Source organism: Ptychodera flava, unplaced genomic scaffold, assembly GCF_041260155.1.
Source record: "Ptychodera flava strain L36383 unplaced genomic scaffold, AS_Pfla_20210202 Scaffold_85__1_contigs__length_474606_pilon, whole genome shotgun sequence".
Classification (NCBI taxonomy): Eukaryota; Metazoa; Hemichordata; class Enteropneusta; family Ptychoderidae; genus Ptychodera; species Ptychodera flava.
In genome coordinates, this window is record NW_027248407.1 from 649 (window position 1) to 130,000 (window position 129,352).

Sequence of the window (129,352 nt, forward strand, 5' to 3'; positions counted from 1 at the left end):
CGTTAAAGAATGACCTATGTTTACCTCAAACATTGTAAGTCTAGTCGGAAGCATCAAGCTTGTGTACAGCATACACAAAAATGGATATACAGTACACCTTGTTGTTATTCTCGCTTCTATACTATGTTTTTCATGCAATCTTTTAAAACACGATGTCCAACTTAGTCTCACTCTGATTGAATAATTTTTATCCGTTTTAATCACTTTATACTATCGTTCAGCAAAAAATATTGATGTGCGCATGTGTGTATGGCTCATTGAGGAAGAAGAGTGTGTGCTGTTAGGCAAATAAACACTTGAAAGATACATCGGAAAGTAAATGTACATTGTGCATGCCAATACCTTTGTGATTGTTTTGTAACAAATGGACCCAATATGATTTTCAGTAGTGTAACAGACAAAATATACTCCTGAAAGCGGGATCAAGTTGCACAATGGAAGTCAGGGTTAATATTGTGCCAAAGAGATAGTAAGATTTTTGAGTTTTGTTTACCCAGTTTCATTATATGAATAATTCTAGGTACTGCTGCCAGCAGTGATTGGGTAACAATTGCTAGGAATGTACTACTATGCAATAATGATTTGATACAAAATTTAGAGGTTAATTTTTCATCATCTTTAGTTCACATATAAGAGCATGGTAAATGTCTTAACTATATGATTTTTGTATGTGTTTTTTGGTAAAGCACACTTGTCTTAGATTTTGACTAGAGAGTTGAAAGGACACTGTTTTCAGATGCCACTGGTCAGAGCTGTGACAATTTTGCTACTTAATTTTCCTAGGATGGCCTTATTAACGTGTAGTGAAAATTGTACAATAATTGGTATTATTAGTGGTAAAACAATAATTTACCACATCCAAGAAACATATAGAAAATGACATTAACAATATAGTCACCTTGATGTACCATGAAGTGGTGGTATCAAGTTCTTTGAAAATTTGAGAAAAAATTGCATATTCACATGTTTGAGAATACAAAGATCAATTTGACCTACCTTTTTCAAAAACCAACTTCTATTAAGTAATCTCATTTGCGTTGTAAGTTTCTTGTATCTACAAAATTGAAATAGAGGTGAAATTTGCCTATGTAGATATTTTTCGCTTTTTTCATTTTTGATAACTGAAAGTGTAAAAAATATGATAAATTATCTACAACTGAGATACACGTACCACTAGCAGATCGCAAATACAATTCATTTGTTGTTTAGTTGATAGTTGATGTGTATTGTTTGGATGATTTTGTATAACAATCTTCAATTTTGATTTTTAGAAAATGGATTCTTCATTTTGGTGAAAATTTTTGTCACGACCCAGTTAAACTTTTCTTTTCAGGTCTGTATTGGTATTCCCATTCAGCTTTTTTTCAAATCTTAATAATATCAGCAAATACTGTAATTTTTAGCTCATGTTTGGTTTTATATATAAATACCAAAAAGAGCTTATATGATGAGTCTGAGTGGCGTCTGTATGTCTGTATATTTGTGGGTATGTGCGGATGTATGTCCGTCACACACAAAGGCTCCCATACCGCCAAAGCTACCGTCTCAGTATTTGGTGTACAGGTAGATGTAGGGGTTGAGATGTGAATTTGTTCAAATGAACACATCAGTGTCAAAAATGTGCAAATGAGGTAAGAAAAAGGGAAATTCTGCAAATGTTCATGAGTGGTCGCATGCCAATGGCTGAAACAGGATACTCCACTGACCTGTAGTCATTTCCTGTCATTGTTTATGAACTTACATATTAACAGACCTGCTCAAACTAAGAGACGGACCATTAGATCTTGGGAGGGGGTGTCACAATGAAATTGTGAACATTTTTTTTTACAACTGTTACTGTAAATTTCTAAAAAAAATTTCCAAATGAGGAAAGCTGTGCTAATTTTTTTTACCAAGTAAATTTTCAGATTAATAATTGTTTTTAGTTCGACGCTGTCTGAGGATACAATGTACATCCATATCACTAGTGCAAATAAGATTGCGTGCTGTAACTACTTATGGCCCAGTGATTTATATTGCTGATAGATTTCGCGAAATGTTGCAGATCATCTTTTGACAAGCTGAGAAGCTATTTGCAAAAAGTGTGGTGAAATTTCAATATTTGTGTTTTTAGGACAATTTTTGCCCTTTTTTGATCATCAATTTCTCTGTAGCAGTATGTCAAACCTCTGTCATTCTTGTTGTTTTTCTGGTTGTACTGTGCAGAAACCATTGTCCATAACATCAACGTAGAATTTTCCTGCACTGAACAGATAGAAACAACATTTATTGTTGATCTTTGGTACCCATACTGGTATGTACCAATTCTGATCAAATGTGAGCGACACCGTATAATTGCGGTATTTTTTGTTATATCCAGTATTAAAAAGGATGTTATATTCAAAATCACTCGTTATAATTCTTCAAAAGTTGTCATGAAGGTTCTTTCAAAGAGATTCAATGAATTTTTGTATATTTACATATCACATGAGCATTTTTTAATATTTTGTTTTTTTCACAAATGATGCTTTCACCTACATTAACTTTGAGTACGTGACTTTTGAGACGGCAGACCAATACGACTTTGCAATATACAGTCCGGGTCATTTTCACAATCGGCAACTCATTATGATAATGTATTCCGACTTTTAACCGATCAGTGACCAGATGACGTCATTTGTAAAGTACAGGTCACGCCATGTCACAAACCATGCGCCAAGTGAGATCGGCTCTCCCTGTCATTAATCAACCGTTTCTTCCACGCAGGTTGCAGGGCGTCTGAAGAAAATGTGGATAGACTAATAGGATACTCTAAAATGAGGGAAAGGAGTGAAGGAGTGCGACCCTTTTCAATTATTCCCCATTCCAAAATCTTACCCCTAAAATAATTGCCCCTTTTAGAACGTAACCTTTGACCTCATTTCCATAAGTACGCACATCTTTGACGTCATCAGATTTTGGCTATACCACTTGTAAAATGGTGCCAAATATTTCAATGGATTTACGAAATTTACTGCCGTTGGCAAATGTTGACGTCAGGGCTTCTAATTGCTTGTCTCGCAACTTCCCAATATGACATTTTAATTTTTGTCAATGCACCGGCGTTTTCAACGCTTCACTGTAGACTTTTTGAGCCATGGACATTCCGCCCCAGTGACTATAATAGCACAACGGCTAAATTTAGTATCTATTAGGGCAATTACGTAATAGTACAAGCCTAAGATATTTGATATGCGAGTAGCGAGCTACCAACACCGATATCACTTGTTATCTCATACTAGGCATGTCTGTTACGAAAGCTGGTTCAATGGCAGGCAAACTGGAGAAAGGTTGAGTGGAGTTTTCAAAACCAATCAAAAAAATCGAAAATAACGAAAAAACAAGAAGCCCCTCGCTGGCTCATTTTCCTGCTCACTGAGCCGAGCTTCGCTCGGCTCACTTTCTGAGGGCGGTATTATGGTCTGAGGTCAGTGTTAGGTGAAGCATGGAGGTGAAGCCGCCGAGGGGCTGGGAGAGAGTTAGCTCTGCATGGCAGGGCTGTGTGTTACCGGCGTTATACGGCCTGGTAACACACAGCCCTGCCATGCAAAGCTAGGAGAGAGTCTACTCAACTCGTAATTCCCCCAACTATACAAGCGCAACAAATGGGTGGGAGTATCCTGTGTAGCTGAAGCAGCACGACTATGTGATTCTTAAATCTGGCGGTAGAGTCAATAATCGACGAGTAAGAGAGATGGCAGAACCCACAGACCGGCTGAAGGACCACTGAACCAGCAGCACGATCAAATCTTTGGTTATATGTAGCGGCGCATCGAAGATGTACTTCAGCGGATGGAGGTGGACCACACGAGAGAGAGAGAGAGAGAGAGAGAGAGAGAGAGAGAGAGAGAGAGAGAGAGAGAGATGAAATGAAATGAAATAACCGCCATTCGTTCATACTGGACAATGCGGAAAACATTATGTATGATGTATGGTATTGTACTGTTTTTTTGTGTGCCAATTTTATATAAAATAAAATAAGTCATTTCACTTTACATTATTCACTATGGGGAAAATTATGCACATCTCCCTCAAGACGAAATGAATTATATCTCTAAGTTAGAGTCTAATATTAGAAGGGTGTTGAAGTGGACGATGCCCGCCATGCTGTTTTATCGGATAATATCGGATAAAATTGACAACATTGTTTAACTTCTAAGTTAGAGTCTAATATTAGAAGAGTTTGGAAGTGGACGATGCCTGATACGCTGTTTTAACGCCCTTCTAAGCTAATTTACGTCACGTCCTGTACAGTACTACAATTTTCAAGATGGTAGGATGAATTATTCCGACAATCCAGGCTGTAAAAATGACGGGCTGACCTATTTAGAGCTATGTAGCTCTTGCTCGCTACCAAAAGAAGCCCCAAAGTTCCCCTGAGCGAAAGAATGTCATATGCAATTTAATGGTATAGATGTTGAGTGGCATTTTCTGCGATTCAAGACGTTTGATGAAAACAAAATATTGTTCAAATTGTTGTAAAACCTGATACGATATTAAAGCTTAATCTGCGAAACAAGGCTTTTATCAACATAATGGAAGCATTATGCATTGCCATCGGCAATTCACTTTGAAACCTCGCCCGTTTCCTTAAGTCAGGTTCCCTCACCACATAACGGCATGTCCTCATCACATAATGGCATGTCATCATCACACAAAGCTATAACCTCACAACATAATTGTATAACCTCATCTTATAATGCTATAACCACATCACATAATGTCATATCTGCATCGTGTAATGTTTAATTGGGGTGACATATAGTTCTCATACATCATAAGACAGCTATGGCTTTCCATACGATAGGTCTACAATTATTTTACCGGTTCCGTGATGCAGTGCCCGGGGATTTGGCCGTAGGGTATACGCAGGGTATGATACTCATAGCACTGAATGGCAGATTACACCCTACCATATTTTCGTCGCTGATGGTCAGAATAGACACGGAGCATTACACTTTCAGTATTGGACAGCGTAGCGAAGCTACTGCAGTGAACTGCAATAAAACTGCTTAATACGCTGATTATTTTCAGCTGTAGCTAGCTGGCAAAGTCGACAACATTAACAGAGTCAGATGACACAAGAGCGGCTTTAACTCTGCATGTGGGTCGAAGCCCAGTTATAACACACTCCCCTGTCTGGTTTGAAGCATTTTATTGCAGGAAAACAAAAATACTTGTTACAAAAAAAATCAAATTGTTACAATACAGTATAACAACATCAGCGAGCAAATGGGCACCTACTTGCGAATGAGAACAGACAACTAACACTGCTTTAAAAAACTCGATAATCTTGACTTTGAAAAATAAAAAATCGATGTTTGTCGAAAAATTAAGTACTGTCGCACACAATACCACACAAAGATAAACTCATTTATCTTTTGTATTTTATCTTAAACTCAAAGATTATTTTTCAAAGTTAAGTTTATTGATTTTTTTAAAGCATGTGTTAGCTATCTGTTCTCATTGGCAAGTAGGTGCCCATTTGCTTGCCCACGTTGTTATATTGATATAATTTTAAACGTGTGTATAACGATAAGCGCTCGACTATAATGTCAAAATTACTTGTCTGTAATTTTAATGTCGAAACATGCATTTCATTAAATAAATGTGCAAACAGAAATCATGCGGACGGCTTTTGAGACATAAAGTGAGCAGCGCCCATAGTAAGGCTGTGGCCGCTCGGCTGTCATGTACACCTTACACCCCTTAGGGTGTAAGTGCGTATGGTTAACAGTAGAGCTGAGCGGCCACAGCTGTCCACATGATTTCCGTTTGCACATTTATTTAATGAAATGCATGTTTCAACATTAAAATTACAGACAAGTGATTTTAAAATTAGTCAAGCGCCTGTGGTATAACCAGTAATTTGTTTTTCGGCAATGAAATGTTTCAAACCAGATTGGCGTGTCAGTGTAGTGTGTTATAACTTGGAAGTTTCTGTTTATTTATTTATATGGTGTTTGATATAGCCACTGAAATGCACTGCGGCATAACCGGGAAAAAGTTTATTGGTGACCTTCGTCCTGAACGTCGGCGTAAATAAAGACAGGAAACGTTTGCAGGGTGTGATACTCATTCTCTATTTGTTGTGGTTCAAGCGACCTCAAACCAGACTAAACAATCAACGGTTTCTCACTTCCATCAACAGCACTGGATCCCCAAGATACGATATGCAAATATGTTAACTGTTTGAAGTTATTGGTAAGCCATATGAGCATCTCCCGCGTAAATGAAGCATCATCGTTCACTGTTACTGGTGTGGACTTAACCAGCACACTATAGCACTATACGTCTCATCGCCTTATGCCGGTAAGGTAACTAAGACTCAAGTTAATGTGCTTGTTTGTTCACTAGTGTTGTAACGTGAGCATTTTACCTCGAACTTGTTGTATCAGACTTACCGACTGTCTCATTCTTATAAACCTTCCACTAATCCACTGCGCAACGCTCGCTTCCGACAACACTTCTTCTATATATACACCTCTGCGTCTAGTTAGCTTCGGAAACTATCGACTCAACCTATGTGCAACAGGCATGGAATGATCCCTCATTCCAAAACACGCTCCATGGTTTGGTTGGAATGCAGTCCAGTCATGTCATCGGATATGTCTACTGACCTCTTAAGTGCATGTTTTGGTTTTACGCCCCACTAGCTGTATCTTTAAGCATTATTTTTTTTACTTTAATTTCAAGTTAAAATATGTTTGTTATAATGCACTAATTTAGGTGTGTGTAGACTTATTACTAACTACCACAGTCATTTGTAGTCTATTCGGCTCATCGTCTGTGCGCCCCATAGACGTGTGTACAGTGCCTGAGAAGGCATACTACGTTTCTGGATGTGTAAACGTCTTTGTAATGGTTTCTTAATTAGTTGAGTGTCTTTTAATTGTTGTGTTTACGTTTAATTATAGTAGCGAGTAGCGTACTGTCCTTGTACATGCACTTAAGAGGTCAGTAGACATATCCGATGACATGACTGGACTGCATTCCAATGCGTCTCTTTGTCTTAGAGTGTGTAGTCATTTATCACTTCTTCTGACAGTTGTTTTTGCCAACGTGGCAGTATTAGTATTAAGATGATATTAAGTAGGGATATTAATATACAGACTAGGCAATCATAATGAGCAAACTATCGTATGTCATTGGCTTAAGGCTCTATGTGCAAAAGTGGCTTCTGATTGGCAGAGAAGTCATACTTAAGCCAGTGTTTTGTGTGATTTTGTTGAGTTAGCATCGGGCGCTACTCCACGCACAGGGGAAGGATGCTGTTATGCCCAGCAGTAGTAGCAGAGATCTCTAAGCTATGGACTTAGAGTTTTGTAAGCAGATAGAACGGAGTTGCTGATAGAACAGAGTTGCTGTATGATTACGAGACATCTCAGACGTCTCGGCGGCAAGGCTTGCAGATATCCTGAGCAGCTGCTGACTCAATCTGATTAAAAACAGATGTAGAGTACGGCGACGTCTCTGTACTTGCGCGGTTTCTCTTTGTTGTAGCCTCTCACTACGAGGCGACAACAAGAGAAAACCGCGCAAGTACAAAGACGTCGCCGTACTCTACATCTGATTTTAATCAGATTGCTGCTGACTTAGCCTCGAGGGGCTTCAGCATTGATCCAGCGGCCAGTGTGCCGACAGCTAACCCCACAGCGACCAGGTTCCTGTTAAGCGAGCAGAGGGGTAAGTCCAGTTAAGGACTTGGTTAATGGCTGTATGCTGCTCGTTCCTGTTCCCAGAGTATCACCTTAAACTCTGGTCTTGCTGCCTTAGCCTTGCCAGACTGTCTTAACAGAAAGACAGTTCATTCCAGTACTCCGTAGCTGTCAAATAGTTCCAGTGGGCATACTTGGCATTCCAGACATTCATTCCCTGCTGAGTGGAGCTACGTACGATCCTGAGTAAAGTAAGCAGAGAGTTTAGAGAGCAGAGAGTTTAGCAGTGAAGCTGTTGCTTTAGTTCCAGTAAGCTGTTGCTGTCGTTCCTGTTGAATGATGTATTTAACCATTAAAGAATATAAGCCGAATGGCAGAGAGCTGTAATACACGACTCCCAGTGTTTTATTGGCCTGGGTTGGGCCGTTAACCTCAGCAGAACTTCGCCGGCAGGTACCATTAAGTCAGAAACCCTTACGGGGCCTCTAAGCAGTGTAGTATTACTCAGGCCGGCTACCACTTTCCTATTTATAAAATCACAGTTACGAGTGTAGTGATACATAGCGGCCGCCGCGTAGTATGCATAGAATAATAGGCATACTGCTCGGCGGCCGCTATGTATCACTACACTCCTAACTGTGTAAAGCCCTGTACGAACCCGACTCACGACACAAAGCCAGAAAGAGAAAAGTGTCGCACTAGTATACACACGTCTATGGGGCGTATCGCCGCAGAGCGGAATAGACCACAGGTGACTGTACTACCTACCCTATGGTACTGTATATGCAATTTTGAACAAGATAAGGTGTGAGGGCGGAACCCCCTATTAATATTATGCACAGAAAATTCATTCAAGTGCGACAGACACAGGAGCTCGTTGCAGTGGCGGGTATATCGGCTACGGGATCAATAGATCGAGCAGACTTCTCAGTTAACGAGCGCCTGTGGCGACAGAGTAACTTTTGGGGAAGAGCAAAACATTTTCCCGACAAGTGAAAACAATTACAGTACATTTACCAATGATTTTGACGATGAGATACAGCTGGATATTGATACACTACCTAATTAGGTTTGTCAGTTTGCTCGCGAATTTACCCTTTTAGTGGTCAACTTTTACAACTTTGCGCCAACATCAGACAGACTAAAACAGCAGGTGACGCAGCAAGATGTTTGTAAACTAATTTACTATGTAGTATGTTTATATCTTTACAGCAGCTATCAGTTTCAATGGTGACACACACAGAGACTGGTTGCCTAGTTTTACAAGCAGTTCAAATTCACGGAGAGGTGGTAAAAGAACGACGTTACTGCAAATTTAGACTCAGAGGACAGTGTTCTTTGTAGTTGAATATCAATAAAGTTCATGACTTAAAAAATAATAGAGTGATGTGTAAAATGAAAAACTTTACTTTGGACTGCTTGTAAAACTTGGCAACCAGTCTCTGTGTGTGTCACCATTGAAACTGATAGCTGCTGTAAAGATATAAACATACTACATAGTAAATTAGTTTACAGACATCTTGCTGCGTCACCTGCTGTTTTAGTCTGTCTGATGTTGGCGCAAAGTTGTAAAGTTGACCACTAAAAGGGTAAATTCGCGAGCAAACTGACAAACCTAATTAGGTAGTGTATCAATATCCAGTTGTATCTCATCGTCAAAATCATTGGTAAATGTACTGTAACGGCGGCGGAAGTTAAGTATCCCACTATGCAGCATCCAAGTTTACCTACAAAACTGGCTAACGTTGATGAGCCAGTGTCTCTGAGACAACGATACCTGACTTCATTGGTGTTACGGGCACGCAAACGAGTCAAAACGTTGAGCAACTGCAATAATCGTAGTCCTTGCGCCGGCTTTTTTCTATGGTGTTGGCTGTGTAGCCGCCATCGCCCGTTGCAGAATTCAAGATTTAAAACAATATGTGAACTCTTGTAGCTGAACTTCAGTGAACCTGAATATATCAAACTGTATGCACTCTTTTCCGAGCGAGGCGACTCTGCAACCCTTGACATTCCAGCCGGTATCTTTAGAGACGCCCGCTAACTCAATTTGAGCAACGCATCTAACTATCTGTACACCACCACTTTTTAGCTCACGTATTCACACACATGAACTAATGTCGCACCGATATCTGTCTGTCTCTGTGTGTGTCTGTATCCGTGTGTTTATGTGTCTTTCTCTCTGTCTGTCTGTCTGTTTACACTATATCTCAAGAATTTCTGAACAGATTCAAGTCAAATTTGGTAGACAGGTAATATATGATTATGGCAAGAGCTGATTAGATTTTGGTTAGAGTGGCTTGTATATATAATGCTAATGCGCATACTTAATAACTTTTGAAAAACAGACATACAAATGAGAACGGCTGCACAGAATTGGTTGACATTTGCTACAAATGTTGACTACACAAGGATTTATCCCATGAAAGACATAACGATGTGACATGAAGGTTAAAGGATAATTTGCGTATTTGACGAACTTTCCGAATTAGGGATATTTATCTGAATTAACCACCTCATAATTGACGAAACGTTGTACATATATTGAAGATACTATGATTTATGATCACTGCAAGTGATCACGCATTTTTACTTCAGCCAATTCCTAATTTTCATATTTAATGAACTATCCTAATTAGGGGTTATATATCTTGATTGACTCGATCAAAGTTGACGAAACTCTCAATGTACTTGGAAGATACCATGATACAACATTATTGAAAGTCGTTAAGTATTTTTACTAAAATCGATTCCCAATTTGCATAATTAATTTTAATTTTATAATGAATTTGCCTAATTAGGGATATACATTTGGATTGACTTGACTAACATTGACAACACTTTCACTGTACATTGTAGAAACTAAAGACCAAAAGTCGATTTAGATTTTTTAGAACATCTAATTACTAATTACTACTATATAGTAAAAGAATTCAGGTTGACCTATTTACGCCCGGATCATTTTTTCACCCCGTTCTCCAAGCACAGATCGTAAAGAGACCCTGTTTTGTGGCCACACGTTCTCTTCTCATTCAGGAACACGGTGGTACAGTAATATGTTGATAAAAATTCATAATTTTGATAAAAAATGCGATTTTTCAAAATCTCTCGCAAAATCCCGTGTACTCTCGCTTACCCTAACAATTGACGGTGCCCCCGCGCGAGAAATTATAATAAAGGCAAATATAAACAAACACAATCGCATTTAATGAGGTACATTTCGGTAAGTTTCTTGCGGATTATTCTGACATTCACCTGATTTAATTTGTTTGCTTAAATTATCTCCGTGTTTGCGATTAATAATTATAATATTCCGTCTCCAGTGGGGGGCTCGCGACCGACTTTTTGTTTGTAAGTGCGCCCGACCGCTATACGTGACCCCCGTCGCTTACCCTATGTTCTAACGGAACAAATTCAGCACAAACGAAAACCGCTAATTTCAAGTATCTCTACGCGTATAATGTCCCGAAACATGTTAATTTACTCCAGCCATACCTTTATTTACTCGTATCCTCTTTAAAATTGTGAATGGGTTTGCTTTACTGTTAATTAGCGACATCAACGAACACTCCGGACAAGCCGCGGAGTAGCACCCCCCGACCATGTTTTGCCTGTGCAAACAAACATTAACGACCAGCTACACGGGGCACAGTAGCTCAAAATCCGTGTGTCCCTCGGATTATCCTTCGGGATGTTACTAAGACATCATACGTGCAATCAGAGGGCAATTTTTATCACAGAAATGGAGAAAGCTACCAGACAATTAAACCATGCAAATTGCTACTGACGGACTGTTTAAAGTCATCTCCAGCTTGTGATTATACAGGTTCTATCACAAAGTGCGGTATTAAAAACTGCAAAACCTGTAGTATGTTCATCACTACAGAACAGTTCAGTAGTAGTTTGACAGGTAAGACCTATTCTACCAAATGTCTGGAACCTCTGAATTGCACAACAAAAAACGTAATCTATGGAATTGAGTGTTCATTGTGCGGGCTCATTTATGTTGGTGAAACAGGAAACAGCTTACGATCTAGAATGAACGGACATCGCAGTGGAGTGAATCGATCTTTGGATGTGCAACTTTATAAGCATTTTAACCAGGACGATCACTCCACTTTGTCTATGCGTGTCCGTATTCTTGAAAAAATATACCATCCAACCAACAGCCCCACACTTAGTTTCACCATTCCGTAGACAGAGAGAATACCACTGGATTAGACAGTTAGGTACCGCCAATGCCTTATGGTTGTAATGACAACATCAAAGATATAGGCAATCTCTCAAGTCCTGGTTGTTCAGAAGTGAATGTGATGGGCCTATTTGAGTCTTCTGTCCGTAGAAGACGTAGTCATGGACATAGGCGTTACCATCGGCCTAAATTGGATACATCAGCTACATCCAATTGCCATGACAAATTTCATGAACTGCTTCTTTTATTGCAGAAGCCTTTAGGTCTCCATCACATTCGTACTTCATTATTTGCTCTTTCCATCAAGGACTTGAGAAGGTTGCATGTCTATGCATTGGGATTGTCTTTGACAGATCCGAACAAACAACCGTACAGACTGGTTAGTATTATTGCTGACATTGCACTATACAGACTATACAAGCCTGTTCGTGCTGAACCTATGACTGATGATCATCGTCATTTCATACATCTTCCATTTACTAACAAAGGAATTGATGCCATTAATATCAGCAATATACTACACAACAAAAAGGTTACATCAACTATACCTGTATACTTTAAGAACCAGTCTGTACCTATTCTGTCATATCAATACACCAAGACAATCTCCAATAAAATATTCAATTACAATAAGGCATTGCGGCACTTAAAAATTGATGAATTCCTTCAAACACCAGCATCCTGTGACTGCTCTACATCTCCCTTCAAATATACTCCAGTTGGCCATGTCATCACTGGTGATCTGAACTTGGTTGAACATCACCACCTTCGTAAGATATTATCTTGTGGACCCAAGTTCAGAGAACCTCGCAGGATCAACTGGAACCATAATTTTAAGATCATTATGGACTCAGTTGAAGATTATGCCAGGAAATGGGCTAAAAGGGAGGATGTAGAGTTGGACACACTGTCAGAATGGGTCAAATCTGTGAGGAAAATAGTGCGTGGCCGTATTGGTCGACTAAGATCACATGTTTGCAGAAGACCCTATTCTGTATTTAAAGATCCTGATGCTGTTAAGTGTTTGAATGATATCCATGACAAATATGTTGTCGTCCCTGCTGATAAAGCTGCCAATAACATTGTATTTGTCTGTAAGAAGTATTATTTTGAATGTCTTATAGACGAACTTGGTGTAACTAAGACCTCAACCAACTCCACTTACAGACAATCAATGTTCAACAAATCTGAAATTTTGGCAAACCATAAGTCATTCATGGATAATTTTAATATTACAACAAAGGATGACCATAATAAGTTGCCTAGCTTATACTGGATACCAAAGCTCCACAAAACACCTTACAAAGCTAGGTTTATCGCAGGATCTTCAAAATGTTCAACAACAGAGTTATCAAAGATACTGACTTCTGTTCTTTGTACTGTTAAACAGGGACTTCAATCATACTGTGATGTTGTCTTTTCTCGGAGTGGTATAAATCAAATGTGGATATTAAAAAATTCGAAGGAACTCTTGGAAAATTTGAAATCAAGATCTGTTTCAAAAATAACATCTATTAAAACTTTCGATTTTTCCACATTGTATACCACATACCACATGATAAATTGAAAGAACGCTTGAAAAACATCATCAACCAAGCATTTTTCTACAAAAACGGTTCACGCCGTTACAAATATGTGGTATTAGGGTATAATTCTACATATTTTGTTAAAATACAACTAATGCTAAAGTGTTTTATACCGAGAATGACATTATCAGTATGCTTGATTTCCTCATTGACAACATATTTGTTGAATTTGGAGGACACATTTTCCAACAGTGTATAGGAATTCCCATGGGCACTAACTGTGCTCCCTTACTTGCCGACTTATTTCTGTTCTCATACGAGGCAGAATTTATCCAGAACCTTATCAAGCAGAAAAAGGTCTCTGTAGCTCGTACTTTCAACCTAACATTTAGATACATAGACGATGTTATTTCATTGAATAACTCTGAATTCAGTAAATATCTCGCTATGATTTATCCTCCAGAATTGGAGATAAAAGATACTACAGAAACGGCCTCTTCTGCTTCATATCTGGACATTTTACTTGAATTTGACTCCAATGGTCACCTTTCTACTAGGCTATATGACAAGAGAGATGATTTCAACTTTAGTATAATTAATTTTCCACACCTCATCAGTAATATTCCACTCTCACCTGCTTATGGGGTATACATTTCCCAGCTTATACGATATGCAAGAGCATGCAGTTCATATGGTGATTTTGTAGAGAGACATGGCCATCTCTCTTTCAAACTGTTAAATCAAGGTTACACCAGAGCAAGACTTGTCTCTACATTCAAACGCTTTTTTGGCAGGTATCGCAAGCTGGTAGATAAATACAATATCTCTCTTCGACAAATGATCACTGATGGCATCGGTGACATTGGGCCTTAGTTAGTGACCACTACCTATCTGACTTACAGATTGATATATGGCGGGTGCCACATGTGGGGCAGGATGCGCTTACTATTTTCGAAACACCTGACATCACTTCTTGGTCTTTTGGCCAGAGGTCCATATATCTTTCTTTCATGAATTTGACTTTGTTTGTACCGTCTATTTACTGTCTGTTCTGTGCTGTTTTGTGTCTATGTTTACAACTATTGTCTTACAAATTTTGACCTAGTGTTATTGGATTATGGATTGGTATGATTGCGATTATTAACCTGTGACCGAAACGGTATACCCTCGTAAAAGAGGCGTAGATTTAGACCAATAGATAGGAATATGATAGGAGCCATGAGCTTTTAAAAATTATAACATTCAAACAACATGAACTATTCAAAACTTCCAATTTTTAAAAGATATTTCGATTTCGCGCGCGTCGCCCAGTCGGTCGCCCAGACGTACGATGAGGTCAACGAACTCCTGTGTATGTTACAAGCCGATGAAAGGCGCGCCGTATCTCCTGGCCTGGGAAAACGTACATATATGTGCATATCGCGCAAAGTGAGGAGTTTGTGAAAGGATGTTTGGATAATAATGTCAGAAAGATAAAGTTTTACAATGAGTAGGGATGTAGTGTATTTCTTTTCAAGTATTGCTGTCAAATTGCCGTGATTAAACACATCCAGTCCGGCCGGGGCTGACACCGGGATGGAGTGGCGGAGGTCGATCATCACACGAAAGGACGTGGAAATGTTCTGATGCGACGTAGTCCGTCCCTTGGTTTATTCTCAGTGCATGGAGCCTAAGCTTATTATTTACGCGATTGGAAATGTGTGATTTACAAAATATCCGCAAAAAAGTAATGCGAGATAGTAGTAAGAAAACTTTACATGGTATGATCTATCAACGCCAACGCCGGTCTCTGGGTAAATATTGTCGAGGCCGGGTGATCGTACTCAAACATCCCCGGGCTCTCGCTTTGTTCAAAGTTGCGACTTGGCGTCAATGAATGACTTTCCTTCAGGATGTATCATTGGATGATATTTTAAAAATAAAGCCCTCCCATATCCCTCGGGTTGATTGTCTTCTCTAAAACTTGCGCAATGATTGGTCCTTTCCGAATATTGTCTCAATTTTATACCACATGGGGGGAAGTTCATCAACAATAAGGTCTGTGAGTGGTTCACAAATTGCAACTTTCATCTCATAAAATTGTCAATCAAACAGTGTGGCGTCCCACAACGTTTTGTCTCCGCACTCCAGGGTGAAAAAGAATCACTTTGCGAGCAGACAACGAACATTTTAATGAATTGATCATTTTTCAACATTAAAAGTTATATAAATGACAACTTTAACTCACAAAAAACTCACAAAGATTGAATGAGGGAAAGTCCTGACACATTTCCATGAAATCCAGGATAACTATTTGCACTTTTGTTTGTTGATAGTTATAATTTTCAACACGTCTGTATCTTTTCAGGTCATAAACAACACTTTACTCGTTCCTTTAGCAATGACTCATACCTTAACATCTGCATAATTTATTCTTCAACACACAAGTCACTTTTCTTTGGCTATGGTATCTCCACTCTCTCTCTCGAAAGAAATTATGACATCTTCAATATCATGAAAACAGTGTAGCACATTAGGTTGTTTATTTCAAATACTACATGAATATGCAGGCAAACATCAGTAGATGAAATTTTGTTCAATGCTATACATGTATATCATTGATATAGGAAATATACCAGTGTATCCAGAAATACCAAGTGTACAAATATAGCGTGAAATAAATTTGGCATCTACTTGAATTTTTAGGGTTGCCCAGAAATAAATATTAAATAAACATTATTTATTGCTTGGTATGCTTTTAACAAAACTGATGAAGAATGAATGAATGAAAGTCAAGGTGACATTTTACGTGTAGCTGTGAATACCATGTTATAGCTACAGTTTGAAATAAGATAACTCAAGGTGAAAATCAGCAAGCCGTAGATCTATTATTGACCCTATTTGAAACTGTCCCTCAGCTACAACATCATGATTCACCTGGAGATTCAAGAATCTCACCCACCTAAATCTAACTGTACCCTTCTAAACACAAGTTGCCTGAGCTCCAATGACCGAAGAGACACAATGAACACAAGATGCTGGAGAATCATAATTTGTTGGGAATCACATGTATGGTGTAGCTCCGCCCACCTTTCCTTTACTAATTATTTAGATTATGCATTGGGCGTGTCATTAGGTAGTCGTGTCATTCATTGATTCTAATGATTATTCATACTACACTGTATATATGGACCTGTGATAGTAATAAAGGTCAAGATTTGAACTTGGTCATACTAAGACACAATACAAAGCTGTCTCCGGCCTATTCTGTCTCTCTCTAACCGAACCTATCCCCAAGTGTGTACCCCACATTTGTTGGTGCCGAGACCAGGATACCAAGATGTCCGACATAGAGAAAGACAAACGTTGCAGAAGGGGCCACCGCTCGCAGATGACCAAACTCATCAACAAGGCTGAAGAAATCGTCAACTCCGATACTCCACTACAACCCAGCAAGATCGATTCGCTGAAAGCTACCATTGCGAGTATGGCGACGAAAATCCAGAAGATCAAAGCCTTAGATGAACAAATCCTCAACAATATCGAAAATGACGACGATTACAACAGAGAATTCGAAGAAGCAGACGATTACGTGATTAAAGTCAACGAGGACTTGGTGAGATTCGAGGGATTTCTACAACGCCTAGCAAATCCTTCAACCCCAGCCGACACCAGCAGTCCCACACCAGAGAGCACTCACGTAAGTCAACCCCCAGATTCCAGTCAACAAACGACAAGAAAAGTCATCTTACCGAAGCTGACGCTGACTCCTTTCAGTGGTGACATTCTCACCTGGCAAAGTTTCAAAGATGGATTTGATGCTGCCGTCCACAACGATACAAGTTTAAGTGGTGTCCAAAAATTCCGATATTTGCGGGCACATCTCCGTGACGAAGCAGAACGAGCCATCCAAATGTTACCACTGACCAATGACCACTACCTGCAAGCAGTCGACGTACTCACGAAAAGGTATGGTAAACCTCAGACGATAATCAACGCTTACATGAAGGCGTTATGGCAACTCGAGAGGCCAACCGGAACTCTGAACAGTTTAGTAACATTTCACGACAATATGGAAGGTTACATTCGCGGACTGAACGCACTCGGCAAATCAGATGACACTTTCGGGGATCTGCTGATTCCGATAATCCTAGAGAAACTGCCTGCGAACGTCCGAAAACAGATCTCCAGAGACAAGGGAGATGAAGCTTGGACATTAACGAGTCTAAGAGAATCAATTCAACGAGAAATAGAAGCCGACAGAGCAGGTGAGACTACTATTGACTTTGAACTCGATCTTACCGATCAACCACCTGCTACCGCCGCCTTTCTGACAACAACTCGTCAGAAGGCATCGAAACCACAGCACTGTGCGTTTTGTAAGAAGACAGGGCATAAACCTACAGATTGCACGGTTGTCACCGACAAGACAAAACGACTAGAAATCGTCAAACGAGACAAACTGTGCTTCAACTGCCTTAGTGGTACTCATCGTGTTTCAGACTGCAAATCGAAATACAAGTGCCAGGTCTGTAAGCGCAAACACCACACAGCAATATGCACCGGAGAGACACCAAAACGCCCAGCCGCAACGAGGGATGACGTTCGTACCTTGGTATCGTCCGATGTCAGCCGAAATTCATCGGTGCTACTGAAGACCGCCATCGCAGACATCAAGGCTAGAGGATCAACGATGTCTGAATCGGCAACGCTACTCTTTGACGACGGGTCGCAGAGAAGTTTCATCACTGAACGTACCGCCAGAGCAATCGGTATAGACTTTAATAACTGTGACTCTGAGCTCATAAACGTCTCCACACTTGGAGCGAAATCCACTGGTTTACGATCAATGAAGATTGCAGAAATTACGGTAATTATACCTAATGGTTGTAATGTTAATATACGTGCTTTAATTGTACCTCAGATAACTACACCACTTAGAAACCATTTGAAGTCTAGTGCTAGGATTGTCAGATTATCGTATTTGCGAGAGTTGGAATTAGCACACCCTGTATCTGATGCGTACGATTTCGAAGTTTCAATTTTGGTAGGAGCAGATTTCTATTATTCATTTGTTGGCGATCACGTTATCCGTGGACAGGGACCCACTGCTGTGTCTTCTAAATTGGGTTATTTGTTGTCTGGGCCCTTGTCACATCCAAATTCCAGTTCCCTCCCCACCTCTACTGTAATGCATGTTGCCACACATACTTCTGGGGAAAATAGCTTGCTTCAAAACTTCTGGAATGTTGAGAGTATTGGCATTACTGACGACCATGTTAGTCAACAGGAAGTTACTTATGACAGTTATACCAAAAACAAACTTCGCTCTGAAAACAACCGATACGTTGCTAAACTTCCCTGGCGCCAAGACCACCCCGCATTGCCGACAAATCGAAATGTTTGCGAAAAACGAACCCGCACGATGGTACAAAGATTAACACCGGAGATTAGACAAGTGTACGACAAACTAATCACAAATCAGTTGGAACGCGGTTTCATAGAGATAGTTACTAATGATGATGTAAGTTCAGGCCATTATTTACCTCATCATCCCGTAAAGAAAAATTCCGATACAACGCCTATCAGAATAGTCTACGACTGTAGCTGCAAGGTCGGAAACAACCCCAGTCTAAACGACTGCTTAGACGCAGGGCCATCGCTACTAAATGATCTTGCTTCGATTATGCTCCGTTTCCGCATGCACAAATTTGGCGTTTCCGCAGATATTGAGAAGGCATTCTTACAAGTAGGCCTAGAGGAGTCCGATCGTGATTTCACAAAATTCATGTGGTTATCGGACCCTGACGATCCAAACAGTCCATTTTGTATTTACCGCTTTAAAGTCGTGTTGTTTGGTGCCGCATGTTCGCCGTTCATTTTGAACGCAACCGTCAAGTTTCACTTAGAAAATGACGGATCTGAAACTGCCGTAGATCTAAGCAAAAATATCTATGTTGATAATGTTTTGAGTGGACGCGACTCTGAACAGAAACTCATAGATTATCATACCGAGGCAATTAATCTCATGAAATCAAGCGGCTTTAATCTTCGCGAGTGGGCTACTAACTGCGCTGAGTTGAAAGAAATTGTTGCAAAGGCAAATATTCCGTGTTCAGATAGCATCGCAAATGTACTTGGTTTACGCTGGGATACAGAATCAGATGCACTTCGCTACCCAGATAAAGATTTAGACAAAACAACAGAAAGCGAACCACTTGTTACGAAACGAGAAATTGTTAGAGCAACTGCAAGTTTGTACGATCCTCTCGGTTTCATTACTCCCGTACATATCAACGCTAAGATTTTCGTCCAGAAATTGTGGAAAGCACAAGTTCAGTGGGACGAACCGCTACAAAGCGATCTTCGAAACGAATGGGTTAAGATATGCCACGAATTACAAACAGTTTCCGAAATACAAATCCCACGTTACCCATTCAACTCAGATACCAAAGAAAGCAAATCAGCAATTCGAATTACACGCTTTTTCTGACGCTAGCAAGAAGGCCTACGGCGCAGCAGTTTATTTACGCAATCCGCAGACGCGCGAAACTGCCCTTGTACTTTCCAAAAGTAGAGTGACTCCAGTCAAACCTTTGACAATACCACGCGCAGAACTCATAGGAGTTTTGTTAGGATCTCGTCTTCTGAAATTTGTTCACTCCAGTCTCAACGAACAAATTAGTATTGACAAGTGTTATTTGTGGTCTGATAGTCAGGCCGTCCTATACTGGTTGCAAAACAATAAGAAGTTGCCATGTTTCGTTAGCAATCGAATTACTGAAATCAAGGCCAATGAACTCATTGGTGAGTACAAATACTGTCCTACAACTGATAATCCAGCCGATCTATTGTCTCGCGGCATTCTGACGTCACAACTAGCTGAAAGCACGCTATGGTGGCGTGGACCACAATGGCTAAAATTGGGAGATTGGCCAGTTTGCGAAGTCTTTGATAAGTGTGTACCCCACATAATTTTATTTATTTGATCATTTCTTCCCGACCTTCCTTATTTTCATTTTCGGACAAATGATACTATAATATGGAAGGGATTGAAAGATATCAATCATCAACTCTTTCTGTATATTACAAAATAACTAATAACTGAAAAAAACAAGGAGAGGCTTAATCACGTCATGGTCTCCAAACCGATTCTGTAAAATAGTTTACCCTAATTGCCTTTTTGGGAATGTGCAACTTTGTAATCAACTTGCTGTGTGTATTTCAGGTGAGATAAACACTTGCGAGTGTAAAATTGGCGTCATCCTCATACTCACTTCAGCTTCACAGGGCAGTATGGATTTTTTTTTTGTGAGATGCTGCGGTGTCATTTTTTTCACTAGACTGACGACGGTCAGATCTGACTACTCCCGACAGTACAAGCATCATATCATGCATTTCCAGTTATCTCTTTCACAAACATTCATTCAGTAGGGTTTTGCGAAGCATCTTGTTTACATATACAACAAACTTTCCTAATTGGAGATATATATGTGGATTGGTTTAATCAAAGTTGACAAAACGTGCTGTGTACATTGAAGATTTTACGATATTATATATTATATTATAGCTTTGTCAATACCAGTGAATTTTGTGACGTCATACCCATACATTATTACTGATAATGTATTCCATTATTCAGCATTGCGGCCCCACAGCGAGCAAGTTTTGTTTTGGAAAACGAAAAAAGGACTGCGCATTTAAAAGGAGGGAAAGTATCGGATAAACCATGTAATACACAAAACCACAAATCTTGATAATGGTGCACAATATTGATAATAATGTTTTACTGAACGATTTATCACATTTTTTGAGTCTTCACGCACGCATTTGTCGTCTGTCTGGCTGGCGCTCCCGCTGGTTGTACTACCACGTTTGTTGACAACATGGTTCGCTTCGTTGCCGTATAGGTGAAACAGAACTCAGTACGTTTGAATACTCCTAGACGATACTGGGTTTGACACATGGCATATTATGTATGTCAGTGGCCATGTAAACTATGCAAGCATGAAAGGCTACTCGAACCAGCCGTAAACAGGCCAACAACGGCAGCTTGCTGTCATCAACCTTGACCGGAAGTGTCTACGGATATACTACGGAGCCATTCAAGGTCTCGGTCCAAGGTCAGCTACTACCAACAATCATGACGACCGTTGACTCTCCGTTGATCTAACATCTCGGCCACCTAATTCTGATGCACTGACTGTAATCGGAGACAACTTTCATTCATCGTTTTTTCATTCATCGTGTTCTCGATATCGCGACGGTACCGAAACCTCCAGTATGTTTGTCAACTGTACCTTTCAAGCACCCGTTTACGTCAAGTTCTGTTGTTCGCCGAAATAAAATAGCTCTTCTCAAGAAGCCATCGAAAATTAAATTTATAGACACAATTATTATTGAAATACAAACATTTGAATAACAATGTTGAACTCTGTTGATATCGTTTGCAATGAATGCTGTACTACTAGCGACATAATAATGATCGTATTGATCAGCTGATACCATGGCATGCAGCTCGCTGATCATGCTGATGTCGATACATTAACATTCCGTTTTCTTCATCTCTGGCATTTCACCGTGTCGGCTTTTTGAATGGCATGATATTTAAATGTGATGTTTCAAGTTCAATATAGACGGTAGGGATGCAGTTACGTTTCATTTCCTTCGAAAATACATCGTTTTTCAATTCAAAATGAACCGTGAAAGTGCTGGTCATTTTTTGTGCTGAACGCGTGTTCAGTGCAATGCACTGTGCAAGTGTGGAGTGCATGTAATATGTACAGAGTCAGGGCCGATCATGCTGGACGACGCTCACTGGCTTCAAACTCAGTTTAAATTTCCTTTTTTATTCGTTTTCTACAACTACAAATTCACTGGCATTGCCAAAACTATAAAATAATAGCAATAATGCACCCCATCCCGGCTCATAATGGACTCAAGCAAACTTTGCACTCCACTTTTGCTCACGTGTTCACACACGTCAACATATGTCACAGCGATGTCTGTGTGTCTGTCTATGTGTCTGTGTAACTATGTGTGTGTATCTGTCTGTCTTTGCGCTCGATATCTCAAAAACTGCTTATCAGATCAGAATCAAATTTGGTACATAGATTCAGTTTGCAAATGGCGAGAACTGATTAGTTTTGGGTGGTTGTGGTTTGCTTACGTTTTGCTCACTAGCATAATTAATGATTTTAGAAAAAACGGCTAAACATTGAGAAGGACTGCTCACAATTTCATGAGACTTGCTACAAATGTTGATCACACTAAGATATATTAGCCGTGGGAACCATTAAGGGGTGACATGAAAGATAGTTGCTAATTCGCGAACTTTGCTAATTAGGGATATATATCTGAATTGACTTAATGGAAATTGATGAAACTTGCTATTTACATTAAAGACACAATAATACGATATCATTAAAAGTTATTTAGCATTTTCTCTTCAGCCAATTCTTAATTTTCATATTTAATGAACTTTCCTAATTAGTTTTATATACATGAATTAACTTGACCACAGTTAATGAAACTTGTAATGTACATTGAAGATACGATGATACAAAATTTTTGAAAATTATTAAGCACTTTTACTTCAGCGAATTTCTTATTTGCATATTTAATGAACTTTCTTAATTAGAGATATATATCTGGATTGACTGGACTAAAGTTGACGCAACTTGCTATACACATTAACGACACTATCACACAAGATTATTGAAAGTCATTAAGCATTTTTCTTCAGCGAATTCCTAATTTGCATTGTCAATGATATTCGTTAATTGAATGAATGCTTTATTTCACCAAATGCTTCACAGTATGTACAATAATGAAAATTATCAGAAACTGTGTATTACTGAAGTTGTACAAAGTCAAAGAAAAGAAAAGAACACTGCAATATTGTAAAATCTGGTGGGGACAATGAAAATAGTATAAAAGAACTAGTCTATTTCATGGCCCGTGAGTATACTAATAACTTTCAGTACAAGCTTAAGTGTGATGGAGGATAGAAACAAACACAGTTTTAATGTAAATTCAGTAAGTGATGTTTCAATGCAGACTTGAAAACTTGTCTACTTGATAATTGTTTGAGATAGTCAGGCAGCGAATTCCAGTGTTTCACAGCTGCATACCTAATGTTATGTTGTGAAATTGTCAAATTTGAGCCTGGAATACGAAAATTTTCAACTTGTGTTAAACGTGTTGGATACGAGTGCTTTGGAATCTCAAAATAGTGTTCAACTGTATGAGGAAGATTGTTATGCTTCAAATCATAAACAAACATACAAGTACAATATTTACTCAGTTTGTAGATATCTAAAATATTGAGATTCACTTGATCAAAGTTGGCAAAACATGCTATGTACATTGATGATTATACCAGGTTAAAACAATATTGAAAGTCATTTCACATTTTCAGGTCATCTAATTTGTAAGTTGCATATCTAATGAGCTTTCACAGTTTGGTATATATGGCTTGAAGGACTGGGCCAAAGGTAATTACACTTGCTATATAAAGTGGTGATACAATGACAGCAGTCACAGAAATTGAATATTTTTATTTCAGCTAATTACATATTTATATACTTCATGGACTTTTAGAATTAATGGGGTGAATATTGTTCATTATGTTGGTCATGATAATTTCAATGAAGTTGCAAACATGTGGCAAAGGTTCAAATTCACACATAACTGCAATATATAATGAAACACGTGAGCATTTTCAGTTCATATCTGGTCAGTATTAGACAGCGCAGCAAAGCTTTGCAGTGAACTGCAATAAAACTGCTTTATACACTAATTGGTTTTAGTTGTAGCTAGCTAGCTAGTTTGTAGTCGACAACATTAAAGGAGTCAGATGGCACAAGATCGGCTTCAACGCTGCTTGTGGGCAGTCAAAATAAATCAGCAAAAACTGCCTAGTAACAAACTACACTGATACGCCAATCTGGTTTGAAACATTTTATTGCAGGAAAACAAAAATACTTGTTACACACCAAGTTTCAAATTGTTACAATACAGTATGAGAACATCAGCGAGCAAATGGGCACCTACTTGCGCATGAGAACAGACAGCTAACACTGCTTTGAAAACTCGATAATCTTGACTTTGAAAAATAAAAAAATCGATGTTTGTCGACAAATTAAATACTGTGGCACACAATAGCACACATAAATAAATAAATTTATCTTTTGTATTTTATTTTAAATGCAAAGATTATTTTTCAAAGTTACGATTATCGAGTTTTTTAAAGCATGTGTTAGCTATCTGTTCTCATTGGCAAGTAGGTGCCCATTTGCTTGCTGATGTTGTTATATTGATATAATTTTAAACGTTTGTATAACCAGTAATTTGTTTTTCTATAATAAAACGTTTCAAACCAGATTGGCGTGTCAGTGTAGTGTGCTATAACTGGGCAGTTTTTGTTTATTTATTTATACGGTGTTTGATATAGCCACTGCATGCATTGCGGCATAACCGGGAAAAAAGTCTATTTGTGACCTTCGTCCTGAGCGTCGGCAAGGGGCGTAAATGAAGACAGGAAACGTTTGTAGGTTGTGATAATCATGCACCATTTGTTGGGGTTAAAGTGACCTCAAACCACACTATGCAATCAACGGTTTCTCATCTACGTCAACAGCACTGGATCCCAAAGATACGATATGCAAATATGCTAACTATTTGAAGATATTGGTAAGCCATATTAGGATCCAGTCCAAGCCACTCCCCAGAAATCCGGGTAAATGAAGCATCATCGTTCACTTTTACTGGTGTGGACTTTACCAGCACAATATACATCTCATCGCCTCATGCCGGTAAGGTAACTAAGACTCAAGCTAATGTGCTTGTTTGACCACAAGTGTTGTAACGTGAGCCTTTATATCGAACTTGTTGTATCAGACTTACCGACTGCCTCATTCTTATGAGCCTTCCACTAATTTACTGCGCAACGCTCGCCTCCTCCGAAGCTTATCCTGCTTATCTCCGACAACACTTCTACTCACAGTTACGTGTGGTTCGATACATAGGGGCCGCCGCGTGGTTTTTCTAGGCATACCACGCGGCGACCGATATGTATCGAACCACACGTAACCGTGGAGTCAACCTATGTGCAACAGGCATAGAATGATCCCTCATTCCCAAACACGCTCCATGGTTTGGTTGGTTTTACGCCCCACTAGCTGTATCTTTAAGCATTATTTTTATGAGCTTCACTTTCAAGCTAAATAAGTTTGTTATTATGCACTAATTAAGGTGTGAGTAGACTTATTACTAACAACAACAGTCGCCTGTGGTCTATTCCGCTCATCGTCTATGCGCCCCATAGACGTGTGTACATATGCCTGAGAAGAACCTCAGGCATATGTACACACATCTATGGGGCGTATAGACGCAGAGCGGAATATACCACAGGTGACTGTGCTACCTACCCCCTGGGACTGTCTATTGAATTTTGAACAACACAAGGTGTGAGGGCGGAACCACCTATTATGCACAGAAAACTATTTCAAGTGCGACAGACACAGGCGCTCGTTGCAGTGGCGGGCATATCGACTATGGGATCGATATATCCAGCAGAAAATCGATCGGTCTAGCAGAGTACCCAGCTAACGAGTGCCTGTGACAACAGAGTAACCTTTTGAGGAAGAGCAAAACCTGTTTTCCAACAAGCGAAAAAGCAGTATTTAACGGCGGCGGAAGTTAAAGTATCCCACTATTCAATATCCAAGTTTGACTACGAAACTGGCGGGCGTTGATGAGTCAGTGTCTCTGAGACAACGATACCTGACTTCATCGGTGTTACAGGCACGCAAACAGGTCAAAACGTTGAGCAACTGCAATAATCGTAGCTTTTCGCCGGCTTTTGCTATGGTGTTGGCTGTGTAGCCGCCATCGCTCGTTACAGAAGTCAAGATTTAAAAACATATGTGAACTCTTGTTGGTGAACTTCAGGGAACTTGAATATGTCGAACTGTATGCACTTTTTTCCGAACGAGGCTACTCTGCAACCCTTGACATTCCAGCCGGTATCTTTAGAGACGCCCGCTAACTCAATTTGAGCAACGCATCTAACTATCTGTACACCACCACTTTTTAGCTCACGTATTCACACACATGAACTAATGTCGCACCGATATCTGTCTGTCTCTGTGTGTGTCTGTATCCGTGTGTTTATGTGTCTTTCTCTCTGTCTGTCTGTCTGTTTACACTATATCTCAAGAATTTCTGAACAGATTCAAGTCAAATTTGGTAGACAGGTACTATATGATTATGGCAAGAGCTGATTAGATTTTGGTTAGAGTGGCTTGTATATTTAATGCTAATGCGCATACTTAATAACTTTTGAAAAACAGACTTACAATGAAAACGGCTGCACAGAATTGGTTGACATTTGCTACAAATGTTGACTACACAAGGATTTATCCCCATGAAAGACATAACGATGTGACATGAAGGTTAAAGGATAATTTGCATATTTGACGAATTCCCTAATTAGGCATATTTATCTGCATTAACTCCATCATAATTGACGAAACTTTATTCATTCATTGAAGATACTATGATTTATGATCACTGAAAGTGATCACGCATTTTAACTTTAGCTAGTTCCTAATTTTCATATTTAATGAACTATCCTAATTAGGGGTTATATATCTTGATTGACTCGATCAAAGTTGACGAAACTCTCAATGTACTTGGAAGATACTATGATACAACATTATTGAAAGTCATTAAGTATTTTTACTAAAATCGATTCCCAATTTGCATATTTAATGAGTTTTCCTAATTAGGGATATACATCTGGATTGACTTGATCAACATTGACAACACTTTCACTGTACATTGTAGAAACTATAAAGACCAAAAGTCGATTTAGATTTTGTAGAACATCTAATTACTAATTAACATATACAACAAACTTTTCTAATTTGAGATATATATCTGGATTGGTCTAATTAAAGTTGACAAAACGTGAAGAAGATTTTACGATATTATATATTATAGCCCAAACAAAGGACCATTTGCCCGACGTAAAGGAGGGTAAATGGTCTACTGCCTCGAGAGTACGTAGTCCCTTGTTCGGGTTATACTGTTTATTACATGCCTTTCCTCTCTTACACATTCTCGCGAGCCAGAACATAATTTCCGCGCCGCTGACCTACGCTAATCTGTTGCCGTAAAGAGGCGCGTGGTTTCGATGATGCTCGTACATAGTTTTCACTCAAAATGTTTAGGTTTATTTGCAAATGACAATCACATACTTCTTTTCCATGTCAGACGAAAATCCGTTAAATAGAACAATTTGTTTAATTTACTAGTTTACTTTCAGTCGAAGGATGTCTATGCAACCCGTGATGTCATCATCGAGTTACCATTGAATCCCGGAACGAGCGACGTTCCATATACGAGGCATGTAATAAAAATTGAAGCTATTTAGCATTTTCATTTAAGCTTATTATGATTTGCCTATTTAACTAACTTTCCCATTTAGGGATATATATCTGGATTGATTTGACTATAGTTGAAGAATATTGCTATGTATATTGTAGATACCATGATATAATATTATCAACAGTCAGTTTTGATTTTGTAGAACATCTTATTACTAATTTGCATATTCAACGACCTTTTCTAATAAGAGATATACATTGATTGATAAAGTCGATGAAACCTTACATGTACATTGATGGAATATGATAAAATGTCAATGTAAGTTTTTTAGCATATTTTAAAAAAGCAAGTTACTAATATGCATTTTTAAGTACCTTTCCCATTCAGGGATATAGCTTGAAGGGCTCTAAAAAGTATTGCTATGTATATTGATGAGACAATTATGTTGTATAATTGAAAGATATTTTGCATTTTCATGTCAGATAATTTATTGAGACGACAAACTTCAAACTTGACCGCGCATGTGATATATATATATATATATATATATATATATATATATATATATATATATATATATATATATATATATATATATATATATATATATATATATATGATATCTGTCTCTTAAGTTTCATGTATCCTGCAATCATCAGACAGAATAAGTGGAAGGATTCTTACATACTTACGTATGATATGTACATACATATACATATATAAGAGTGTTGAGCTATTAAGAAATTTTTTACTTCTTATATAAAAGTGATATGTACAGTCTATTTTTTAGTAAAAAATTATAAATTTGTACATAATTTCTTATCAATGGCTGCGAGACAGTGTCCTTGGCGCTATTTTTTATTTTGCTTTCAAAAATTTTGTTAAAGACAATTTGTAAAATACGTGTTACTATTTAATAGTTTGACGCGTTATTTGCATAGTTTTAAGATAGTGGCTAGCTGTACAGCCGTCTATATGACTCAAAATTAAAAACCATTTCATCGCTTATACGATTAGGTTTAGATATTTTAGTGCAGCATATTTTTTAATTGTCATTTATATTACAGTTGTGAGTACTGCGGTACTTAACTCATTTCCCTCCGTGTACAAATCTGTTTATACTAAACATCAAACTATGATAACCGATTCATGCAATTATATCCCTAGAAGCTTGGATATAGGTCATGCTAACGTACTCTATCAATTTATGGGTCATACATTCACAGAAAATGAAAATTGTCAAAAAATGTAGATAGGGAAATAGCAATAACTAAATTTTACATTTTCATATTTCAAAATCACGAAATTTCACCCATTATCAGTATGTGCATCATGTTGTGTTTACGTGAGAATTATTCAGTTGTCTATTCAAACTTTATATTGTACCTCCTGTCTGACAAATAAGATTTTAATCTTTTGAACTTTTGTTCATGATGAAGGGTTTGATCAAACAAACAAATGTTTTTGAGAACCTTATATGAAGGGCCAAGATTGATCTTGAAGATATGACTGCATTCAACTTTTATGAAATATTTGCCAGGCCATACGATTCATGGTCAAAGATACTTTGTGATGTGTCAACTGTAAACCCGGAAATTTCGCAATGCTGCGATATAATATAAAATTCACGAAATCTTCTCATTACATTTATGTTAGAACTCTTAGACAATTATTAAAATTATTCTTATATTTCAGAATATTCATAGAAGCCTGTTGTAAATAAGTCTTTTTACAACGCAAGTTCAACCAGCAAGGGAAGAAATGTTCGGAAAACATAAACGAGACGGAAAGTTTTTTCTGAATTAAGAACCTCTCTCGTAAAAGATCGTGACAAGACTTTTACAAATATAGAACGTGAACAAAGTCATAAGTTGACTAAAGGAAAGAAAATGCCATTGATTTGTGAAGAGTGTGGAAAAAGTTTTAAACATGATGAAAATAGGTTACACCACACACTGATTCATATTGATGAACAGAAGTTTGTCTGCAAAGTATGCCGTAAGGGCTTCAACAGCAGTAACAACCTCAAAATCCACGCTGGGACACATACACGTGAAGAGCCATTTGGCTGCAAAGTGAGTTGTAAGGGTTTCGCAATAAGTGGACATCAAAAAGTTCAGATCAGGACACATACAAATGAAAAGCCATTTCTCTGCAAAGTATGTGGTAAGGGTTTTACACAGAGTGGAGATCTAAAACGTCACATAAGGACACATACAAATGAAAAGCCATTTGTCTGCAAAGTATTCGTAAGGGTTTCACACATAGTGGTAATCTCAATTATCACATCACGACACATACAAATGAAAACCATTTCTCTGCAGAGTATGTGGTAAGGGTTTTATACAGAGTGGAGATCTAAAACGTCATATCAGGACACATACAAATCAAAAACCATTTCTCTGCAAAGTATGTGGTAAGGGTTTTACACAGAGTGGGCATCTAAAACGTCACACCAGGACACATACAAACGAAAAGCCATTTGTTTGCAAAGTATGTGGTAAGGGTTTTACACAGAGTGGAGATCTAAAACGTCACATCAGGACGCATACAAATGAAAAGCCATTCATCTGCAAAGTATGTGGTAAGGGTTTTACACAGAGAGGACATCTAAAATGTCACATCAGGATACATACAAAGGAAAAGCCATTTGTCTGCAAAGTATGTGGTAAGGGTTTTACACAGAGTGGACATCTAAAACGTCACATCAGGACACATACAAACGAAAAGCCATTTGTCTGCAAAGTATGTGGTAAGGGTTTTACACAGAGTTATACTCTCAAAAGTCACATCAGGACACATACAAATGAAAAGCCATTTGTCTGCAAAGTATGTGGTAAGGGTTTCACACATAGTGGTGTTCTCAATTATCACATCACAACACATACAAATGAAAAGCCATTTGTCTGCAGAGTATGTGGTAAGGGTTTTGCACATAGTTCGCTTCTCAAAGTTCACACCAGGACACATACAAATGAAAAGCCATTTGTCTGCAAAGTATGTGGTAACGGCTTTACACATAGTAGTACTCTAAAATGTCACATCAGGACACACACAAATGAAAAACCATTTCTTTGCAAAGTGTGTGGTAAGGGTTTTACACAGAGTTATACTCTCAAAGTTCACATCAGGACGCATACGAATGAGAAACCATTTCTCTGCAAAGTATGTGGTAAGGGTTTTACACATAATAGTACTCTTAATAATCATATCCGGATACATACAAAGGAAAAGCCATTTGTCTGCAAAGTATGTGGAAATGGTTTTGCACTGAGTGGGCATCTAAAACGTCACATCAGGATACATACAAACGAAAAGCCATTTGTCTGCAAAGTATGTGGTAAGGGTTTTACACGTAGTAGTTCTCTCAAAGATCACATCAGGAGACATACAAATGAAAAACCATTTGTCTGCAAAGTGTGTGAAAAGGGATATGCACGGAGTGGAAATCTAGCACGTCACATCAGGACACATACAAATGAAGGGCTAAAAGTCTTCGAAGTTTGTCGTTAACGTTTTTAATGTTGTTCACGTCTCTCGTAATACATGATTATTCACCAAAAATGAACAGTTTCTTAGTCTCCACATACCATGTCAGGGGGACTATAATATAGGTTTGGTCATGTCTGTGCATGCATGCGTGTGTCGTGCATGCGATGTGTCCGTTCACGCAAATATCTCAGAGATACGTGGAGCGATTTTATTCAAACTTGATACAAGGATTACTCCCTTTATCATACATATATTGAAGGCTTGTTTGTTTTTGATACAATCTAATATGACGGCATGATTGCCATTTTGTTTCCTGTATTTGATATTTACAGCCAGTACGGACAGGTTTTGAACAATGTTTTTCAAATTTGGCACAAAGACAAAGCATTATAACTTACATTTGGACATAAATCATTATAACAATAGCTCCAATATTGCTGCAAAATGGACATGCTTCATTTTGTTGATGGTGTCTTTAATGAATGAAAATGCGCTTTAATATGACCTGTACTGTTGTTATGTTACTGTTGTATTGAATAAAAAGTGGCCGCAAGAACGAATGTCAGCTCTGGAAGTTTGTAAGGCAATTACTTTGAATCTGACTCTGAAATTTCCTGACTTTCACAATCATAGTTCAAAACTGTGACAGTCCAAATTTGACAGTTCAAAAAAAACCACGGCAGTTCAATAAATGCATCGCATACAGTTTTGTTAAATGCATTTTTGTTGTAATTAGCTTTCATAATTCTGTTGTTGAATAAAGGTGAACTACGGGAAGAGCAGCCACCGTTTATGCAGAAAAAATATTTTTATTAATCAGTCATGCAGACAAACTTCCAATTACAAGTGGAGACTATGTCATTGTGAATGTCGTAATTGAAAAGTGTGTGGTAAGAAATAAATACTCATTAGGAATTCCTCTGACTAGATTGGTTTCATATGAAAAGCCATTTTCGTAAAGTTCTAGATTATTTATCAATAACATGATTGGAACTAATTTGGGATAATTGGATGGTGAAGTAATGTCGATTTAATCTACAAATGTAGTTTCATCTGCTTTTCTTTTCACACTATACACTTGTTTTTATGAGTAATTTGCAATATTGCAACATTCAGTTATAGGGCACCAAACACTTTTGAGAAATTTGAAAAATATGAAAATCCAATTATCCCAAATTAGTTCCAATCGTGTTCAATACAGAGTATGTTGTCCAAGAGAAACGCTAAGATACTATAGCCAACAAAAGAAGGGGACATATTATAATAAGCTCCACTATCAGGATTATGTAGCTAATATGATGGTAGGTATTATGTGGCCTCTTGTTGTCTGTTGTATTTCATCTGTCATTGTCTGTCAACTTTGATCTTCTTCTCCGAAACACATTTCAGATATATATTTTTATTTTTATGAGCAAGTCGTCCAAAATATGTGTGCTTTTGGTTTGTAAACATGATGAGGATATTTGCATTTGCTAATTAATGTTATGGCTATATGGCGTACGCTGTACGCTGTAGAAATAGATATCACAAAATTGTTTGGTAACTGAGCTTATCTATATCTATAGGAAATTCATAATTCGCATAAGGTGAATCATTCCATTTGCATCTCATTTACATGTCGTCTGTATGTATGTATGTATGTATGTATGTATGTATGTATGTATGTATGTATGTATGTATGTATGTATGTATGTATGTATGTATGTATGTAGTACGTATGTATGTATGTATGTATGTATGTATGTATGTATGTATGTGCGTATGTATGTACGTATGTGCGTACGTATGTGCGTACGTATGTACGTATGTATGTATGTATGTATGTATGTATGTATGTATGTATGTATGTATGTATGTATGTATGTATGTATGTATGTATGTTATGTATGTATGTATGTATGTATGTATGTATGTATGTATGTATGTGTGTGTGTGTGTGTGTGAGTGTGTGTGTTCGTACAAATGGTGCATTGCGGGGTAAGTTTTCCGTTCAGGATGACCCTTGTGGGGTATTACCTGAATACGGGGTCCAAAAATGGTACCCCATTGGTAGAAACGACTTTTAACGATTCAAAAATGCTATACGGTATCAACGATCATGGTCCTAAAATTTACCCCACAAGGTCAAAAACTCAAGTGTGTGAAAGTGTGTGTCGGAGTGTGAATAGTTTTGTGTGCGAATATCATCTTCTACTGCCCTCTAAGTGCCAGCCAGGGAAAAGTGTAAACAGCATACATATCATTATCGACATATCGTGTTTCAGTAACACACTTAGGCAGAGCATTACTGCCCTCTGGCTACCACAGACCGTTAAAGGTGTCTAATTACGTTCATTCTCTCAAGGCATGTACTATTTCACGGGCAAGGCTGACAAATTTCAGACCCCCTTTCTGTCTCTATCATTGTTATCCTCTACATATAATATCTCCATGTATTCAATTGCGTTAGAGAAAATTCTATACAGCCAATACAAATATTTAAACGTGAAATTACATCGATTTACGGTTGCATGTAAGCAAATTTTCTTCATACTCAAAAAAAACACTTGTAATTCCTAATACGTGAGGAGAGAAATTCTTACATTGTAGATTACTTAGACTGCGTTCACAAATAATGGTGATGGGGCCGGAGGAATCGCGACTGAAATCTTTTTTTTACCCCCCCCCATCGACACCCTAAAAAAATTCAAATCCCCCTATATCATCTAAAATTTATATAAAGTCCCCGCCCCACCGCACTATTATACGATCGATAACAAAGTTAACATCCCTTTTTCAGTAGCCATTTTTTCTCTGTCTATCAACTCCAATATTTATTTTTTACACCCTGTCATGTTGAAATTCTCATTCAGCTTATCAACACAGCTTGCAAATGTGTTATGTACATGTACTGCTGGGCATTGCATTTCAGTCAGCAAGGAATTGAAATATCTAAGTTGTGAAAGGGACCTTAGCTGCAATTGTTGGTAATATAGTTGGCTATAAATTCGTGCGTCAACAGTTCTTGTATACTTCCTTAAACAAGTGTTGATATGATCAATAATGATCACCTTGTGGCGATTTGTTTTAATTTTCATTAGTCTTGAGCTAGTGCCAAGGCATGCCCACACACTCAGTCATTCTTCATGCTTGTACGTTACGTCGGAGAATATGTTATACATGTTTGGTTGACGAGTTTATATTGTGTGTTTCAGCATGCTATTGGGCGATACCAAGAAACTACGGTTGATATATTGAATAGAAATACTCCAAAATAATCATCATTTGCAGCTGCTGTCCCCTATTACACGGTCTACTTTGGTTTTCTCATGAAAATCCATTGGCATTCATGCATTTTATATTTTTTGAACTAAAACTTCAAGTGCACAGTGACATATATTCGTCCGATAATGTTTACATCAAATTGATCATTTACTGCTGAACTGTATTCAGACTTAGGTTATATTGTGAACGTTATCGTACTTGATCTGACTTTACCATGGCATCATTTACTAGTAAAGGTAACAGCAAATTATCTTAAGTTTGCAGTAAATGTATCAGTAGTGGTTCTACATCCTCCTTATTATCTTTCCGTACTGGCCCTGTATGACTTTCTGGTCTTTTTCATGTTCTCTCGAGAAGTACTCCCCTGCATACCGTAAAAATGGTATCAGGACAATCCCCCCCCCCCCCGACAACTGCCTCTGGACCACTGCCGCCTAAGGACAATTGTCCCCCAGAAAACTGCCCCCTCGACAGTGGCTATCTATTGTTCTGAAAGTGCCCCCCTCCAGCAATGGCTATATTTGTTCTGAAATGTATTTGTATCAACCAATGCCGAAAAATTGCAGTATTATTTTCTAAAACTGTCGCCAACTTTATTGAGTCCCTGGTTCTGTTAATGTGGGTGAACTCTAAATACTCAAGTAGGGTCTTAATCGGCACCAAAATGGTGTAGTTAAATAGTTACCGGCATCATTATGTTCACAGTATAACCTATTACAAAAGAAGCCTAACTTACAGCATTGAGTCGGTGATTACATATTTGTAAAGGTGATAGTGATATAAGGTGACATATTCGAGAAGGTGTGACGTTGCAGCCTAATTGCACATTGTCAGTGACAAATAAGCTATATTGTTTACAGATATTTATTGATGTCATGGTTGCTTTACAAAAAGAAAAACACCGCAATTTTAACTCTATGGTCAACAGCTTCTTTATGTAGGAGAAAATTATACCGACACGTGTCAGTTTTGCTTTCTGTTTTACTTTATGGCGTTCATTGAATACAAGTTACAGGCGACAGTATCAAGATGAGATCATGCTGATAAACTATAAGGTTGTACTTGGATTTTTACCGTTTCGTTTCTTCTATTTGTATGATAAATCACCCAAATGGAAACTAAAGCTTTAATTTGTTCTGTACACCCTTTTCATATGTCTAACATTTGACCTGGGTCAATCTGAAGCAAGACTGCTGGGGGGAAATCCCCTGCTGTCAGCTTGCAACGACGCATACATATCATCTGTTCAGGGCGCCCAACAAAGTACTTTAAATGCTTTGTTTGGCGCCGCCTCCGAACTTCCGTGACCAGCTGATAGCTATGCATTGTTGCTAGGGTTTTACTTTTCCCCAGTGGCCTTGCTTTGAAATTATTAAAAGTTTATATGTTGAAAAGGCTTTTCTCTCCAATCGTACTGATTTTCAGTACAGTTTACGATGGAAGAAATACAGTTTACACTAAATTAGCTTACTATACACTAACGTAAAGACAATGTCATTTCTCACTGTGACATGACAAGTTGTATGATGTGCGTGATGAAATATTCGCAAACGTGGTACCTTTTTTCACACCTTCAGTAAAGATGTCGGCAATTTCTTTTATCTTCATTGAGTTGCCAAAGAAGGATGTTCATGAGACAGATAATTTTACTTTTCTTCAGATTTACAGTTTTAAGCTGATATTTTCTACAGTGCAGAATATGTGACTTCTACAAAATTCCAGTGATTGGTTTTCAGACGCGACTTTTAAGATTGTGCCCGAGTTGTTTTATCAACTTTACACGAGTCATGCTCTTGTTGCAGACCGAATCATCCCATTTGTATATGCACTCCTCCCCAACAAGCAACAAGATACTTATCTCGGGGTCCTTCGCCAACTACTTTACGTCAATGCTAACCTAGATCCACAAACTGTTCTAATCGACTATGAACAAGCCGCTAAAAGTGCCATCGAAGAAGTCTTTCCCAACGCAACTTTGAAGGGGTGCTTTTATTATCTATCACAGAATATCTACCGCAAGGTGCAGTCAGCAGGACTGCAAGCAATGTATCAGAGGGACTCAGATTTTGAAATTTCGATTCGTATGTTGGCAGCTACTGCATATATTCCTGAAGATGAAGTGATAGATGCCTTTGAATACCTTGCCCAGAATATGCCGTATGAAGCAGAACCTATCGTCGATTACTTTGAAAACAACTACATTGGAAGACAGCGACGTCACAGCAGGCGTGCTCCCTGATTCCCAATCAGCATGTGGAATATGCACGATCGTGTCATCAGCGAACTGCCGAGAACCAACAACAACATAGAAGTGTGGCATAACCGAATGCAGGCAAACATCACGTCACATCACCCGAATATCTGGCGGTTTTTAGAAGTTATAAAACGAGAACAAGCACTAAATAATGTCATCGTCAACCAGATGATCGCCGGAGAGTTTCCACCACTACCGCGAAAACGATACCGGGATTCTGCAGCCACGATAGTGAGCCTCGTGCGTGACTTTGAAAATCAAAACGTGTTAGATTTTCTCAGGGAAATAGCCCACAACTTGCAGTTTTAGAACACTACATTACAATAACACTTACAAAAATAGATAGTATTTTGACATTAAATGTTCTTGTTTCCTTGAAATGAAACTTAAATCATTTTAACACGAAATGAAATGAAATGATTTTTTTTTAAATTAAAGAATCTGATTCCATCATAAAATGAAATGAAATGAAATGTCCTTTTTTATGGAAGCCAAACTGTAAACTCAGATTTCTTGTATGTAACATGCTTCTTTATTGTTATTATTGTTCTTTGGGGTGTCTACAGAAATAAAGTACTCAACTTCTTACATATGTTTGACAATGGAAAATGACTCTTTTATTTGAAAAAAACTAAAGATGCGGGGAGATTGTCTTTTTTTGGCATTTATGGGAAGGGCAGTTGTCCGGGGGCGATTGTCCGGGGGCAATTGTCTTGGGGGAGGGGAAATTGTCCGGGGGCAATTGTCCGGGGGGCAATTGTTCGGGGGTAATTGTCCGGGGGGCAATTGTCCGGGGGGCAGTTGTCCGGGGGGCAGTTGTCCGGGGGGCAGTTGTCCGGGGGCAATTGTTTATATATTTTAGAAGTCGCAGTAGTGTACATTTCCCAATTCCATCTTTCTTACCATGTTATTTAGTAGATATTTCTAAACACACCTAAAATGTTTAAAAAATGTAGTAGACATTGTCAATTATTAAGATGTCAACTTTTTAATTATGAAATTGCTTTTGGCTGGATACCACATTGTTTGAATATGAAAGAGAGTAGTCTATTATGTTGTTAAGCGTTTCGGAATTAATTCTCAGACTTTTCTTCTCCTCGCTGTCGGTTGCTTATGTATCCCAGCACGTCCTTCCGCTCATTTTCTCTCTTTAATTTTTTATAAATTTCAATATGAGTAAATTGAAAAAGAAACGTCTCGTCTCCATTCTAATTCATTTTATTCCTACCTCCTATGTCATCTTGAAGTAATGTTTCTATCGATCGTTCGTAAGTAATAAAAAACAACAAATTCTAAAAATTATGGAGGTCACTCATATTATTTTCAACAGTCTTCCCTATGTCGTATATATATATATATATATATATATATATATATATATATATATATATATATATATATATATATATATATATATATATATATATATATATATATATTCTCAGGGGAGTAGGGGAACTGGCAGTTTTAGAACCCTACATTGCAATTAACTTAAAAAAATAGACACAACTTTTTTCGTGAAATAAAACTTAAATCATTGTAACATGAAATTATTTTTTTAATTAAATTTCCAATTCTATCATAAAATGAAATGAAATATTTTTTTCATGGAAGCCGAACTGTACACTCAGATTTCATGTATTTGAAATTTTTCTTTTTTGTTATTACAAAAAAATAAGTACTCAACTTCTTACATATGTTTGACAATGGAAAATGTCTCCTTTACTTGACAAAAGACTGTAGATGCGGGGGTTGTCCTATTTGGCATCTATGGGGGCAGTTGTCCGGAGGGGAGGGGCGATTGTCCGGGTGCAGTTGTCCTAGAAACGAATCGACTGTATATCATTATACAATTCTATCTTTTCTACATTGTACAATCTTATCTTTTCTAAGCGTTACGTGTTCACTATGTTGTCAGTCATTATTATTCTTTTGTGGTGTCTACAAACGTAAAGTACTCAACTTCTTACATATGTTTGACAATGAAAAATGTCTCCTTTATTTGACAAAAATACTATAGATGCAGGGAGATTGTCCTATTGGGCTTTTATGGGGAAAAGTATTTCCAGCCCCGTACTCAAAGTTCATTTACTATACTAAAGTTCTTGTGTTTATATAACGGCTGTTATCTGGGCTTCGTTCACTTTACTGAGATTTCATTACAAGCTTATAATGCCGCTGTGAGGGGTGAACTATATATATATATATATATATATATATATATATATATATATATATATATATATATATATATATATATATATATATATATATATATATATATATATATATATGACAATTCCCACTTCTACTTGAGATCAAACTTAATATTGTTAAATACTGGCTTCATATTGTACACCTTCCACTTTGGAATCTTGCTAAAGAAATTTTTTGGTGCAAATGGTAAACAACACTAACAATAGATCCTGGTTTAACTGTTTAAGTGCTTTAATTAAAGAAAATGGAATGGACTTTCTCCTTGATAAAGTATCATCACTTAAACACCATAAAGTTATAGCTGAATTAATGAAAACAAATTTAACAAACAATTATGAAGTCTTTTGGAAAAAAATTTGGTCACTGATAAAAATAGTAAACTAAGAATGTACGCCAAAATAAAACATAATTTTAGATTAGAACCCTACTTAATACAGTTACAAGGTGAGAAAAGAATATTACTCACCAAACTTCGCATTAGCATTAATGATCTAGCAATTGAACCATGAACTCGACTAGTTCTTTTAGACTATTTTCACGGTCCCCACTAGATTGTACAATATTGCAATGTTCTTTTCTTTTCTTTGACTTTGTACAACTTCAGTAATACACAGTTTCTTATAATTTTTATTATTGAACATACTGTGAAGCATCTGGTGAAATAAATCATCATTCAAAAAGGGAGACACACTGTTCCAAAAATCCCAATTACTGAAAGATACTGCAATCAGTGTAACACCAACAGTATTGAAGATGAAACATACTTTATATTAGACTGTCAGAAATGCAAAGTCCATGGAAAGAACTTTTTCAGTAAAATCAATTTCCCAAACGACACAACTGATAATCAGCTAATTTCTCTACTAACAAAACAAGAGTTATCTTTAATGAACAATTTGCAGAATATATTTTTACTTTATGTAAGCAAAGAAATACCTACTTATTTGTTATTAGCTGCTATTATTATACTGTATTACTTTATCTTTATTAGAGAAAAATTTGAACTTATTTTTGTATCACACTTTCACCACAAATGTGATGGAAATCCTAAATTTACGAGCAAACAATAAAATATTATTATTATTGTCGTACAAAGACTGTTTTCTAAAGTTTCAGGCTGAAGTTCGATAGACTCTTCTGGACAGTACTCTTTGAGATTTGAGCATTGAAATCCTGGCAACTGCTATGGATCTTATGGCAACTGATACTGTCACGGTCGAACACTCCCTGGCTCTACGTATACAATCAGGCAACACAACAGGAACACACACAGTTAATACCAGTCGACGTTTATACGATGGCTGTAATCTAGAGTTCTTTCAAACAGTCGCACCAGAAATCCAGAAGACTAATCAATGTTTAAGATCAATAACATTTTTACCGTATATTTCAACTGCCTTTCTCTCAAGCTCATCCACTTTTGCGTCATTAAAATAAACAAAATCAAACATTAAACCCAATGCAATGGAATACTGATATCAACGGGGTTGGTCTTTTGTAACCGTTAAGACATTACTACAACATTAAATGTACGATAAATAACTCATTCAATCCAAAACAACCACAATAATAGCAATAAACACACCCTCCCGGACGAGAACCCATTTTCGCAAGCCGGAGTTCCACTGTCAATTTATCAGCCAGCCGACACTACCCGGACCCTTGTTCTTTTTATCCAAGCAAAGAAAGAATGATTGTCGTACTGCCTTATTGTTCAATTTCAGGCAACTGAGCTCATTTCACTAGTCACTCGTTCACCGTTGCGTGTCTATCAAGTTGTAATTCACAATTTTGAGGGTGGAGGGATAACCGGCGCGAGTAGTCCGTTTTACCTGTGCAAGGTAAAAACGTTGGTTCAATTGAGATGCTGTATACGTGCCCGCTCACATTACTCTCCGTGCCTTCGGTGAACACCTCCCCTCTCTCGATGTAGTCGGCGATCTCTTCGTAGTGGACTGGTGTCGCTGTACATTCGAAGCCACACTGCCCCTGCTCTGTACAGGCTGGTTCTGTGCATTAACGTCCACTTGGTCATTCTTTCCTCCCCTTCCACTCTCAAGAGATGACAAATTAGAGATCTGACTGGTGGAGCCGGCCTTGGACAGTTTTATAGTAACAGACTGATCGGTGTCTGTTTGGAAATATTTCTCATCGATTTCATCTTCGAGACATTCGTTGACTTTTTGTTTGCATTCTTCCTCTTGATGTGCGGAGCTCAAATTAACATCACAGTAACCGGTCACTCTCTGCTCCTCGGCTTCTCTCCTATTTTTCCTCCTCTTTTTGTTCCATCGGATAAGTTCACATAAAAGGACAACTAGTACTATGGCGAATATAGCGCTGCCTGTCACTACAGCCGCCAGTACAGGCACAGAGAGGACCAAGCCATTTTCCTCCTCTTGTGGTTTATCAGAACCAGCGAACCCCAGCTCACTGTCGGGGTTGCCAGTTTGTGCAGTACTGGTCATGGGCGCAGTCGTCGGTAGTCTCGGCTTAGGTCCTGGCCGTGCCGGCGGGGGCCGATGTGGTCGACGGTTCACTGTCTTCTCGCTCGGGCGTTTCGGTAACAGTGACATTTCGTTGAGTCGAAGGTCCTGCCGGCGCCTCCAGTATGTAGAGAACGGCGCTTGCTGAAGTCTGACCGATGACATTTTCTACGATACACGTTATGATAAAGCCGTCGTCGAAAATGGTCAATTGCGAAATAGTCAGGTTTTCCCCGTTAGCTGACAGAGAATATCTTCCCGTGGATAGATCGATGGGATTTCTATTTGTTTGCCAAAAGTAAGCGTCTGGTTTCGGGTTGGCCACCACCGAACATGTAAATATGGCGGAGTCGTGGACCGACACGTCGACGATTTCGGGCATGACAGTCACTGTCGGTGCATAATAAACGACCAGAGGTCCAATTACACAGGCCTGGGAATCGGAGATTGCCGGCCCCGTGGCTTGGCACGTAATGACGGCGCCGTCATCCTCTGCCGTCAGCACCCAGTCCCGCTTTTTGTCCGGCAACAACGGGTAAATCAACTCACCTGCTGAAACGCGTCGGTTGTTCCGCGACCAGCTCAGCTCCGGCAGCGGCTCGGCATTCCGGAACAAACACTCCGTATGCAGAACGTCTCCCGCGACGTACGCGTCGCGTACGGTGGTAGGTAAACACACAGGGTAACTTGCTGCCGATTGAGTGCGTACAGTAAGTTCCACCTCGGAGGAAAACAATACCGGTCCGAAGTCATCAAACACAATACATCTGTAAGAATCTTCGTCTTCACTCGCTATCGTGTGTACAATTTCTAGATTGAACTCACCGTGAGCAAAGTCACCCACCACCGAATAGCGAGTGGGTTCCCTCACGTCACATATATTGCGAAGTCTGTTAATGTTTCTAGTCCTGTTAGGGTGGTTGATAGCAACGCCGTCTTTTACCCATTGCAGATAGTGAACTGAACTAAGGTTCGAGACTTTGCATCGCAGTACGGCCGTCTCGCCTTCGTTGACCGTTGTATCGACGGGCTGTGTGCGGAAGAATAGGTCCTCGGCTGCTGCTAAGCAGAACCCGATTAGTATTAGCAGCGCTGACTCTACTCCATATCGCCTCATGTTTGTTTAATCGGTGCGACAGTTTTTAACGGTGTCCGTATCTCTAGTGAAGTCCTAGAGCCCCTGAAGTGTATCTAGTAAAGGACCCTATTTGTCGCCTCCAAATAAGTAGACAGCTTTTCATGGGAACACGTTTGAGCATGCAAGTAGTGTTCTTTGGTCAATACGTCTTGCTTGGGCTATCTTCGGCGAATTATTACTAATGCTAAGCGCGCCTCTTCGACTGGTCCGCACGTCTTGGCAACAACGACTTGGGACGCTACTGGACTGCGCTAAAGAGAACAATGGCTCCTCCCACTTTAATATCTCGATGATTACTTAATTTATTTATTTACTTCATTGCTCAACAACACACTCAGGAAGTGTGATAAGGCAAAAATTACAAAATTCAAAGTTGCAGACTTCTACAAATACTTGATAAACATGCTGCTGGGGATGAACTAAAGTGCAAGAAATAAATTTCGCAATTAACACTTTGCTTTGCGAGTAAATATATACATGAACTTTTCTATGTCATTCAAATCAAGAAAGCCAGGATTATACAAACTTGTGGATGGAAATAGAATATCTCGATAGATACTGTATTTTGGACATTCTAAAAGACTTACAATGTTTACAGAATCTTTCATTTGCAGGAACTTTGGGAATTGACCTTCTACCCAATTCTATCTTAAGGCTGTGATCCTATAAGACCAATCTGATAAGGTAGTCGTCATTATTTACCGCCTCGGTCGGAAGAATTTCGTCGAAAACTCCCAAATTTCGAGTAGCCCTCTACCAACCGTGATGAATTTGAGGAACCACCTTTCTTACTCAGAAATTTTGACTGACCCCCACTTAGAAAAATTTAATACCAATAAATGTATTTGTAGAATTTAAAAAATACAACATTAGTAAAGACCTTTCAAATCCTAATGCACCCTGCTAGATTATCATTGGTTGAAGAAAGTGAAACCTACAACACAAAGTGACAGAAGATGCGTATACAGATATGAAAACTCGAGCTATAACTAGTATCCAACCATATATTATAATTGTTCAATTTCGATTTGTATCATGACAGGCTTTTCATTAGGGTATCTGACTGGGCAGAATTTGAAAGTACAGGGGGGGGGGGACATGTGAGAGGCTCAAAGGGAAAAATGTCAGAGGGGTGTTCCCTATCTTGCATGGACAATTTTTAGAAATTGATGTGAGCAATGGTGGTGTCCGTTGCAATCTAAGAGGTTTTTTCCAATTTGTTTTTACTAGTAAAACTGTTAGAATACCCAAAGGGGTGAGCACGAGAGGGTGTCTCGCATCGTTAGTATAGTCGGGCGACATCCCCTCCCTCGAACTTGTATTCCCCGAAATTGTGCGCGAAAAAATACGCCGACCTCTCCTGGGACCGATCGGAAAAAGTTGCCGGGTAACACACGTCGACTTTTCTACATTACGTTCGAATGACCTTGCTTTGGTTTGGAATCTCCACCGACTGACCGGAGCTAGGGGCAAGTCAAAAACCAAACCACGGATCCTTTTTGAGCAGACACTCACAATATGCATGTACTAATGATCCGATGATGGGTCAAAGGCCATCTCGATTGTACAGTATGCAATAATTTATAGTCCAAATTCGTGTCCATATGATCTTTTTTAAAATATTTCAAATTTTTGTTTGACGCAATTTTAAACTTTGGCAGGACTTTTACAGGAACAGAAACCAAACAAAAATACTAAAATAATTACGTTAACTCGAAAAATTACATCATCGCCGAACTTTCCATTTCGAATCGACAACTGGTTCCTATACTTTTTACAGCTCCTGGGTTTTTGTCGCCTGACAAGTAAAGTAAAATCGGACCAGTTTCCATCGAAATATACAATATTTTCCATCGAAATAGACAACAAGAATTTCCCGGGATATATGTATGTATATATATATATATATATATATATATATATATATATATATATATATATATATATATATATATATATATATATATATATCGTAATGTAGATTGAATTATTTTGTTGTATATTTCATCTTTTTCTATCCTCCCCTCAAGGCCCGGCTTTTGATTTCTGTCTCTTTTTGAAAATATTTTTCCGCCTTCGAATGTTTGACTTTGAGAAACCATTACACAATTCTTTTACGATGTACAATATTCTCAAATTGCTATTATTTCCACCGTTCATATTTAAAATTCTATTAACAAGCTGAATATGGAAACGACAATGTATTTAACAGAACACGATAGGATAATTTAGGATAATCACGTCGCACATATTTACCTAGAGCCATGTCTAATATTTGGGACAATTCGTTCGTGCTCGGCTAAGGAGCTGATAAAATTCTAATGTGCGTTTGTCAGTGTATATGTGCGATTGATTTCTGTCAAACATATTTGAAGCATACGAGGGAATGGATAATATCTTGATAACTTGCTGTTAAATTATTTTTGATTTTACGCTCTCTCTCTCTCTCTCTCTCTCTCTCTCTCTCTCTCTCTCGCATATTACATCGATATTCATCTTTAATATATGTCGTATAAAATGATCTTCTTTTTCCATCACAATTTTATTCAGCGTAAACGTATAACAGAAACATGATAATTTTCTCGTATTTAAAAAAAATATATGGATAATATATTTCTTATTGTTTTCGGTTGACATTTTCCCGTTCTTCTTCCGTAAAGCGTCATTATTTGATGTTCAATGTTTTAACCTAGAATTGTACATAGGACAAAGTGAAATGCACAGTGACAAACATTCGTCTAAATAATTTTTTCGTTAAAATCTATATGCCAGTAAATTGACTGTACATCATTTGATGCTACACTGTATTCAGACTAAGGTTCATGGTGTTCGTCTTTACAATTTCATCATTTGCTATGAGGGTAGGTACATACTATCTATGAAGTAATATCATCTATAGCTGTTTTACACCCTCTTTGTAAATCTGTACTGGCCCTGCGTTATGGGGGGGCATGGTCTCTTTTTTCCTCCATTTTCTATCAAAAGAGCCTCCCCTTTTGCATACCGTTTATATTGAATCAGTAACGAATCGCTTATCTGTTGTATATTAATCTAAAATGCCATATTGTCAAGCTTAATATTTTTACTGTTTGGTAAATAGAAGAACGGTAAAAGATTTTAACATTTTCGAGCCCATCTTTGAGTATATAACCAATTCCACACTTCCTATCATTTTATCAATCAGAAATATCAAAATTTGCCTCTGTATGTTTAAAAATGTAATATACACCGCCAAACACGCTTTCTGATGTTCATTTGTTAAGCATAGAATTATTTATATTGCTAACGTAAGAGATTAATCTGTTTACAAGTAGAAGTTTCGGAATTAAGATATTCAGATGTTTCCTTTCCTCCACTGCTTGTGTATCTCAGCCTTTTCCTGCTCATTTTATTTCTATGGACATGTATAAATCTCAAAATGAGTTAAATCTAGAGCCACATTTATAAGTGTAATTTTGGCCATTGTTGATAGAGGGTTAAGACTGCCCCCTAAAGTTATTTATATTGTGTGTATTGTCTTTACTTGTTAAATACCCACAATGCGATGAAAATGTTACAGAAGTGTTAAGTCACATGTTAGTAAAATAAATTCACATGAAGGCATTTATGTAATGGTCAGCTTATTGGCTCAAAAGCTCGCGAAACAGATATTCTCATAATTAAAGATAGTGGATAGAACATACAATGACAGTTTTGCCAAATTAAAAATTTCGCTTGCCTAATCCAAACATTTGATACCACGTTAAGTAATGGTTTTACACAACGGTGTAGTTATTGTCATTTATATTAAATTTTTAGGCCTTGTAAATGAGAGATTTACCTTAAATTATACTAATTATTAACACGTTTTGATGGCATCTTGAATGAGATGAAAACTTGGCTATAAGTGTAATACATTGTGAAGTGTTGTGTTTTATGTTTCCGTCTTTCCACGGCTATTCTCTCTCTGTCTCTCCTGAGTTTGAATCCTATCTTAACCGCCTTTTATAATTCAAAAACACCATTCTGCTTTCGAATGTATCACATTGAAAGAAACAATCGCGACACATCATTCTAATGTATTTTAATATTGTATCCTACGACTGTAAAATTTTGAACTGCATTTTCAGGCAGAATATAAAAAACTCCAACATGTTTAACATAACTACTAGCCTCTCTGCAATAACAATCTTGACTCTGAGTCAGTCTCTGTAATTTGTCACAAAAATAAATATGTTTTGCATGTTTCACAAATGTGAGGAAAAATATGTGAGAGAAAAAAATAACATTCATACTGACAAATGCTAATCTGAAATACAGTAGGGTTGTTCAGTCATAAATTAATCGACTGCACTGCATTTCCATATGTGATATGCAATATTGTATAACTTTGTCTTTGTTTTTGTAGTAGTGTGTCTTTCTCCTTACCTTTCTTTCTTATTTGATATTAGAGAGCTCTTCAGGGATGTATCGAGTTTGAGTGCTTAATTTTATGACAAAAATATGACACTTTAACCCTACCGATATCAGTTGTGATATCAGATATTTTGTTACTATTAATCCATTAAAACACACACACACACACTCTCTCTCTCTCTCTCTCTCTCTCTCTCTCTCTCTCTCTCTCTCTCTCTCTCTCTCTCTCTCTCTCTCTGACACACACACACAGACACACACACAGTGACATATACTCGTCCAAACAATGCTGACAGTAGATTGTATAATGCGACAATGTGTTCAAACTTAGTTTAACTTGTGATTGCTGTTATTGTTCTTTTTCCATTTCATCATGTACAGGCAAACTGTAATACGAAATAAAAATTGATATCCATGTATCTTTCTTTCTTCGTCTAAAATGAGAGATCTAAATGCCTGTATCGATAATGAGAATTATTTTTTCATTTCGATGTCTTCGCTAGATGACTTGATGCCATACATTCTAGTTCGAATTCCATCGAGATTTTAGAGAATTTCAGACAAGGGAATAAGACCCTCCTATCCCTCTCCTGGTTTAAGTTGGGATTAAAGCTTGTTTATTATCTTCTGGTTGTCAATCAAGCAGATTGTGGTTCTGCCCTTATCTGTCAAAAAATCTCCACATGATTTAATATATATATATATATATATATATATATATATAGAAGACAGTATTTTCAACATCCTGTTAATCCGGTGGTACAGCAATACGGGGACGCAACACAAGGTTTTCATTGGTTTAGAAATCACCCCATTTGCCACAATATGTTGATACACCTCAAAGCCATAGGCAAATGATACCAATCAATAGATATGAGTAACTTTACATTTCAGAAAAAACAGCAATATACAAAGTTCACTATCAATATCCTACTGGAACATACCAGGGTTACAAGAGAGAAAGTTTCAAGACAGTGACTTTATAAATAATATTACTCAACATGACATTATTGGTATTGGAGAAACTTGGCTACAGAACAATTGAACATACTTTTCACATTCCTGGATACTATGGACTATTCTGTTGTCAGAAAAAGAAAAAAACAGAGGGGTGGTCTTTCACTTTTGGTAAAAAAATACTATAAAGAAGGGTTGTAAAAATGGTTCATTCAGATGCGGAAGATATGGTGTGGTGCAAACTTTCAAAAGTTTTTTTCAGATTAGTCATTTATATATATATATATATATATATATATATATATATATATATATATATATATATATATATATATATATAGATATATATTTGTGTGTGTATTTTTGTTTAAGTCAGTCAATTTACTTATTATATGCAACTCAAAAGCTATATCATTAGAGATACAAAAATATCGGTGTGCATTACATTTGTCTCCCTTATATAGATAAAATATTTCAATAATCACGACACAGAGTTGAAGCTTCACGGCAAAAATGAATCTTTGATAACCACAATTTTTAGAATTTGATGTCATGTCATGGCCCACTGACTGATAGAAAGATTATGGTAAGCGGATACAGCAGGTACTAGGATTAGTATGCATTCTAATGCTGATAATGTATTGCTGTATCCATTTAATCATACTGACATGGATAAATATCCCATGGAGAAATGAGTAGAGAAAAATGAAATAGATATTAACAAGTGGTGAAGTGAGAGGAAGATAAAAGTGTGAGAAGAATTTTCTAAAAGTCGACAACATAACAGAGTACTCTCGTATATAAACAACGTAAGTAATATTATGCCATGTGCAATATAACGATTATAAATTATCATCTTTGACAATGAGCATTACTTTTTTCACCTAAAGAAGCATAATTCGACATTTCTGATTGAGAAACAAGGCAGGAAAGATAGTGAAACTATCTAAATCTATCGTCAATATTATATTCCACTGAACAGGAAAAATACTTCATAACACACTATTTCATAAAATGTGTACGCGATTTGTGATTTTCAATGATGCTTTCTTTGTTTTTACCACAAATAAAAGGTATAGCTGTTTTGGGACAACATGAAAAAATATGAGACAGTAATACAGGGCCAGTACAGAGTGATAATCAAGAACGTTTGATCCATTACAAATACTTTTACTACTACAATTAAATGATGACACCGTTACTAGTAAATCTTGCAGTGGCGTAAGCATTACTTGGATGAATATGTGTCAATGTGCATTTAATTTATTACATCTATTTACTATTTATGTGAAGAGGGTAGTGTAATTTACAAACAGACTGTAATGTGCATGAGAGCCCTCAGGAATTTACATCATCAGTAGAAAATCATCTGCTCTGAGTTAAATACACATGAAACGAGTAGGGACAGATGGAAAAATAATCTAAGGAAGGACCTTGATACTTAAATCTTAACAAAAACCCAAGCAGTCGTTTTTTGAATAATGACACATTTTCAATATTTCTTATATAAGAGCGAATATCGTTCAAAAATACAGTAGCATGTTAAATGAAAGTTGTCTAGCAGATGACTGTGAAATTCTGTCAAATTATACAGTGATAGCAAATGTATGTTTTAATGTGTACTTCACTTTTCAACAAACATTCGCCATAGTCTTCAAATGGAGTCAGACTTTGACGGAATTGAAGTATAGATTGCCACAGAAATGGGTCCATCACCAGTCTCGGTTCAAATTCTACCTGTTACCTCTAGTTCTTTTCGAAACAGCTTTCTTTATCAGATAATTGTAAATCAGCGGGCTTTGACACAGGTTTCCAGACGCTCCATAAAATAGGTGCAACCATTTTTGCTGATTCTGTTGCAAGTATTTTCAACTTGTCAATTGTAAATGGCTCCTTTAGTGATTGTTTTAAGTGTACTACGGTTTTAAATTTGCACACAAATGATTAAAAGGAACATATGAATAACTACAGACCAATATACATTTTACCTGCTCTATCCAAGTTTTTGGAAAGCATGTATACCATAGGATTTTTTTATAATTATTTTCAAATGAATAATCTTCTGATTGGTTCTCAGTCAGGTTTTAGGCAATTCCATTCATACCATACAGATTGATTATGCCTTCGGCTCAACTTTTACAAGTTTGATCAAGGTCTTTATAGCGGTTTGATATTTGTAGATTTGTATAAAACCTTTGATCTCGTTGTTCACAATGTTCTCATTAGAAAACTGTCTAATTATGGTGTACATGGTTCATCGCTGACTTGGTTACGTTCTTATCTAGCATTTCACTTTGCATACGTGTAAAATGTAAAGGTGTCACATAGAAATTTGAAAAAAAACCCGACATTTTCAGGAAGGAAGACAGGAGAATGACAGGTGGAAAAAATTCGAAAACTACTCTAGTTCTCAAACGTTGCTTTCACTCTTATTCTACTACTTTTTTATAAAACTTAATCAAGTTTATTTATGCTGTATTGAATCAAACCAGCGACATTATGCCTTATATAATGCAATTCCTTTGTATATGACAAATAATAAAGATCAATTGGATATTTTAAAACAATTGGATATTTTAAAACAAACAGACAGTCAGGCAGACTGACAGAGACAAGCCCACAATCGTTTGGTTTATCAATTTAACAGCTTGAAAATATTTAACAAGCTTAAATCACAACTTAAATCACAACTTAAGTAATATCAACAACAACAATTATTATTATTGATTCATTTATATTGAGCTTTTTACAATAATCTGATCAAAAGTACATACAAAAGAAAAGTGAAAAAAAAATAATGTAAATGATAACATCATAAAGGATACAACACTATTTACACGGAATTGGGTTGCAAAGTGGGAGGGTTCTACTCCCTTGTCTAGAAATTAAGCATTCATCATCCATACACGTTCTATTCAGCTCTGTTATATTCAATAAGAGACAGGTAAGTAGACGGACAGACAAACGACAAATAAAGAATGAGTCTGAGATATAAAGAATCGTTTCACATTTCGGCTGGAATGAGGTTGCATCATTTCTAATTTGTCTACAATGCAGCGCAGTAGATTAATGTACGATCAAATAGCTGCAAGTTTACAATTGTAATTGGCATTTGTCAGGTTGCAGTGCTTTCCCTCTCATATGAGATAGCAAACAAAAAACATATTCATAATTTTGGCAAACTGGAGAGAAATTAGACCGATTTTGCAAACTAGGAGGCTGACTGGTGTTGGTGTTCTTATATTTTGCCTGTAATCAAAGTACAAAAATGTTAACGTTCGGCCGTAGGATAGATGATTTCAGAATAACACAATGTAGAATGCAGTTGTGTGATTATTGCTTCTTTCAATGACATACCATGAACATCAAAAATGATTTATAAATATATCCAAGGTAATAGAGATACTTTTCAAAGTCTAGACGGAAATAATAGGGAATTATGAAAGTACACAACAAACCACTTTACTCTACATAACAACTCTCCCCAGGTTAAACCACTTTACTCTACATAACAACTCTCCCCAGGTTTTACTCTCATTCAAGTGATATGCCATCAAATTACGTCAATAATAAACATATTTTACAGCAAATAACTGATTAACAAGTTCTAAATTACAAATAGAAAAACTGACAAAAACAATCGATCCTTGTTAAACCATTACTCTATTGGATCATATAAGAAGTTCAATGGACGATACCGAGATGTGGTAATATAGAACATATGTTTCACAAATTATGAATGCACCTTTCCTGGCTTTAACTTTCTCTATTCAGCTATTTTACTCTAAATTTGTCTCTTCGGGTCAAAATTGTCGAATATAGCATGCTAGCATGGCACGCTTAACTAATCCAAACTTTTGATACCACCACCTGGCAATGGTTTGGCATGACCTATTGTTACTGTCATTTTTCTATAAGTAATGTAGAGCTTGTAAATTAGTTATTTACGATACTTTTATTGACACGTTTGATGGCATATCACTTGAATCAGAGTGAAACCTAAGGAGACTGGAAATGCAGAGTGAAGTGTTTTATTTGTTTCCATATTTCCCTAGTCTCCTGCTCTTGTTTTTCTGACTTTTTGAATAGAATATTTCCAAAATGTTTTTCGTATTTTATTCTCAAATCTATTCACAGGTAAAATATAAGAACGAAAACATTTTAAATATTAATGTCAGTCTCTTAACTTTGCATTATTAATCCACACTCTAGCTTAATTTCTCTTCGATTTGTCAAAAATGCCGATACGCTTTTTTTTACATTTAACATATATCAGAAAATGCTGCAAACTGACAAATGCTGCGAAAATACACAGCTGTAAAGTTAAATCGACTATACTGCATTTTAGACAACACTAGACGATTTGACTTTAGTCCGTGTGTAATTTGGAATTATATTTTATTATTGTTTTTTGTATGTTAGTCTTCTTAAATTTGTCTGTATGTATGCCTGTGTGTCTTTATTATTTAATATTAGAAAGCTTGTAGTGGGTACATTAATTAGTGAATACTATTTTAAGATACAGGATTAAAAAGACGCCCTATTTCATTTGTGATTCAAGCTTGTTTGTGGCTGTTAAATGAAACGACTGTGGTTTTGACTGCCTTTGTATGTCAGTCAATCAGTCCGTCTGTCTGTCTGTCTGTCTCTGTCTGTCTGTCTCTGTCTCTGTCTGTCTCTCTCTCTCTCAATATTTCCGTCCATATATCTCACAAACCAGCTTCTTACATTTGTCTACAGAAATTATTCTCATCGCTTTCGGCTGGTTTACCTTCATATTATCTTGCCTTCTTAAAGTGTCAATTTTCAATGTTTCACTCTGTAAAGTTTACATGTAGGACAAGTTGATTGGACAGTGACACGTTTTCGTCCAAATAGCTTTTAATACGTCATAAGGAATTGACAGGACATCATTTGTAGCTACACTGTATTTAAAGTTAGGTGATACTGTGAAAGTTATGTTATTCATTCTGAAGACTTTACCATAACATAATTTAGTGGTAACGGTATCAGTATATTATCTTTGTAGTAAATGTACCAGTAGTGGTTCTAAACCCTCTTCATTGTCTCTATGTGCTGGCCCTGTATAACTGTCATTTTTTCTTCATGTTCTCTCAAAAGAGCCTCCACTCTTGATCACCATAAAAACTGAAAGTAAATACAACAAATTGCCAATCCATTCCATGCTAGTCTGAAATTCTTTTTTATCGATTACTGTCTACTTGATTATAAGAAAGACAATAGATTTGGATATTTACGAAGTGACCTTGCAGGCCACTTTGAAAAGAATAATACGTATTGTCAAACAATCCTTCCAGATGTTAAAAAAAATTGTAAAACATCAAATTGCTTTACGTCATAACCTTGTTTGCTGCTGTTAGACAATAATCTGATATTTTCTAGACGTTCCCGAATAAGTCCTCAAACTTTTCTTTTTCTCTCAGTCTATCTGATTGAGAATTTCAGCCAGTTCCTTCCCAAATTTTCTCTCCATCGGCTGAGAAATTTTAATATGAAAAAGGAATGGCTCATTTTCATTCCAACTGACACTTTTCCTACGCCCCATACCAACTTACAGTAATTTTCTTTTTTATCAATCGATCGGTTGTAAAAACAAAACATATTCTAATAAATGTGACCGTCACCTGTTTCATCTATTAACCCTTAACGTTTTCTCTGTCACCAACTTTGCAAAATGTCTTTTCTGCATATTTCAAGAGATTCAGTAATTGACAAAGTAATCAACGCTAACAATTATTTACCTAAAAATTATAAAGCTATCATGTCAAGACCCTAACATTCTCAATTTACTGGTAAAAACTGTTGTAAGACATGCCTTATAGACTTACCAAGACAAAATGTTAGTACGGCAGAAAACGCATCTGTACTCTTCATATAAAAAACATGTACCCCTGTCGTTACAGTTTCCAAATCTCAGGTGCCCAAAGATTTTGCTAGCCATAATAACTAAACTCTCCCTTGTGTTAATATAGCTTAGGACGAACTGAGAAAGGACGATAACTGATCATGAGCGCGTTGTTGAAATACAGCTAGGATCCAATATCAGTACTTATTCTACCAGTTCAAAGTCAAATGCTACGAACATAGCAACGAGACACTCCGATGTGGGTGAATGATCTCGGAATCTACCCCACCTAATTGTCAATCTAGATGAACTTCGGACAAGTTCCATTGTGAGTATTCAAATATTACTCTTGTCTAGACTAGGTTTACAAAGATTGACTTAACCTTATGTTCTTATTAATTTCAGAAGTCTAAAGCTGGTGAATCGTATTTGTTTTTCGTCTGAATTTATCGTCGGTTTCCAGTGCCTTTCTCTGTCTTTTTCAATTAACATGAATAAGTCAACTTTTCTGACCATGTAATGTGTTTCCCTGAAATATTTGTATGTGTGTGTGATATTATAAAATATCTGCAAAAACCATAACAATGCACCCTTGAATAATCTACCATGGAGAGCGAAACTTTTTTGGATTGAAACTGAGTTTTTTTAACGTTTTCTGGTTTTAATCCATGGTACTTACTATACTACCAATTCTAAACATAATCACTGATAAAAAGTTAATTCAGTAAAAATCAATAAGTCGACTTTCCCCAAAACTTAACTCTACAGTGATATTTCCCTCTTCTCTCGATATCACAAAATGATAAATTCAATTATTCTATTGAATAATTATTGAAAGCGCCCTGCAATTTTGTGTTTACCAAATGTGTAGAAAATTTGCATTTGTACTTCTTTGCATGCTTCGCCAACAAGAAAACAAATGGTGTGCAATCAAAATGAGCCAACATTTTACTTACATAATATAAATTATTTTAAATTTACACATTTAGCAAGGCAAAATAATGAGTTGAAAATCTGTAAACTTGTACATTCTTCAGAAATTAACAGTAATGAAATATATGTCACAGACAGGCATATTATTTTTTGGCGTTATTTCTTTTCAATTTCTGTCGGTAACTTTCGCTAAATACTACTTGAAGTCATAGTAATGTTCTGTTCATTTTGTTTCAAAATATTTGAGTCTTTTTGCCATGTTACCTGATGTAGTTTCATAGCACATATCTATGTCTTTAAATCAGTGATTTGAGCCGCTTTGTCTATATCACAGTTGCTAGAGTTCAATCTTAAAATGGAAGTGAGAGGGATGACATGTTCCTACATCCAACTGCCAATATCTATTCTAATCACTCTTCACACAACTTGTGGGATAACACAATACCTCGAATTGCTTGGCCATAAAATACTAGCATGTAAAGGCGGGCGCGGGTGAAGCTCAACATTTAATTTAATTTTTCGATAACAATCTCTGACTCAGACTAAGTGTCGCAGAGCCAGGAAGCGACGTTGCAAAAATCAACTCTGCGTAACGTTGCTAACACTGAATAACTTGCATGATTTCAACGACAGTGAATGAAATCTCAGTATCGAGACGTTAGTGATTCCCCGCAACTAAAATGGATCTAGACTTTCCTATTGGTATTATTGATATTTCGAGTGAAGTCCTCCCCGATTTGCTATTTTTTTTACAAAGTATCGATGCGGATGTTTCTGAAGTGGGAAACTCTGAAGTACTCGATTTAACGAGACTTTTGTTCCATGACTCTTTTGTTGAGGCAATTTGTTGGTTGCAAGCAAACGATAAATTTTACCAGGCGTATTTGCTTATACCGGAGCCTGATGCATGAAGATATAAAGACTAGCGCTGGCGATGTCATTAAGCTGTAGTAGAGGTAGGTCATAACTTTTCATTGCCATTTCCCAAACAGTTTCTTTCCAAACGTGTTTTTAAACTGGAGAGCGCTTTGCTAATTGTTTGAATTTGCCTCCCCAGTCTTATTTGATTTGAAGTTTACCATAAACTCATTCAAACGATAATCTAAATTAGATGGTCCAACAAATTTTACTATAGCCAACTGTATTTTAGGTGAACGACACAGAAACATTTCGTCCTTCGGATTTGCAATGTATTACACTATGACTGAACGATTGCACTCTGTCCACGCTGACTCTATTTTATTTATTTACACTATAGAAATTATTTCAGAGCATACAGACTAACATAATATATGTAAAACAGTGGATACAAGTATTAAGCCAAAGTGGCAAGATGTTGCATCTGCATTGCTAGGGCAATTTTGCATAATTTACAGTAAACTGCACAAAAAGGTTGTGAAAACTCGTACAACAACTCCGGACTTTACCATTTGTATTACCTGTGTTCAATATTTTATCATCGACGAAAGAACATGGTGAAAAGATTTTATTCCCTCGCTGAAATGTAAGCCCCATCAAATATTTACTACGTGATTTGTAGTACTTGAGATATTTAATTTCAAATATCTTCAAAAGTTTGTCCATGACTATGTGACATTGATGACTATTCTGTCATGCTATCGAGCATTAAACTCTCTTACATGAGATAGTTTTATCAGCTGTAGGTCAGTCATGTTGTCTTATACTGAGTAAAACGTAGAACACTCTATTTATTCTGTTCGTTGCACTTCGGAAAGAATCATGCTTATTTGTGTAAATCGTATCATTTTTCGTCAATTATAAAGATCGATGTCATTTTCTTAATAACATAGTTAAGGGCAGACTTGTTTGCACATAGGACAATAAAGACGAATCTGTACGTACTGAGGTACATAATGGGGATACTCGAAGTCTAAATCTTATGCTCTTGGATTCAGTGAAAATCCCTCGTAACTTTTCTCTACATACACCTCTTGGACACTTAAATAACATTTTTCTCCTATTTTTGAAAATTTCAATTCAATGATATGTCAATGACCACCTTTTCTTTCTGGGAATTAATATGCTATGATATTTCACTTAAAGTTTTGTGTGAAGCGGGGTGTGTGTGTAACTTTATTTGAGCAGCAATACCTTTCGTAGGCCCCATGACATACTAGAAATGACTACAACGTACCCCTGATTTTGAGTATGAGGTCATCGACTCGTGACGAATTACACATATTACATATTGTGGAACTTCTATGCAGGATACAGCTATATTTGCCACCAAACATTGATTTTCATTACGTTTCAGAGTGCTAAGAAGATTTTGTCAGGCCGAAGACGCAGCCAAACTGCTCACTTTGGTTGTGAAGAGATTGCATTGTGTGGAAAGATGCCGCGGAATCCAAGGCTAAGAGGTACAGTGGCACACCCCAGATCTAGCGCATGTTTCTGTCCTTTCCTTCAAGATTTTGCAGAACAATTTATATCTGCGGAAGAAAATTGTTCGGTTTCCACTCGAGAATTACACCAGCGATACATGTGGTGGCTTGACACACAAACTACTGACAAACAGCTTTTGACCTTGTCGAAACGATTTCGACTTTTCTCAACAAATTTGTCCGTACTTGCAAGCCAGAAAAGATGGATAAAAAATACTCATGGGAAGCAAGGGTACAAGATTATCTGCACCGCTCCTACAAGACCAGTCCGCCGTAAAGCCTGTTCCTTTGACGCAAGGAATATTGCACGAGAGAAAATTGATGCTTATTTGTCTTCGGATCCCGAAACTCGTAACTTGCCATTCGAAGTCTTGTTTATCAACCAAGAAGTCGGATTTGGGGCATTTGCAATAAAAACTATAAATGCTGGAGAAATTGTCGCTGAATATTTTGGGGAAGAGATCAAGCAAGATGAATATGAAGCCCGGGAAATTCTTTACGAGGCGCAGGGCAGGGAACCAACAGTATACACATTCAGGAAGTCAGGGCGTGTTGTATATTTCGATGGCAACCGAAGGTCAGATGGTTCTTTAATTGCAAGGCTTGGAAATCCAGGCGCTGTACTTAACCATAGTAACCAGCCGAATTGTCAAGTTGAAAATTTTGTATACAACGGTCGACAAAGATTACTTGTGATAAGTCTTTGTAAGATGTCACCTGGAACAGAATTGGTTCAAAATTATGCAGCCGGAATTCATGTGAATCGACCAGCATTTATGAAAAACAGTGACAAACATCGTGAGATAATTTAGGTATTCTTCGGACAGTATTTAGTGACAAATTATTATGTATTCAGCGGACAACTTTATTGACGATGCGTCTTCTGTTTAAATGAAAAGTTTAAAACTCACAAACGTTTTCAAGACACCACTCAACACCACCTTATGCGACCCCGTCAGATCAGTCCGATCGTGACTTGTCTTCCATCAGTCCGATTTTGACTTGTCTTCCATGATAACGTGTTCTACATCCATTAAGGTAAGCAAGTTTGTGTATTTCTATTCAAAGTAAATTTGTCACAAGACATTAAAGATCACCTAAAAGTCAATTTAGATCAGTTGTATAAGCTACATTTTCTGACAGAATGATATTGAAAAAATCTCTAGCCAGCCCCTTGTAAAATCAGCTGTAAAATGTTGTGTCATGCCTCCCAGTGATCCACAATGCCGGATACCGGGACACATAGATAGGCTGAAAACGAGCCCATTTCTAAATTCTATTTTAATACTGCGCCGACGCATTGCAGGAGTGATACACGCATCTTTTTTTTTCCGATATTCTCGTCCATGTTTTGTTTCTTCTTAAAGAGGTTTACGTTTATAGGGAATTGGAGTTATTTCAAACTAGCGAATCTGCATCATTCTGTAGATTCATGAAGGATATTCATATTCACACTTCAACTTCGATTACTCTTTTTAACAAAGCTGCGAGAGGTCGAGGAAAACGAATGTAACGAAAAGGAGATGAGTTCGGGGCTTGGACGATGTCGGGAATACAAATTGTCGGCTGTTGAAAAGAAAAACTAATTCAATATCGTGTTGGCTAAATATTAGAAACGATGGAAGTAAAAATAATTGTCGCGATATACTTGAATTCAGGGGAAAAAACTTGTTCTGTCATAGTCTCTGGTTGCACTCCTTTATTAATACATTTTCACAGTATTTATGATATATGCACATGACAAAAGTCAGATGAAAACATACACATAATGTTGTTATTTGTAGTGACAGATCCTGGACCACGTACTTCCAGGTTTATAATGCAACACACTAACACTGGTACGGTATTATTTAGATAAAGGAGTTAACTATGTACTTGCTCTGTGAAGAGTAAAAATGTAAGGGCATGTGTCAGAGTCATAATGATTTTAAAGGTAATATATCATTCTCTAAGTGACTAAATTAATGCGCCTCGGAGACAGATATTTTGACTCTCCATGCAAACTTTTATAATTCTATTCAGATCTACCACTTGTTGTGGTTCATGTTACAGCTAGGAAAGTTTTTATATTATTAGTTTTTCGAAAATCCAAAAATTATTTTTTTCTATCATGTTTATAGAATTAACATATGGATGGCGGCCATTTTCAATGCAAATATCTGTAAATTTTGTGTAATTTGTGTCTCAGTAAAAAGATTTGTAAGTTGATCCCCGATTTTTATTTTTGATCTTGAAAGAGTACATCGCTCCCCACAGCAGTCACAATTTGCTTATAGTAATATTTTTTACCAATTTTCTGTCGTATTTATAATCTAAATAAAAAGAATACTGTTAACTGGTATAATTTAGAGGTGCTGTTTCAAACCGCGATAGAGTTACGGAATTTACGTTGCGAATTTTGCAGCCATGACATGTTTATTTTCTTTGTCTATAGGTTGCTCAGTAGTTTCGATAATCTGTAAGAAAAATATGCAAATTTACAGAGTTACAAATATAAAAGCTACAATTTCTGAACACATATTTACAAAGACGATCATTTTTGGGGAAGTCGAGGATTAAGTTGTGTTTAAGATATTTTTGATGGAGTCCGAGTAGTATCAACAGACTCCCGTTGAGTTTCTTCAGCGTCATGCATCACAGGCTAGCAATTCTCGGGTAACCGCCATTGTGTTTTCACTAGATATCAAATCAAATTTTTTCTGGAATATTGCATAGTTTCCAAACTCATTATTGCTTGCCGATTTTAATTAATTATTTTCTATATAGATCGAAGTCGTTAAAGTTACATGAAGCTGTGTCGATTTCCAGGTCCTGGAGCAAGTTTACCCAAGGTCAATTGGTCAACATACACTGGTTTTGTGTTTCCATGTTTGAGGTAATCAATCTTGTGAGCACGTCAGCGAACTCAATACATTCTTGATACCGAACTACTTAGAAATGTAACGTGTCTCTCATCAGCTTCCTAAGTGGACGGGTCAATAGCTTAGAGGACGTAAACAGTAAATCTTTGCAAGAGCAAAGATTTAAGCCCAGTAATAGTTCGTCTGTAGTCTGTTGTTAGTCGCGAGGCGGCGGACGGTTACGCCCGTCCCTCCGTCCCTATATTGATTCAGCCAGGATAATTTGCCCATGTAACGTGTAATAAAATCCAAACATCGGAGACGTTAACCGGAAAACTGTCTGAGACAACGACACTTTTATAGTGAATAATTGTAAGGAACGACGTGCAAGTGTCGCATACACATAGCATGTATTAAGGCAAACCTACGTTGTTTATTTGTCTCCATAGAGTTAAAACAGGAATGGCGGCCATATTGGATTTCAAATATTGGTACATCCTGGGTAATTTGTTTCTCTAGTACCAAAATTTGCATTGTGACCCCTGTTTTTCTTATTCATTTTGAAAGTCAATTGTTGAAAGATTCCTTGAGGAAATTTTATGTGAAAGCTTCAGGCTTTCACTTTCGAGGCGCCTACTACCTTAATACAAAAATAGACATGACCACCGATACAAAGGATTTAGACTCCCAGGTCTATCCGACCACATGTTGTGAAAATAAGTTTTAAAACGGGTCTTTAAAAATTGCCAAGACAAGCTTAAAGTTAATATTGTTTGTAGCAAAAAGCCAAAATTTAAATATCAAAACTACAAGGTTATTGGGTTATTTATTAGTCACAACAATGGCGTCACAACAATGGCGTATTTCAGTCTCATCAGTAATGACATATGACATTAATGCTGAGTTGAAAACTTTAACTTATAACATACAGGTTATACTATGTAGTTAATACGCAATTATAGTATCACCACGGAATCTTCAAACGTCGAACGAGTTGAATAAGGGAGATCAACTAGATTAGTAGCTTGTGGATGAAGAATAAAAATCTATACTTCTTTGACAACGATGCTTAGAGAAGAACCCGCCGATGATAACAGGCTGCTTTACCGATTCTACTGACTATCTTTATACTTTATTAACTTAATTGTATTTGCATATTCAACCTAAGGTTATTCCACAACTGTGAAGCTGAAATAGCAAATGATCTATAGCCATAAAAAGTGGTTTTACCGATTGGCTGATACAAACTTAGTGCAATCTCAGCAGTCTACCGAAGGGTGCGACCGGGAATACGGATATGTAGAAGTTCTGTCAAAAGTAGAGGAACAATGTCATGTAAAACTTTGTAAGTGAATCATAAAAGTTTAAACTCAACACACTTAAATGAAGAGGAAACCAGTGCAAACTATACAGTATTGGTTGAATATGATCTGCTTTCTTTGTCAATGTGACCAAACGGGCAGCGGAATTTTGAACAAGTTTTAATTTCTTGAGTTGTTAATTTGGCAAGCCAAAAAGTAAACTGTTACAATAATCGAGCCTGGATGTAATGAATGCATGAACTAATTTTTCAGTTGAATTAATATCGAGAAGTTTGCGTATTTTACTAATTTTCCACAAAGCAAATGAAGCGGATTTACAAATATTGTTAACATGGGCTGACATAGTTGTTGATGTATCTACAGGATTGTATAATACGTGTATTATAATTCCTATATTCGTACATTTCTTGACAACACACAAATACAGTAATGACAATGTGATAGTCAACATTTTCGATTTTTAGGCCTTTAGATACCGTTCATTTAAAACTGTTGACCCCGAAATCCTTGTTTTACTCCAGATTCCCAGTTGAGCCACTTTGTTTGTCATATGTTTTATTTTGCCCCGTTTTCAGACTGATGAAAGAAGGACGCCATTTCTGGGGCTTCTGTTTTCTTCGGTGTACAATTGACAAAAACTCCAAATTTTCGCTTCAAATGCAGTTCAAAAATCTGAGGCAAGGCAGGCTACCGATGAATGGTGATGCAACTTAGTTTTATGAGACAAAACTTAACTTCCGTTCTTTACTGTATGCGGACTTGGAGTTAATGATGTCCGAAGGAAAATGACAAATTGGTATAAACTTTTCGCATTTTGATAGAGTTATTTGATCGCCATATTTTAGTTAATTTAAATCCTCATTTTGCAGTTTAAATTCACCATTGGAATCTACCAGTCGGACATCTTAAACTCACCCGGCTGTGTTTGAGCAACTGTAGCGGTACGGAGGTCTCGTGTGCTCCGTGCGGTTCGTGCGTGAAACTTGCAAATTTGTCGCTAACGTTTACGGAAAAGCGCAAAGTCTCTGTAGTTTTGGCGCTAAGCATGGATTAAATATGGAAGTGTGGCAAAATCACGGAGGAGCATATATAACTATCACTAAATAAAATGTATCAAAGTGCTATTGTGACTTTTAAGTTCACTGACCCTACGGCTGCTCAGTCGAGGCCATAAATCTTATAGGTGTAATCTCTTAAGCGGTGTAAGGGCTTCGTCGTAAACCACGCGCCTCTTTACGGCAACAGCTCAGCGCTACCCGTCAAGAGATTTTTGCGTAGGTCAGCGGAGCGGAAATTATTGCTCTGGCTCGCGAGAATGTGTAAGGGATATTTTACAGGCTATATCACATAAAGTATCGAAAGGAAACACTTGAATTACTGAATACGTATTCAGGAAGCCTCCGATGACCACACAATTTCACACATTGACCCTCAGTAACAACTCATTCTTTATTCGCTGTTTAATATCGTCCCCAGATGTTCGTAGCAATACTGGGAGAAACTGTTTGAGGCAGTAAGCCGCGATATATGAGACCAAAGCCAACCTTAGACAACTAAGTACGACAGGATAATTAAGATTACGACGTATCCTGGCAACGGTCAAATTTGACCCTGTTGCCTTAACTGTACGTTGCGCGTAAACTCCCATGGTCAGGACGACAGAAGAGAATAGCCAGCGTGAAAATCGTATACCAGGGACATAATATGCTAATTTCTGCCCGGACAGAGAGTAACCGATTGGAGTGACTTCAGGCGGTTTAAAACACCTTCCCTCTTAAAAATTAATATATCCGATTCATAAAAATACACTTCCTAATTAAACTTCACAACCGGGAGTTGTTGTCGGCTGAATTTTGTTCGTTTACTGAAAAACAAAATTGTAAGCGAGAGACACTTCATTCCTTCAAAGTTGAAGCATCAAGACCACTGCAGTGTACTTTTACTAAATACAGAAATGGAAAACCTGTATGTCCTTAAACCTTGCCAGGAAAATGTTATTACTATTTTTATATTAAAGGGTCTGCTATAGAAATATATCATTTAACGGGGCAAACCTTGCACCTCCTTGCAAGCTGTAGGCTTGGCCTGACACCGAAGTAATATTGTTCAATATAATTGTACCTCCTACTTCTATTGAGGAATATCTAATACACTTAAATCACTTGTAGTGACCACTTATATTTAAATGATTCTTTTGCTAAGATTTTCCGATATAATAAATCTGAGCAGAATCGAAAAAATGGAATTATTTTGATATACATTTTCTTCGACACAATCTGGCTTCTTTGGTTGAAATGCTTTCAGTAACGTTTGACCTCGATGTCACTACTACAGCATAAATGTTTTGAAGCTGTTGTCTAAAATACAGAAAGTACGAAAGAAAAACATATTGCAATCGTTCATGTTTATCATGGACGTGCGTCCTTACATTGATTTCCGCAGGTCTAGGCCTCGACTCAAAATAAGACAAAGGCAGAAAAAAGTATAGTCAGCCCTGTGCCTAAACAAGATAGCTGACGGAATTTTACAGTGGAACTCTTTCTCAAGCTAGATAAGGTTTGATCTTGATGTATCAGATATCAACCTGCAGTTGCCGCACAGTTAGGGGAGGTTGAATGTTAATTCTCAAAGCTACCCTTTTGTAAACAAAGGCACCAGACTGAAATATGGACACTGAACTTCGGGTCAAATAGATTAGGCGAACTTATCACCAACCTGTCGTTGGTAACGTTATTATTAGATTCTACAACGCAACGCCGTCTACATAACCCAACCCTAGAGAAATTGACTCCCATTTTACTGAGATATGTAGAATTGAGTTTATGGTTATAAAAACAGATTTTTATTAGCTATCAGGCAATGTTTTCTCAAATACATAGTAGTGTCACGTAGAGTGGTTGTGATGCGGTTAGTTATGGTCGGGTTTTATTAGCTGAGTAAAGTTCAAGTTACACGGCAAACGTTTATGACTTACGCTAGTCTAACGATAATCTAGTGTCGGTCACGGTCGAACGTCGTCTCGGGCTTCTCAACAGGTTCTACTTCTAACACACTAAAATGCACAGTTTAGATTGAGTGAGGATCTGACTTTTGTATGTGTTATGGTCTATAATGAGGAACGCAGGGAACGTCACTTAAATCTAAGTACAAGGTTAACAGGATGGAAGTATTTCTCAACGCCGAGCATAGCTGAAACTATCTGTCAACATAGCGTCCGGTCAATGTTCATGATTTAAGCAGTTGTCAAAACAATTCATTCACTAAAAGAGGTCGGTTCTTCAGAAGTCACGAAAATAAACAAGGGGGGGTATTCTCACGATATACCACAGGCAGGGGGCCACTAATTTCAAGGGTAAAATTCTAACGCATTTCTGAGTCTGAAACGAGATAAGCAAAATATAAACGAAAAATCAGTAAATAAAGCTATAAGTAAATCCCCTGACAGTACATTTGGCATATCACATCATAAAACTTTGTTGTTTCAAGAGATTTCCTTATGTCAGTTTCTATAGAAAAAGTGCATTAAAGAATGGTTTGCTGAGATGTAATAAAGTTTACCAAGCAAGCTTAACCGTGAAAGAATGATCTAACAGCAATCTTTAAGCATTTGCATATAAAAATCTTAGATAATTGAATAGCTATTTTGCAGCCCCAAAACAAGCCTGAAGTTCAAGTGATTTGTCAATTTTGACATGTTATTATGTTTTTCGACTTCCTCAATTTCATTTAACAAGGCCATTTACAGACATTAAGGGGTAGACCCACCTGTCTCGAGTGATTTTGGTCATTTTTTGTTTTATGGTAAATTCTGAGTACGTGTAATATGGCCTTTGAGTGGACGATAAGTTTAAGACCATAACATACTCGGAAATGTGTCAGATTTTAACAAAAATGAACATTGTAGGCCAGTACGCGTGCCGTCGTTTTTCTTACGTCTTAACGATTTCCAGATTAATCAAGACTTTCTAAAGATCGTAAGAAGATTACGTTAATTCCATCTGGAGGAGTGCGCATGCGTCAGTCTTCTTCCCTGCTGCAAGCAGGAAGTATGTCGTGGCTACCTAAGGTAGCCGTCAATTGCAAAAGCATGGTCCACAAAAGCGAAATATCAAGCATGTGGCCGGGAATGAGAAAATAGTTGAATATGTAAGAGCTACATTCCAGCTTAAAACTCCTTTTACCGATGCGTTGAAAAGGTATAAACTTGAACTGGTCGCAAGCGCGCACTGTAACTCAGAACGCTAAGCTTACTCATTCAACACAAAACGGAGCTTCGAACAAAGGCTGGTGATACATATTGTGCACAACTGAGAGGCTGCTTAATGTAGTTTACGTTATTGTACCTCGTTTTCCTATAACACGTATTTAATAAAACTGTTCCCGTACAAAACAAATAACGACCGAAAATGCAAATAGTACGTCTTTTATAGTCTTATGCTTTACATGTTTGCCAAACACAGTCCAGCATTCAAAATTAATCACCGCCGAAAACCAAAACGTACATTTGTGTCCGCTAACAAATGACGTGGACTCAATGAAAAGTATAGTCTGACATTCAAAACTGACTCCGCCCCAATCAAACTAGGCCTACTCCGAGAATAAAAAAAATTACGTCTTTTTTCTGATAACAGTTTACATGTTTGTCTGCACCTAATGAAGTTCGACACTCAAAATTGATCCCGCTCCGAACTAATTGAGACGGACGATAAAAATATCAGATGTTATTTTTTTATATCTGCAAATGCCAAGTGAAGTCCGGCAACCAAAACTCTTCTCGCTTACATTACGATTTTAAAGCATGCCATGAAGATTACGTTCCTGTATGTCACCACCAGTTTTCTATCTTTTTTTGTGAAAATGGTTGCGACGCCTTTTTGTTTCAACACACATTTTTGAGCAAAACAAAGACACGCAAACAGGTTTTGAAATACTCTCACAATTTTTGTAATCTTCAATAGTCGAGCTACCCAAACATTACTACATACATTCGGGTTAAAGATTCATTTTAATGGTGAAAAATCAGATTAAAGATAAGTGTCTGCGAATGTGGGCCTCCCCATAATACAATGTCTAAAGGCTATTTCAAACACTGTAAAATTCTTCCGAAGGATTCCACAACTCGTCTACGATATCTTTGTGAACAGCTGCACTTTCTCACAATAACTTGGCATACATGTGATATCATATGTTGGCATTTCAACGAAATAAGGGGTACCAAATTTCATGTTATGTATCCTGTTCTCCTTGCGGGGTATCGAGTGTGTAAACATCTGTCTTGTGGGGTTATACACTTGATTTGATTCAATAAACTAGTCTAATTGATTAGTGAGTCTGGTTTTCGTCTGTAACTAATAAAAACGTCAATGATATCAGGAACATGTTACAATTTAAAGCTCCTAGCATCCATCACCAAAGTGATGAAAAATTAGCTGTCTATGGAAAAAATTATGCACCGCTTCTGAATAATAAGCCAATCGGTTTGACCTCAAATACTCAGCAAAGTTTAAGTTCTTTGATAGATGTTATTAAAGTATAATATATTTTCAAAGAAATGTTGTTATTTTGCAGAGTTAATGAAACAGGCAAAATTTTACTGTTCATCGACATTTATTTTATTTGTTCTTCTCGACCTCTCAACCAATGGTTGAGCTGTACCTGAATCACGTGATTTCGAGTAGGGCTACACTTTCCCTCTATAAATGGATCCGAAAATCAAACTAAAGCTCAGCTCTTTTGGTTCGATGAAGAACTATACATGTATGCATCACTAAATGTTACCTTTGCTAACTTCACTGATTATCCAGCTTATGCAAGTTTATATTTGTGCACGTCTTATCCTCATTGGAATCGGAACAGTCTATATATTCTTGAACACTAGAATATAGAATATTTTCACTTTTCCTTCCAGAATTGAAGTTCTTGCGGGTTCATCGTATTCCAAAAAGTCCAAGCAAAATGGAAGAAGCGAAAGCTGAAATCGGTGAGTGTAACATAATGATGTATTAATGAATATTACGCGAGATTGGTAGAGTTCGTGTTGTGTGTGCGTGTGTGAGAGAGAGAGAGAGAGAGAGAGAGAGAGAGAGAGAGAGAGGGAGAGAGAGAGAGAGAGAGAGAGAGGAGAGAGAGAGAGAGAGAGAGAGAGAGGAGAGAGAGAGAGTTGCACTCCTTTGTGTTTCTTGAAAAGTCAACTGTCAAAAGTCAAGAGATTTTATGATACAATAGGATCAGGAAGAGGAGAATAGAAAACCTGTCGAGAACCGATTGTTAATTATCCTGCTAACATTGACTAAATACAGTCTAATTTATATGTAACTCCTGACAGCAGTGGTATAAATAATTGCCGTTTGTTGCTGAAACACCCTTCCATAAAAATGTAATGGTAATTTTTGGAGGCCAGTAAAATGTACTATTTTGCTTTCTTTTTTATTGTGTTGTACAGTGTACACCAACGAAAGTTATTATATTACTTCACAGATATAAGTGACATCAAGAGAGGTCAATCCTCGCCATAAACGGGGGAGAAGAAGTTTGGATTGGAAAGGCACTTGAAATCGTTTGCCAGGAAATAAGAGTGCAGTGGTACGAAGAGTACAAATTGGGTACATACCGTCCACTCTTCCTAAAAGGAAAGGGTAAAAGACCGTACACGGACACGATCAGCCCCTCTTCAATAGTGAAAAAAGTAAACCTCTTCCGCGGCAAGGTAGGGGCTGTTATCACGAGTTTTTAATACACAGACATACCTTAGTAGGTAATAGTATTGTGTTTGTCAAATTCAAGGACATTGCCATCACACCTATAATTCTATTTTTCCCAGAGTGTGTGTGTGTCTCAGATGACATTGTTTAACTTTTTTGACATTGAATTGACACTATGATCGGATATTATTATGCATCTACCATCGAGAACAATAGAATTCTGCGTACGCTAATCGTAGTCATAGCTACTCCGGGCATCTCAATACATTTCCCTTCTTTTGAGTACCCTTTGAACGATATTTGTCATTCGAAAGTTTGGTCATTAGAACTTTGTTCTGTACCTGTTAGGTATATGCACATTAGCGGGAGAAATAAGTCATCTTGCTGTAGTGTCTTCGCATTATCTTCCTTCTATTGAATAGTATGTAATGTCGAGGGGTCCAATCCAAACTTATTTTGGAAAGCTGCTGATGCAAACACTGGCACATTATCGAAGATTATCTTCGGAGATTCCTCATCTTGCAAATAGATTTTGCAACTTTTAAATTAAATGTTTGTACGGTCATATATACAATTTCGGGATATTTGCTGTAGTAAATTGACCATTGCTCCAACCCTACCATCTTCCTTGTACGGCGATATAATTATAGTATTGTAGTAGTCCATGACGACAATATATTTCTTATTATTGAGTTCGCATCGATAGCTGTGTTCTGCCACGGCCTTTATATCAATGGTGTGGCCATCGGCAGCTCTCTTCGTTGTATTGGTTTGTTTTCAAGGCATAACTTAAAGATAGTTTTTTATTGACATCCCAGGTGATACCTGACCTCCAAACTGCTTGTATTGCTCGTTCACGGTATTTTGTCACGCCTTGACTTTCTCATTGACCTATTCTCTCACTGTATTTTGTATGACAGAGCTGCTTGATAGATGAATGAAAGCTGGTTTCACTTTTCCTGCTCGTTTAGGCTATCTGAGACAGGTCAATTTTAGTATCAATCTCAGTTTTTCACTATTTCTTGCCGTCTGTCCAAATTCCTCGAAACTTTCTGTATTCCTAATTCCGTAGCTTAGGTTATCGACATGTGTATGTATTTCTTCAGTACTTTCTTATGGTCGTTTGCGTCTGCAGCTGTATCGATTTAAATTGTCTGTAGGTTTTCCCTGCCTCTGTCCTAACTGATAGATAAGAGACGATTAAGTACCCCGTCTCCTTTAAAAAGCTTTTATGCTTTCAGTTATGCTACTCTGACGGCTTGCAGTTTTCAGAGGGCTTTTTGTATTTTGATTTTTTTGTTGTTGTTGGTATGTATGAATGTTTGCAGGCGAGTGCTGACATCTTAGTCTTCCTATGGTCTAGGTGTTCAATAGTGAACCACCGCTATTTTGTCATGAAATACAATGAAGCCGTACTATGTTGTGTTCAGTACATTATTCTCTTTGAATTATACACAACTCTTCTATCGACGAATTGATGTGCTGCTGTAAAGAAATATCTTATATTGACGTTCATTAATATTGTTACAGTTTCACTTTCGGTGTCAGGGGTTCGAGTGCTTATTCATTTTTTCGTATCTATTAAGGATGTTGGAAATTGTATGTTGGTAAATTTTAACAGATGTTTGATTCGTCTGAGTGTTCACTATCTTCTACATATCTGATAGCTTTTGACATTGCTATTTGAAGAATCAATGAGATGATTTCATATTGATTTTGGTAGTTCATATAAAATTTGCTTATGTAGATTGTATTCTACAAACCGATTTCGATAATTGCTTTCAAATTAGCGTGATAAGAGGGACAGATTATATCCGTTTCAGTCAAAACATTTTTTCTGTTTGTTAAATTGCTTTTAAATTTTGGCTTAGTGTGGATTTTGCTGTAAGCTACAGAAAACCAACTAGAACACACCGACTTTAACTGATGTCATTGAAAAGATCAAGCAAAGGACTTTTTGTTCCCAACAATAACTATGGCATCACAAGGTGATATGAAATAGGAAATATAAAAAGATAAACAGTGATGAATATCATGACTAAAATTATTATTCATTTCAGTTATATATTTGTATTCATTCCTGTCAGAGAAGTTACAATATTTACAAAGATGGCAGGTTTGCATAGTATTATATGACTTCATGGTTTAGGCGTGGCTGATGTGCATGACTATGTTTAAAAGTCTGTAAAATATTCATAATTAGATCGACTATTAATATTTTACTAGTTTTGGTAAGAGCAATATCTAGTGTATCATAAGCAATGTGCGTTGTATAATATATGTAAGAATACACAGTTATTTCCAATATTTCTAACCCCAAAGTAGTGGTACTTAACGAGTGCATTATATTAAAAAATAAATGTATGTGTATTCCACTATTAAAATATCTGTTATATACGATTAATCGATTGATTTTCATATACTGACCTGTTTCGAAAAGAACAACAATTTTAGTATTTAAACTATTTAGGTTGTCTGAAAATAGGTACCAGGAGCAGAATCCCTGTTTTTGTTAAACCCGACCCGACGATCCTACTCCCAAATCACCATATTGTAAATTATAGAGAGTTAGTGGCTATGCACAGGTTGAAAGTTTAATGAAATATTTATAACTAGGTAAATTCGCAAAATTTAATAGTTTTCATAAGAGTGATGACACTTATTATTTTGAAACCAACTTGCTCTGAATGAAAATATGCTCGACGAGCACAATTATTAATAAGTATCTAGCCCTCCTACTGATACTTAACACGTGTCATATTTCAAAAGCAATGGTTGCGTATGCAAAGTTTTTAAAAATCTGCAAAAAATTCATAAAATAATTGATTTGTAAATACTAACCTTTTTTATGGCCTATACTGATAACAATAAAGGTTGTATGGAAATATGCACCGGAAGCATGATACTCCCTGGTATTTAACTCGACGCCGTGACTTCTACCAAAATTCGACCATATTGAAACAGTATAGGCTTGTGTGTGTTTTTAATTTAAAATCTGTAAGATTTTTAAACACTTGATTGTTTGCAAATTGTTAACTATTTTGGATAGGAAATACATGGCGTTTTGAAAATCATTTAAGTTGTATGAAAATATGAACCGGGAGCAGAATGTTCCTTTTAACCAGAGTCTGTGACCTCTGCCCCTAACGACAATATTGAAACGGTAGAGAGTTGGGTATGCCTATGTTTAAAAATGTGTAAGGTGTCCATAAGTTAATTGTTTTTGACAGAATAATAAAAGTGCGTATGGAAATAATTCAGGTTGTACGAAAATATGCTCCAGGAGCAGAACGCTCCTCTTTTAACCATTTCGTGACTCTATAAAAAACGACCATATTGAAACGTTAGTACGTTATGTATGCCTTTGTTTAAAACTATGTAAGATGTTCATAAGTTGGTCGAATTGAAAATTCTAAACTATTTTCGATAGAACAATAAATGGTGTATTGAAAATAATTGGATTTGTATGAAAATATGCACCAGGAGTAGAATGTTTCTTTTTAATCCGACTACGTGACCTCTCTACAAAGGACCATACTGAAACGCTGGTAGGTTGTGTATGCCTATTTTTTAAAAACCTGTAAGATTTTCATAAGTTAGTCGATTTCCAAATTCTTAACTGTTTTTGATAGAACAAAACAATAAAAGTGCGCATTGAAATTTATTTAGGTTGTATGAAAATATGCACCGGGAGCAGGATACTCCTGGTATTTAACTCGACGCCGTGACTTCTACCAAAATTCGACCATATGAAATGGTATAGGCTTGTGTGTGTTTTTAATTTAAAATCTGTAAGATTTTTAAACATTTGGTTGTTTGCAAATTGTTTACTATTTTGAATAGGACAATACATGGCGCTTTGAAAATCGTTTAAGTTGTATGAAAATATGAACCGGGAGCAGAATGTTCCTTTTTAACCAGAGTCTGTGACCTCTGCCCCTAACGACCATATTGGAACGGTAGAGAGTTGGGTATGCCTATGTTTGAAAATATGTAAGGTGTCCATAAGTCAGCCAAATTGCAAATTCTTAATTGTTTTTTGACAGAATAATAAAAGTGCGTATTGAAATAATTCAGGTTGTATGAAAATATGCTCCAGGAGCAGAACGCTCCTTTTTAACCGATTTCGTGACCTCTATAAAAAACGACCATATTGAAACGTTAGTACGTTGTGTATGCCTTTGTTTAAAACTATGTAAGATGTTCATAAGTTGGTCGAATTGAAAATTCTAAACCATTTTCGATAGAACAATAAATGGTGTATTGAAAATAATTGGATTTGTATGAAAATATGCACCAGGAGTAGAATGTTTCTTTTTCAATCCGACTACGTGACCTCTCTACAAAGGACCATACTGAAACGCTGGTAGGTTGTGTATGCCTATTTTTTAAAAACCTGTAAGATTTTCATAAGTTAGTCGATTTCCGAATTCTTAACTGTTTTTGATATAACAATAAAAGTGCGCATTGAAATTTATTTAGGTTGTACGAAAATATGCATTGGGAGTAAAACGTTTCTCTTTCAACCAGAGTCTGTGACCTCTGCCCCCTAACCACCATATTGAAACGGTAGTAGGTTGTGTATGCCTATGTTTAAAAATATGTAAGATGGTCATAAGTCGGTCGAATTGAAAATTCTTAATTGTTTTGGAAAGAATAATGAAAGGAGTATTGAAAATAAATAAGTTTGTATAACAATATGCACCGGGAGTAGAACGCTCCTTTTTAATCCGATTTCGTGACCTTTATCTAAAACGCATATTGGAATGGTAGTAGGTTGTGTATGCCTGTTTTTAAAAATCAATAAGATTTCCATAAGCTTGCCGATCTGCAAATTCTTAACCATTTTCGATAGAACAATAAATGGTGTATTGAAAATAATCGAATTTGTATGAAAATATGCTGTAAAGGGTGTCCTCATCAAAGATCTAGCTATAATCCTGACGTCCGATTTAAATTTCAAAACTCATATTATTTCTTATGTCAGAAAATCATGCAAAATGCTAGGTTTCCTAAGGCGCTGTAAACCTTCCATCCTTATACTAGCTATGCAGATTTTGTGCATTTCCTTAGTTTGTTCAGCTGTAAATCTTTCACCAACATAGGGCTTTGCAGACTTTGTACATTTCCTTAATCGCTCCAAGACCCAATAGGTCAGTCTTCCATCAAACCGTCTAAGATATTTTGCACCGATAACATAAGTGTATCATATTATAATAATATGACAGTATTATATTTTTGTATGAGAATTTTATCTCAGCTTTTATTGTCAGACATGGACTTTCGGCCCGTTGGCTGTAAATAAACGAAATAAAATAAAGATAAAAATATAAACATTACAATAAGCAGGCACTTAACTAATTAACAAACAGTTATAAAGATGAGATTACACATCCAATATCAGCACAATTGCTGATACTTTAATTTGTACTTGTACTTGGTATTTTGATAAAACCTCTTAACCTGTAATTTTCTTCAAAACCAATGTGTCATTATATTGAGATCCATCTGTTGATTTCACATCCAAAATCGTTCCACCTTAGGACTGTGATGACGTACTTGTCTTCAAAACCACTGGTTGTGTTGTTTGCCAAGGAGAATTCATTGCCATCTTTGCACACATCCCTGTCTAACACTTTGTACTTTATTTCATGATGATACATGTATAACCATGCAAATTTCTCTGGTATTGCCCAGGTTAAAAAAGGACTCGTTGAGTTTCATGCATTAGAGTTGATTAACTACTTACTTCCGATAGGATTGACCATGATAAATTGAGTGTTTTAACCTTAGATTTCAAATACTTTGATAATTCTGTACTTTTGGCATACGCCCCTACTTCAGAAAGGTTGGGTATGACTTGCATCAAAGCGTGTTTTAAATGTGTTCTCAGTAAGGCCAAGTTCATGTTGCATCATTGGCTTCACTTGTAACAGTAACTTCATGGATTACACATTTAGACTGGCAAGTTCCCTTGAGTGGGAAATCTGGCTTTTCATGGCAGCTACATTTGTGAGTTAGTTGTTTTCATTGCACTTGGTAATCTGTTTGTGTGATTTAATAACACTGCCTATGTTCTGCATGTCGCATCCTAATTTAAGCTGTAATTTCCACCTTGATCAAAACATGTTTCTGGAATAGTTTGTCCCTACATAATACAGCGAAGCTCTTTTGGCTGAAAGGTGGACTGTTGCAATTTTTTATCAAAAAATTGTTTCCTAGCATTCTGTTGTTAAGTTGATAACACTTGACTGGTATGTTACTGTCAAAAAGAAATTCGTTTCTCAATAGCAAGTTTTTTTTATGTAATTTCTGTACTTCTTACATTATCATATCTAAATCAGTATAGTGATAGTACAGATACAGTAATATGTTTGATTCTTAAAAGTTGTGATACAACACAGTTTTATGTGTACGACATACATGAATTCTCAGTAAGAGAAAAAACAATTAGAATTTAAATCCAGGATTTCAATATACTAATATACACTTGCTTTATGAGATCGTCATAATCCTGTTGTGTACTTACTGCTGTATTTGATTTATTGCAATAATTTGCATTGCCTGTCAGTCACAAAATAATCTACATCATTCATCAACGAAAAAGAAAATGAAAGCTGGTTTTTCATTTATTAGTGTTGTTGAATTTGAGCTCGAACTATTTTTGGCAAATATCATAGTCTAGTATATTCTAGCACTAACCTGTTGTTCATCACCAATTGTCGCTTATCTGATCTTGCCTGGTGTTTCTGGTTCAATTGGCCTCGTGGTGGCCATTTTGTTGTGATTTTGTCATGTCCAGAGAAATAACTCAGGCAAGTCTCAACCGATTTTTACGTAGTTGGTACAAGGATATTGACCTATGTCATAAATATGCATGTATATGGTTCACAATCCACTTAAAATATGGCTGCCTTGTGGCCATTTTGTTATTCTTCTGTCATGTACAAAGCCATAACTCAGATATTTTTCCACCAGTATCATTCATAATTGGTACAAGGACATTAACCCATGCCATACATATGCACATAAATTTGTTTCGCGACATGTAGCATTATCATGTCAATTATTGAATTTTTCTAATAAGGCTGATATGTCAAGAAAAACTGCATCACGTTTCATGGAACTTGGTACAGATGTTAAGCTTACAAAGCTTTAATAGAGAATAAAGACATTTATCAGTGTTAAGCTAATTAATTTGTTATTGCATATGTAATGAACATTCCTAATTAGAGTGATATGTCCACAAATACTGCCTTACATTTGATAAAACTTTGTACAGATATTGATCTCATATTGTTGTAAATACAACTTAATGACATTAGCAGTATCATTTAAATTTATTGCTAATTTGCATTCAATAATGATTTTTTGTTTTTCGGGTGAATGCCAAGAAACACTGCATCAAACTTTATGAAATATGGTACCGGTGATTATCTGTCAGTGTTACGATAGGATGCAAAAATGTTTGGAAAAACCCTGTCAATTTATTACTAATTGACTCATTTAATGACCTTTTCTAAATTGGATGGCGGCCTACATTGGTTTTATGTTTTCACCACCATGGAACTCATTCTCGGCCATTAAGCCCCATCTGTGTCGCAGTATGTTTTATCACAGACCTAATTAATGAAGAGGACTCTATCTTCTCCGAGGACTTGTAAAGTACCCATTAACAAGTTTGATTTACGTTTCCTAGGGATCTATTGTGTAAAATCTACTGTAGGAAGATCCAATTTTTTGCTTCATTTTCTGCTTTTAATCAGCCCTCTAGATTATTCAACTTTCTCTCAAGGGAAGTCGCCATTTTTTCAACCACTGGCTCTTGGATGGGGTCTTTTCTTCAGATGACTAACAGTCCATCTTCTTGGCCAAAAGCTGAAATACCATCAGATTGGCTTACAGACAGATGATAACAGCATCAACAGCATAATCTTTTCATATTCTTTATCATAATCATAATCAATACTGAAACGCTGGTAGGTTGTGTATGCTTATTTTTTAAAAACCTGTAAGATTTTCATAAGTTAGTCGATTTCCAAATTCTCAACTGTTTTTGATATAACAATAAAAGTGCGTATTGAAATTTATTTAGGTTGTATGGAAATATGCACCGGGAGCAGGATACTCCCTGGTATTCAACTCGACGCCGTGACTTCTACCAAAATTCGACCATATTGAAATGGTATAGGCTTGTGTGTGTTTTTAATTTAAAATCTGTAAGATTTTTAAACATTTTGTTGTTTTCAAATTGTTAACTATTTTGGATAGGACAATACATGGCGTTTTGAAAATCGTTTAAGTTGTATGAAAATATGAACCGGGAGCAGAATGTTCCTTTTTAACCAGAGTCTGTGACCTCTGCCCATAACGACCATATTGAAACGGTAGAGAGTTGGGTATGCCTATGTTTAAAAATATGTAAGGTGTCCATAAGTCAGCAAAATTGCAAATTCTTAATTGTTTTTGACAGAATAATAAAAGTGCGTATTGAAATAATTCAGGTTGTATGAAAATATGCTCCAAGAGCAGAACACTCCTTTTTAACCGATTTCGTGACCTCTATAGAAAACGACCATGTTGAAACATTAGTACGTTGTGTATGCCTTTGTTTAAAACTATGTAAGATGTTCATAAGTTGGTCGAATTGAAAATTCTTCACCATTTTCGATAGAACAATAAATGGTGTATTGAAAATAATTGAATTTGTATGAAAATATGCACCAGGAGTAGGATGTTTCTTTTTCAATCCGACTACGTGACCTCTCTAAAAAGGACCATACTGAAACGCTGGTAGGTTGTGTATGCCTATTTTTAAAAACCTGTAAGATTTTCATAAGTTAGTCGATTTTCAAATTCTTAGCTGTTTCTGATAGAACAATAAAAGTGCGCATCGAAATGTATTTAGGTTGTATGAAAATATGCAATGGGAGTAAAACGTTTCTCTTTCAACCAGAGTCTGTGACCTCTGCCCCCTAACCACCATATTGAAACGGTAGTAGGTTGTGTATGCCTATGTTTAAAAATATGTAAGATGGTCATAAGTCGGTCGAATTGAAAATTCTCAATTGTTTTGGAAAGAATAATGAAAGGAGTATTGAAAATAAATAAGTTTGTATAACAATATGCACCGGGAGTAGAACGCTCCTTTTTAATCCGATTTCGTGACCTTTATCTAAAACGCATATTGGAATGGTAGTAGGTTGTGTATGCCTGTTTTTAAAAATCAATAAGATTTCCATAAGCTGGTCGATCTGCAAATTCTTAACCATTTTCGATAGAACAATAAATGGTGTATTGAAAATAATTGAATTTGTATGAAAATATGCACCAGGAGTAGGATGTTTCTTTTTCAATCCGACTACGTGACCTCTCTACAAAGGACCATACTGAAGCGCTGGTAGGTTGTGTGTGCCTATTTTTTTAAAAACCTGTAAGATTTTCATAAGTTAGTCGATTTCAAAATTCTTAACTGTTTTTTGTATCGAATGTATTTCATGCATGAGCACATGGACCCATTAATGAATCCTCTTCTTTTGATCTTGTACATGAATGATGTGTCCGCTGTTATCTCTCGTTCCACCATATACGCAGACGACACAAAACACCTTTAAATATCTTGGCTAAGCTGATGACTGTAAATTCCTTCGACCTGAATTAAACAATATCTCAAATTTGTGTACCAAATGGAAACTGAATCTAAATGTGTCTTAATGTTGTATCATATCACACGCTAACGAAATAAACAAATTTATCTCTGATTATTCACTCAACGGCTCTATGCTATAAAGGGTGTCCTCATCAAAGATCTAGCTATAATCCTGACGTCCGATTTAAATTTCAAAACTCATATCATTTCTTATGTCAGAAAATCATGCAAAATGCTAGGTTTCCTAAGGCGCTGTAAACCTTCCATCCTTATACTAGCTATGCAGATTTTGTGCATTTCCTTAGTTTGTTCAGCTGTAAATCTTTCACCAACATAGGGCTTTGCAGACTTTGTACATTTCCTTAATCGCTCCAAGACCCAATAGATCAGTCTTCCATCAAACCGTCTAAGATATTTTGCACCTATAATATGAGTGTATCATATTATAATAATATGACAGTATTATATTTTTGTATGAGAATTTTATCTCAGCTTTTATTGTCAGACATGGACTTTCGGCCCGTTGGCTGTAAATAAACGAAATAAAATAAAGATAAAAATATAAACATTACAATAAGCAGGCACTTAACTAATTAACAAACAGTTATAAAGATGAGATTACACATCCAATATCAGCACAATTGCTGATACTTTAATTTGTACTTGTACTTGGTATTTTGATAAAACCTCTTAACCTGTAATTTTCTTCAAAACCAATGTGTCATTATATTGAGATCCATCTGTTGATTTCACATCCAAAATCGTTCCACCATAGGACTGTGATGACGTACTTGTCTTCAAAACCACTGGTTGTGTTGTTTGCCAAGGAGAATTCATTGCCATCTTTGCACACATCCCTGTCTAACACTTTGTACTTTATTTCATGATGATACATGTATAACCATGCAAATTTCTCTGGTATTGCCCAGGTTAAAAAAGGACTCGTTGAGTTTCATGCATTAGAGTTGATTAACTACTTACTTCCGATAGGATTGACCATAATAAATTGAGTGTTTTAACCATAGATTTCAAATACTTTGATAATTCTGTACTTTTAACATATGCCCCTACTTCAGAAAGGTTGGGTATGACTTGCATCAAAGCGTGTTTTAAATGTGTTCTCAGTTAGGCCAAGTTCATGTTGCAACATTGGCTGCACTTGTAACAGTAGCTTCATGGATTTCACATTTAGACTGGCAAGTTCCCTTGAGTGGGAAATCTGGCTTTTCATGGCAGCTACATTTGTGAGTTAGTTGTTTTCATTGCACTTAGTAATCTGTTTGTGTGATATAATAACACAGCCTATGTTCTGCATGTCGCATCCTAATTAAGCTGTAATTTCCACCTTGATCAAAACATGTTTCTGGAATAGTTTGTCCCTACATAATACAGCGAAGCTCTTTTGGCTGAAAGGTGGACTGTTGCAATTTTTTATCAAAAAATTGTTTCCTAGCATTCTGTAGTTAAGTTGATAACACTTGACTGGTATGTTACTGTCAAAAAGAAATTCGTTTCTCAGTAGCAAGTTTTGTTTTTATGTAATTTCTGTACTTCTTACATTATCATATCTAAATCAGTATAGTGATAGTACAGATACAGTAATATGTTTGATTCTTGAAAGTTGTGATACAACACAGTTTTATGTGTACGACATACAAAAATTCTCAGTAAGAGAAAAAACAATTAGAATTTTAAATCCAGGATTTCAATATACTAATATATACTTGCTTCATGAGATCGTTGTGTACTTACTGCTGTATTTGATTTATTGCAATAATTTGCATTGCCTGTCAGTCACAAAATAATCTACATCATTGATCTAAAGAGATTTTATTTTTATGGATGACTTCATTGATAATTTTATGTACAAGAACTTTACATCTTCCCTTATATCAAGTCAAAGCAATATACGATTACTACAGTAACATAAGAGTCAACAATAAGTTGTCTGATCCCGTGTCAGGGAGGGTGTCTACTAATAATTTGGCAACAAGTTATCTCTATTTGTGTATCAATAAAAATATCTTTGTCTGCCAACACTTTTCAGTCTCACTTAGATAAGCTGACGAGAAGAGAAAACAATTACCACAAAAGAAACATATTCCCGAGAGGGAGAAGTGTCCCCCATATTTTCATTTCTTCAAACTCCTCATCTAGGTCACCGCCCACGTTGTGTTTGGTTGGTAAGGTTTCCTTTCTTGATATAACACCACCGCTTGACAAGCTACTACTCATGGTATGGCCGCTTGACTCACAGTACAACTTGTGTACAAATACACAACATCTACAAACTTGTTTTTCTGACACACTCCCTTCAAAGCGTTGCCTTTCCCGTGATTCCTTGATCTATTTGGCTGCCCGAAGCCTGTAAATGAAACCATTTGCACTTTCTCAAACTTTGAATGCCCCTAAAATTATCGGACCTTTGAAAAATGAGGTTAGTTGCTGGCACTACTAAATGTGTATCATTCTCTGTGTACATGCCAGGTTCTTTATTGAGATTTTACTTGAAAAACCTACAGATGACGCTGATATTAACCAAATTTAAATGCTAAAACACAGCCTTCATTGAACATTTAGGGCTTACATTAGGCTTCCAAAAGAAACTCTACAATCAAGGTACATTGCGTCTGCATCAATATTACATTGATTTTCATTTGCTAAAAAGTGCTATATTTCATTTATCATGAAAGGCATCAAAAGACATGCACCAATGGATATCATAAAGGACATTGCCCAAGGATTTTTTAGGTATTCCGGGATGGAAATGATCCACATCAACTAACAACTGTACTGGGTATTGATATTCTGCTTCTTTCACATTAAAATTACGTATTTGATTAATAATACTTGTCCGAAATCGTTGAAAACAAAGTTTCTGTCGTTTGTTAGCTTTCTGGCCACTCATGGACCGCTTGAACATGTATCTTAGATGACTTTGAAAACTGCCCCTTTCTCAAATGGCTAACATTTTACGTAAGAGCACTTGCTTGTGGGGTGATTGTTTTATTTTATGAATAAATACAGCCAATTTTCTGATCTGTTCCCTTTGCTATTATATATTATAATCAATACCTTATTACATGCCAAAGCCATCGACAAAATTCTTAAAAAGTCCTTGTGAAATATTGTCCTGAACTGATTGATATTCATAGCACCAATAGTGTAGCTATGCAGAATTGCGATAAGCTTTCTTACTTTTTGATATTACTGGTGATGCCTGGACATTTCACTGCAAGGACTCATTCATAGCATTTTGTCACACCTTGATGTCCCTCGCGGATTTTTTCCAGGACCTCCTCTCTCGTTGTGGTTGGTATGACAATTCTGTCTTTTGTGATGAGTTTGCCATCATAAATGAAAGCTGGTTTTTCACTTATTAGTATTGTTGAATTTCAACTGGAACTATTTTTGGCAAATATCATAGTCTAGTATTTTCTAGCACTAACCTGTTGTTCATCACCAATTGTCGCTTATCTGATCTTGCCTGGTGTTCCTGGTTCAATTGGCCTCGTGGTGGCCATTTTGTTATGATTTTGTCATGTCCAGAGAAATAACTCAGGCAAGTCTCAACCGATTTTCTTCGTAGTTGGTACAAGGATATTGACCTATGTCATAAATATGCATGTATATTGGTTTCAAAATCCACTTAAAATATGGCTGCCTTGTGGCCATTTTGTTATTCTTCTGTCATGTACAAAGCCATAACTCAGATATTTTTCCACCAGTATCATTCATAATTGGTACAGGGACATTAACCCATGCCATTCATATGCACATCAATTTGTTTCACGACATGTAGCATTATCATGTCAATCATTGACTTTTTCTAATAAGGCTGATATGCCAAGAAAAACTGCATCACGTTTCATGGAACTTGGTACAGATGTTAAGCTTACAAAGCTTTAATAGAGAATAAAGACATTTATCAGTGTTAAGCTAATTAATTTGTTATTGCATATGTAATGAACATTCTAATTAGAGTGATATGTCCACAAATACTGCCTTATATTTGATAAAACTTTGTACAGATATTGATCTCATATTGTTGTAAATACAACTTAATGACACTTAGCAGTATCATTTAAATTTATTGCTAATTTGCATTCAATAATGATTTTTTGTTTTCGGGTGAATGCCAAGAAACACTGCATCAAACTTTATGAAATATGGTACCGGTGATTATCTGTCAGTGTTACGAAAATGATGCAAAACTGTTTGAAAAACCCTGTCAATTTATTACTAATTGACTCATTTAATGACCTTTTCTAAATAGGATGGCGGCCTACATTGGTTTTATGTTTCCACCACCATGGAACTCATTCTCGGCCATTAAGCCCCATCTGTGTCGCAGTATGTTTTATCACAGACCTAATTAATGAAGAGGACTCTATCTTCTCCGAGGACTTGTAAAGTACCCATTAACAAGTTTGATTTACGTTTCCTAGGGATCTATTGTGTAAAATCTACTGTAGGAAGATCCAATTTTTTGCTTTATTTTCAGCTTTTAATCAGCCCTCCAGATTATTCAACTTTCTCTCAAGGGAAGTCGCCATTTTTTCAACCACTGGCTCTTGGATGGGGTCTTTTCTTCAGATGACAACAGTCCATCTTCTTGGCCAAAAGCTGAAAACCATCAGATTGGCTTACAGACAGTTGATAACAGCATCAACAGCATAATCTTTTCATATTCTTTATCATAATCATTAATTTGAGAATCGAATAATTCATTTTTTTCATCATCTCCATCTTCCGCTTCCTTGAAAGGTTTGCCTTTTTCCTGACTCTCTGTTATTTCATTCTTAGCAACGTTATGAAACACTGCCAGAGCTTGAAATTAACGGTAGTCTCGCGACAACTGATCACAAATTTATCTGCAGAGACTAACAACTTTGCAAAATGGTTAAGTCACAATTGACTACCAGTATGGAGCATACCGTTCTCCGCTCTGACAAGTAGAAAACCGCACTGACCTAGTTGATACGGTTATTCGAACTGGCTCATGGCGTCACTGACACTAATTTTGTAGCAAACTTCAGGAACTGTTCAACAATGAGTTTGCAACATTTATGATATGTTCCATATACAGAGATATACGTAACGTATATGCAACTAATTTTGTGTTCCATATACGTCAATATACGTAAATATGCTGAACGTATATCAAGCATTTTGCCCAATGTAACTTAGTGATACACAAACGAAGTTTTCACATCATCAAATAGTAGCATGCACATTTGAAGGCCGCTTCAACAAGGTGAAAATGGCAAATCACACGAACGTTAGGAAAACAGAATGTTTCCAAAGAAATGACCAATATATTTTGTGTCTTGTGCCAGAACTATGTTGCATAGAACATTTTTCAAATGTTTTTCCTGAACTTTTGCTTTAACGAAACAGTAATTGATTTCAAGATTGATATCGGAGCTGATATCACTGTTATTTCTTAGAAAGCACACAAACACATTCCTCACTGCGCTATTTTGAAATCACCAGATACTAATCTTACCAGCCCACGAGGTAAGCTGAACTGGAAAGGACGGTTCATTGTCAACATTAAGCACAAGGGGAAAATATATCATACAAAGGTCTATGTAATTGAAATCACGATAATATTCTATTTGAATGAGAAGTTACTTGTGAGTGGGTCTAGTAATAAGAGCTGAGGAAGTCGTCAAGCCTGACTGTCCACAAGAAAGCCAAAATAAGTTCAGAGTAGAATTGTTAGAAAGTTCAACTTTTCGTCAGTTTCTCGTAATTGATTACCATCTTGGATGATTAAAACATATAAAGGCAACTTTCCTGAATCCCAACTTTGACATTTTCTGTACCATCATGTATTGGTCTTCGTATGTTATCAAAACGAAAATGTCATCAAAACGAAATTGCTCAAAATAAGTTTTCATGATAGATTTGTCGAATAAAAGAGACAGAAAAAGTTCCAATTTCGATTTGTGGTCAACTTGATAAGGGTAAAATAAAATCACGTTTTCGAAGAAAAAAAGGGTGGCCAGATGTCGAGGTGATAGGGTTTTTATGGTAAAACTTAGCTATAAGTTTCCGTATATACTATTTATAGCAATTATGCAATCTGTGTAAAAAGTGCGATCAAAGTCAGGTGCAGCCAACGAACAATGCAGTTTTAAAGGGGTCCTTGCTATGATAAGATATACTGTGCATGAAAAGTAGTGTGAACTGACTAATTTAAAGTCATGAGGGTAATTTATAAGCTGTTCATAATTTGCCCTGAAAAGTTTTCTACTTACCCTCCTGCACTCAAACTTCATTTTTAGCTACTATAGACTATAGTCTATATAGAAGCTATTGGGATGGGTATCCGTCCGGCGTCTGTCCTCAGTATGTATGTATGTATGTATGTATGTATGTATGTATGTATGTATGTATGTATGTATGTATGTATGTATGTATGTATGTATGTATGTATGTATGTATGTATGTATGTATGTATGTATGTATGTATGTATGTATGTATGTATGTATGTATGTCCGTTTGTGAGGCGTCCGTACTCAAATATCTTGAGACCCGCTGTACTTACTGATTTAATATTAGTTGTGTAGATGAAAAATTTGGTATTTAGTAACCATTTTTAAATTGTTTATGATATTGTTTGAAAATATGCAAATAAGCGCCAAAAAGGCGTTTTTGGTAAAAAAATCTTCTTCTTCATAACCGCTGGTCAGACAGCTTTGTTAATTGGTATACAGGTCCCTAGGGATAACCCAACTGAGGTTTGTTCACATTGTGATGAAATATGCAAATCTGTATTTTAAGTGAATTTTTTGTTTGTTATTTTTGGTCAAAACTTTATTTCATCAAAACAGCTTGTCCGACAGCTTTGATATTTAGTATACATGTTCCTACAGATGAACTTAATATGATATATTGAATATATGACGAAATCTGAAACTTTGTATTTTTGGTGCAATTATTCCCATTTTTGGTCAAAAATGTGTTTCTCAAAAACTACTTGTCTGATGCCTTTGATATTTGGTATACAGGTTCCTAGGGGTTGTCTTAGTGTGATATATTGAATTTTGATGAAATCTGTAATTTTGTATTTTTGGGCAATTTTTGCCATTTTTAGCTCCGCTGTCAGCGACGCGGAGCTTATCAAATAGGTTGATTTTCCGTCGTCGTCCGTCGTCGTCCGTCGTCCGTCGTCCGTCGTCGTCGTCGTCGTCCGTCAACAATTGCCTTCTCCTCTGAAACTGCAAGTCCAATTGCTTTGAAATTTTATATGCAGTTCACTTGGGGTGACCACACTTAAGTTTGTTCAAGTCGTGGTGAAATTTGCATATTTGTATTTTTGGGGCAATTTTTGGTGTTTTTGCTAAAAAATCTTCTTCTCTGAAACCGCTTGTCCGATTGCTTTGAAATTTAATATGCAGTTTACTTAGGTTGACTTCAGTCAGATTTGTTCAAATTGTGGTGAAATTTGCATATTTGTATTTTTAAGGCAATTTTTGTCATTTTTGGTAAAAAAATCTTTAAAAATCTTCTTCTTCAAAACTACCAGTCAGATAGCTTTGATATTTGGTACATATATCCCTAGGGATAATCTATTTCAGATTTGTTCAAATTGTGCAGAAATATGCAAATTTGCATTTTTAAGGCAATTTTTGCCATTTTTGGTCAAAAAATGTATTTCTCAAAAAGTACTGGTCTAATAGTTTTGAAATTTGGTATACAGTTTCTATAGATGAACTGAGTAATATATATTGAATTTCTGATGAAATCTGAAATTTTGTATTTTTGGGGCAATTTTCGCCATTTTTGGTCAAAAAATGTGTATTTCCAAAACTATTTATCTGATAGCTTTGAAATTTGGTATACAGGTTCCTACAGATAAACTACATGATATTTATTGAAATTGTGATGAAATCTGCAATTTTGTATTTTTGGGGCAATTTTTGCCATTTTTGGTCAAAAAATGTGTATTTCCAAAATTACTCATCTGATAGCTTTGCAATTTGGTATACAGGTTTTTACAGATCACCTTAATGACATTTGTTGAAATTATGATGAAATCTGCAATTTTGTAATTTTGGGGCAATTTTTGCCATTTTTGGTCAAAAAATGTGTTTCTCAAAAATTAGTGGTCTGATAGCTTTGAAATTTGGTATACAGGTTTCTGCAGATGAGTTCAGTAATATATAACGAATTTCTGATGAAATCTGTAATTTTGTATTTTGGGGGCAATTTTTGCCATTTTTGGTCAAAACGTGTATTTCCAAAACTACTCATCCGATAGCTTTGATATTTGTATACAGGTTTCTATAGATGAACTAAATGATATTATTAAAAAATAATGATGAAATCTGCAATTTTGAATTTTTGGGGCAATTTTTCCCATTTTTGGTCAAAAAATGTGTTTCTCAAAAAAAGTACTGGTCTAACAACTTTGAAATTTGGTATACAGGTTTCTATAGATGAAGTTATGAACTAAATTTGATCTCTTGATTTTATGATGAAATCTGCAATTTCATTTTTTGGGGCAATTGTTGCCATCTTTGGTCAGAAAATTTTTTTCTCAAAAAACTACTCATCAGATAGCTTTGGTTGACATGTTCTTAGGGATGATCCTATGATATATATTTAAAGTATGATGAAATCTTCAATTGTGTACTTTTGCAGCTTATTTTAGCCACTTTTTTCTGGCCTCTGCATTGAGTTATCAAAGATTTCCACCTTCCCAATCAACATGTGTAAAAAATAGTTATTCTCTACATAAACACAGCGGAGCTATATCGGCCGCTAGGTCGCTTGTTATTCAATAATGTTTGTTTCTCAAAAGTTACTGATCTGATAGCTTTGATATTTGGTATACAGGTTCCTAGGCTTTATCTTAATGTAATATATTGAAATTATGATGACATCATCAATTTTGTATTTTTGCAGCTAATTTTGCCATTTTTGGTCAGGCCATCCTGAAATGAGCTATCAAAGATATCCACCTCCTTCATCAATACATATGTCACAAAAAGTTATTCTCTACATAAAACAGCAGAGCTCTGTCAACTGTTGGGTCGCTTGTCTTTTCAAAACCGCTGGTCAGACAGCTTTAATATTTGGTTTACAGGTCCCTAGGATGACCTTAGTCAGATAATTTCATACAGTCAGGAAATACTTAATTTTGTATCCATGCCTATAGCAGCTTCATAAGCAGTAATATCAATGTGCACAATATATATAGGTTGGTTGGCTATACATATGAAGTATATATATATATATATATATATATATATATATATATATATATATATATATATATATATATATATATATATATATATATATTGTTATGTAGGTCATTTACCCCACACTCATCATGACCTAGAGTTCAATTAGTCTAGAACATTCTCAAGGTCACTGCCCTTAATGACCTCACAACCTTGAATTCAATTAGTCATGTTTGGAATGTTCTGGAAAGTTGATTAGTTGTGTAAGAGAGATAATTTTAGAACAGTAATTAGCATGTCAATAAAAGTTCTAGATTGTTCTTATATGCCTTTATAAAAGGGACGTGCACAGCTTCCAGTCAGACTTTTGGGATCGTGTCTCTTGTGTGTTACTAAACTCCAGCAGTAGTCATTCTCAAGACTTTTCAAGACCTTCACTGCCAACGCTGGATTTATACTGTGGACTTTGTGCAGCTTCAAGCTGCAAGAGGACTGTTCATTCATCCACTGACTGTTACAACTCTGAGACTGGAGCTTTGCCGTCCCAGCTGAGATAAGTAGTCTGTACACTTTTAAAGCTTGTACTCTGTCCCTAACTTAGCAATTAGTTTTATTTTCGTAATAAATTTTGTTTAAACGTTAACTGCTGAGTTCACCCTTTTGTTCGTTTTCTCTGCACGTAACAAATTGGGGGCTCGTCCGGGATACGAATATTTGAGCCGTTTGACAACATTTTGACAGCTTTTCAAAACTACTATATACTGTGAACTCAGTGAAATTTAATCATGGCGGAATTTAAACCAGAGGAAATGGATGACCTTGATCAGGACACATTGATTCCCTCAGAAAAGACGACCTCATAACACTGGCCAATTTCCTTAAGGTAGAAGTTAAACGATCTATGCGCAAGCGAGAAATACAGTTCAAGATTGCAAAACATTTAGTTAAATCAGGCCATTTTGAGGAGTCTGCCTTAAAAGATTATGAGCCCGAGTCTACCTCTGAACTCAGAAAATTAGAATTAGAAATGCAGACAAATTTGGAGATCAAGAAACTAGAATTACAAATGAGAGAGAAAGAATTGCAAATGGAAGAAAGACAAAGGGAGAAAGAAAGAGAGGAAAAAGAAAAGGAAAGAGAATTAGCAGAACACCGACTGCAGTTAGAAATGAGACGTTTAGAGCTTAGAAAGTCAGGAAAATTCTTCCCTTCAGACAATTTTGACATCACTAAGCATTTCAGGTTAGTTCCCCCTTTCCAAGAAAAGGATGTTGATAAATATTTCCTTCATTTTGAGAAAATTGCTCAGAGTCTGGATTGGCCTAAGGAGTCCTGGTCTATGCTTTTGCAGAGTGCTTTGGTGGGTAAAGCCAGAGAAATTTACATTCAGTTGTCAGTAGAGCAGGCTTCAGATTATGATTCTGTGAAGGAATTAATTCTCAAGGGCTATGAGTTGGTGCCTGAAGCTTACCGTCAGAAATTTAGGGATTGTGAGAAGGTGAAGGATCAAACTTATGTTGAATTTGCTCGAACAAAAGAACAACTGTTTGATCGTTGGTGTTCTTCTGAAAAGGTCAGTCAGAATTATGACAAATTACGACAGCTCGTTTTGATTGAGGAATTTAAAAGGTGCATTCGGAGTGACATCAAGACGTTTATCAATGAACAAAAGGCAGATACATTGGAGGTTGCTGCACGTTTGGCCGATGATTATTCATTGACCCACAAATCTTCATTTCTCAGCAAACCATCCCAGTCCTTTTCATACAGAAACAATGCAGGTAAATTTAACTCCTCCTTTTCATCCAAGAATTTTTCAAAGGAGAGTAGGAAATCAAATGACAACAGTTCACAAAATTCAAGTAACACTTCCACATCATCAGATCCCAAGTCTCAATCTCCTTCTGACAAACAGTTCGGTACACTTTCTTGTAATTATTGCAAGAAAGACGGCCATTTAATGTCAGAGTGTTTCAAGTTGAAAAGAAAACGTGAAGGTCAAAGTGGTCAAAGTGGATCTAAGCCCACCGGCTTTATTTCTTCATCAACTCAATTAGAGTCTAATAATGTGTGTGTAACACATTTTCTGAGGTTAAACCCCTCTTATCCCCAATTAATGAGGTCAAGGTCAATTCTTCTCAAGATAGCATTATGGGTATTTCGAACCATTTATCATGATGGTTTTATATCACTTTCTAGTGATTTTTCTTCCGCTACCCCTGTCAAAATTTTAAGAGATACCGGGCTTCCCAGTCTCTTTTGTTGGCAGATACCCTGCCGTTTTCTGAAAAGTCATTTTCAGGTTCTAAAGTTCTTATTAAGGGGGTAGATTGTAATGACTACATTCCTGTTCCTCTCCATAATGTCTATTTGTCTTCGGACTTTGTTTCTGGACCTGTGACTTTAGGTATTAGGCCTTTTTGCCTTTTGAAGGGATTCACCTTCTTCTTGGAAACGACCTTGCTGGGGACAAGGTCATTACAAATCCACTTGTGACTGATAATCCTAGTTTAGATCAGGATCCAGAGCCAATTGAACAAGAGATACCCGATTTATTTCCTTCATGTGCCATTACTCGAGCCATGTCAAAGAAAACTTCTGAGAATCAAAATACTCTCAAAAATAATGTCACAGATGTTGACTTAAATGACACCTTTCTCAGTCAGGTGTTTGACACGGATCATTCCGTTATCCCTCGTGGATTTGAAACTTCCAGTAAAACTTCTGCTGACCAAAGTCAGACATTTTCTAGATCAAATCTCATTGCAGAACAACACAAAGACCCAGATATTTTGTCTTTGTTTGACAGGGTAGATGATGAAGGTAAAACTTCAGATAGCTCTGTTTCCTATTATACAAAATCTGGTATTCTCATGCGTAAATGGAGACCTCCAGATGTTTTGGTTGATGACGATTGGGCTATAAAACATCAAATTGTGGTTCCAAAGCCCTATCGTGCTGAAATATTGCGCCTGGCCCATGAAACGCCCTGGGCTGGTCATTTGGGAGTAAGGAAAACTTATCACAAAATTCTCAGTCACTTTTATTGGCCTAATCTCAGGCAGGATGTAGCACATTTCTGTAAAACTTGTCACACATGTCAAATGGTAGGAAGCCAAATCAGACCATTCCAAAGGCCCCTTTACAGCCAATTCCTGCATTTCAAGAACCATTTAGTAGGATTCTAATAGACTGTGTTGGGCCCCTACCAAAAACAAGATCAGGAAATGAGTACATGTTGACAATTATGTGTACATCAACCCGGTTCCCAGAAGCCATACCACTGAGAAATATAAAGACAAAGACTATAGTGAGAGCTTTAGTCAAATTTTCACTTTATTTGGCCTCCCTAAATGTGTCCAGTCCGATCAAGGCTCCAACTTATGTCTGGTATTTTTCAACAAGTAATGGATCAGCTAGGCATTAAACAGTATAGGTCCTCCGCCTATCATCCAGAAAGTCAGGGTGCTCTTGAGCGATTTCATCAAACTTTGAAAAACATGATTAGGACCTACTGTTTTGACACAGAGAAGCAGTGGGATGAAGGAATTCATTTTCTGCTCTTTGCTGTTAGAGAGTCAATTCAAGAGTCTCTTGGTTTTAGCCCATTTGAGCTTGTATTTGGACATACAGTCCGTGGCCCACTTAAGCTCGTTAAAGAGAAATTCCTGTCTGACGACGATGATTGTCTGAATATTTTGCAATATGTGTCAGATTTTCGTACGAAACTCTCTAAAGCATGTGAATTAGCCAGAGAAAATCTTGAGTCATCTCAGCAGTCAATGAAAACCAAATATGATAAAAGCACCTCAAAACGGAAGTTTGAACCAGGTCAAAAGGTTCTTGTTCTACTTCCAATTCCTGGCAAACCACTCCATGCTCGTTACTTTGGGCCATATCTAATTGATAAGAAATTGAGTGATTTAAATTACATCATAATAACACCTGACAGGCGAAAACAAAAACAGCTATGTCACATAAATATGCTTAAGCCATATTTGGATAGGGATAATCCTACTATAACTCAGCCTGTCAGTGCAGTCAGTTCAAACCATTATGAAGATAGTGATACTGAAACTGACTTGAGTGAAAATACTCTAAACTCAAAGCTGGGCTCGGTCAAGCTTCAGAACTCAGAAATCCTGGAGAAGCTGGAGTCTACAAAGTTGGCACACCTCCAGCCAGAACAACAACAACAGGTGAAAGAACTGCTCCATGAATATAAACACCTGTTTCAAGATGTTCCAACGAGGACGAACGTCATCTATCACGACGTTGATGTTGGGGACAGTAAGCCTGTAAAACAACATCCATACAGACTGAATCCAACAAAAGCAAAATATCTCCAGGAAGAAGTCAAATACCTGCTGGACAATGACTTTATTGAACCCAGTAAAAGTAACTGGAGTTCGCCGTGCATACTTGTTCCCAAATCAGATCACAGTTATCGTATGTGCACGGACTTTAGGAAGGTCAACACTTTAACAAAGACAGACACTTTCCCAATCCCGAGGATTGATGACTGCATCGACCGAGTGGGAAAAGCCAAGTATGTGACGAAATTTGACCTACTGAAGGGATTTTGGCAAGTCCCTCTGACGGATCGTGCTCGTGAAATATCCGCCTTTGTTACACCAGACGGATTGTTCCAGTACAAGGTGATGCCATTCGGAATGAAGAACTCTCCGGCAACGTTCCAACGGATGATCAACGACGTCATATCCGGGCTAGACGGGTGTGCAGCCTACGTTGACGACGTCGTCCTGTATAGTGACACCTGGGAGGAACACATCAAGCTCATGCGGAAGTTCTTTGAGAGACTGAGTAAAGCAATGTTGACTGTCAACCTTGCCAAATCTGAGTTTGGTTGGGCGAGGGTGACTTACCTCGGACATACTGTAGGACAGGGTGAGGTAAAACCTGTTGATGCTAAAATCAGTGCCATTTAAGTTTTCCCATACCAAACTGCAAACGACAACTGATGCGCTTTCTCGGTATGGCTGGTTACTACAGAAAATTCTGTCCAAATTTCTCCACAATTACTGAGCCTTTGACTACTTACTTAAAAAGAAAGTAAAGTTTTGGTCAGAGCAATGCCAACAGGCATTTGATACACTTAAAGCCATACTGCAAAGTGCCCCAGTGTTGTCTGCACCAGATTTCACTTTGCCATTCAAATTAGCTGTAGATGCTAGTGATACGGCTGCTGGTGCTGTTTTATTGCAAGAGGATAGTCATGGTGTAGATCATCCTGTTTGCTATTTTTCACGCAAATTTAACAAATCCCAGAGAAACTACTCCACAATTGAAAAAGAGTGTTTATCTTTGATATTAGCTTTACAGCATTTTGAAGTTTATGTTACTTCTTCAAATCAGCCAATAGTGGTTTATATGATCACAACCCTCTTGTTTTTCTGCAGAAATTTAAAGGCAAAAATCAGAGATTGCTAAGGTGGAGTTTAATGTTACAGGAGTTTAATCTTGACATTACACATATCAAAGGCAGAGACATTTAATTGCAGACTGTCTCTCTCGTATTTAGAGTTTATTGTTGTTCACTTTCAAGAAATTTTATTGTTGTTCACTTTCAAGGAATTTTACTTTAGAGTAAAACAAAATTTGAGTACTTAAATCCTTTCAAGATTACATTGTAAAAGAAAGATTTTTCTTTGAAAAATTTTTCTTTTTTGAAGAGGGGGTGTGTTATGTAGGTCATTTACCCCACACTCATCATGACCAGAGTTCAATTAGTCTAGAACATTCTCAAGGTCACTGCCCTTAATGACCTCACAACCTTGAATTCAATTAGTCATGTTGGAATGTTCTGGAAAGTTGATTAGTTGTGTAAGAGAGATAATTTTAGAACAGTAATTAGCATGTCAATAAAAGTTCTAGATTGTTCTTATATGCCTTTATAAAAGGGACGTGCACAGCTTCCAGTCAGACTTTTGGGATCGTGTCTCTTGTGTGTTACTAAACTCCCAGCAGTAGTCATTCTCAAGACTTTTCAAGACCTTCACTGCCAACGCTGGATTTATACTGTGGACTTTGTGCAGCTGCAAGCCAAAGGACTGTTCATTCATCCGACTGACTGTTACAACTCTGAGACTGGAGCTTTGCCGTCCCAGCTGAGATAAGTAGTCTGTACACTTTTAAAGCTTGTACTCTGTCCCTAACTTAGCAATTAGTTTTATTTTCGTAATAAATTTTGTTTAAACGTTAACTGCTGAGTTCACCCTTTTGTTCGTTTTCTCTGCACGTAACAATATATATATATATATATATATAATTAAGATAAAGCCTAGGAACCTGTATACCAAAAATCAATATATATAGGTTTGTATGTATGTATGTATGTATGTATGTATGTATGTATGTATGTATGTATGTAGTTGTATGTATGTATGTATGTATGTATGTATGTATGTATGTATGTATGTATGTATGTATGTATGTATGTATGTATGTATGTATGTATGTATGTATGTATGTATGTATGTATGTATGTATGTATGTATGTATGTATGTATGTATGTATGTATGTATGTATGTATGTATGTATGTATACGGATAGTTTTCAATCGGATTCGAACCCACAACATACGGCATCAGTCGCCTAGCTGAAAGGCCAGAGACAGAACCAGTCGGCTAAATCTCCACTCCCAAAAAAGAGTGGTTCAATAGCCGGCTAAGTTGTGTATGTATGTATGTATGTATGTATGTATGTATGTATGTATGTATGTATGTATGTATGTATGTATGTATGTATGTTTGGTTGGTTGTATGGATGTATGGTTGTATGGTATGTATTGTTGTATGTATGTATGTATGTATGTATGGTTGTATGTTTGTTTGGTTTGTCTAAGGTAGGTTGTATGTATGGATATGTATATCAATCTATGTATGATCTATGTATCTATGTATGTATGTATGTCTGTTTGTCTGTTTGTCTGTTTGTCTGCATGGGTCAAGCTGATTTTTGGTCTAGTCGTGCTGTATATGAATGATGCTGTTGTTCTAATGAACATGTCAGCATCGTAAAAATTCGAATGAGGTACAAACAATGTGAAAATCGTCAAAAATCAAGAACTTAGGAACTGCTGATCTGACCATTGTCATACTTGGTGACTCAGTACCTTAGGCCACAGAGGTTTATCTGTATTAATGTGATGTCGATATGGGCTGTTTTCTAATTTTAAACAGGAACTTTCCCTATAAAAGCCGGATTATCGTAAATCTTTGAAAATGTAAAAAAAATACGGTACTGATAGGAAGTGCCTTGTTTGGTCCCAGAATCCTATAATTTTGCCATGTTTAAGGCGTTCATTGTCGTTAAATTGTGCATATGATGTCTGTGAATGTACAGCGACTAAACTTCAGTCTAAAATAAACTGAAAACATATCCCACTTTTTGTCGGAGAACGCATATGTTTAAAAATGTGTTCCCTGTATGACCTTTTGACCCCTCTTTGCATATGTCACAAAAGTACCCATCATAATTTTTTTAATGTATTACACAGTCAAAGCGACGCTATGAGAATTTAAAAAATCACGCCCAGTGTATGCAAATGGCTGTGTCATAAGTAATCCCCAATTGTGCATCCAGGGTCCTGTAACTTCCTGTTTAATGATTTTTTGTCTATGTTTCCATTTTCTAAAACAAATGGTCTTGTTGCTTTCAAATTTGGTTGAAATGTTCCTAAAGATGGCCGAAATAGGATCCATTGAAATCATGATGAAATTTGCAAATTTGGTTTTGGGGATAATGTTTTACAATTTTTGGTCAAATCCTATCATTTTGAAAGTAGATGCAAAGCCATTATGCTGCTAGGGTATAAGATTAATTTGCACTTGCAAGGGAATTTTCTGAGAAATCATCTTGTAGCAATTCAATGTCATATGTGTAGTAGTAGCTATTATTTCTGTAAAATTGCAGCACAGTGTCATTGACACTATGTTGGATGCAAATTCTGTCAAAATGGCAAATGTATTTCCAACAGAATTACTAAAATGATTTCCTGAGATTTCCTGAATATAATCTCTTAAGTTGTAAATGTGAATCTCGAATCTAATGAAGTTAATGGAACCAATGCATATAAATACTTATATTATCAAACACCAGTGGCTCCGTATGTACACAGTCAAATTAGTTTCAAAAATCGACGTAATCGTTCTTGGAAAATGTATGCGTCTGCAACTGTTCCGACTGTTTAGCCTTTGAAGGTTCTACACATTACAAGGAAAAGGCAAATAAAGACATAGTCACGCAATTTTGAACTGGAGAATCATTAAATCGAACCACTTTTCCCTGTTTATTAGCTCTGCTGTCAGCAACGCAGAGGTTATCAAATAGGTTGATTTTCCGTCGTAGTCCGTCGTAGTCCGTCGTAGTCCGTCGTCGGCCGTCGTCGGCCGTCAACAATTGCCTTCTCGTCTGAAACCGCAAGTCCAATTGCTTTGAAATTTTATATGCAGTTCACTTGGGGTGACCTCACTTAAGTTTGTTCAAATCGTGGTGAAATTTGCATATTTGTATTTTTGGGGCATTTTTGGGTGTTTTTGGTAAAAAAATCTTCTTCTCTTAAACCGCTTGTCCGATTGCTTTGAAATTGATATGCAGTTTACTTAGTGTGACTTCAGTCAGAACTGTTCAAATCGTGGTGACATTTGCATATTTGTATTTTTAAGGCAATTTTTGTCATTTTTGGTAAAAAAAAATCTTTAAAAATCTTCTTCTTCAAAAGTACCAGTCAGATAGCTTTGATATTTGGTACATATATCCCTATGGACGATCTATTTCAGATTTGTTCAAATTGTGCAGAAATATGCAAATTTGCATTTTTAAGGCAATTTGTGCCATTTTTGGTCAGAAAATGTATATCTCTAAAAGTACTGGTCTGATAGTTTTGAAATTTGGTATACAGCTTTCTATAGATAAACTGAGTAATATTTATTGAAATTATGATATAATCTGCAATTTTTTTGGGGGGGGGGGAAACTTTTGCCACTTTTTGTCAAAAAATGTTTATTTCCAAAACTACTCATCTGATAGCTTTGCAATTTGGTATACAGGTTTCTACAGATCACCTCAATGATATTCATTGAAATTATGATGAAATCTGCAATTTTGTAATTTTTGGACAATTTTTGCCATTTTTGGTCAAAAAATGTTTTTTCTCAAAAAGTACTGGTCTGATAGCTTTGAAATTTGGTATACAGGTTTCTACAGATGACCTTAGTAATATATATTGAATTTCTGATAAAATCTACAATTTTGTATTTTTTGGGCAATTTTTGCCATTTTGGGTCAAAAAGTGTGTATTTCCAAAACTACTAATCTGAAAGCTTTGAAATTTGGTATATAGGTCTCTAAAGATGAACTAAATAACATTTATTGAAATTATGATGAAATCTGCAATTTTGAATTTTTGTGTCAATTTTTTCCATATGTGGTTAAAAAAAGTTTCTCAAAAAGTACTGGTCTATCAGCTTTGAAATTTGGTATAAGGTTTCTATAGATGAACTAAATTTGATCTTTTGAAATATGATGAATTCTGCAATTTTTTTTTTTTGGGGGGGGGGCAATTGTTGCCATATTTGGTCAGAAAAATTTATTCTCCAAAAAAATACTCATCAGATAGCTTTGGTTGACATGTTCTTAGGGATGATCTGATGTGATATATTCAAAGTATGATGAAATCTTTGATTGTGTCTTTTTGCAACTATTTTAGCCACTTTTTTTCTGGCCACTGCATTGAGCTATCAAAGATTTCCACCTTCTTCATCAACATGTGTCAAAAATAGTTTTTCTCTACATAAACACAGCGGAGCTATATCTGTCGCTAGGTCGCTTGTTCTTCATCTTCAGTAATACGTTTTTAGCTCACATTTGGTTATACCAAAGTGAGTTTATCGTATAAGCTGAAGTCGATGGCGTCTGTATGTCTGTGTGTATGTATGTATGTATGTATGTATGTACGTACAGTATGTCCGTCAACATCAAAAACAAGCAAACCGCTGCACATTTCAGCTTGGTATTTGGTGTGTGGATGCATCCTGGGGTATAGATGGGATTTTGTTCAAATGAAGTCTGCATTGCCAAAATTATGCAAATGAGCTTAAAAATGTGAAAATGGTCAAGAATTAATATCTCGAGAACTGCTGTTTTGATTGCTTTGAAAATTAGTGTGCAAGTACCTTAGGTGAACCTTATACAGTTTTATGAATATTGTGAAGATATCCTTAATTTGTGTTTTTGCTGAATTTTTTTGGTGTTTTTCTCATTTTCAGTAAAAATTCTTCTTCTCTGAAACCGCCAGCCCAATCGCTCTCAAATTTGGGTTGGATCTTTGCAAGGGTGTTACTCTTCTAATTTGTTGAAATTATGACAAAATTGGGAAAATTACTATTTTGGAGCAATTTTGTCATTCTTGGTCAAAAAATCTTAAACAGTATTTTCTTTTTAAAACCCTGGACAGACAGCTTTTATATTTGGTACACAGACGTACAGAGATGACAATAGTTTGATATGTGGAAATTGTCCTGAAATATACAAATTTGTATTTTTAAGACAATATTGTCATTTTTGGTCCAAAAAAACTTGTTCTCAAAATTACTTGTTTGATAGCTTTGTAATTTGGTATAAAGTCCCGAGGGATGTTATTAGATAAATTTTCTGCTCAAAGTGTTGGGAAACCCCTAAATTTGTATATTTTAGGTAATTTTCTCAGTTTGTGACCTTAAATGACCTACACCAAACCAGGATATGTTGTGAGACAGTTTTGAAGACTGTGAACATAATTTTTTCATATTGGGTATCAAATTGTAGGAAAATTTGATCCAGAAAACAAAGCTGAGGTGAATTTTTTCAGTTTGGACCAATTTTTGCAACTTTCCTATGTAAGACATACAAGAACTGATGAGAAATTTGGATCCAGGATAATTCAATTTGGATCCAGGATAATTCCAGATGTTGTAATCACCGCCCACAGTGGAAGGCATTTCACCATCTGTAACTAACTTCAGTGCTGTTTACATTAGAATGATAACACTCATCGCATTAATTAAAAACTCCCCAAGGTTGTAAATACATTTCCTGGCATTATGTAATACCAAGGGATGGAACATTTGATATTCAGGAGGGGGTAAGGTCTAGAAGATTGATGAGGTAGCATTGCTTTTTACCAGATCCCTTGTACATTTTTTTACCCACTCCCACCTTTTCTTTTCATCCAACCTTCTCTGTCTATTTTTTTTGTTGACATTTGCTTATGTATTTAGGATCTGCTTGTCCCATTGCTGTAGAAGTTGATATGCATGTTCCTAAAGATGACCTCCAGTACCTAAGGTGAAGGCCTTATTTGCTTTTGTCATTCTTGTTTTTCCTGGTTTAAATATTTCTCGCATGGAGCTATTCAAACCGAATGTGAGCACACTGTCCTTGACGGTATTTTTTGATAACTGGGACTTCATAAGCTTATGATCATATCCTTACCCGCGTGCCATACAGTATGGTGCTGATATGGTTTAAAATCATCGCTTATACTTACTGAGGGAATCCTTTAAGAAGTAATATATAGGGGAAAAAGCATGAGACAGACAATAAACTCAGCGTATTGTACAAAGTGTATACTTTTGTTTTGCAAAACTTCCTATTCCAGATTTGTCCTGATGGTACTGAAAAATTTAAAAATAAACATGAAATCAAGCAAAACAAGAGAAGGGTAGCAAGGGCAGCAAATGACCAGTCCTGCACAGACGCTGACCTAAAATATAACGCTGAAAAATTGACGAAGATGAAGCCTCAGGTTGTTCTAAGTCCTTTTTATAGTTACACTGGAGTAACTGATGATAAATATGAGGTGCTGTCCATCAAGAAGCCTGCAGAAGTTTCCGAAAGTAATGACAGTGAATGTGACGATGTTACCTATGGGCCTAAGCCAAGACTTGACGATTTTAAACATGACAGCGATACCTATTCCGATAGTTACATCGTCTCCCGAAAAGATCTTACATCACAGGATCGCTCAGCAAACGGTGCCACACCAGCGTATACATATTCTCCCCGTACTCCCGATAGCAAAATAAGCAATGGATCAGAGCATGATACGTTTATTTTAAGTTCATCATCTTCAGATGGGTGCGAATTGGATACTGATGATTTGGATGTATCCCTGCATGTAAATTGCAGTGACGTTCGTGACATATCAGTAGACAGTGATAATGATATAATAAAAGAAAAAGACAGAGCCTGTACAAATTCAGGCGAGCGTGATTACGACATTATCCTATCCAGAAAACCTGTGGAAGTTGATTCGCTGACATTAAGTGGTAAAGGCAGTGATGAGCTTGGCGATGGAAATCTGAGTATGGTAAAGGAAGATCGAGGTGATGGAGAAAAAAGGGAAGATGGGCCACGTGATGAAGCAAATGTTCACGATGACATGAAAAAGCGAATAGCGAAAGAAAGAGAAACAGAAACTCACTATGATAAAGATGACAATGCTAATAATGATGATGATACTAATGATGATGCTATTGACAGTGATTGTGAAGATCAAGAAACAAATGTTCATGATGAGATTGAAAAGCGAATAGTGAAAGAAAGAGAAATAGAAGCTGACTATGATAAAAACAAGGATGCTAATGATGATGATGATGATGATGATGATGATGATGATGATGATGATATTGTTATTGACGACGATGACGACGACGACGATGATGATGGTGATTATGATGAGGATGATGATGATGATATTGTTATTGACGACGATGACGACGACGACGATGATGATGGTGATTATGATGATGATGATGATGATGATATTGTTATTGACGACGATAACGACGACGACGATGATGATGGTGATTATGATGAGGATGATGATGATGATATCGTTATTGACGACGATGACGACGACGACGATGATGATGGTGATTATGATGAGGATGATGATGATGATATTGTTATTGACGACGATGACGACGACGACGATGATGATGGTGATTATGATGAGGATGATGATGATGATGATTACGAGGAAGATAATGACGGAGACGACCATGATGATAACACCGATAAAGATGAGTACAACTACGAGGATAATGATGAAGGAGATTACGACGACAAAGACGACGACTTCGACTACGACACTGATGATAATGATGATGATGGTGGTGGTGATGGTAGTAATACTGCTGCGCATTATGGTGGTGAGAACAATGAATGTGATGGAGAACAAGGTGAAAGTGTCAGCTCCGAAGTTGTAAACGATGTCAAAGGTGACAGCTTTAATCCCAGAGATGCATGTTCATTGGTAAGAGGTGACGGGCAGAGGAGCAGAATGGAAGGCAGAGGGGACAGAAATTCAGGACCTCGATGCTGTGACCACAATAAAGAATTAAACACCGTATCGACCAAAAAAACACCAGATGACTCGACTACACCAGAAACTTTGTCTGATATAAAGCCTTTAATTATGTATACAAATTATAACAAGATAAAGTCATTGACAGTCGAACGTAATCCGAAAAGCGGACTACTTGTGAATAAAACTATTCACAACCCTGAAGCAAAGGCTGCCACCAAACATGAACGTTATGACAAAGTTGCTCTAACAAGTAAAACAAGAAAGAATATATTTTTCCCTAAAATTAAGTACTGGGACAGGACAATGGGACCGAGTTTGAAGAACAAACGTAAGACACAGAGAATATACAATAAAAATCAGGCATGTATGTTTTGTGGTAAGCTTGTGACTAAAATTAGTAAACACTTACTCCTTGCCCATAAGTGGGAAGATGATGTACGCAAGGTAGCCTCTCTGGCAGTGAATTCTACAGAAAGACGCATTGCACTAGAGCTACTAAGAAACAGGGGAAATTTCTATCACAATCAAAAAGTGATCTCGAAAGGCCGCGGTGAGCTTATCTTGGTGAGACGTCCTACAAAGGCTGTCAACCTACGAGAATATGGGCCATGCCCAGCCTGTCTTGGCTACTATCATAAAGCGGACTTATGGAAGCACGTGAAATACACATGTGTCTGCCCTAGTAAGGAGAAGGATGAAGTGAAAAGTTCCGCAGACATAAAATATGAGAGTGATATTCTAATGGAAAAAAATCCTGCAATGAAAGGAATGCATAAAGTATTTGTTGGTATGAGAGCAGATGAACTCAGCAAAATAGCAAAAAATGACGATCTAATTTGTCGTCTTGGCGAAAGTTGGTGGCATAGATGCTGTGACATGGATCAAACCAAACGGAAATATTACACTTCACAGAAAATGAGAGAATCTGCTCGACTACTCAAAAATCTTAGAGTGTGTAATGACGACAATATGTCTATTAGTGACTTTCTTCGTCCTCAGTATTTTGACGACATTGTGCAGGCAGTTTTACTTACTAGTGGTCGAACAACGGGGTATGCTAAGTCTGCTGGTACAAATTACGGTACTGGAGATATGGAGAATCAGAGCTCAGATGAAAAACCGTCGGTCGCCTTGAAATTAGGGTATAATATTAGAAGGCTTACAGAGTTGAAAAGAGCTTTTGCTATCCGTACAAATGACAAGAACAAAGAAAGGGAATGCAAGAAATTTCTCGAACTATACACGACTGAGTGGAACGAAAAAGTATCATCACTGGCTCGAGCAAGTGCTTCATTAAGAAAATACAACAAAGTGGACAAGTTGCCGGAAAGTGAGGATATTAAGAAATTGGTGTCTACCTAGAGACAAACATTGAAACCTGTGTAAAGGAGATAAGTTCAGTTCCAAGTCCTGAGAAATATCGACGGCTTCAATCTTTGGTGCTGACACGACTTACTGTTTTCAACAGGCGGCGAGCAGGAGAAATGGAACAGTTCCCGTGAGTATATTACTATTTACTTTCTTGACAATACAATGTAAGAAATCAAAAAAGCATTCAACTTGTACCATTCAGCCAGACATAGTAAACGCATCAAACACAAGTGTTCTAATTGTCGTCTTCTAACCCTTATCTTTTCAATATGACTATGTAGTGTTATTATTTTCCATAAGTCCCATCAATGTCACGATATGAATAGACTAAACATGTTATGTATGTTAACATTCGTAAGGCTATGGCGGAACAAAAGTTAGTTTGCTTCTTTATCTGGCATAATTCATTAAAACGGTAGAATTCAGGGCTTAGAGTTGTGGTCGTTCTGGTTGCATATGCGACCATTTGTTTTATAACGATGATTGCACTACGCAGTTGTATCTTGCTACTGTTTTTTACAAGATAGGTAGGACATCAAAACTCAGTAAAAGCCGTCAGTGGATGCTCACAATATTTTTACTTTGTCCTCCTTTGTAGGCTTATCTGTAAGCAGCAAGTCAGCCTAATACTTCGTCTATCAGAAAACGCATATGATTCAATATCTCTTATGTCATCAATTCTTTTTGTGTTTTTGACAGGTTGTCAGCATATGTTGACCGACCCAGATGGAAGAAAGACCGCCTTGAAGAAGTTCACAGAAACCTGTCTTCCTTAGAGAGACATCTTTTGGATTCTCTGGACATGATGTACATTCGTGGAAAAAGGGGGCGGAAAGTGGCCGTCATGATACCGAATGACTGCAAGGAGGCCATGGAGATTCTCTGTAACCAACGTACGACGGCAGGAATTACTAATTCGAACAAGTACTTCTTCGCCAGACAGAAAACAGCGTCATCACATTTACGAGCCTGTGACTGTTTAAGAGAGCTGACCAAAGAAGTTGCGCTGAAGAGTCCAGAAGTGATACGGTCCACGAAAATGCGAAAATATATCGCAACCGTTTCGCAGGTCCTGAACTTGAACGAAACACAATTGCATTGGCTTTCGGATCACTTGGGCCATTCCTTGAATGTACACAAAAATTTCTACAGGCTACAAGATTCAACTGTAGAAATGGGGAAGGTGGCAAAACTGCTGCTAGCCGTTGATAAGGGGAAAGTTGGTGCCTGTACTGGAAAGTCATTGGATGATATCTCTTTTGAAGGTCAGTATCAATCATACTGTAATGAAATATTGCGAACTTCTTGAGCCAAAAAAAAATCAAAATGAAAATTGTCTTTTAAAAATTGTTCAGATGAGTTATTTGGCAGAGAGATTTTGTGTTGACCCACTGAATATTTTCACGGACAAGAAATGTCATGTACCTTGGCAATGACCTTTTCATTACATCTCAAGCCGTTTTTGTACAGCTTATAAGATATATATTAAAATGGCATTTGTGTGGCAGGTAATGGAACCGTCAACTCGACGTTTCGTAGACACGGCTAACAAAGCTGCTCGTTTAAAGCTGTTCGCGAGCGAGTTCTTGATGGGGGGTGAACATTTTCCCGACTAACAGTGAGCAATTTCGACACATAAAGAGGAAATATAATTCTCCCTTATCCCAAAGGCTGACCTGAATAACGCGACCCTGATTGACCTTTCCCGTTCTTGGTGTGTGCGCTGTATTCTTACACACTCATTCCAGGGCACCAAGTACGCGAGCGGTCAATCGAGCCTGGAATGAATCGCGTATCAAGTTATCACGAGGGCTGGTAGAAATTTGTTAAGTCAATGACATTTAGGGCCAGAGAAACAAATTATAGTCCCTTTGATTTTTTTTAGCGACAAGTTTTTTACGCGCCAGCAAAATCGCCCCCTTGTAATATTGTTACTGATGACTGTGAGTTTAAACTTTACAAACTGTCAGCGATAACCGACACATGACATTGACATGACATGTAGAACAAAGTCTGAGTGTTTTCACATTCTCCGATAAGAAAAAAAACTGTGTAGGCTATACATGCCCTAAAAGTTTAATTTGGAATTGTACATTTGCCAAATTTCTAAAACAAAATCAAGATTGACTCAAGTAGAAACGGGAACTCAGAGGTACAATGTTTTCAGATGACGCGAACTTGTATGTCAGAAATGAATGCCAGAATTAGCGTATTCAACCAACGACCCAGTTGCTGACTTTGAAATCAGTCTTGTTTATTTTGCCCAGTGTCCCAAGGGCAATACGATCAACAAAATACGAATGACACCAGCCATACTCCCATACTCAAAGCAACCAGCCTTGCTGCAGTTCATAGCCAACACCTGTTTTCGACGATTTTGTGTTCCGGGGGAAAATGGTCGGGAACAGGTTGTAAGCTAAGGAATCCTGTCGTCTTCTGCTCACAGCTACCCGGGATTTGAGAAACGGACAAGGTGCAATAGGGAAGTAATTGCCCCATCCCTGTTGGCTGCATTGCATCGCTTATCCCGGTAAATCGCCAATATTTGACACTTTTTGCCTGACGTGGCTCCCCCCGCGACGGTGTTGACTGCTGCGTCATGAGGCGCGGCTCTGAGGGGCGTGGCAAATAGCCGAACACTCTCGACATACAAATGCCTACCTTGTACTAGTTTTCGGTAGTTTTTGCTTATGAGTTTTCTTTCTTTCAATGGTCACGATTACAAGACTTTTGCCTTTCATGTTTAGATTTACAATAGATTATGTATTATTTTGCGGGCAGATATAATGTCACCTAGTGACAGTGACAGTGAATATGCACCATCGGCTTCAGGAGAACAGCAACAATATATTGATGCTGGTACAAATCGAAATGGAGAACACCAAATTCACAACTTGACAGACCATGGTAATAAAGGTAAGCTGCCCTTAGGTCTACCTCTTCGTCCCAAATTCAACTAAGCGTAGCAGACATACTTTACTGTCTCTTTTATCTGTTTACTTTTCATATTTTTGAGTACTTCCGCTCAATGCGTCGATTTGTTTTCGTAAAATAAATATCTCAGATTAGATAGTACTAAATCTGCAATTTATACTTTTGATAATTCTTGGTTTTTCTTGGTAATTATTTTTCAAAACTTGTCTTCTCTGAAATCATTTGTAAAATAGCACTGAAATTTGGTCTTCAGGGTCCTAGGATTATTGTTGGTGTTAATTACATTAATTATGCAATTAGAGGCTATTTCAACACTTTAAGGCAAAACATGGTTTTTCTCTCTGCCACTTGTCTTGAAGCTTTTGACTTGAATATGCACTTTTAGGACGAAAGAAGATTAGTAAACACACCTGTTGTTATAACCATGGGTTTCCTAAGGGAGCTTTTATAGAGAGTGGTGTTATGAGCTCATTACCTTCAGTGTTACCTGCACCATTTTAGGAATACCTTTATTAAGTTGGTTGAAATTAGCATAAATTCTCTTATTTAATTTTAGAATTGTATTCCTTTTTTACTCAATTTTCATAAACAAACAGTTCTTGGTATTTTTTATTGTTATTACCCAAACTCAATAGTATGAACATTATACAACGATACTTATGGTTTTTGTTTGGTAGCTCTGTCATCCGGTATGCCCTACACAACAGGACGAAAAATGAAGTCTCTTCAACAAACATATCTAACGGCTGATGGAAGGGTTGTAGAACTGCGCCGCAGTCCAAGAAAGCATCCTGGTAAGAATAATAGATAAGGACTAAAATTTCACTTTGCATTGGAAATTTAGAATTATCCTGCATTCATGGCAAAGATTAATGGCTTTTATACAACCCTTTTCAGAATTAGAGCGCGAAGCCACTGCAGTGAACTGCAATAAAACTGCTCACTCTAATTAGTTTCAGCTGTAGCCAGCTGGCAAAGTCGACAACATTGTATGTCCCATGCAGACAGTTTGTCTGGGAAAGTTGAAATAAAAAAGATTTGTACATGGACCAGTGCATGGTAATGTTACATTGTATCTTAATCTTGAACAAAGGGTGCCAATCGTAAACTCTCATTTACAACTCGAGCCTCAGACAGAGCTAGTTTTGCCTTTGTACAAGCAGACTTTTTGGTCTTTATCAAGTAGCCTTGTTCAACACCAAAGTGGTCACGGCTACAGCTGAAACTAATTAGTGTAAGCAGTTTTATTGCAGTTCACTGCAGTGGCTTCGCGCTCTAATTCTGAAAAGGGTTGTAATACGGTTCAGGTCACTCGGACAAGAACAAAGTGAAGATTTTGCAGGAAATACTCTTCATAACCCCAAAACGTATCGATTGCTTATCTGCCCATCATTGCCGGACGACTGTATCATATTTCAATCGAGGAATATGAAGGCACCTTAAGTCATTTAAGTTTCATTTAAACCCTTAAAAATAATTGTGCTATTTCCGTACTGTGTACTTAATGAACACCTCAAAAATATTACTAAGTTCAAACTTAATAGTTTTGATATGCTTATCAACAAATATTACCTATATCTGAGTCTAAAAAACTGCAAAAAAGTTAGTTTTAAAATGTATATGGCAAAGCCAAGTAGTTTCAACAAAATAATATTTTAATGTATTGTTTTATCGATTGATGCCAAACAAATAGAAGCGTTTATGTTGATAGGTTCTTGAACAACTTTAACTTACTTTGCAGGAAGTCAGCTCAAGTCAACACAGGTGTCATCGAGAGTACAAGTTCAAAGGACTTTGCAATCATCTTTTGATCAGAAGAAACAACCTGGTAAGTTATCAGAGTACGAGTAGAAGGAGAAAAGTGTTTGGTTTTGTCAGAGTATCATAAAGCCGAAAAGATGTATTTGTTGCTGGTAATCTCCCACATAACTTTGAGACCCAAAAGTATTTTGAAGCTTGGGTGTTGGCAGCACAGCTTATGTATGATAACTTAATTCACCATCTTCATCTTGCGCCCCTCAATTTCACAATACCTCTACGATAATACTAGTGCTTGTCACAAAACTTTTTTTATGGGTTACCAGTCCTTGAAGATGATACCACTCACTCTTTTCAAGTGAGGATGAAAATTCTGTTTAGAATTCTTATCGAAAATCTCCGCTGATAGAACTATTTCAATCGCTTTGATATTTAGTGCAAAGAGTATCAGGGATTACTTCATTTGAATTGTGTTTCAATTTTCATGAACTATACCAACATTAATACGTTGTGGGACTTTATTTCTTATTTTATGCCAATTTATGTCAAAAGATCATCTTCTGTGATACTCTCTTCTCAAAGCTTTCAAAATAGATTTGAAGATTTCTAGTTTATGCCCTTAGTGATAAATATATTCATAGAAATGTCCAATTGAATTTGAAAGTCTTTGAAAGCGCTCATCTAAGAGCTTTAAACTTAGTAAGTATGCTCATAGCAATGACCCTATTCTGATTTGTCATAGTGCATATTTGGGATGTTTACTATTTCTGATAGTATCGTTAATTTTTCTGATACTGTTCACCTACAGCCTTTCATATTCGATCTGCGAATTTCTTCTCATTTCTTGAAAGTAGTCCATTTTCAATTACCTTTTGACACCTACAATTTGCTTTAGATGTTTTCATATGTTATTTGTTGACACTAAGTGCTAACAGAGTGTCTCTGGACTAAGTGACTGTGTACGGATAAAAAGTGCTTTAGTTACATAACATGAAATTACAGACACTAAATTATCTGTGAATTATTAAGTAGAAAATAGAATCACATGATTTTTATCATTTATTTTCTTAAAAAGAGCATAGTGGAGCTCTGTTCACTTGTAGGTTATCTTCCCTAGTATATTCAACAATATCAGACTATATTCCTCAGGAGATCTATGCACAGCCTAAATTATCATATTTATGTCAGTAATGAGACTACATGTGTAAGACGAATAATATCTGGTTTGTTTTATAGCTTCAATCAAGAATTTACGATCGCCCAGAACAGAAGCAGGCGAATCTTCACCAGGAAAACTGCCTACGGATATCCGCAGAAGTCCAAGAAGACATTATGGCAAGTGTCTATAGTCTTTTCGTTTCTACTGTCATCGTAGTCCTGATAAATTCATAGTTTACTGTTCGAAATATTGAAATGCAAATGTATTGTAAAATATCTCAATCTTCTAAAGGCTATATACAGGAGAAATAGAAAGATTAGAACAAATAGTACTATGCCTTAAACAACAATATTTTGTTAATGAAACCAAGAACTACTAAGAATAAAAGTAAATATATTGAGGGGATCGGACAATGTTACATATTTGTCAGATTGGTTGCATACACTGCCATGTCGTATCAAAGACTACAATCACGAAAGATCAATAAATCCCAATGCTATGTGTACCAACGTGATAGAGAAGGAAAACGAATTCTACTTTAGGGTCTGCTTCAGGTCAAGTGTTCTGTTGTTCCTAGTATTTAAGTTAGTAATATATTATCGAAGTTCAAACTGTCAATAATTTGTGAACACAAAACAAGTAGTTTTTTTATTCCGCATTTTTACATTTAAATTAGCCAAAGCGAATCTTTGTTGTAAGTGGTTGACAATCCACAGACCATTTGAGAACAATGTTGAAAATATAATTATCCTTCTCTTGAAACCTACCCTAATGACCTAAACGTTCCATTGTTGAAAATATATGAAATACTATGTCAAAAGTTTATGTCATTTTGTCTGCTTTCAAAATAGTTGTACGACATGTGACTACAAAAGAAACTGGAGAAAATGCTGAGCAGGAGTTTGTAATTTTTTAAACTAGAATCTTATTGTTAATCAATAAATATGGAAGATACGAATGCGCTACAGTAGAGTGACAAATAAATATATACAGCTGTAATAATAATTCTGGAAAGTGGCAATTACAATATCACATTATGTTACCTCAACCCTTCAGAGAGTGCCAGTGTTTCACACAAGAAGACATCATCAGCGTCGTCTTTAACAACAAGTGTACTTAACCCGTGCAGTCCAAGTAAACAACATTGTAAGTACCAGTAAACATTTCGTGACTGTAGTATGTAGTTTTATTGTGGTAAGATTTGTTAGGAACGGTTTTCACCGCAGGATAAAGAGAACACAAGAAGACTAATTTGGGATAATTGGATAGTGTCATTTAGTCGGTTTAATCTTAAAATGTAAGCTCATCTGGTTTTCTTTTTTGCAATACACTTGTTTTGATGGGTAATTTGTAACATTGTAGCTTTCTGCTACAGGGTACCTTACGTAATTTGATCAATTAAAATGTCATATTCTCCTTAATTAGTTTCAATCGTTACATTTGGTGAATTCAACTGTGAGAAAAGCCCATGCAGCTACTAAGGTATTGATTGCATTGGAATAATCTCACTCCCACCTATATGATAATTATTAACAAATAAATTAACACTTTATTCAACTTAATTTATTATTCTAATGAAGTTTGCTACCATTCTACTTATAAAAGCTTATTATTCAAACAAGTGCACACTGTTCTTACACAGCCTTTTCTTTACTCCAGTATATGGAGAAATGTATTAAGTGTCATGATGTGATGTATAAAGCTAAATATTTTTACCAGGCTGTCAACTTCTCGTTTGTGAATTAAGATATACCGGTTAGCTTATTTTAGTAACAAGGAGGAGTGGAATACAGCACAACACGACTTCAGTTTGTCATCTCATTGCAGGTGCTGGGTTTGTAAGATCGCCCTGGACTAGCGATGAAACTGAAGCAGTCTGGAAGCATCTTGGACATCTGATCAAAGCTTCTATAACGCCAAACCAGCAGCAATGCCAATACTGCATCAAAAAGGCTGCACCCGTACTGAATTGCAGATCTTGGAAGGATGTCAAATACAAAGTCAGAAATACGATTGTAACAATTTCCAGACGAAAACGATAACTGAGCTGTAACTTTTGATGATATTTCCCTATTTTTGTTTTGTCACATCAACCAAAGCTTCTACCCCAGAGCATGTTTAGAGACACAGAATTCAGCTTGCCAATCCATCCCATACATGTGTAGACCACATAATTATTAGTGTTGACAAATGATGACCTTTTGTAGAGTTCAAATGTACACATTAACAGTGCATATTACAAAAATATAGACTCCCTGTCAGCAAACAAAATATTTGGTGTTTCAACATTCATTGAAGAGAAGAACAAGAATGTGCAATGACATACAAAACAAAATGAGTGGAAAATTGATCAAATGTTACAGCTACTGGCACTTTATATAAAATTACAGAAATGTTATTGTCATATTATTTGTATGATTTATCCAACATGCCGGAAAGAGCATTTTGATAATTTTATACATAATCAGTGAGAAAAACTGTTATATAATATCAACCGCAAGGGCCAGCATAGATTATAAATTTGCAATGAGACACTACATTAAGCAAAAGTACAAATTTAAGCTCAAGGTTGTCTACTTCTGTGACTTTTGACGACATCGAAAAAAACTTCGACTTGTTTAATAGAGAAAGCAAAGTAAGTGATGAAACGGTAAGATAGATTTCCTCTCTTGTAAAGTATTTTTAAATTACAAAGATGTTCTGGCCGTTCAGATCAACAATCGCCATATTGACATTCCAGTGGGCGATCGTGAAAGTAGCGTTCTCCTTTGTGCCGACAATATTGTGATTATAACTTGACTCCAAGGATAAACTTTAAAGAGCTATCACAGCACGTCTCGCCCACTGGTGTCAAGAATGGCACATGCTTGTCAACAGGTCCAGTACTTGAATTTTCCATTTGAAAACGAAGTATAACAGACAACTTCAGCTTTCATAACAAGTATTGAAACAACATTTTGATGAATGATGGAGCAGGGATAATAACCGTTTGAGCACTGTCAATGTGTTTTTAATAATTTGTTTTTAAAATGTAATGACTCATTTAATAGTCTACCACACAACCGTATATTTGTAAAATAATAGTTTGGACTATCCTCAATTATTGTGCTTATATTTTAAACTAATGTTTAAAATGGAGCTTTTCAGTGTTTGAATTTTACAGCTGCTAGACGACAAGGTCTTGCGATCGTCATCGCTTTCATACATCACAAGGATATTGTTCTTGACTGAACTTAGTTTTGGTTTGTCCATCAGGCAGATTTGTCCGCAGATGTACTAGTATTCAAACGCCCTTCTCCTTATTGTTATTACATGTATTACACAAATATGCATACATTGGAAGAGATGTTAATAGTAATTGTTACAGCTTACTCAAGTTATTATTGAAGGAAATAATCTTCTAGTAGCTAAAATGAAAAAAAAATGCGTGACGAAAATAGAGAGCCTGGCAACTACCTTTTTGTTGACTTTTTGTCTTCTCTTCAACCAAATACTTTGGTTGTCAAGATTGTAATGACAAATACAAGTGTTTCCCCAAAATGCTCTATGTTATGTTTGATCATGAAGGTGAAATTGCAATGAAGTCGATGCATTAACTGTCATGTGAACGTGAAATTTATAATGGTCTTTTACGGAGTAGATTGTACTACACATCCATCATATTAATGTATCATTTCCATTTGATTGAAATATATTATTAACCTCTGACAATGACGCGCCAGCTTTAACTTGATCTTGTAATATTCGTAGAGGTACCTGTGGCATAGACAGGCATTCAACAGGATTCAGCGTTCAAATTCAAAGGCAGTAACGATATGTTATATCACAGAATATTAAAACATTTGTCAAATTTTATACTGGAACATTACTGGTGAAATCTTACTTTGTTACACATGATATCATGATCTAGACTTACTTGATATAAAATACTGATATTTTTATAAGCATTCCTTTTTATGATAATGGTAAGTTTAAATTTCCATCTGATAACGATTCCATCGCCTTGCTGAGTTTTACTTTATTAATTGTAATATTTTGCATTGACAATGTCACTGACATTGGATGAATGTATCTTGCAATATTAGATATATCCTTTGTATTTGCAGAGAATAGCAGATATAGGAGAATATGTATGATTAACAAAGCTCCATTGGTAAAAAGTAGATTCTGTTGAATTAATTTGCTGTTTCCTTCCACAGTTAATACTTTCGCAACTTTTGATTCCGTTATTCATGTATGCTTCATGTATGCTTCATTTTATGAATTATGAATGATTACTGTAGTCTTCTCTTTAAGTTTGCAGTTTGTCTCCATCAGGAGGTAATCATTAGGTCTAGAAACAAAACAACAAAAATGTCAACTTTATCGAAGTACTATGCAGTTTCAGTAAAAATGACAAAATGATGCACTTCTTTCTGGATAGTGTTTCACTTGTCTCCTACCACTCACCATTACCAGTACGATCTACACTATCATAGCATCTGTTTCAGTGCAAACTTTTCCAACAGAGAATACCCTGAATTGTTTAAGTGAAGAATTACTTTAGAAAACAGGCAATGAATAATATCGCGGAAAATGTAGTCCATTTATTAAACAGAATTTTTACACAACTTTTGTAAGAATTTTCATTTATTTCGAATCACCTACCATAATAAACTGTCTGAAGACAATGTTATAAAATATATCATCCAGTGAGTGTATGTATTATGTACATCATTTGTGTAGTGACTGCATAGCTTTTTGCAGCTAGCCGTTTTGACAACTGAGATGTTCTAGAATTTACTTGAATTTGCTGAAAGTTTACTTGAAACTCTAACAAAATCGTATTGCCTATCAATGTTAGTGACTTGCACTCATATCTCATCAAAATAACACGTACAGGTTGCACATTAAAAAGTACTGCATCAAATAATTCATAATCAATAGTGTATCAGAGCTCTGCTCTGTGTGGCGCTTTCATTGCAATGGCCATTCTCACCAAGGCTAAAAGTCGCTACAGTTTCAAGTACACTTATTCACAAATTTCAATTAAACTTTGATCATACCGACTTTCAAGTCAATATTAAACATCTCAACTGTCTAAACAGGTTGCTGCAATGATTTCTGTCGTTGCATGATAAGGCAGTTTGCTGTTCTTCAAGTGCCATTGCCTTAACATTTGTAAACATTCAATCTTATATGTATTGAAATCTGCTGCAGAGATGGCGACATTTGAACCTCTTCTTGCTCTTTATTGTTCCCACCTTGCTACATCAGACAAAAGCAGATCCCACTCAAATCTCTCACTTTTACAGGAGTATAAAATGTATTAATATGATGTTTCGAACTGCACTTCTCAATGATTTATCTCCCGAGTATGTAGACGTGTGCACTGTCCAAATGATGTGGGAGCGGAGGTGTTCAAGGCCACCCCCACCGACAAACCTACCGAAAGAGTATAACCTCTGCAATTTTGACACCACCTTTTCTTCTCATAATGTACATATTCCCTTATTTTGACTCGAGCATGATCTTTGAACCCACATTGGCACATTAACCTATAATTTGTACAAGTGGTTGACGAGCGTGAAGTTTGCTTCATCCCCATCCTCAGAACCAGGCTCCCATGACTTCGATTGCGACGTAATGGCTATGATTGTGTGAAAAATGCAATTCTTAAATCGGACGAGCAGGTACCAGAGGCTTACCAGCAAACGTTCAGAACTGTTCACAAGCAAGGCGATCAAAGTCATGTTGACTTTGATAAAGAAAGGGAAAGATAAATCGATATATGGTTGCACGCGAAAGGAATAAATCAGAATTATGATAAACTAATTAGGAAGCTAATGTTGGTTGAAGTGTTTAAACGATGTGTACATGTTGATATAACAAGTCACTTGGATGAACACAAAGTTCGAAAGTTGCAAAAAGCTGCCACAGTGCATGGCTGATGATTATTCTTTGACCTACAAACCGAGCTTTAATTGAAGCAGTCAAATCGGTCAAATCCTTGTCAAGTGATTTCCTATCTCCAAATCAATATAAAAATCTAAATAAAATTCTCCATCTTATCATAAAGTCAAGGAAAAATACTAATTTCCAAGAAAAAGGTAAATTTCGGATCTTAAAGACTACCTGTGCCTGATGAAAAAAGAAAGGCCATGTCATTTCACTGTAATGGGTTTTGAAAAGTCAGGTAAATAAAGTAAACATTGAACTGACTGCTTACACCATTGCAGGGAGACTTCCAAAAATATCCAGTGTCTTTAAAATTGGAAATTTGTTGAAAGGTCAAAGTCGGATGTTATAGACAATTTTAAACCCTTTGTCTTTGAGGGATTTTTATTCTTAATTAGGAATGACACTAATCTTCGACTCATAAAGATACTGCGTGACACAGCAGCATCATAAACTTTATTATTATAGAGTGTGTTACCTTTGTCTGAAATGAACTCAGCTAAAGTTGATGTGTAAATAAAAATTGTAGAATTGGGTTATATTAATGTGCCATTGCATTCGATAAATTTACAGTCAGACTTAGTTTCATAACCTGTTACAGTGTGAGTACGACCCACTCTACCTGTTGAAGGTATTTCTATGTTACTAAAAATGATTTGGCTGGAGGAAAAGTGTTCCCCAATGCAATTGTAACTGAGAAATCTAAATTGATGACGGGCGTTGTGATCATGAAACCGAAATATTTGCCGCTTGTGTTGTAACTAGGGCCATAGGTCAAAAGGACTCAATTCATAGTAAAGATGTGACAGATAGATTTAATGATGATGTTGATATAGGACTAGATGACACCTTCTTTTCTCGACTTGATAAGAGTCACTCTACTGTTAATAACGGCAAAGATTTCTCCAATCTCAGTAATAAAATGCATTCTAAAATGAGGACTCTATCAAGCAAAATTTCAGTCGTAAAGACTTATTACAGAACAGCAAAAGGATCCTGAAATTGTGAATTTAAGGGAAAGGTCATTGTCCCTCAGTGAAATTATTTCTATACAAAAAATGGCAAACTTATAGGAAACTGGCGGCTACCTGATGCATCAGCTGAAGATGAAGGAAGAATTTTTGATCTCGTACAGATATAATTAGTTTAACCCACGACAATCTATGAGTGGGTACCTTGGAATAAATAAAACTCATAATAAAATTAAGACAACCATTTCTACCGGTTAAACGAGACGGGATGTGAGTAGATGTTGTAAATCATGTCAAATGGTAGGCAAACCAGATCGAAAGATTCAAGTTGCCTCCAGCCTATACCAGGGGTTTCATTAAGAGCCGGCAGCCGGCGAAATTGACCGGTTACTCTCACGATTTCGCCGGCTACTTTTTTGGAAATTTGAACTCTTTCATAGCTAAAATATTTTTTACCTTCGGAAATGATACGGACAAATTTCACAAGCTGTGTAATCAAACTTTTCAACGGCTTTTATGTGAAACAAAATTTAGAAGACGAGCGACTACTACGATCGCCTTGTACTACGATGCAGCACGGTCTTGCGTATACTGCCTCAATAAGAATCGGAATTGCAATTGACGATTCTATTGGCTACCTGAATTGCTGATTCCTATTTGGTTACCTTTATATACGCAAATGAAACGTGCATACTACACCTGTCGGCCGTCGTTAGCTCAACTCAAAATGGTCGATGAACAAATGAAGACGGAAGCGATCGCAAGGTCAAGCTTCGCTGTACGATCCTCGGTTTTGAAGTGAACCAAGAAACAAGAGAAGGATAATTCCGTGGATTTAAACTGCTTTCGAAGGCAATGACCTGATTTTTTTCGAACGAAAAACTTTCCGGTTACAGTTGGAATTTTAGTAAGCCGATGTGCGTTGCACTACGGTAGGCGTAATTGTGAAGGAGTTTAACCAGCTGGACGTATGATATGTACTGCTCTTCGGTCTATCGACGCCAATAGGAAAGTCGCCCAGAGTGGTTACAATACTGTCAGACCTCTAAATTCACTTCAAAAGCGATCGTCAGGTTAAATCCAATTGTGCGCTTCTAAACGTACAAATTTTCATATCCTATATCAAGGTTCTTACTTTGCATACCCATATAGTCAAATAACCTTGAGGATCTTTGATTCTATTTTCGAAATATGGTAATGATTGTCATTTTTATCATTACTCGTTATATAAATTATCCTTTTTACCTCCTTAGTGGTATCAAAGTTCTTCATCTACAGATTTCCATACCAAACATCAGGGTTCTTAATTTTAAGCATAACATTATGAGTGTTTCATCCAGGATGGCATCAACAAGGGGAATTTTCCCCCCTTTATCGGAAAATTTCGGGGGCATTTCACCAGTTCATGTGTTCTACTTGTACCTCTAAGGTGTGACTGGCACCATTTCATGGAAGGGGGGAGTGGTCCCCTTGACAAATTAATTGGGGGTGCCAACATTGCAACAGAGGGGGAATCCCCTATCCCCCTGTCTAGATATAACACTGTATAATATCATCTACATATCAAATTTATATCATTAATAATTATTAATAGTGAATTATAAAAGGTTACCTCCTTAAAGCATAGAGGCTCTAAAGACTTGTTTTCTTTGTTCAAATTATCGTCAACATCACCACATTTTATCATTTTTAATTATGAATTATCATATTTAGGCCTAATCTCCTAGGAAAATGGCTTTTATGATATGAACACAAATTGCCATGGAACACTGCTGACTATTCCCCTGAAAATACTAGAAATTCAAGTAACTGTAAGCTGTGTAAAGTAGATGTTAGTAAATTTTAGCTCATTTTTTCAGGGTTTCCGGCCTTCGGCCGGGAGGGGGAACACCCCCTCCCGGACCCTCCCCGACGACGACCGCTTTGTGGTCATGGCAGATGCAAGCCGCCTACTTTTCCATTCTAGCCCCCTACTTCAAATCTTAATGAAACCCCTGGCCTATACCCGCTTTTTTCTGAACCATTTTAGTCAAGCTTTGATAGATGACTACAGCTGCTAACTATGTCAGGTTTGACTGAGTGCTTGTTTTATACTCTAGAACCTTGACAACCAAACAATTTCAGGCCTAATGAAAGCCAAAAGGAGGAGAAGAGGAGAGTGCTGATTGCAGGATGTTAATTAAATGAAATCGTAGTCAAGAGAACATACTACACAATTGTGTTCCGATGTTGCTCAACTAGGAAATAGCTGCCAGGTATTGTTGTGGCCGATGCCTTGATTGTAGTATAAATGAACGTAATGATTTATGCTTGTATGGCTACAATGAGAGTTTATATAAATCGGGTGTAGGGGTCGCAGTCAGAAAAACTGTAACAATTAGTTCAGTTATTGAACCAATCTTTTTAAGTTTGGGGATTTGGCCGAGCGGTTCTGTCTGGGGCTTCTACGCTAGGTGACTGGGTACCGTACGTTGTGAATTCAAATCCGATTGAAACCACCGTAATTACTTCAAGTAGTGTCGTCAATATTGCGAAGTCATCTCTTCTAAATTATAGGAGCTTAGATAGTAATGTACGGGTTTACAGAGGTTTCACACATAATTTACTGCGACCCTTGTTGTAATAATAACTGTTTCTGCCATTAAAAATAAAATTTAAACATCAAATCCGCTCTGACATGAAAGAGCTCTATTATAGTAAGTGTTTGGGAGGAAACATCATTCTGTATCTTTGCTGTAACAAGTTACCAGTAGTGCTCAGTAGACACCATGGCTAGTCTGCATGATGTTTGTTTGTCTTGTCACTTGTCTACTTCGATGTTTCAACCGTGAAGGAAAGCATACTACCAAATAACATTAGCTTCCTGTGACGTATGTGTGCAAACATTCCATTCGACCAGTCGAAGCACACTTGGGCGCCATTTATTCGTGGTGAAGGAGAATCGCGCAAATTACCATGATGCCCGACTTGGAGCTGTAAATAGTTGCTTGAAAAGAAACTATATACCAACATCACTTTTCTGTAAGTAACAACCAAGATTTTTATTCACTTAGTTTGTATTGCACTGCCAGGTTCCAAATAAATTTAAATTCAAAAGAGAAAAAAGACAGCTGTACGTAGACCATTGACTGCCAGGTCTGATTTACCATGAGGAGTGGGCACATTCCAGTATTCGATTCATGTTGCTGATGAGGAATCTTAACCTATCGCTTAACGTTAACACATTTGTAAAATTACTCCAAAAACATCACTTTGCAAGCTAATGTAAAACTTACAGGTCTTTATGCCTTGTCCATCCGGACTTGCACGTTCTCATGCTTTTGGCGGCAATACAAAATTTGGCGGGAAATACTGCTCGCCATTGCAACACTGGTACAGGTTGACCCCTTAAGATGTATCAACAAACGAGACAGACAGTGTTACATGCATCTTCACCCTAATGAATCAAAAAACCTCTGTCCAGCGATTGAGATTCGATGGGCAGCAGGAATTGGGGCAATGCCGGTGTGCTTTTAAAAAATGTATCCTTTCCCCGTCCCGTTTTCAAAGTTAGACTCTCTATTTTATCTAACGCTGTTAAACTTGATCCGACTCTCACAAATAGGGATGAACTTACAAATACAGCCAATCAGACACATGCACAATGCCTCAGTGGGAGTAGTTCGATTTCAAACACCTTGGCTTTGGGGCAAGATTACATTTAAGAAACGCCTTTCGAGAGGTATCTTTGTGTGTCACCGTTGGAATCCGTTAGCATCTGTCGTCAGTAGATTTTTATTTATCTTTCAACTACTCTCCGGACAACAGCCCTCCCCCGACCATAAGTGTCATCGCGCAAGTGGCGGTTTTTATTTTTGTGGACAGTCTAATAGCTCCGTGATTGCCAAAACTGGGCCATTTTGAAGGGCGCTTAACATAATACGGCAATTTTATTGATAATTTGATTTTTACCGATATCCTCCCTATGTGCCTTTTAGTAGCATCGTAAAGTTAGTTGCGTAGACAGAGAATGCCCATGCTAGGAGTGAGAACCCAATATGCCAGCTCTCAAATAAGACGTGGTGATGGTGGGGAGGTGGTGGACTCCGGGATGATTTGAAATTTCTTGGGATAGTAAGGGGCATCTGTAAACCGTCTGCACTAGTCTTGTTCATGGGGGTTCTGAAAATATGTTCGTTCCTATTTTTACATCTTCAGATTCCATTCCAGATTCAATTAAAAATGATCGAATATTCCACATTGTCAAGTCATCCAATGGCTCTAATGTTAATAATAATTAAACAAATTATGGAATCATTTTGTATCGTTTCATGACAGCTGATTTTAAATATTCTAAAATAGTATGAACACAAATGAATTTTAAAGTAACAATGGACAGAAGCTGAAGCTGCTGAATGATCAGTAATTATTTTAAACGTAATATTTAATATTTTTCTCATCTCAATATTTTCATTGTATTTCAGATGGTTTTGTTTTACTGAATTGTTTAAAATCGTGTTGAAATGCGTATGTTTATTAATATAGCTTGAGTATGAATATGCTGTGTTGTAATTAACAATTTCGAAGTTTAATTTAAGACTGGACTGACATGCAACTACCTTCAATACGAGAATACACAATAATGATGAAAGCTCATTGATAATCTGAATCATGAATATCTCAACATGATAGGGTGTAAAACGACAGATCAGGGTTGATACAAAGAGTAAAAATAGAAAACAAAGATACATGTATTCAGAGTAATTTCAAACCCTAAGGTTATCAAACTGCATTTTACGCATATGTACTAAACAGACCTGCTATAAAATATTGTAACCTAGGTTATATTTGCATACGTTTAGAATATGTGGACACTTTTTCAGCATTCCCGCTCTTTTCACAGGTTACCTCAAAATCCAACTCTCGCAACGTTGCTGAAGAAGATGGACTCGTCTACCGTAGGTGCTCTTGAACATCCGGACAAAGTGAGTTGACATCACCTTCATATTATAAGAATACAAATCAAATCAAGCCATGATGATGGCGTTCGAAAATGTACAAAGCCGTCACTCCAGATGAGTTCGAGGCGTAAAATTATAAGGTTCTAGAATTTTTCTCAGTAGCCATTTACTCATGTATACGATGGCCAGATGTGCAAGTGTAACAAGTTAAGGCACTAATATGTACTTCTCTTCGAGGACGCAATCCATCTCAAGGACTTTTAACATTATGAACCATACCGTGTTACTTTTTCCAACACAATGGCAAACGAGGATTGTCAGAATATCAGTCACTTACAATGTTATTTTATTCATACAGAGAATAAGATGGCGACAAAGATCTAGAAGAGAAAAGAGTCTGAAACGGCTGAGAAACAAGAAGAATAAAAAGAAGAGGGTGGAAACACCTGTCATGAAAATGGAAGGATCACCAACTGCTCCGAACTATCGTCGTACAAATTTGGAGCCCGGACATAGTCAAAAAGATGTTCCTCAAAGCTATGCATACGTGCTCCTGGAAAAAATACAAAAGTTGGAAGAACAGCTTGCAAGCTCTGCAGATTATAGAAATACCGCTGGATATCCCAAAGCATCTGAGATAGATAACAGCATACGTTCGAAAATTGCTCGCATGACGAGTGGTGTTCCATATCAATATGCTCAACTACTCGTACAAAAGGTACAAAACCTCAAAAGACAAGTTGCAATATCATCATCAGTCTCAGATATAGATCACACTGTGGATGGACAATGCACGAGATCATCAGCAGGTCTTGATAGTAATCAAGTACAAAATATGACTGAACCATACGGAGATAGATTACCACTTTCAACCAGCATGCAGACTTCGGACATAAAACTTGCCAAATCTTCATCGTTTTCAAATGCCAGTCCAAATATTGAAGACTTAAATTTCTCTGACATTTCGGACGTTACTTCTGACATTGTATCTACTTTCGACATTGATGCATCACCTGCAAGATTCTATAACAAACAGTGTACCAAAGACAGCTATCAAGTGAAAATATTAGCAAAGAGATTCGAAAACAAAATAGCGAGGTTAAAAATTTTCTGGAAAAACTTGCTATTTTCAGAAACTGATCGTCAAGCTATAATGGTAAGGGAAGCTTGCAGAAAGCGACTCGCCTATACAAATGCAGACCTATATAAACACTTAAGATGTTTACGACGATTGCTGTAATTCACACTCTAATATTCACATTTATAGTATAGCTTGGTTCAGGGCAATCATCACTGTCATTCACACATTAATATTCAAATCTGTGGTATAGCTTGATTCAAGGCAATTGCCACTGTCATTCACACATTGATATTCAAATCTGTGGTGTAGCTTGATTCAGGGCTATCACCACAGTCATTCACGTATTAATATTAATATTTGTGGTACAGCTTGATTAAGGGCCATCACCACTGTCATTCACACATTAATATTCAAATCTGTGGTATAGCTTGATTCAGGGCAATCACCACTGTCATTCACACATTAATATTCAAATCTGTGGTGTAGCTTGATTCAGGGCAATCACCACTGTCATTCACACATTAATATTCAAATCTGTGGTATAGCTTGATTCAGGGCAATCACCACTGTCATTCACACATTAATATTCAAATCTGTGGTATAGCTTGATTCAGGGCAATCACCACTGTCATTCACACATTAATATTCAAATCTGTGGTATAGCTTGATTCAGGGCAATCACCACTGTCATTCACACATTAATATTCAAATCTGTGGTATAGCTTGATTCAGGGCAATCACCACTGTCATTCACACATTAATATTCAAATCTGTGGTATAGCTTGATTCAGGGCAATTACCACTGTCATTCACGTATTAATATTTATATTTGTGGTATAGCATGTTCCAGGGCCGTTACCACGGTCATTCATACAATAATATTCACATTTATGGTATAGCTTGATCCAGGGTAATTACCACTGTCATTCACACATTAATTTTGATATTTCCTGTATAGCTTGATAAAGGCCAATTATTTTTGTCATCGACTAATAAATAGATGTGACAAAATTTAGGAATACATTTAGAAATCAACTAGAAACCTTACTAGGTTTAATTGACATAGGTTTATATTAGTCGTTTTTTTTATTTTGCAAACGTTGTCGTATATAGTTAGCTGTCAGTTTTGTAAATTAAAAAATGCAGAAGAAGAACTAACAACAATTATGGCTCTATATGTGCGTATATATCGTCTTCTTACTATTCCTTCGCCTAGCCTACTAATATGTCACCAGGTCAGCAAAGTCAGTTAACTTTTGATATCTAAGTTTGGTGGGCAAAACACGTAGAGTTCCAGCTCGACCATTACTCCGCGGAACTTGTCTGCAAATTGAAAGCGTTTTAAAGGGCGCAAACTTTACAGTGAGTACAATGCAGAACTGTGTTTTACCGTGGACCGACGGCCCTAACACGCAGTGATTAATGACTCATAGTCAAAGGTGAGACCTCAAGGCTAGGGGTCACACACAAGATGTTGGAATGGTTATTCTGTAGCTGTCATTACGCGGGGGTAATCATGAATTTAAACTGTGAAATAATGTATGTGATTGTGATACAGATGTCAAATGTATCCGAATGTCCAAACTTAACACTAAATTCATCGTTTTCGTTTATACATCCTTTAAAGAGTCTAAGAAGAATGACAGAAAGCTGCAATACACTATTCTCAGTGTTGTATTGGCCTGGATTGGGCCGTTAACCCAAGCAGAACTTCGCCGTCAGGTATCTTTAAGTCAGAACCCTTACGGGGCCCCTCAGCTGTGTACTATTACTTGGGCAGGCTACCACTTCTGCTGGTAAAATACACACACTGTCTTAAGTCCTGTACAAACCTGTGTCACGACACGGAGGCCAGCAGAAAGAAAAAGCGTCGCTTTAATATGAGTTTGCAAAATACCACAGCACAATATATCACATATTTACCTTAAATACAATAATACACAAATATATCAACAAAAAGCAGAATATTTGTGGGTTTTTTGTTGATTTTACCAAAGCTTTTGATTCGGTATGGAGAGTTGGTGTTTTTCATAAAGTTCTCAAAAATAATATTAATGGCAAATTATACAGCCTTATTAAACACATGTACACTAACACAAAATTACATATCAAAACAATCAATTTTGTCTCGTCCGGCTTGAAAGTTGGAAAAAGGACTGTGTTTTAAGTTCTAGTCTGTTCAATTTATATGTCAATGACTTGAAAATAAATCTGGGCAAAGTAATTACTGAACCACCAGAGTAGAATAATACTCAAGTTAGCTAGTTATTTTACGCTGATGGCCTTGTCTTAATCTCTACCTCAAAAGTAAGATTTGCAGAGGGAGCTATATATACTACACATATTTTGCTTTAAGTGAAAACTCAATTTACAGAAAACCCAATAAATTAATTTTAGTTAATCTCCTATGATAGAAAAACACTTATTTAACTTTGCAGTACATGCACCAAATCTGTTAAGAGCTATACATACCTAGGATTGACAATTAAATCAAATCGTCGTTTCATTTAGACAATTACAAATTTGGCTGATAAAGCAATGAAATCATTGTATAATTTAAAAAGGGTTTAATTGCACAACAGTAAGATAAAATTTCCCCTAGACATATTCAATGTTTTAATTAAACCTGTTCTACCGTATGGCTCACAGATTTGTGGACAAGACCTCATGGATTACAAAAAAGGGAAAAAATCAGCAATTCAAAAATATTACTTCAAATTTTGTAAGACCATTCACAGTGTAACATACAAGCTTGCAATGCAGCGGCGAGGGGTGAATTAGGACAATTTCCACTTCTACTTTAGAGTCAAACTTAATTTTTTTAAATACTGGCTTAACATTGTACAATTTCCACATTATTTTCTTGCTGTAAAGCTGAGGCGGAGCAAATGCTAAACGACACTAACAATAGATCCTGGTTTAACTGTGTAAGTTATTTAATTAAGGAAAACTGTGTGAACTTTCTCCTTGATAAAGCTTCATCACTTAAACGCCAAAAGGTTATTGCTAGGTTAATGGAAAAAAAAAATTAATAAACAATTATGAAGTCCTTTGGAAAAAATTGACCGGTGATGAAAATAGTAAACTAAGAATGTACGTAAAAATATAACAGTTTAGATTAAAACCAAACTTAACACAGTTACAAGGTGAGAAAAAAAATTACTCACAAAACTACGCATATGCAATCATGATCTAGCAACTCCAAAAAAGGGAGACACACTGTTTCAAAAACCCAAATTACTGAAAGATACTGCAATCAATGGAACACTAATGATATTGAAGATGAAATGCACTTTTATTAATATCTCAGAAATACTAAGTTCAAAGAAATAATTTTTTTAGTAAAATTAATCTCCCAAATAATACAACTGCAAATCAGCTAATTTCTCTATCAACAAAACAAGAGTTGTGTTTTAATGGATAACTTGCAGATTATATTTTTACTTTATATAAAGAAAGAAATACCAGTTACACTTATTATTAACTAATATTATTATACTGTATTACTTTATCTTTATTGGAGCAAAGTTTGAACTTTATTGCCACAGATGTTATGTAAATCCTATATTTACAAGCAAGCAATAAATTATTATTATTATTATTATTATTATTATTATTATTATTATTAATTGATTGATTGATTGATTTTTAAACATCCTCTGACTGCAACTGTAGATTGTATTGGTATAAGCAACAGGTTCACGTGTGATAAGCTTAGCCGTCAAAAATGATGTCGTGCAGTATTAAGTGCGTCAATGGCACTGTGAGACGAGTCAAAATTCAGAGAAAGGAAACTTACTCCCAAATTTGGCAGATTTAGAGCTCCTAAATATTACCAGCGCACTGGCATACTGATCAGCGATCGATAATGACTCATAAATTTGTTTAATTTTAACCACTGCTAGTGCATGGCTCACTACTGGAACTGGTCGTCGTTTGTCTACCTACTGATACACTATAATATTGCATCAGAAATTCAACGTAGCTGTAGTAATAACGTTGTAAGAAATAAAGCGCCTTCTCTGTCTCTATCACTTGACCTACCTCACTGTAATAGTTTCAGAAACAAGTCTAATTATAATGAATCTATGAATTCGGCCAAAGATCCATTCCAAATATTTCTCGTGAACTCATAAATGAAAACGTTGTGCAAAATGTGTCTGATTCCATCATTTATCCAGAAAAATTATATTATTGAAACATAGTGCGAAGCTCAAAGCTAGTTGCAACAATGAGCTAAACCACTAGTGTAGCAGCAATTTCATAATAAGGTGAATCCTGTATGCTTACCAGCTTTATTCATACAAAGATCTTGCATTTGTTTAGAGAACCGTGGGGATAGCCAATATTACAGAAATAGGTCATATTCAGTAACCCTTAGGCCCTATTTCGTATTCGTTGACCTCTCAGTGAGCAGATCTTACATGAGCACTGGTACCGAAACAAAACTACATACACTAAGCTTTTTCCTAACGAGTTGATTTATTTTTGAAAAGCACCAGAGCACAATTGCAGTGTTTGGAAAGATAATTAGTGTGAAATAATTGAAGAGGTGCAAAATGAGACATAGGCGAGCGACAAGGAATTATGGTACTATGTAGATGTGGCAGGTAGTGGACTTAGGTAGTGCATTCAACTATAAAGCGCGAGATGGCGCTCGCATACCCGTTCTTAAAGCATTCAGCTAATAAAGATGGCGGCACCAGTAAAAATATGTAAACACAGACGACGACGCCGGTTACTTTCGTTAAATTACGTACGTACGACGAAATTGTTCTCTCAAGTTATCATATCTTAGTAGTTCCATCGGGTTATTTTTACTGGCATTCAATTCAGCGTCCTAAAATATGATCATGTTGGTTATATGAAATACGCGAAGAGCAGATACGAGGGAATCGAGCATTCCGTCCAATGATTCTCTGATTTATTGATTTCGAAACATGTCTAAAGGAAGCCACATGTCTAATAAGCAACAATAATCGCTAAGGAATATAATAACTCGTTTTTGCTAAAAGTATTCCGCTAGCATGAACTGTTTGGATTGTCACTTTTGTTACCCCACAAAACTAGTACCCCGTATACCTGTTTATTCCTGACAATTGTAAACAAAAACATTATTAATTATTCATGAGTAACGGGAACCCCACAAGGAAAATGTGAGTACCCCGGAGGGTATATCTCCACCTTACAGAATTACCCCATATACAGGGACCCCAGGTTCCGGATTTGTGCGTATGTGTGTGTTTGTGGGTGTGTTCGTGATCTGTGTGTCTTTAATACAATTGCGACACCATAATTAAAGAAATGTTCCAATGTCTTCAATATTATAATGAAGTAACCCTCTTAAAGCACAATGTCCGTTCTGACGTCTTAGGCACTTATCTAAAAGGAGAAGTAAACACTTCCAACTCAAGAATATAAATAAGAAAAATAATGAAAAACAATACAATTCTGTCTCTGTCTCTCTCTGTCTATGTGTCTCTCTCTCTACCTCTCTACCTCTATAACTATCGGTTTCTGTCTGTGTGTCTCTCTGTCTTTCTGTCTGTCTGTATGTCTATCTGTCTGAATGTCTATCTGTCTGTCTGTCCTGTCGCTTTGTCTGTCTGTCTTTTGTCTGACTCTGTCTCTGTGTGTCTCTCTTTCTGTCTATTTTACTCTCTCCCCTCTGTCTGTCACTCTGTCCGGCTCTCTCTCTCCCTCCCTCCCTCTCTCTCTCTTCTCTCTCTCTCTCTCTCTCTCTCTCTCTCTCTCTCTCTCTCCTCTCTCTCTCTCTCTCTCTCTCTCTCTCTCTCTCTCTCTCTCTCTCTAAACTAGATGGTAAGTATACTTTGAAAATATGAATGTGAATTAAAAGTTTTCTATCCTGAGCAAGATTACTTTCACCATCAAATGTTTAACCTTATAGGAGGTTTGAATCTTTAAGAGACCCTCGTAATGCACAATGTCTGTTTTGAGTTCTTGGGCATTTAATAAAAATTAGAAATATCCACTACCAACTAAAGATTATAACTAAGAAGAATACAGTATGAATGGCCATGGCATATTTGAGTTGTTTAATAAATACATATATTTCTGTCTCTGTCTCTCTCTCTGTCTCTGCCTCTGTCTCTGTCTCTCTTCTCTCTCTGTCTTTCTATCACACTCTCTCTGCCTCTCTGTCTTTATGTTTCTGTCTCTGTGTCTCTGTCTGTTTCTCTGTCTGTCTGTCTGTCTGTCTGTCTGTCTGTCTGTCTGTCTGTCTGTCTGTCTGTCTGTCTATCTGTCTGTCTGTCTCTCGTCTATCTGCCTCTCTCTCTCTCTCTCTCTCTCTCTCTCTCTCTCTCTCTCTCTCTCACTCTTTCTCGCTCTCCCCTCTTGCCCCTGAAATAGAAAGTAAGTATACCCTAACGGAAAGATTTTATTAACGATAAATACTAACACCATCCAATATCTGTATAAATAGAAAATATAACTGTTTATTAAAAGTTTCCTTTGTTTACGGAGAACGTCAATTAGTTTCACAGTCAAATATTATGCTGATACAATGTTTTGACTGTTTTTATTCTTCAAAATTATAATAAAGTTACTCTGTTATAGCACAAAGTCCCTTTGACATTTTAGGCTTTTATTTAAAAGGAGAAATACACGTTATAAACACAAAAATATACGATCAAAAACGAAGTATGCACTGCAAATATGTGATTGAATTTCCATAATAAAACACATACAACTCTCTGTCTGTCTGTCTGTCTCTCCGTCTCTTTGCTAACTGTCTTCCTGTCCGTCCGTCTGTCTGTCTGTCTGTCTGTCTGTCTGTCTGTCTGTCTGTCTGTTTGCTCTCTCTCTCTCCCCTCTCTCTCTCTCTCTCTCTCTCTCTCTCTCTCTCTCTCTCTCTCTCTCTCTCTCAAATAGGACGTAAGTATACCCAAATTGATAGTTTTATTAACGATAAGTACTTTTACACCATCCTAAAATGTATCAATTTAAAATTTAACTGTGTATAAAAAGTTTTCTTTGTCACCGACAACCTCAGTTAGAATCGTCATCCAATGTTTATACCTGATATGAAATTCGAGTCTTTCTATTTTTCAATACTATGATGACGTCACTCGTTTGAAATACAAAGTGCGTGTGAATTGGTTACCTGTTATTACAAACGGAGAAATACACATTACAAACACAAAATATACGGAAGAATAATGCAGATTGTACTGCAATAATGTGATTGAGTTGTTTAAGATAAACATATAATTCTGTCTCTGTCCCTCTATCTGTCTGTTTCTGAACTAGATGGTAAGTTTACTTTGAAAATTTGAATGTTAATTAAAAGTTTTCTTTGCTGACCAAGGGTGTCATATACTTTCACCATCAAATGATAAACTTTATATGAAGTTTGACTCTTTCAAAGTCTTCAATATTAATGAAGTGACCCTCTTAAGGCAAAATGTCCGTTCCGATGTCTTGGTCACTTATTAAAATGGAGAAATAGACACTACTAACTCAAAAATATAAATAAGAAAAATAATAAAAATATACAATTTCGTCTCTGTCTGTCTCTGCCTCTTTGTTGCCTCTCTCTCTCTCTCTTTCACTCTCTCTCTCTCTCTCTCTCTCTCTCTCTCTCTCTCTCTCTCTCTCTCTCTCTCTCTCTCTCTCTCTCTCTCTCTCTCTCTCCCTCTCTCTCTACCTCTATAACTATCGGTTTCTGTCTGTGTGTCTCTCTGTCTTTCTGTCTGTCTGTATGTCTATCTGTCTGAATGTCTATCTGTCTGTCTGTCTGTCTGTCGCTTTGTCTGTCTGTCTTTTTGTCTGACTCTGTCTCTGTGTGTCTCTCTTTCTGTCTATTTTACTCTCTCCCCCTCTGTCTGTCACTCTGTCCGGCTCTCTCTCTCCCTCCCTCCCTCTCTCTCTCTCTCTCTCTCTCTCTCTCTCTCTCTCTCCTCTCTCTCTCTCTCTCTCTCTCTCTCTCTCTCTCTCTCTCTCTCTCTCTCTCTAAACTAGATGGTAAGTATACTTTGAAAATATGAATGTGAATTAAAAGTTTTCTATCCTGAGCAAGATTACTTTCACCATCAAATGTTTAACCTTATAGGAGGTTTGAATCTTTAAGAGACCCTCGTAATGCACAATGTCTGTTTTGAGTTCTTGGGCATTTAATAAAAATTAGAAATATCCACTACCAACTAAAGATTATAACTAAGAAGAATACAGTATGAATGGCCATGGCATATTTGAGTTGTTTAAATAAATACATATATTTCTGTCTCTGTCTCTCTCTCTGTCTCTGCCTCTGTCTCTGTCTCTCTTCTCTCTCTGTCTTTCTATCACACTCTCTCTGCCTCTCTGTCTTTATGTTTCTGTCTCTGTGTCTCTGTCTGTTTCTCTGTCTGTCTGTCTGTCTGTCTGTCTGTCTGTCTGTCTGTCTGTCTGTCTCTTGTCTATCTGCCTCTCTCTCTCTCTCTCTCTCTCTTCTCTCTCTCTCTCTCTCTCTCTCTCTCTCTCTCTCTCTCTCTCTCTCTCTTCTCTCTCTCTCTCTCTCTCTCTCTCTCGCTCACTCTTTCTCGCTCTCCCCTCTTGCCCCTGAAATAGAAAGTAAGTATACCCTAACGGAAAGATTTTATTAACGATAAATACTAACACCATCCAATATCTGTATAAATAGAAAATATAACTGTTTATTAAAAGTTTCCTTTGTTTACGGAGAACGTCAATTAGTTTCACAGTCAAATATTATGCTGATACAATGTTTGACTGTTTTTATTCTTCAAAATTATAATAAAGTTACTCTGTTATAGCACAAAGTCCCTTTGACATTTTAGGCTTTTATTTAAAAGGAGAAATACACGTTATAAACACAAAAATATACGATCAAAACGAAGTATGCACTGCAAATATGTGATGAATTTCCATAATAAAACACATACAACTCTCTGTCTGTCTGTCTGTCTCTCGTCTCTTT

General features: G+C 36.7%; 3 protein-coding genes and 3 long non-coding RNA genes across 6 annotated transcripts; 5 read left to right on the forward strand and 1 right to left on the reverse strand.

Annotated features, from left to right (window-relative positions):
- The first annotated feature begins 6,081 nt into the window (after positions 1-6,081).
- LOC139129022 (uncharacterized) lies at positions 6,082-29,973 on the forward strand. Its single transcript, XR_011551487.1, has 3 exons — positions 6,082-6,330; positions 25,015-25,189; positions 29,463-29,973. It is a non-coding gene; the product is annotated as an uncharacterized lncRNA (long non-coding RNA).
- A 110-nt stretch (positions 29,974-30,083) lies between these two features.
- LOC139129021 (zinc finger protein 235-like) lies at positions 30,084-32,685 on the forward strand (the record flags this gene model as incomplete). The annotated part of the gene is made up of 1 exon (XM_070694698.1): positions 30,084-32,685. A coding segment is annotated over one exon (1,197 nt), but the record flags the coding sequence as incomplete, so codon positions are not given.
- A 2,052-nt stretch (positions 32,686-34,737) lies between these two features.
- Positions 34,738-36,762, forward strand: LOC139129025 (uncharacterized). The gene is made up of 2 exons (XM_070694699.1): positions 34,738-34,759; positions 36,326-36,762. The coding sequence occupies exons 1-2, from the start codon at positions 34,738-34,740 to the stop codon at positions 36,760-36,762; spliced, it is 459 nt and encodes a 152-aa protein (XP_070550800.1).
- Positions 36,763-41,487: 4,725 nt separating this feature from the next.
- Positions 41,488-42,597, reverse strand: LOC139129026 (kin of IRRE-like protein 1). Its single transcript, XM_070694700.1, has one exon. It carries the CDS (start codon positions 42,595-42,597, stop codon positions 41,488-41,490), a length of 1,110 nt encoding a protein of 369 aa, XP_070550801.1.
- Positions 42,598-56,949: 14,352 nt separating this feature from the next.
- Positions 56,950-120,526, forward strand: LOC139129023 (uncharacterized). The gene is made up of 3 exons (XR_011551488.1): positions 56,950-58,212; positions 119,273-119,354; positions 119,689-120,526. It is a non-coding gene; the product is annotated as an uncharacterized lncRNA (long non-coding RNA).
- LOC139129019 (uncharacterized) lies at positions 108,387-112,164 on the forward strand. The gene is made up of 2 exons (XR_011551486.1): positions 108,387-108,628; positions 109,310-112,164. It is a non-coding gene; the product is annotated as an uncharacterized lncRNA (long non-coding RNA).
- Positions 120,527-129,352: the final 8,826 nt, after the last annotated feature.

Excerpts from the sequence above, each read along its gene's own strand:
- LOC139129025 (XM_070694699.1), top strand. The coding sequence starts at position 34,738 with ATGGCATCATTTACTAGTAAAG. Across the intron at positions 34,760-36,325 it reads GGCATCATTTACTAGTAAAG|ACCGAATCATCCCATTTGTA; the intron begins GTAACAGCAAAT and ends CTCTTGTTGCAG.
- LOC139129026 (XM_070694700.1), bottom strand. The coding sequence starts at position 42,597 with ATGAGGCGATATGGAGTAGAGTCAGCGCTGCTAATACTAATCGGGTTC.